Source organism: Gigantopelta aegis, chromosome 3 (assembly GCF_016097555.1).
Source record: "Gigantopelta aegis isolate Gae_Host chromosome 3, Gae_host_genome, whole genome shotgun sequence".
NCBI lineage: Eukaryota > Metazoa > Mollusca > Gastropoda > Neomphalida > Peltospiridae > Gigantopelta > Gigantopelta aegis.
In genome coordinates this window covers 4,781,038-4,901,492 of record NC_054701.1, presented here as the reverse complement: position 1 = coordinate 4,901,492, position 120,455 = coordinate 4,781,038, and the positions used below count along the sequence as shown (strand labels likewise).

The following is a 120,455-nucleotide window of genomic DNA, read 5'->3' as shown; positions in this document are numbered from 1 at the left end:
ATTATCAAATTCACAAAATTATACTCAGATTCATTGCATTTACAAGTTCTGAAATGATTGGCACAAATGTGCATATTAAAGAGAAAGATTTGAATAAAAATTTAATTTTTGTTTCTATTTAGCTATCACCTATTTTGTAATAAGTTTGTCTACCCGATTTTATTTGATTACTTCATTAGGAACTTTTGTTGTAATAACACTTTGGAAACAAGGTTAATTTATCCATGGTATATCAAGTTGGGTCATACATCTAGTCTTCAAAGCATTAATTATACTGTGTATTGTAAATAATAAAATATTAGCATTATTGGAATTTAGTGATGGTAAGACAAATGTCCTATTGGTGACATTAAAACGAGTACAGTTAACGACTTAAAATTCTAATATATACTGACTTTATGACTTAAAATTTTGCCTTGCTAAATTTGCTAATGTTTAATGATTTACATTATTTCATGCTTCTGTAATCTATATGTAAATAAATCACTACTAATGATTGCTATTTGTGTAGTTTTTCTTGTTAACTGTTAAGTCATTAATGGAAGATAAAGTACTAAGCTCATAATTTACATAACTCAACAACCAACATTTAAAAAATGTAGCAGTCAAAACCAGATGACCTTTACCTGTTTGGTTATCTTTGGTAAATAACAGTAAAATATACCGATGGTGTGTCCTGGAGGACAAGTGCTTGTGGGGAATTTGACTGGTATCAAATAGTTATAAATGTTGGATTTAAGAAACAGTCTAAACAGTGACGCAAGCACTCATCTCCTAAACATGCCTCAGCTTCACTACTTGGGTTCTGAATTTGACAATTGTTCATTATACAGTATGAAAATAATACTCAGACGCATTTTCCAACTGGAGAAGTCCAGAAAAATGGTTTCATTTCAAATGGAACCAAGTTTGAAGAAAGTAACTACAACAAAATTACAGAAGTATGTCATTTATTAAACGTGACAATTTCAGTTTAACAAGTAATAAAATAACAATAAAATTGAAAATGGTGCAATTCCATTGCATAAATAAATGATTACTATAGCAGTCACTCATAACGAGACAAATATTTTTTTAATTTTCTCACCACAGATAATATTTGGCATTTTAGTAGTTACTAACAAATAACTATTGGTACTAAATATGACATCACAATTTGATAAAAAAAATTTATATGACATGCACACTAAAAAAGAAATTATTATACGAGCTTGGGTGTCATACTGATTTTATGAAATGAGTGTCAGGATTAATGTATTACCCGAGCAAGAGAGGGTAATACACAACTCCTGAAACTAGTTTTGTAAAATCAGGAAAATTCAAACGCAAGTGTAATAATTTCTTTATTATCCATATTAAATATAATGTTATTTTTTATGAATAACAAGCTAGGACCATGTTAAAATGTTTCCAACATAACTGGAACGAAACTGCGTCATTTTGGTAAATCTATTGCACAGAACTAAGACTGGGGAAACCATATTATGTTATGACATCGCTTCCCAAAACGAGGTCGTGTGTCATACTAGTTCTATTTCCCTGTACATATATCTTGAACTATGTGGATAATAAATATATTTATTACCCAAACAGGCACTAATAACCATACTGAGGAATTGTGATGACTGATTTACCCAATCATTTGTTTGGGTTCCGTTGTCTGCGACCAATGAAAAGGCACATACCTTGATCTTTGCTTAGCAGTACTAATTACTGAGAACTGTTGACATACTGTGAAATACTTTATTTTCGCATTTGAATAAAATTTGTGAAAATAAATTCCATGTGAAATTAAAGGAATGCTCGTGCAAGGCTTTTGGCTCGTATGCATACTAGTATTCAACAATATATAATGCACATTATTGCTGAATATCAACAAGTATAATCTTATATTTAATTAATAAAATGGTTAAATGTGATGGCTATTAAATATAACGGGCACAGCTATTTTGTACTATCCAAGTGAATACGCCCTCTGATCAATCATAAACTGTACTGAACTAATAAATAATGTTTAAATCAAACTTGCGCTAGCATTGCGCCTTCAAATTCCGTTTTGTTTATGGGTTTAGTTTTTATAACAAGTTTGAGGATTACAAAAAAAGAGCACAGGGTAGCCTAAGCACCTCGCATAAGCTTACGGTATTTTTAAAACAATAAACATCAAAATTATTAACATCAGAATCGATAATTAATTTTTTCTTATTGGAGGAATGGAAATTGCAAAAATAAATGCTCACAAACTAACTAATTTTCATTAAAAATTTAATCCTGTGAAAATAAAATATTTTGCAGTAAACAAAATCTTGGTAAACAAAGAACAATGATACATGGGCACGCACACTTTAATTTTAAGTAAATAATTCAGTTGAATGTCATACTAAATGGATGAAGTAAATGTGTATACACATGGTTCTCGTTTTGTTAAAAGTATGTTTTTATATAATCAGCACATAGAACAGTTCCTAGGCTTGGGTTAATAAGTACAATGTCAAACTGGAATACTATATATTATCAAGCTTTAAGTTTTAAGTCCATTATGAAAACATTTCTTTTGTCACTCATGACAATGAAAAGTTATTTCATAATAATACTGAATGTGAAGTTTTAAAAATAGCTGGGGTAATAAAAATTATTTTATGCCCCTTGACATTCATTCACTGAAGCTAATTAGTAACTGATTATTATCCTTTAAATGGAGGATAACTGGTTACTGTCTAAAATATCAGCTTTATCCTACAAAGGTTAGAATGGTGAATGCAGCGAGGCTCTGCTTAGAGGTATTTTCTATTTGACCTGAGCAAGATAATTTGTCGCCTAGAATATGAATACACCAAAACAAAATGGTTTTTATTGAAATAATATATTTTATAATACTATCTTTTTATTATTAATATTATTTTATTAATGTCAACATTCTTTTGCCAATCATAACAAAGGCAACATGACCAAAAATATAGAAACTGATTCTACTCATCATATGTTGCCAATATATGCAGTGATTGCAGGATAACTATTTATTACTTTTTTTTATTATTATTAAAGGTGCTATCTCAAAAATGTATGATGGTGGCTTCCTGCCAGATTATTTATTAATTTTTGCTTTAAATGTAAACATATCTTCAATTATATACCCATAAAAAATTACAGCCAATAATTTAATTTACTAGTAGAATTTTTTTTTTTATCAGATATTTAGTGGATGACTGGACATGATCCATTGAGGCAAATATTCTTTAATATTCCATGTGGATGTTGCCTACAAATTTACTGTCTTTGTGCAGCCCATCTATCTTTGATATTGATATTGACAATCAACGTGAGATTTTATGAATTCGTCGTTTTCATAAAACTTGTTACTTGAAAAGAGTCTATTCATCCTTAAGGTGACTGTTTACATGGGATTAAAGAACATTATTTATGAAAAGATTATGGGTGGGATCAATTAATATGTTTATTTATAACATATAAATGTAAAAATAACTTTTAATATTAAAATTGGTTACGGGTACATTTTAAAAGTCGAAACATTTTTATATTTCTTAAAACAATCAAAATTTTAATAAAATTGTAACAGGAAAAACTAATTGATATCTTATTTCTGTAAACTGATAATTGTGATATTTCGGAAAGATATTTTGGATACAACCGTGAAAGGACTAAGATGTATTTATTGCAGAATTCAGTTTTTTATGTAACAAACTTGCTATTCCCAGTCTTGAATCAAAGTTAAAATCACACAATTTCCGCTTCTCTCCTGATCTTCTGAACACCTTGGATTCCTATCACAAGACAACACAGACAGGGTTTATTTTAAAATCACAGAAGCTAACATAAGATCTAGATTAGCACAGTAGTCCTGGGTGGAAATTATCTATTGCTATTTGTTTTCACTATTAGATTAAAAACAAATTGGACATTATTGCTCAAGAATGCAGTATATTGAAATTTACATGAACAGGCCCTAATCTAGAGTCTAGTGAAAAAGTAGAAGTGACTTCTGCCTTCCCAGAAGAAAGGGGCGAAGTTTGATAAAAATTGGCGAAGTGAACATTTATTGGTACATTTCTTAATGTTTCACCAGTTTCCACTTTCAATTGGAAAAATTCTTAAAGCCGCACACCCTAGTTCCATCCAGCGAAAATAAATTATAATTTGGTTAATCTACAAACCTGTAACACACTTAGATCACGCTTTTATCAAATGGAGTGAAAAAGCAGGTTTTATATCGATAAATACCATGGGAATCCCCATGTCCCAATTGCTTGAAATAATTTTGAAAGTTAGTATTCTGATGTCACCGGTAGAAGCACAACAATGCCTACGTCACGACAAATTTCACAGACTTGGGGTGTGTTCGTTTCACCTCTCCTGGACATGTTCCAACTGTTCTGTCCTGGTTGTATCCCCTCTCCAGATATCGTAAGACTTAGCAAAATTATTGGTTTTAAGGGTTTGTAACGTTTTGTATTGAGACAATTACTTGTCTGAACTTTATTGTTACTGAAAATGTTCACGAACTGTGAAGAAAAATCGTGCACGAGAAAACAAACCAAACCAAAATAATAACGGTCACGTGATATACCAACATCTGTGACATTAAAAATAGATTGGACCTCGCTTGCTTAACGGTTTTTTCTCGACAACATGTTTTGTGAAAAAATGCATTTCGTGGTTTTACAAACATCAGGATTACCAAAAAGCACTTCAAGTGAATGGAAATGTGTATTCTAAATAATAAAATGTAAGTAAAGTGCAATTTTATTTGTGAAAAATGGGGTTTAATAGCGAAAAACAACGCCGTAATGGTTAACAAATAAACGTAACTAGGGTGTGTCCCTTTAACGTTTCACCAGTTTTCGCTTTCAATTGGAAAAATTCTGAATTTTTCACTCCGTTCTAATCGTAATATTTTTATATCAAAATACTACTTCCGGTAATAAAGTTTAACAAAACATTGTATGTTTCATTCAAAACGTGATATTATTAAGTAGTTGATAATGTGCCGTTATGTTAAAATATTTAATTAGTATTTTCTGGCATAACTGAAATGAATGTGGCTGAGGATTAACAACGCTTGACTGGTCACAACACATTGAGAAACAGCCCGGTTTATGGGTGTATTTGAAGAATGTCAATATTAGACGATGACATGTATTTAATCTCTTCACAGCAGAAACTGACATGAGTATCAACATTTGTTGGTTGATTTTGATAATAAATTGAACGAGGTAAAATATTTCATCAAATCAATCGCACATTACAATGCACGTGCACAAAAAACATTTCCCGTTAATAGGCAGGTTTACGATTACGCTAGGATGCAGTCTGGTGCCAAGGAAAAAACACTGACATACAGCGACAAGAAGGAAGGAAATGTTTTATTTAACGACGCACTCAACACATTTTATTTACGGTTATATGGTGTCGGATACAGCGACAAGGTGCCAAGTGAGCCATGACAATAAACAAGTCGGGATTTTGACGTCTGTTGTATGATTTCGTTTTTGAAATCAAATTGGGTCCAAAATCTTATGGCGACTTCGACTTCTCACTACTGCTAATAACTCGGCGACTTGTGCAGACTTTTGGTGAAGAAAATGTTCATTTCGCCAGCAAGATTAGGGCCTGCATGAAATGGTGAAACCCGTCTAAACCAGATCACCCTGGGAACCTAATATTTATCCGATTTAGACAAGATCTGGTGGTTTAGAGGGTCACGTTTTAAAAACATTTGGACCATGAAACTTGGCTGGTTTTGACAGGATTCAGGTTTGTTCAGGGTCCTGTTTAGACTGGTTTCACTGTATAGTTCTTCCTATATAGTAGTTTCTTACCATATATTCCCATATAGTCTGTTTTGCATAAGACAAATTTTGTACTACTGCTAACACTTGGATGATCAGAAATTAACAGGGTTTTCCAAAATTTATAAAAGTAAGAAGTTGTTATTACTGTAATACATGTATATGTAATTTAATGGTTGAACAAAAATGGAGTAGTAAAAAATATTTCACACTTCCTTTAATAAAGGAATCATTATTTTACATTGAAAAATGAATGTATTAAATAGTTAAACTAACCTGATGTTGCCGTTGCATAAAATTCTGCTGAAAATTCCACTGTCTTCTTTCATTGTATAATAACATGTTTGGAGTACTCAGAATGTCACCAATTGTCTCATCGGAAGTGCTGAAGTGGTGCAGGCTGCTTGCTTTAAAAATGAAAAATAAAGCAAAAAGAAGATGATAATGTCCATGCAAAGATTGAGTATTTACCAACTTCCATTCTTAAATATTTTCTCTTATTACTTTAATGTTATCAACAACCATGTTGCCATTTTATTTTTACCACTGTGTACATCTCCTGATATCCAGATTATCAATAATTAATTTATGACATGTTCTGCAATTCTGAATTAAATGATGCCTAGCATCACAATGAATGATCCTGATGTAGTTATTTATTTAGTAAAGATAAAATGGTAATTAGTACTGTAAGAAATGCTTTTCTGATCAAAAAAGGTACCTGACTACAAGTACTAACCACCATCAAACTGTAAGTCAATACTTGGTGAATCCTTTTTACATCTGATCTTTCTTCTGATGACCATTTCAGTAATTGATAGTGATGGAGAGGAAGTTCTGGAACTGCAATCCTGGAATAAGACATAAATTCTTCAGCATGGGCAGTTCACCAAATACAATAGTATACCATTGTGTATTAACTAGCTGTTTTATTACACATGCAACCAATATGCTACATTATGTTACACCTTCAAGTGCCACAACATCAGTAAAAATAATTGTAATGTTTGTTTAATGTTTAGAAACCGCCACATGAATTATTTTGGAAAATACAATTGAAGCTGTTATAATTAATTTCTACTCTTTAGACATGACTGTTTTGAACGGTAACAGAATTGTCTTTCAATAACTGTAAAATTAGAAACTTTATATTCAGAGATGAAAATAACTTCAGACAAAACACCGGGAAAACTTAGATCAAAGTAAAATGTAGAGTTACTGTGAGATTACCATCAAAGAACAAGGGCGGGAACAGTTTATGGGTGGCACTAAAACCTGGGCTTTTCATCTCTCGATATTAATGAGGTGGGATTCAGCTCAGACGTGAGGTGATTGGGTCGTAGGATCAAACCTCAGCAGACCCAATGGGTTTTCCCCCCATCTCAAACAGTACTCCAAGATTGCTGTGGTATATGCTGTCCTGTCTGTGGGAAATGTACATATAAAAGATCCCTTGCTGTTAATGGAAAAATGTGGGTTTTGTCTGAAATTTGACTAAATTGTTTCATATCCAATAGCTGATGATTAATTAATCATTGTGCTCTAGTGGTGTTGTTAAACTAAAACTTTCCTGTAGATTAATTATTCTAAACCAGTATTAATAGCATACAAAATAATGTGGGTAAAAAGTATTCTAATTCAACACACTTTTAAAACTACATTCCCTGGAATATTTTTATTATTTAAGCATATAGAACAGAAAATCCAATTACGTTTGGTGCATATATGACGCTGCACTCCACATTGGTTTCACTATGCTGGCTTATCCAGGTCAAAAACAAAGCCATGATTTTAAAAGTGGAACACTTCTGACGGGCTCGTACCGATTTCGGTTTTCATTGTCTTATTACAAGTATAGAATTCGCCAACAAGAGATCACGTGAGATTTTGCAATTTTTGAACAAATTTAACTGTCTTGATTGAGGGGTCGTCTCATATCTCCAAAACATATTTATATCCATAGAGGTATGGTACAACGCCTTTCCAGGGGTTGATGAGTGGGGGATTTGGCTTAAAATTTTGACAGTGGCCAGCTGTTGGCATACGCATTACATGTAAGGGGGTGTTACTAATTACGTATTCATTACTTAGACCCAAAGAGGTGTTTTTTGGAAATGCGCGGTCAGTCTAGGATCGATCCCCATCGGCGGGTATACAAAAAGACTATGGTATGTGATATCCTGTCTGTGGGATGGTACATATAAACAATCCCTTGCTGAAAAAAAATGTAGCGGGTTTCCAAGGCACGTGTGCAGGGATTTTCAGCGGGGTTGGGGTTTTAGACTGTTAAGTGAAGTTTATATGGGGCCATGCTCCCCCAAAAAATACATTTCAATTTGTTTTAAGCTTGGACAAGTAAGGGTTTCGACCTCCAATACCCTCCCCCTGCACATGCACCCAATTCCTCTCTAAGATTATATGTCAAAATTACAAAATGTTAGACATCCAACAGCACATGGAAGGAAGGATAGGATATGTTTTATTTAACGACGCACTCAACACATTTTATTTACAGTTGTATGGGGTCGGATGATTATTAAATCAACATGCTTTATCTTTGATGTCGTTTAAACACACACACACACACACACACCCAACTTTACCCTTTCCAAACGAAATAATATTTATTTGAATTTGTCGATTTTAACACGTAAAATTAAGAAGTGAAAACGTTCATTGTCTACTTTAGTATATTTTATTTTAAAAATATATACATGATTAATGTGTTACTAGTATACAAACTAAACTTCTACTAACACTTTATAAAATATCAATTCTGAAATAGGAAGGTACGACTGTCGATAATACGTTGTCAAGATCAAACCGGTTTTAACTACAGCGCAAGATTTCTCTTATAATTTTTTGAGACGAACCCTACAATTTGAAATCGGCAAACGCACGTCTTAACTGAAACTGACAACAGGCCGTCGTTTGTGCTTTGCCGAGCTATGGCGGCACATGCGACGAATCAAGTGTATACGTTTGACCATATCCGTTCATAGCGAACACACACAACTTTTTTAAAAGTGCATTTGAGCTTATATTTCACATTTGTACATGATGTTATAATATGGTAACCAGATAATGTAACTTTAAGAACAAATCTGATTCATATTTACTAAAACCGAGGTGCAGATTTTTGAAGTCAAGCTACGTCATGACTTTAGCAAAGACTAGAAAGTATTTAGTAATGATGTCATGAAGACAATTTCCTCTCATACACATAGCATAAAGAATTAAATAATTTTATCGAAAATGAACACATGCTTTAATGAAGTTATATTTATATACGATAGCTGATGAAACATCTATAATTATGCAATCTATGTTACAGCCAGTAATAGTTCATTACTGGGTTATCCAATAATGTCACCAGCTGGTGATGTTTGTAATGGTTATTCATACCAAAAATCTAATAATTTGTTAAAAACAACAAACAGTTGACAGGGGTGCAGAAATGGAAAACTGCAGACCAGAACCAACTACAATTTGCTAGCCCTCCAAAATTTCTACTAGTCTGCCAGTCTATAGAACAATATATTATTAACAATATTATAGTATACAGTGTCTTCACTTCAAATCATATATATAGATATATTGACAAAACATTATTAAGAACATCTGGTAAGTGATTAACATCACATGGCAAACAAAATCAAAATGACAGATCACCTGTCGGACTGGTTGTTGCATTTTTTAATTCATCCGTCAGAATTTTTACTCGCATTTGGCGAGCGGGAGAGTACTTTACGAAGCTCTGGTTGAAATTAGATCTGCCGACATACAAATAGATAGGTGGTTTTACTGTCACAAATTTCCCATTTTAATGGCTCTGCTGTAACATATCAACAAAAAACTAAATTTACAACAGTAACACCACTAATCTGCGTTGACAAATTGGAAAACACAGTACGGAGATTCCTATATTAATTTTTTTTGGATCTTACAGGTTCTCTATTTTACAGTGTTGAACTGATTTCTTTTATTGCTGATGCTACAATATGCTGGTAGTTTTTTATGTTACCATGACCCAATAAAATTTTGTAGTTTTCTTTCTTTAGATTTGTGGATTAACAAATTGAGGAAAATACATACACTAATCCTCTAATCCTTGCTTTTTTTCTTTTTTTTTTGTTCCTAAAGAAATAACTACTTAATTCTTTAAAATAAGGATGATTCTCAAGTAGCAGAAACCAATATGATTTAAAACTAATATTTAAGTACGCCTAAAGTCAATATGGCCTGGTGCAAATAAGGTGTGACATTTGACACACAAAAATATTATTTTAAACATGCACAAATCACATATTTTTGGATGGTGTACATGTTTTATTATAAGAAAAAAATGTTATTTGCATGTCATCAAGCTTGATGTTTATTAGTAATATATATCCGTTATGGTTGGGACATATTTCGTTATGGTTGGGACATGTAGATTTTGGCATGCTGTACGAGTAATATCTCTAGAAAGCTGAGTCTCTGAAATAAAAAGATGGTAACATGCATTAAGGAAAGCTGAAAAATTAAAATGAACACATATAGCCACATAATATTGCATACAGGAGGCATAATGCAGATTGGAAACTGTACCGTTATGGTTGGGACACATTTAACAGGTGCAATTTTGGATACCAGTGCAAGTGTTATGTACAGAAGATGGTTAGTAATGTTGGGGAATTGTAGTCTATGACCAGTATTATCCAATAAAGCCTTTTTCTTTATTATATCTTCTCAATTCTCAAGTACCGATCCATAAATGTTAGAAACAAGCAATTTAGTGAATTTTGGCTTCATTTGACCATTTTAACTGAAAATACTGTCAAAATATTCCTTTATAGCTGTTGTCATGGTAACGAAACATTTGTTCAAGTTAAGTATGTGATTTATATCATGAATATTTGTATTCTATTGCTTTATAAAGGAAAACACTAATATTAGTAATAATCTTTTATGAATTATAAGTGTGTCACGCAAAAATAGTGATATTTGGTGCAGTTTATGAAGATGTTCATGTTGATAATTCTGCTAGTTGTTGACCGATTCTTCTGAAATTTGAAACATGTTTAGTCTGTAGGTTTGGGATGTAGATAATATCAAGAAAAATAATATATTTCCATCACTCATATTTTTATCAGTGCCCCAATACTGGCTTCAAGTATTATTCCTCTTATTTGCACCAGCCATATGTTTACCTCAAAGGATATCTCAGGAGACTTGAACTGCTTATTCCTGGATGTCAAGTATCTAAAAATAAGGAATATTTATCTATATTCCAAATATCTGACAATAACAGATCAAAATACTGAAAAGAATATTAATAGGAATAAACCACAATATATCAATCAATAGTAATTTTAGAAGGTAATATTGCATAATTTATACCGATAACTTGTAAATCAATTTTGAAGCTGACAAAGATGAAACACATTTTATAGTACATGGAAAACAACTATGGAAAACATTTAAAATGAGAATCGTAGTAGTGACTGCATTTTATGAAACATTTAAAAAAGCAGGTTGTAGTTAAAATATTTGCTGCATATGGCAATAATAAAAACAATTATGTGTAAGTTACAATAAATTACAGAAATAACACAAGACTTAGAAACATTTTAAATTATTAGCTTTGCCTAAACTGAAAAAAATTAAAATAAAGAGCAAAAAACCCCAGCCAACTATAAAATGAAACCATAATAACAATGGATAATTACTATTAAGAATTTTTATCTCTGGAAAAATAATCATTATTTATTAGTGTTACACCTAGTACCTCTGCCAGCTGCTCTGGTTCTAGCAACACTATACGGACTGCCAAGAGCCCGTTTAAAAAACCCTTTCTACACAGCCTGCCATCCAACCCAAAAATGAGGGCGGAAGTGATTTCAGCTATCTGGAAGCATTATCACCAAACTCAAAACAATGTGTCCATGGAAAACTTGGAATTCTTAGTCCTATGGCAAAACGTCGACTGCAACTTGGATTTCAGATTTCCCAAACTGTCAAGGAGAGGATTGTTAGTAGTAAGATGAAGCGGTCCATTTGTGAGATTAAGCTGCGGCGACTGCGCAGGCAGTCGTCATCTCAAATAGAGCTGCCTCTCGGCATTTCGGTATTAGTAGAAAAATGTGGCGACAAGTGAGAGAGTCCAGTGAACCAATTTGGGAGGAAAGAAGGGCTAGGTGAAACGATGCTATTTGAGAGAAAATTGTTACCAATGTTAAATTTTTTTTCAACAGTTGCCATGATATACCTGATGCTCGTGAGGGAGGTGAGGTGAGACCAAGGAAGGTCCTTGAGTCTTCCCTCAGAACTGTTTATGATGAATTTGTGGAGCAGAATGGACAAGTGCTATCCTTCAGCACCTTCAAGAAGCTAAAACCAAAGAGGGTGCTGCCATTCACATCACACAAATTTAACAAGTGTTTGTGCAAATACTGTGCAAATATGGACTTAAAAATGCAGGCTATAAACGGCCAACAGTGTGCTACAATAAAAATTCAGAACACTCTGCCCCAAACTGCCTGGGTCAAACTATAAAAAATCATGTATTGACCGGAAGTGTAGTGATTGTGGGTCAAGTCTGTTTACCGATCATATGCAGCCAGCATTTGAAGGAGATGCAAGGTGTTGCCCAGTGGTGTGGTGGCAGTGGGGCATGGTGCCAAATCATGCAAGGCATACATCGTCCAAAATGATGAAGGTAAAAAAGGAGACCACGTTTGAGGAACTGATAGGAGCCACTTCAGAAGCTTTTGGGCCATTTTCCCATCACCTGTTTAATGTGAAATGGCAGTGGCAGCAGTATAATCTAATTTCGGACAATGTTCCACCACGGACCATCGTTTGTTGCATGGACTTTGTTGAGAATTACACCGTCCACCCTCAAGACACACCACAAGGATATCACTGGACCAACACACAGTGTACAATCCATCCAGTTGTTGCATCACACCAGTGTCTCAGCTGTGATGGTGAGGTTGTCACTGACTTGATTGTGTTCATTACAAGTGACCAGACGCATGATTACCACGCACTGCAGAATTTCCTTGCAAAGTCTGTGGAGTTATTGCAGTCAGAGAACTTGAGCTTCAACAGGCTCATCACCTTTTTTGATGGTGCCCCTACACAGTACAAGAACAAAATAAACTTTGTTGACTGTTCACATGCTTTGGTAGACTTTGGTGTTATGTCAGAACGCCATTACTTTGACAGCAGCCATGGAAAAGGCCCCTGTGATCGGGAAATTGGTGTAATTAAAAAAATCTGTAAACAGGAGTGTTGCAGCCCACCAAGTCGACATGATGGATGCAAGGAGTCTCTTTGAACTGTGTACCAGCAGACTTCAGCTACTTCGTGAGCCCCAACTCGAAGAAGAGGTCAACAACACCATCAGTTTCCTATAATTCTAGCGCTCCTAACAATCCCCTGCCACTGTCAGCTCCTGACAACACCCTGCCACTGTCAGCTCCTGACAACATCCTACCACTTGCAGCTCCTGACAACACCCTACACTTGCAGCTCCTGACAATGCCCTACCACTTGCAGCTCCTGACAACGCCATGCCACTGCCAGCTCCTGATAACACCCTACCACTTGCAGCTTCTGACAACGACATGCCACAGTCAGCTCCTGATAACGCCATGCCACTGCCAGCTCCTGACAACACCCTACCACTTGCAGCTTCTGACAACGCCATGCCACGGTCAGCTCCTGACAATGCCACGCCACTGTCAGCTCCTGACAACGCCACGCCACGCCACGGTCAGCTCCTGACAACGCCACACCACTGACAACTTCTGACAATGCTATGCCACTGCCAGCTCCTCACAACGCCACGCCACACCACTGCCAGCTCCTGACAATGCCATGCCACGCCACTGCCATCTCCTGACAACGCCACACCACTGACAACGCCATGCCACTGCCAGCTGCTGACAATGCCATGCCACTGCCAGATCCTGACAACGCCATGCCACTGCCAGCTCCTGACAATGCCACACCACTGCCAACTCCTGACAATGCCATGCCACTGCCAGCTCCAGTTCCATAGCAGCCCCCTAAGCAAGATAGGTAAGTGCAGATAGATTTACAATTGTCTTCTTTTTTTTAGTCTGCATCTTTGTTTCAGCCAAAACTTATTTTTAAAATTTTAACTGAGACTGGCCTTTATGCTAAATTTTAAAGTATATGATATCTTATACGTTATACTTCAGTCTATATTTTTAATTATATCATTTAATTCATCATTATACACAGATTTTATTGAATGACAACTAGCCAATTTTTCTTTTTGTCCTGAGGTGTTGTTAAACAAACTCATTCATTGCTTTGTCATGCTTGTACTTTTAAGTTAGTGCTTTTAAAAGAACATTTTGTTTACACCTTTCTTTTGCTCCTATGGCAGGCTTACCATGAAAGTTGGGGATTTTGTCCGAGCCAACATCTTGCCTGCCAATGCTGCCATCACAAAAGACAAGTCATTCATTGGGATTGTAAGTTCTTATTCTTCCAAAGTAAATTAAGTATATGTTAGACCATGAAGTTCCGGAGATTTAACTACAGAAATCAAGTGGTCTAACATATTTAAACCACTAAAGCAATATATGAATTAGCATAAAATTAATAAAACATAAATGAAAAATATGCTTTTGGTGTATATATGTGACAGATCTATTTACCTGTAGTATTAACTGCAAAATCTGTAAGTTAAACTACAGAAGCAACAGCACAAATATGTTTTTTTTTTCTGTTTACAATCTATACTGACAATCAACATTAAAGCATGGCCCTTTTTGTCAGTACATGTTACAAGCTTGTTATATTATGTGACTTTTTCATATTTTGCAGGTTGAAGCTGTTGATGATGCGGGAACAGAGCTGTGTTTCCTGAGGAAAATGGGGCAGCACTATGTCATGTCTGATGTATTGGACCTCGTTTGTTTTCTTCAATGAGATCCTGGACATTATGCCTGTTCCAAGGATTGATGGGCGTGGACACAAATTGCCTCATGATTTCTGTGTTTAGTATTAGATCCCAATGATCAAATTACAAGTTTTATTCCAGTGATTGCCAACTATTTTTTCCTCATATTTTTTTTATTGATTCCCCCCACCCCCCCAGTCATTAAACAAGATGTCATACCTTAACACTAACTGAGAGGCAATATTATCCTGCTGAGTTTATTTACAGAGCTTCTACTTCCAATCTTTTATATTCATTATAAAAGTGAACTCGAAATATTACAAAGATTGAAGTTTTTAAAAACATATTTTACCGGTATGGTTTTTTTTTTAAATTATTACTCAAGACAAGTTATCACATCCTAGGAATGATTAAGTGATGCTGTCAAATGGAGTCATCTGTATGATTTGCAGTGTTTTTATAATGTATTTTAGCATAATCTGTGTCTGTTATGCACAGAAGGTGGTTTGAAATAGTCTTTCTACTTCAATATGTGCTGTTGATTTTGGGTTACAGGGGATCAAAAATCCCATGGCCCGACGCTCGTGCCAAGTGGAATTTTCATGCCAGGCAAGTAATTATGTTAATTGCATATGCCTGATGACAAGTGACTAAGGTATCGTAACACCTAAAACCTTTTTTAATTTTTTTACCTTTGGAAAGAGTTCCGATTGTCCGAGCATTTACATATAGCTCTAAGGAGAACTAACCCTAACCCTAAATGCTGGAACAATCGGAACTCTTGCCAATGTGTTAACACACCAAAACAGAAAACAATGTGTTGAAAAGTTCTATAACAACTTTAGAGCTATTCCCCTTTTACTATCGACTAAGATCAGTAATTTCCGCCACTGAACGCTCGACTGATTTCGTATAAGTAATCGGTTCGATGATCTTCAAACTTGGAAATAGCGTACAATATGCTTTACAGCTTATATAAAAATAAAGTATACATGCCTTGTGTGTACAATCATAATGTTTAATCCTTGCAAACATGGTATATGAGGTGGGATACAGTTTAAAATTGTCATATTCAAATTAAATCAGACGTTAACGTGGTTCCGGAATCTGCTCTTTGCAAATGAATGGGGACGTAAAGCAAGTTTATAATTTCCGAATTCACTTGAACAAAGCATAAATATTATGAACTGTATTCTTATAAAAGTTGCAAGATATTTTAGTTTAGATATAATAAACCTTGTACTTCATTTTTTTTCCAGTACTTTGCAAATGTAAATCTACATTCGTGTAAAATAAACGGGTAAGGTTAAGTTACATTTCATTAGCCCCACGACATAATTGTTACAAGTTAGATTTCATTAGCCCTACACCATAATCGTGATGGTGCGATGCCCTCTAAGCATACATGAATATATTAATTTGTTCTGCTTTATTAATAGTTTTTAACAAATAAATTATGCTCAATAAATTAAAAATACAAGGCTGCAATTGATGTACACCCCCTCCCTTGCTGTTGTTTACCAAGCCTGCACTATTTAAAAACATTTGCAGAGTAATAGAGCTCATGTTTACTTTGAGCCCAGCCATTACTGTTTGCGAGAGACTTTTCTCAGCTATGAACAGGGTAAAAACACCCCAGAAAAGTGTTTTGGGGCAATAAATGTTAAATAATATACTCACAATAATGTTTTAACCAATGCTAGCTATAAAAGAATGACTCACAAGTGGAAATGGATCTCACCACATCCACCGCCATACAAGTCACACTAAGGCATACATCGACACAATAATTATATTTAGATGAACATGTGCACACTACCAAACAAATAACAAAGTTTAACTCAACAAATGGACACTATTTAAAAACATAAAGTTCAAATCAAGAAATAGAGAAGACAGTGCATACTTCTGGACAGACATATACATTTAGCACTCCCTGGGTAAGTGTTGTAATCTACTGGCAAAATTCTTTATTTGTGCAATTAAACCAATTACTTTCAAGATTATTATATTATTAAGCACTGTATTAAATTAAATAGGAGTAACACAATTGGTTACATTAAGAAGTATGGGCAAATGGAAAAATATACAGGGCAAGTGAATATCTGATTTAGGGCAAGTAATTTTTTTGAAAATTTTGAACCCCTGGGTTATCATAAATAATGAATAAACCTATTTCTATGTACCATATTGTGTTCACTGTTGCATATGTCAGGGTTTCATACGGGGGGATATCCCACCCATCAATCTGCAGAGCAGTGGGTTTTTTAAGGTCATTTTTAGCTCTTAACATAACATTTTCTAAGAAAATATTAGGTAGAGAGAATATGTTAATTAGCAAATGTTAATTATCTAGCTGTTTTGCATGTTTTTGGTTTGGGAACAACTAATTTTATTTCACAAGATACATGAACAGTAACGATAATTTTTGATTGTACGTACAGAAACTAAAGGAGGCAGAGAAGTAAATCAACCAATGAGCATTAGGTTGTATACGAATGTAGGACGCTGATAATTCAGCTCATTTTGAAAAAAAATATCAATGTGGTTTGCAAGTGAGTAAGAAATTAGATTTTTGACAATAATTACACCTGGATATGTTGACAACAACTTTTAGCTTTTATGTTAATATAGTTGACAGTGTATTATTATTTACTTCTCTGCCACCTGAAATTATCGGCTATATATTATGGCTGCTGGCGCAAATGATAAACAATGCCGACGAGAGGAAATTTTTAAATGTATAAATTATCAGAATAAAAGTTATAAGATGGAATACATAATTTATTTTGTTCCAATTTGTGACGATTTTCACGGTTAGTGCATCAGAATAGATAAATTTTGCTGACTGTTTTGGCTGCCAGATTGTGTTCCGAGATGCCAGGAAATCGCATCTCCGGGCATCTAAAATCCTATGGCGCACGCTCGGGGGCTTTGTCCCCTCCGCCGATCCAATTCCCCCCATCATTTTTTTTCTGGCGGAAACCCTGTATGTCCAATGGTGTTAGTTTTCTGTAGCTGAAAACTTTTTAAAAAATCTTCTGCTCATAGCGGTGTCTATTTTACAGTGTCACTTCTAAACTTTAAGTTTATACACAATTTTGTTTTTATGGTGTCTTCACGTAGTCTTCCACTTATTCATGTTTGCTTTTGACTTTAATTGTGAAATGACCTTATTTATTGTCAGTTACTATGCATCACAAGACACCATGTTAAGAGCAGAAAATATGCATGTCTTGTTACGAAATGCTCCACCAAGCGCAAAATTAATATATTCTTGATCTGCAAGTTATAAATCTACATAGTTGAGATATCAGTCAATAAATTAGTGTCATTTCACATGATTTGTGCAAAGTTTGATATTTGACCTAGGTGTAACAGTTTCTGTACGCATGATCTGAGCTGTACTCATAACTGATAATCTAATCAATGTTTTTAAGATCTTAAGTTGTTTAACAACACCACTAGAGCACATTGATTGATTTTTCATTGGCTATTGGATGTCAAAAGATCTTAAGTATGTAATATAAAAAATGTACAGCTAGTAAAAAGATAAATTTTGTCAAATAAATTATACAATTTGTTTTTTTCTCCAGTGTAGTGTATTAAATATATTTATAAATAAATAAAATTAACACTGACCTGTTTCCTGGATTGTTTTTACAAGCTTTGTTTTGTGTTATCATTTTAGGTTGAAAACTCCAACTATCTTCTTCACCACTGAAATCATACACAGAAAGATTTGGTTGTTTTGTTGTGGTAATGCCTTTTACAGCTACACTTTCTTCTTTTGAATTTTTAAGTGGACATGATTCCGACCTTTTATCAAGAAGGATGGCAGATTTTGATCTCGTTCTGTCAGTTATGTTATTTTGTGGCAATTCTGTTGTGTGCATGGTTTTACAAAGAGCTGTTATTGGCTTTGGTTTTCTTTTTTTAGAGTAGATTGAATTTTTTTTCTTACGCTTTTTCTTCATCATGCTCTTTGTTTGCATTGGTTTTACCTCAGCAAAGTTACTTTTTTCATAATTACTGTTTTCTTCACCTGCAATCTGTACCTGTTTTCTCTGTGGCAACACAGTAGCAACTGGTGAAAACACAGGTCTTGAAAACAGACTTTTAGTGTTGAACTGGCCAGCACCCAAATCACTGAAACCAAAACTTTCATGCCTTTGCATATGTGCCTCTTTGTCCGAATTTGTTGTACCAATTAAACTAAGTGTTGTTTTATCTGTCCATTTTTGAAATGTTTCAGATCCTTTGTCGTTTGTCAGTGGAAGAACTGGTGAGCAAAAGGCTGGTGTATTCTGATGCTTCAACAACAAACTGTTTGAAGACTCTTTACTCATGTTAACCTGCAAGCGGTTGATCTCAGCCATATGTTCTCTGTGCAGTTTTTCAAGTTGTTTCTTAAAATCTTCATTCCAACATCCCATCCTTTCTTCAAACTGTGGAAGAGACAAAAAGCTTCCAGTTTCTTTATCTGGCTGTGCATTTTCCTTGTTTTCAAGTATGGATGACATTTGTGAAAACATTTCTACAATTCGTTTCTCTTGATTATAAAAGTAGTTATTTAGTTTGTCCTGGAAGAAGTTTTCAAAATTATTTAACTGTTTCCTGGATATTGCTTGCAGCTCTCCCTTCAGTATCGTTTTAAATTCATTTTTCTGTTCAAAAGACATATGAGATGATTGCTCAAACAGTCGTTGAATCAAACTCTCAGTTTCGCGAATATTGTTCTCTTGGAATGAACGAAGTTGGTCATTACATTCTCTTTTGTAGGATGTGTCTTTTCTCTTCAATTCCCTCTGCAACGTGGCCATTTCATCCAAGACCCTACATAACAGAAAGAAAAAGAAAGAAATGTTTTATTTAATGATGCACTCAACACATTTTATTTATGGTTATATGGCATCAGAAATATGGTTAAGGACCACACAGATACTGAGAGAGGAAACCTGCTGTCACTACTTCATGGGCTACTCTTTTCGATTAGCAGCAAAGGGTCTTTTACATGCACCACCCCACAGACAGGGTAGTACATACCACGGCCTTTGATATACCAGTCGTGGTGCACTGGCTGGAACGAGAAATAGCCCAATGGGCCCACTTTTGGGGATCGACCCTACACCGACCACGCATTGAGCGAGCACTGTACCACTCGGCTATGTCCCACCCCTACATAACAGAATCATACAAACACTTTCAATAGTTGTTAAGCTATCCAAAATAGTTTAATAATTAAGAAAACAGCCATTCCCTCAAAGAAATGAAATTATGTAAAACAGCTGTAGGTTGTGAGTGGTGTAGGTAGGTGGATGGCAAAGGTGATATAAGTTTACTTCACAATTCATTGGTTTTGTTTCTTGAGATTAATACTGTTATTTACTAATTAATAAAAATGTGTGTAAATAGTTAAGTTACACTTTCATATTATAAAAATTAGAATTACAACAAATCAACCTGTTTTCTATTTTGTGTAGAAGTTCCTCCTGTGTCTGATAAAGGTGATCGCACTGCTTCATTTGTTGTTCTGTCAGCTTTTTGTGCTCCATAAACTGAGACGTCTGTGTGTCTGTGTTTTCTTTCGTCCTGTCTAGAATCTGTTGAACCTGCAACTCCAGGCGTTGGTTTGGCACATGAATGGCTTTAACCACACTTTCTGGACAATTCATCTGAAGACCTTCCAACACTTTTTCAAGTGTGATGATTTTGGTATCTTTCTAATAATTGAGAAAACATGTATTTTTGTACTCAATAAATGTACAAAACATTTTTATATGCATAAGATATGTACAACTTATAGCCATTAAAATTTTATGACTTGAAAGTCAGAACACTTTTAGCATTGTTCTAGGTAATAGTTCAAAATCAAATTACTGAAGCAAAAACAAATTACACAAGTCTACTTCCAGATCTGAACTTACTGAGCAACAGATTTTAATATTTAGCCATTATAAAACTGAACTTTACACCAATTAAGTTTTCTTCCCTAGATACCTACTGCAGCAATATCCACTTCCAATGAATGAACTTTTGAAGAATTTGCATCTCTTTCCAGAACAGACTCAAACATTTTATCTTGGTACTTGCACAAGTCCTCAAGAACTGTTTAAAAATAGTAAATGTAAACTGTAGTGAATGTTGAATTTCACAGGATTTTAAAACCCAGGATGCAATTTTCATACCATACTATGACCCACTTCATTTATGCATGTCATTTGAAATTCTAGATTGTCATGTTTAATGATTTTCAAGTGCACACTAAACTTGTATACCAAAGAAACGTTAACATAATTTGAACACCTACTGGCACTACTAGGACAACTAGTAATGCTAGTATCAGCCTACCATCTGCCAGCAGAAAGTTGGCCAACTCAAGTTGCATTGTAATTTCCCCAAGTTCCGACTTACAACAGGTGCACTCAGACTAACAACTAATGGTTATATGACGAGAATGGAGTTGTAAGAGCACTCAAACTAGCAACTGGACAGTCACAGAAGTCTTGACAGCAGAAAGTTAGCCAACTTTCTGCTAGCAGTTGGTAGACTGTGCCTAGCATAACACAATGGATTTGTCAAAGTATGTCTAAGTATGAAGTTACAAGGAATGTGTAATTAACAGTAAAAAAGTGGTAATATTTCAACCCCTGCAATTAAGAAAATTACCATGGCAAAAAAAATGCCACAGAAAAATAATGTCCACAGCATTTTTTACAGTAGTTTTATCATTAACATGTTTGCAACTCTGGATTGTAAGTAAATCTGAATGATGAGTTTATTATTTATTTGTTTTGTTTGCCAATATTCTGTAAGATTAATTTATACCAGTGGTGGTATTCGTTTACTGAAAGTGATGTAACACGCGATTGACACGTGCACAATCAACAATGGGGTTGTAATGGGATGATATATACAGCATAGTCAGTCTGCAGTGACGTGCCAGTTCAGTCTTTATCTTTCAATTATATTACATCAAAGTGTCAGAATATATTTAATGTGATATACAATTAAAATAATTTTATTTAATAACAGCATAATTTGTATTAGGAAATCAGTCACCAAGACCGAATACCCTCCTGGCCACTTGGCACCAGAAAAGGGTAATATATTTTATCAATATAAATTACAGACAAAATTTAATTGCACTATTGGAATGATCTCTCTTTATATATGTATCTCTACAAATCATCAGGCCAATCATAACACTTCAAGTGACTAGTAGGAGTGTATGTTGAACATTTTACTGAAAATAAGACATCCATACTGCGCCATAGCCACGGTTCAACAATATATAAGCTGTCACCCCCATGCAATCCAGTGATCCCTGCAATGCACCTGTTATGAACAGTCAACAGAGTTCAATAACCAAGTTGGAACTTGTTGCTGGTAATTTACATGTATTTCTGATCATACCCAATGGTGCTGAGATTTAGATACTTAATAATAACGGTACAGTTACTGTTTTAATATTTACTTTCAATCTGTTTTCAGTTCACAAAGTATATTTTATTTTTAACAATAAGGAAAAAATTCATCTTGAAAAAAGAAAATCCAATATAGCTACCCCACGGCAAAAACCCCCAGAAAATTCTGCGGAGAATGAAAAACTCTGCGACATTCTCCATAGCATTGCCGATTGCCACAGGCAACTGCTAGGGTTGTATTTCAGTGTCTTTAAGTAATGGTCACTATACACAGCATTTATTATTTTTTAAATAAAATAAAAAACCATTGACTATAAAGTACCAAAATGTTTTTTTACCATTTATTTATTTTACTTCATATTTATTTATAATAATTAGTACATGTTTATTATTGAATGGTTATAGCTCTCACATGTGCTAATAGTTTGTTCTATCTTTTCCCCAGAATGGTCATGCTGATATTCAAGCTTTTCCTTCACAGAATGCAATGTAAACTTCATCTGAAAAACAACAACACTAACCAGCTAGTGCACTATAGTCAAATACATTAAAACTCCACAATTATGACCACCCATGGAACTTACAAATATTGGTTTTAAAAGTGAGGTGGTCCTAATATTGAATTACCAACATTAATAATAACAATAATACTTTAGATAAATGACCTCCTCTACAAGCTCTTTGGCATCTACTGCAACAAAAGAAAAATACAAATGTGTGATTTTATACATCATAAATATAAACAGAAAATATTATATATTTACAAAAATACATATATAAAAATGGATTGTACAAATATGTATGTATTTACTATGTAACAACAAAGAAGAAATACAGATACCTCTTTTGCACAATCCTGTACTGTATTTATGACTTGTTGGAGCAAGTCTCTGAAAAATATATAAAAATAATTAAGCATATGTACACATCATTAAAGGAATGCTTAAGCAAGAATTTTGGACTGGTATATGCATATTCAACAACATATAATGCACATTCTTGCTTAATAGCAACACGTATATTATTATATTTAATAAATAAAATGGTTAAATGTGACGGCTATTGTATCTAACGGGCGCAGCCAGTTTGTTCCATTCCAGTGAATACGCCCTCTGGCTAGCTGGTTGTTACGTAACACTTAACGCGTAACCAAAGAAACAAATCTACCTGTTTTTTGCGGAATGATAAAATAGGCATGCATTGCAATGTTCTGTAATAATATACATCCCAGTAAGCCAGCAATAAGTATATATTATTTTTCAATACAAAATAAACCACCACTGTCAAAATGGCTACACAGTAAGTCGAAATAATTATACCATGTTTTGTCCATGTACTGAAATGATACACAGTGGGTTTTTTTAGTTAATTTGTCTATTCTGTTAGTTGCCTCTACCTGTGATTCCTGATTGGCAGGTGTGTATTTGATAAGTAACCAGACGAGCCAATTAATTAACGCTGTCTAGACACAAAAATACATACCGATATTGTGTAATAGTACTTGTCACCCCTAAAATGGTAATGGACATGGTTTATTACTGTAAATAGTTCTGTAAACAGGGTTCATACACCTTGGAAAAAAAAAAATTCCAGACTTTTTTAAAGACAAAAAAAATATTTTTCAAGACTCATGCTACTCAAAATGGATGATCTTTTTGTCATATGTATTCCGCAAGCGCATACTTCAAATCTTCGGTAAATGTCGGCAATTGTTAGTCTCGATTTTCCAAATGTCAGATTCCGCCGGTTTCATGCAACCAAAATTTTCTACATGAGTCCTAAAGACGAATTTCTATACTTTTTCCAAACCAACTCGCAAAAAGGTATTTTTCCATACTTTTTCCAGGTCTGGAAAATGGATTTTAAAAATTCCATACTTTTCAAGGTTTTCCCCGACTCCGTACGAACCCTGTGTAAAACTATTGATTAAATTGACTTTACCATCTACAATCACAAAACTAACCAATTACATAGTCCCAAAAGAAAACAAAATTATCACTTGGGTATTGGGGGTTGTCGTTTTTGCTCCAATGTAGCATACCAAACGGCCTAATAGTGTACATTTTTCCTTTGGATTAGTTAAGAAAGAAAAATACTATAACCCCATTTCATTTCATTAATGCAACTTGAAATATATTTAGTTAAATAGTTTATTATATTATCACGTCATTTATTTTATTTTACAAGTCGGGTTGATCAAAGAGTCAAAGCCTTGTCATAAATTACTGCTTTTGTTTACACTGTGCATACAAGAGTTGGTCGGAGCTGACATCACTTCGCCCTAAGCTAGAGTACAGGACGCATCGAAAAGAAAAGAAAATGCCTGCCCCCAGTTAGCAGAAATAATCAAGTTTTTTATTAACTCTAAAATTATGCATTTTTCATTTCTTAAAGTGTCAGTATGTGTTGGTGGTCCTGGTATACATCTTTCCAACACATAAAGCTTATGTTTCAGTTTACTCTCCCTTTAATAGTATTATCAGTAGTCACTCATCTAGTTTATTGTGACAAACCAAAACTGAAAGTATTTCAACTTCTTCCCAACATAAATTCATCAGCAAGTTCATCTTTTTGGCAAATTATTAAGAGAATGTAATTAGATACATTTTCATATGTGTGCAAGAGGTGACATCTGAATGCCATCAAATCTCCATTTTGAATCTTTAAATTCTGGAAGTCAAACAAATTTAACTCAGTATTTAAATTAAGTAAATACCACCTTTCATCCCTTTCCTTGGCTTTTGCCTTGTTCATTTGAACTTGCTGCTGAAAAGGTACATCATATGTAGGAGTTTGTCGATGTTCTGATATGTTGCTAGTCAATGGTCCTGAACAATTTTTCAAAGATTTGTTTACAGGAACAGGATGCTGTGATGGTAGTTTTGCCTTCCACTTATCATAGAAAGATAGTCTTTTGCCAGGAAAAATACTATGTGGCTGAAAACAAAAAGACAAAATAACACAAAATGTGTAGGTGTTTTTCTGATGCTATAAATCATATATTTAATTCCCAGGCAAATTTTTTTATTTATATTTAAAAAAGGCTTAACGAAAATGAAAACAAGCATACCGGTAACAAGTTTTGAACACATCAGAAATTGAAACATATAATCTGTTTATACAAATAATTTCGTCATCCAATTTGAGCATTTGAGAAATGGGGATGGAATGTGCTGTTCTGTATAACAAAATCACTTTCTACTAACAATCTAAACATGAATCACAATTACCATATTTGACACCCAATAGCTACCTTAAACAATGTACAATGTGTTGGCAAACCAAGTTAATTTACCTCAGGCTGTGATCCGCTTGAATGTTGTGTAAACATGTCTTGAGTATTTATTTGTGAAAAATCAAACTGAGAATGCTGACTGAGTTCAGAGGATGAATTTCTTGTGTCATTTCTGTCACTAAATTAATTGATTAAAAGAAAAATATTGTGTAGCATTTTCATTAATTTTCACAACTGTACTCATTAACTGAAAGTAGATAATAGTGTTACAAACACAAATACTAACTGATAAATGAACAAATTGATGGGTATGGATGGATGAATGGATGGATGTATAATTAATGGATGGATGGATGGATGGATGGACAAGTGATTGTATGAATGGATTTAATAATGATGGATGGGTGAGTGGATGGATGAATGGATGAAAAATGGATGGATTCATTATAATATTCTAAATTATACAAGAAATGTATTTTAAAACAAATTAATAAAATGGATGGATGGATTAGTGAATCGATGCATGCATGAATGGAATGATGGATGATTGGATGGATGAATAATGGATGCATTATGTTGTTCTAAATCATTAAAGAATTTATGTATTTTAAAACAAACTTACAATATTGGTGGATGAATAAAATGGATGTATGACTGGATGGATGATAAACAATTAATGACCGACAAAGAAGTGAAATACTTGTATATAATAAAAATTTATAATAGTCAGTAAATATAAAATAACAAATATACGTTACATGAAATTATCGGAAAGTAACTCTCTGGTAGAAATCACATTCTTCCTAAACATTGTGATTTTGGCGTCTTCTCTAATTGTTATGAAGTAAAATCACTTTGAAGTAAAGGCATGTGTTACTGTCTCCATTGAAATAGACCTGTAAAAATTTATATATTTCTGTGTATATTCTAAGTACATACTATTTATAATTAATTTCTAAAAAAAAATATGGTTTTAAATGTAAAAAAAAAAAGCAGTTAGTTGCAAAAATTGGATTCACAATCAAGGGTATTAAAGCATGTACAACATTGAAATAAATTTATGAACTTTAAGGTGCTATATCAAAACTGAATAATGTTAGCTTAATTCTTGCCAAAATGTATTGACTTTTATTTTGAAATGTAAACATATGCACATACATGTTCCACATTCAACTATATGCTAGGCTGTAAATTTAGCAGAATTGTTTCCACAAATCCCAGATTTTGAACTTAAAGCTTAAGATTATGAGATGAAATCCCAAGATATTATTACATCATTTTGTACGATTCTGGCAAAATCCGAAAAACAAATCCCAAAATTCAATGTCTGTATGCCCATGACAAATAACAATCAAATAATTTTATTGAGTAGTATTTTTTTTTTTGGGGGGGGTGGGTGGGGGGGGGGGGGATCTTTATTAGTGGACGACTGATGAAATTGTGTACGTTCATTTCAGGTGAATACTCTGTAAAATTATGACAGGTTATATTTCTAGAAGGTTCGCTGTCTGTGCACAACATTTGTCTTAGATGGCCCCATCTAGCTGTTGACAGTTAACTTGCCACATTTTGTGGATTTATCAATTTCATAAGATTTAGTTTAAAATGATAAGCCCGGAATCTAGACATACTGAAAGTGACTGTTTACATGGCATGAACACACATAATTTTTATATCCTTGAGTTATTTATGCAATGGTTAGGTATGGAATTGATCAATGTTATTATTTATTACAAATTACAATAAAAACAGTGAAATATGAAAGAGTATAGTACATTTAACATTTGATAATTTAACATCGAGTATAGCCCCCATCACTAACCCCTGATAATTTAACAGGACTCGACCTAGTAAACGGGGCACATTAACTTTTAAGGCAATACTTTTCTTAACACTATTAGCTTAAAAAGACTGGACCCATCCACCACCTCGACCCCTGACAGACGTTTCTTTTCTTTGTTCAAATAAAACAACGATACTTAGATAGTTATGTAATCAACAGCCACTATAACAATTTTTATTAACCTAAGATGATGTCTATATTCTTATCAAAACATAAAAGTAAAAGTTATTAAAATGTCTTTCGCTGGTTGAAATCTGATTTTTGGAGAGAAAAAATATTCATTGTTTTAAATGTGAAGTGAGCTACGGAATTAAATATGTTTTACAACTCTACCACAAACCCACAAGAAGGATGAAGTATAATATATACATATCCTCTTTAATTAACTGTTAGCTGAAATAAAGACATAAATAATACAAACAGCATCAATCTCAGCGAAGAAAAAAGCAGACGATTTTTTAAACCGGAAATCACACTTCGTGCATTTCCGTCAATGTGTTACGAAATATGCCGAGAATTCACATCACGTGGTCTTTTGCACCTGTGTGGATTGGTGTTTGACAGTTAATGTCGATTTTAATATGAATGAGTCGACTAACTACAGTCAACAAAGATTGTTTATTCCGCCCTAGCGCTGTGGTGCTTGGATACCTTACGCCGCAAAGGAAGTTGTTTTATGGAGTGGTATTTCTTTTTCATTAGTCGCAATGAGTTGATTGCCTGTTGATAAACAATACCGGCAAGTTAGTGAAAATGGCCAGTAGTGTTGTAGGAAGCTGGGTAAGGTGTTTGTTTTTAATGTTTATTTTATTAATTAAGCAAATAATAATTATTATTAAGCATAACAGTGGATTCTAATCAATGACATTTTTTAAAGATAAAATACACCAGATATTGCAGCACTGAAACTGTTTATTTTAATCATATAGATGTATCCGATCAAACTAATGAAACTTCATTTGAAGACAAAATTAGTTCACCAATAATTATTAAAGCAAACGTCTGTGGTCCATTTTTTTTTATAATATTGTGGTATCTATAGACTATTGGACCTAAACATCTGTCCTGGACAGACATTCCAGATAGCAGAGGTGTTTGCTAGGATAGTCTGCTTTAACCTTAATTAGATATAAATATAAACATAACTACAAAAAACCACATTGTTTTCCTGTTTCAGTCAGTACATAATTGCAGCAAATATAGAGCCATGTAATGTGTTATGTAGTGGTCGTCTGCATAATATGCACTGCCAGTAAGAAATTTTTGGGGATGGGCTATGGAATTCATTGTAACCACAGTCAACATGGGGTATGGGCGGCATCCCCCAGAATGAAAATGGGTTAAATTTAGGGTTAAGGTTAAGAAAATCATACAGTAATGATAAGAGTAATTAATTTTTTGAAAATGTTAACTTTAAAAAAATAAAATTTGGGTATGGTGCCATACACAATTTACCCTCTGGCAGAAACCCTGAGTCTGCATATTAAAAATCCCTTGTTGAACACTACTTTCTAACAGTGCAATTCAAATTGCTGCAACTAAAATATAACATACCCTGCAGCCATAATTTAATAAACAAATATATTTATTAGTTTAACAGGTAACATATCCAATGAAATAATAAAATGTGATATTTTCCAGACCTTGACATGAAAATATTGAGGAGAGTGATTAATTGCTCCCCTAAAAATTATGGGGAGCTATTGTTAATATTAAGATATTACCATATTGATACCATATGTAAATTCACATGCAAAAAGGAGCTGAACATTATTCTCCTTGAAATAGTTTCAAGGGAGTGATAGGTCACCTTAAATGGCAAAGTCTGTTTCTGATTGCATGTCAGCCTATATTAGGAATACAAATAATTGATTAAAAATGCTCAACAGAGATTTGCATGATACAATTTGTATTCCTAATATATTATATTGACAATATTGCATCTCATTTGCACCTTAATTTCATCTTAAGAGGTGGTTATATTGAATAGAAGCATATTTACCCCCTGCTAGACCAAGTGTTTGACACATCCCGTGATCCTTGAGTTACTATTGTTACTGTAAGTTGGGTCATTTAGATTTATGTTTGATTACAAATGTTTTTATGTCAGTGTGCTTCCTATGTTCAACTTGTTTACTGGCTAGCCATTTTAACTAAATAGCCATGACTATTTACAAGTACTAGACTAAGTATATGTTTGATTTCGCTTTTCAGTTTCCTACAGGATACCATGGCCACTTCCGAAGTAAGTCGCGAAATGATTTCATTTGTGAGTACAGACAACTGGCCAAGCCACAGCCCCCTGAAAGGTTCATCGATCGGTCAATGGTACAGTTGATGTTTATCAATCTAGAGTATATTTTTTATTGTACAGTTTAGTAGCCTACATATTATGTACACCTTATTTTTTATGTACAAGTGTCTTGATGTGACAGTACTAATAATAACTACTATGGGGTTTAAGTTGGATGTGAAAATTTAATAGCCGTTTGGACAAATTTGTTCAGAATTTTTTTTGCCACATTCAAGTAACATAAATTTAACTAAATAATTATTTTTAAAATAACAATACACCCTACAAGCAACATACAGAATTGGTAATGACATATCTTAGCCAAATTAAACTTTATATCACATTTGGTAATGTTTTTCACTAATAATAAATATATAATTTAGGTTCATAGTCGGTACATATTCAGATAAGCATTTTGTAAGAATTATACATATATTTGAGTTTTGGAATCAACAGCAAGTAAGTTCAGTACCAATTTGTTAATTTCCAGCTAGTAGCTGTCTGAATTGCTGTTATTGTTGCAAAGATCAATTTTTTCTTATCTCTGTTTTTTTTTTTTCTGAAAAATTTTAAAAAAGTGAGGTTTTAGACCCTTTTAAGTTTACAACCTATGATAATAATTTTGTTTGTGAGATCAGAATAGTTTTTACTTTTATAACTGTCATTTAAAATGATTGCACTTTGAGATAATTGTGTTTCAATATTTGAACCTTCAATTCTGTTGCAATGGGCATGGAGGTATAATAGCAAAGACCTTAAATCTTCCAGCTTTTCTGACATTTTAGTACCTTTTTTTCAAATCCAAATGTTTATGCTGCCAGTCAGTAAACTTGAATGACGTTTATTTTTATATTTTGTGACAAAGAGTATATATAGTAACAAAAATACAAATGTATAAATTGTTTAGTTTAAACATGTATTGCAACAAAATACTGTTGTTTATAATAAACATATGGTAACGAAAATACAAATGTATAAAGTGTTTAGTTTAAACATATGGCAACAAAATACAATTGTTTATAGTAAAGATATATGATAACAAAAATACAAATGTATAAATCATTTGTAAACATATATGGCAACAAAATACAATTATTTATAGTAAACGTATGGTAGCAAAAATACAAATGTATAAATTGTTTCTAACAATATATGGCAACAAAATACACTGTATAACTATAAGTTGTTTATATATAACCACTGAATATTTTATCGTTGTTTCCTTTAGATACATTTTAACAGAACATTAGCAGATAAGTGGGCATTATTTTACCATCCAATGATTATTTCATGGTTGTTCATTTCCTGTTATATTTATAGCACATCATTTCAATATGTTGTCATTGTTTTACTGTGTGGATAAGCATGGAAACAGAAATAATAATCTACCGGGTAGATTAAAGCTATTTTCATATAAACCATTTTTATAGTAGTATTATAATGCAAATTTTACATGTACATGTACTTGTGATATCAGTTGTGCATTCATAAATGCAGATGGTGGATTATCTGGTCAAGTGCCCCATAAAATGGTCTATAGGTTTTTGCTATATCTATAACAGATCTCGCATTGGAAATGATTTAGTTTCAGCCATTTTTAAATATGTATCTAGAGTATTTTATTGAAACTTACTACAAAATAACTAATATAAATATAATTTTATTAGCCAAATACTAAATGTTGTCCAGTTTGTTCAATAGTAGGCATCAGGTGGCAGTTTGTGTCGGCTGTTAATTATTTCCATTATGGCTGTCTATTTTCCATGCTTACAGTTGTACACCTCTTTGTATTCAGTTAATATAGCCGCCTACTTTTCCACTTTTTAAAGGTAAAGAACACCCTCATTGTCTGGCATTTTGTTTAAAAAATAGCAATTGGCTAATTTGTATATGGACAGGGTGAGCCCTGATCTACTCCTCTAAACCAGACACCCATGGGACCATGTAAAAAGTCCTGTTAAAGGGCTATCTGATGTAGAGAAATTATACATGTTCTTTACTGATATTTTAAAAGTGACTGTGAAAAATGTCTGGTTTTGAAGGAATATCAGTTTTAGAGGGGGATTCAATAGTAAAAAGTTCAAAACCAGCTGTTTGACAGATCATGTTTTCGATAAGTGAAATAGTTGTCCACAACATGCAATTTATCCACTTTATCAACATGTGGATTAACATACAGCTAAATCGGGTGGTTTCCGTCAGGTTTTGTATAAATGCCAGGATTTCCGCCAGGAAAAAAATGATGGGGGGTGGGTGGGTATTGGACCGGCGGAGGGGACGAAGCCCCTGACCGCACGCGTCTGGCCGGCCCCCAGAAAAAAATAGGATTTTAGATGGCCCGAGATCCGATTTCCTGGCATCTCGGAACACAATCCGGCAGCCAAAACAGTTGGCAAAATTGATCTGTTCTAATGCACTGACCGTGAAAATCGTCACAAATTTGGACAAAATAAATTATGTATTCCATCTTATAACTTTTATTTTGATAATTTATACATTTAAAAATTTGCTCTCGTTGGTGTTTTTTATCATTTGACTACGCATGCGCCAACAACCATAATATATAGCCAATGATTTCAGGTGGCAGAGAAGTAAATAATAATACACTGTCGACTATATTAACATAAAAGCAAAAAGTTGTCAACATATGCAGGTGTAATTATTGTCAAAAATCAAATTTATTACCACATTGGTATTTTTTTTCAAAATGAGCTGAATTAACAGCGTTAACCATTAGTATACAACCTAACACTCATTGGTTGATTTACTTCTCTGCCTCCTTCAGTTTCTCTACATACAATCACAAATTATTGTTGCTGTTCATGTATCATGTGAAATAAAAAAACATGCAAAACAGCTAGATAATTAACATTGCTAATTAACATATTCTCTTTACCTAGCATTTTCTTAGAAAATGTTATGCTAAGAGCTAAAAATGACCTTGAAAAACCCACTGCTCTGCAGATTGGTTAGTGGGATACCCCCCCCCCCCCCCCCCAATGTCAAAATCATGGGTGGATATGAAACCCTGAATGCCTGCAAGGATGAATTCGTCCATAATAAAATAACTCCTATATTTTTCATCCTGCCTACCCCAAGGATAAAGGCCCACACACCTTTAAATATACATGATACTTGATGCGTGGTGTTTCCAATGTTGTGAAAATATAAAATTAAAAATAAATTTTACCATCCACCCACATTGTGAAAAAAGATTGTATGAAAATCCAGCATTTTTCAGTTATGGCCTATTTGTGGGTACATGATCTCTGATTTGATGTTAAGCCTTGAGTCATGTTGAAACTCAACTGGAGAATTATCTATCGTTTGGAGAGTATAGATGAGTACAGAACTGCATGGTTCAGTATATTGACTTGTTTGTTGATCTACATGCCGTCCCCTGGCAGGCACTGAATGGATAACCTTGAGTGACTGATAAACGCAGTAGTTGAAGGTTCTTACCCAACATTCATTCTTCACTGATTGACACTTGCCTACACTGTTATTCACTTGTCAGACCAGTATTCAAAGAGTCACATACACACAATGGTTATGTTTGCATACTTTTCCAATTCATACAAAATACACATATATAATGGAGTTCATATACCTATTTGCATGGTGGGATTAACATTTTTGTAAATCCTTTCGACAGACATAAATTGTAGACGCAGCAAAATAAAAAGCAAAACAACACACACCCCAACAACACCATAATGAAAAAGTGCACCCCTTTTATAACCACCCTTATTTGTAGGAACCTTACATTGTGTGAAATACTGTTATAATTTACAGTACATTGGGAAAGGTTGATCAAGGGCCTAATGCAAAAAGGTCTCTTAGGTTCTGTTAGACAACAAAGCATCCTCTTTGCAAATCTTTTAGCATTGCACTGCGACATCGCAAAGTTGTGAGAGTTTAGTGAATTAGGCCCCAGGGCAGATTTAATGGGACTGCCTCTTAGTGTTAGACTGCAGCCTAGCAACTTAGCCAGGATTTTATACTAAGGGACACCACACTATCAATTGTAGACAACAGGAAAATTTATATAAAAGGTGGTGGTGTGGGGAGGTGTGATTGGGGGGTAAGAGGACAGTGCATATTGGGTGTGTATTGTCCTTACTTGTCTTTGGTATGGTAGCAGTATTCCAGCCATGTAATGTCTACCCTTAGACAAAATTCTGGATACGCCCTGAAGATTAAGGTTGATCACTTATTTAGCATACAATCATTTCATGTACGATTTTGACACATTATTTTTGTAAGAATACTTCAGGTAGAATATACTTTATACTGAGTTGCCTTCATAAACAGAGTATTATTGTTGATCCCCATTCCTCCACAGATTTCCCTTCACCTATTAACACACATAATGAAAGCGGGTGTAATTGTTAAGACTTATTGATTTCGAATTAGTGTAACTACCCTTAATTGCAATCTTTTTGCTGGTATGGACAAATAATGTACTATTAGTCTTCAATCACTGGCTCTCCGACGCCATATAACCATAAATATAATGTGTTGAGTGCGTCGTTAAATAAAACATTTCCTTCCTTTCCTTCAATCACTGGCTGGTAAAGATCATTATTAGTCCCCTACCAGTCCAACCGAAGGGGACTATAAGTTTCATCTCGATCCTTCTGTCTATCTGTCCGTCCGTCTGTCCCACTTATAGTTTTCCAGATTTTTATTTTCCACAATGCCTTGAGATATTGAGCTGTTTGTGTATAACATCAGATCAACTTTGACTTCCATGATAATTTTACCCATTTTTACAGAGTTATGGCCCTTGAACTTAGGAAATATGGAAATTTGTTTGACAGACTTTTTACCCCAATGCCTTACGATATTGAGCGTAAACTTTGTGTATGGCTTTACAACATACTATTACAGGTCAAGTTTCACTTTCATGGCAATTTACCCATTTTTTTTTACAGTCATTGTTATGTTGTAGTAAATCATACATTCTTATAGTTGGCTTTTCGTGTGTTTAGTATATTTTTTTCTGATACAGAACCCTACATGTGGGTGCAAAGTTGTTGTGTCATAGGTTATCATTAATCATTGTAATTTAAATAACACATGCTCCAATAGACATAAATCTTGAATAAATGGTTCTTGAAGCATGCACATGGACAGCTTGGACTATTAATCAAAACAATAAAGCTAAAATATGTCAAATTAAATGAATAAATCAAAGCACTTTAAATAAGAGTTTTATCTATCAGCTTGGTTATTCATCACATGAAAGTTTTATAACGTGCAAATATATGGAAACATGCAGCAGATAAATTAAGTGTCTGTGTGTTTGTGTTTGTGTGGTTGGTGTGTATGATATGTGTGTGTGTGGTGTCTGTGTGGACTTAAAAAAAATTATTTATTCATTATCATTATGGAATGTATATTTATTTTGGAAGTTAAAACATTAAAAGTTTGTTTTGTTTAATGACGCCACTATAGCACATTAATTTATTAATCATTGGCTACTGAACTTGCAATATGCAGAATTTGTAATATTATGTTGTTAAGAGTGGTTTAATATTCAGTAGAACGTTTAGTCAATATTGTGAAATAATAAATCAGGACTATTAGTAAATATTGAGAAGTTTTAAATCGTGTTTTAAATCAATTTATTGGAAATGTAGGGGATTGATGCAGTTCAATACACAAATTCAAATTAGCGCTGCAAAATTGTAAAACCATTGAGGTTGTGACGTGACTAGTACACGCCATAGTGACACCATAGCTTACTATGGTTTTACAATTTCGTAGGCTAAGATTGCTTAAAGCTTATGGGCCCAAATTACTTACTATTTATTAGATATTAAAAAAAAAAATTCTAAAGTATTCATAACATTTTATTACAAGTTTAACTGTGGAAGTAGAGCCATGCAACTGCCAACTCTTGAAACTTTGTGATGTCTTTTTATACATTTGCCAAATCATGATGGTTTCATGTTTAGTACGAATAAGGTGATTGGTTAGTAAATGTTAAATCATCCAATAATATGGTATGCTACACCAAAGAGTGATATTTTCCCTGTGAACAGTATGAAAGTATTTCCAGCAACAGATCGCTGTATCAAAACACCTATAAAAATCATCATGTTGGACAAAGCGATGATAATATTAACATAATTTTTTAAATAAAGCGATTACACTGTGCAAGTTAAAAGCTTTTCAGACCAAAACAAAAAATAATAATAAGTTTAATATTTATGTGAAATGCAGATATTTTAGTGAACCCATTATTCATATACATATTGTACATGTATTATAATATGGGGTAATGTGTGTTTTTGTTATTTCAGCAACCAAGTGCAAGGCATGTGTTTTCACATCACGATAACCGACAGTCATTTCTACGAGATGCATTAATTTTTGAACAGGTGAGTTTATATGTTTTTTCTAATAAAAATTAAAGCAATGTATTGGTATACAAGTAAGCACACATTTTAGAGCATATGCATGTGGAAATTTTTATCTCATTCCTAACAATGAAAAGTAAAAAATTGAATTGTTTATTAAATCTGTGTCATCATGTTTTGTTTTGTTTTCCATCTCACCATAACTTGAATTCTGAATTAAATTCTGTATCCAACATATTCTAAGTATTTACCTTGATTCAAAAGCCAGTGCCAAAAAAGTATATATGACCCTTTAATTTTAAATCAAAACAATATTTTGGAACTTGAACTATTAGCAATGCTTACAATTGTTTCATTGCCATTGTATGTACTTCAGTTAAAGGCACAGACTTTAATGAGGCAGTGTAAAAATTTTTTGCTATTACGTTTTCACCGTTAAATTACTCATTACTTAACTTTTTGCTTAAAGTGTAAATTAAAGTAAATCCATTTTTTTTCTTCTGGTCATGAAGTAGCTCACAGTACATGTGAAACAGCAGTGGTGACTTTAAAACATTTGCCCATTTAAAATAATGAAACTGGTTTTCATACTCAGATATAATCTTCCTAGACGTGTAAACATGTAGTTTGTGGTATTGAATGTGTTTTTATTGCACTTTTGTACTTGATATATCTCAGTGAAAATATGGATTACAATAACAGTGGTGGGGCATACCTATACTCTGATGTCTTCTTTGTGTGTGTGTTGGCAGTAACCATGTTGTCCACTTGTTATCTGTCGGTTGTTATCGATATCTGCATGTAGCTGTATACTGGTTTATTACTTGATTGGCTTGTCGTACAGTGTATATCTACCAATAGAAGTGATCAAACAAAGGAGAAAATCATAAAGTAAACTCTATTCCTTGTTCCAAGGCAGCCATATACAGTCAACTCCACTTATTTGCACATCGGTTTATAGCATAATTCGGTTAATCGACCATTTTCACCCAACACGGAACCATTTGCCCTTATAACACTACAAAACATCCGGTTAATTGCACAGACTACAGGCTATATATCGGTTATTTGCACATATAAATAACGATTTTTTTTTTTTTGGTGCTAAATTAATGTCACAAATGACTGAGAATGTCTATCAAACTTTGGCAAAAAAACTCAAATAAATCACCGATTAATCTGTTTTGTTTGAGCTCACTGTGTGGTAAGCCGACTGCAAGTGTAATCGCTGTTTACAGAGTCGACGTGTGACATGCAAATGAGATGGTGTGCACGTTACTACTGGTGAATCACAATACCCGACTACAAGATTTAAGAATGACATAATTAAGTTGAATAAACCTAAGACCTAATGTTTTGTTTGCAATATATTGCTGTTAATCAGAGGCCATCTCAATAACAAGTAACTCTCCGACTATTATTTTTAGAAGTACCGCCTGTGCGCTTGTACGCATGCGCACTCAACTATTGAGGCCCTATTCGATTGACGTGTTCAGGGCAATCATTGTTCTGTATCAATTATTACGTTATGTTGAGAAGCCTTGTTAATAATTAAAAGATTACAGATCAATCGTCCTAGGCGGTTATGTTTTTAATAAATGTGACCGAGAAAGGGTTGTTGTTCACTTATTCATTAGATGCAGTGTACGCTATATCTGTTAAACGCAAAAGAAACGATTTATCACTTGCTTCCCGGAAAATGTAGCGGAAAAAAAAAAAAGACTGGTGGGGGAGGTCGTCAAAAAAACAAACATAACAAAGACCGTTATTTATGGATCGTCCCTAAGTTTCTGCTATATTGTTAGACACCAATCAGTCGGACCTCACCATGAAGGTCAGTCAATTGTGTTAGACCGGTCATGCATGCAATGCAGACTGCTGGAACTGATAACGACTCACTAGCCGAGCTTAACTTTAATTGCTTAACAATAGCAAAGTCATTATTTGGGGATCACAAATAATACCAAAGCTTGCCGTATCTTTTGGGATGGAAAGAACACCATACCAGCAAATGCATACAAGTTCACGTAATTCTATTCGGTCAATCAACAGCCCGGTAATTCCGGAAACTGACGTCATTTTGTAAACACGTGCACCGATGAAACGTGAACTTTTTTGATGGTTCTGTTGTTTCAAGTTTATCTCATTAACTACATGGCTAATACACTTTGTTTACACTAGTGGATGGTCAGTGGGTTTTTTTTAATGCACAAAGTTTGTGTTTTTAGAAAACGACGCCAGTTTGTGTTTTTAGAAAACGACGCCAGTTTGTGTTTTTAGAAAACGACGCCCAGTGACGGACGTTGTTGGTTTTTTAGAAAATGATTTCTGGTCTGGCAGATTAAAACAAAAACGCCATGCTAATTATATATATCGATAGATATATTTTTTTACATTTATATATATCCAACTGCATGTGACATGTGTTAACTGTAATAGTTCCGGTATGAAGTACCGCATTATGCTAGACTGTCTCCCATGCCACTTTGTAGTTGGATGGCTGTTACAAAGTGAAAGTCGGTACTCTATCGGTTAATTGACTAACCCGGTTAATTGCACAAAATCGAGCAGCACCGAGGGTATGCAAATAAGCGGGTTTGACTGTATATCTTGTGAAAAGAGCTAGGTGGCTAGCCGTGATTGAGTACTAGATATTCCAGTCAAACTGTCGAGCCCAACTTCAAGTACCCAATAAACACTTACGCTAGACTGTATACAGTATGTGATATTTATAATATGTTTACTTGTTGTATGTTGATATATGGCTTTCTTATATTGTCCCTTTACATAATTTTGTCCAGATTCATGCAACATAGATATGTTTTGTGCAAGACTGAATTGCATCTTTTGTTTTACTGAAGGGCTGAATATGGCCCAATGGTTGATCTACATGTAGGATTGGCCCCTGTCACACTTCATTTTTGCATTTACCTTAGTTTGACACCCAATAGCTGTTGTATTTTTATACGCCCATCTAATCTATGATGGGTCATATGGCGTTGTCTGTCCGTCTATCTGTTAACTTTTTCTTGTCTGGACCATATCTTACATACAGCTGCATACAGGACCATCAAACCTCACATGTAGGAACAACTTGGGATGGTGATATGTTGGGTACTATTACTAGGTCACTGTGACCTACAGATGCATACAGGACCATCAAACCTCACATGTAGGAACAACTTGGGATGGCAGTTTGTTGTGTACTATTACTAAGTCACTATGACCTACTTTGCACATAACAGTAAATCCTTGTCCGGATCATATTTTGCATACAGGACCATCAAACCTCACATGTAGGAACAACTTGGCCCCACAATACATATACTAATTTCTTGACGGTTCTGTATTATTAACATTACATATATAAACTGTTTCTCTGCCAATATAAATGTGTCACCAGAGTATCCATGCTACGGTAAACAAAATTTCCCTTTCTAATAAAGAACAATAACTTCATTAATTAGATAGCACCTTCTTCAATGGATACAGTATCATCAGTAGTTAGTCCAAAACAAACTGTAAACAAACTGCGAGTGTGTTCTGTATTGTGATTGGTTAATTACATTCTTTTTCTGGGATGAAATGAAAATAACACCTGTCATTAGCAATTAGAACAGGTGAAGTTAATGATTCAAGGGTCTACAGTTAGATTGTAGTCAGATATTTTTTTCAAGAAATAACAAATATACAGTTATTTCCGTAGAAAAACAATTCAGTTTACAAAGGACATAACCATATGGAGTTTTTAGATTTGCAGGTGTTATTGTCTATTTGATGCCCATAAATGTTTCATTTTTTACCTCAGGTTAATACCTTCAGTCAAAAATGACTTTTGCAGGGTCAAATAGACTATAATACCCGCAAATCTAAAAGCTTCATATGGTTATCTCCTAACTGTACGTCTATCCCATTGCAGAAATTTCACATAATTAGAATTGAATCATACGTAATATGTTCATTATAGTCTTATTCAACTTACCATACTAGCACAACAACAATGCTATACGACCCTGAGTTATAACCTCCACTGCAGAATTATCTCCCCTTGCCAGAAGTATAACCTACACCTGCGCATGGGTAGATTGTATATCCTCGTTTTTGATTCTGCAGTCCTCCATTGCAGTTGTGTTCGAGTTCTGTAGTAATTCTTTTGTCAAATTGTCAAATTGTTTATTAATTTGTACTTTTGTTTTACTCTGTCATACGAGGTCTTTTGGGTGATTTACACAGGGGGTTAATGTCTGACACGACTTCCTCGGGCTCCAACCAGTTGGTTGTGTGTGCCGAGGGGGGTCATCTTAAATGACTACCCCAGTTTAATCAGCATTTGTTATGTCGGGCATGTCGTTCTTGTTGTTTTGAACGCCAGTGTAATATCTGTGTAAATTGGTCCCCTTCCACGTGGGGGAAGGCTAAGAAGCTGTCAAAAGACCCCGAGCGTAAGAGGATGATTAGACATGAAAGGGACGGGCGGAGCACAGTGGCAACCTCCGGGGTCGTGCTCCATACCGATTTGCCGTCGGTCGGCAAGTCGGTGTCCAGTTCAAAGAGCTCGCGGACAAGTGGTAGGCGCAATGGTGCCTCCTCGTCTGTTTGCCATCTTCATGGTGATACCAGTACACCCGAAACGCTGCTTGGCACGGAGGGGGCACTGTTGCTTCGGCTGAAGCAGGCAAGGTTTCTTCCAGGTCGGGCTCCGTTCCACCTGGGGATTTGCTTTTGCCTCCGTCGGTACAGGCGGCGCCTGTTACGGTTGTAATGGGGGCGTCAGTCGGAGGGAGTGCAGTCGTGGCAGGAATGACTGTGTCTCTCAGTTCCGAATCCCATCTTGCTGATGGGAGCAGAGTTATCGGTCCTTCTGTGGAGGGGTCGATTAGCTCTAGAATGAAGTCCGCTTCACGGTGCCGTTTGTCTCACCAGACTTCTGGTGCAGGGTTGGTCGTGGCGTCTGAGGGCGCCGTTTCGGTCAACGCGTCTTTCGGCGCTACTTCGGTGATCCAGCCACTTGGCGAAATCGCGAAGTCTTACAACGTTGTCTCGGTCACGGAGCCGGGTGGCGTTGTTTTGAGTGCGACGCCAGTGGGCGTCCCTTCTGTTGTTGGGGCGCCTGTACAGCGTCATCAACTTTTAGATCGTTCGCATGTGGCTACGTCAACTGGGTTGGCTAATCCACACGTGGTACGTTGGGTTCAGAATTCGGTGCAGGATTCATACCTGTACGAATTTCCTGACGGTCCGGTTCAACCAACACCACCAGTCCCGTTGTCTGCTTTGGCAGGGATCAGGGAAACTGCAGCTTTCTTGGGTGTGCCTGTGTCTACACTGATGGTCAATCCGGACCTGTCAGATCGGGGTAGAGGTTCCAGGCGTTATCCCTCGACTGCGTGGGCAGAACCTTTCGTTCAGGGTCCAATGGTTTCGGGTCGCCCTCGGGGGGGACTATGTTTCTCCTTTTGAGAATTTTATGGTCTGGCTAGGGGAATCGCCTCCACCGCCGGGGTTTCCAGCGAGACCGGGGTTGGGCCAGTTTGTGGATTCGGCCGTTCCGCATCATCCTGCCCATGTAGTTTCGTTTCCGTTACGGTCAGTGCATGGTGCGTCGTTTGAGAAAATTTCTTCTTCGGTAGAGGATTTACCCCCCGAATCAGTGTGTAGTTCGGGGGAAGGGTCGGCACCAGGTTCGGTGCTCGATGAGATTCCCAATTTGGCCGATGGTACGCCAGGCGGCGATTATGATTACCAGGCGGTTCTTGGTTTTATACGGGAACAGGTCCGACTGGTGTGCGCGGATGCAATTCCATCGTCGGAGGCTGTTCAGTCTTACAAGGGTGTTTCGTTTGGAAACCGGCCTTTAGCGACGGATGCTCCGTGGCAGGATTTTGGCTTGCCGTTAGCACACGAGGCGCATGAATCTCTTGTGGAGATTGATGCTTTGATTGTGGGTAGCGATCGTATTTTGGGGGCGGTGGTGGAAGAGTTTCCGGCAGCGTTAGCTACCGGGAAACTGTTGTCTGCGGTGAAGGTTTTGTCCACGTCTTCGTATAAGACATTGGGAGCTTCCTTCCTTTCACATCCAGCAGTCGTTTCCGCTAGGGTGAAGGCAGACTGCCACCCATCTCCTAATGTCAGTGTGCCACACAGATTTAGAGACTTTGGAGAGGTTATCTAAACTTCTTTTTCAAGTCGGTAACCATTTAGGTACGTTCCTATTTGGATTAGATAAAGCAGTCACGGGTCTTCCGCCGATGGCTAAGGGTTGTTTGTTGGCGGCTTCTAAAGCCTCTCATCACGTCGCTCAGCTTGCAGGGCGTGTTTTTGCCAACAGTCTACTTCTGCGTCGGGATCACTACCTGGCGGGACTGAGAGCAATGGGTGTGGTTAAAACCTACTTTCGTAGTCGCTCAGTAAGGGAAACCTTACTTTTTGGGACCAATTTTAACTTGGTCATGGACCAAGAGGCGGCGAAATTCATCCCTGCTGCTCAGTCCCGAACTGTTCATAAGTGCCAGACGGCGTCTACTTTAAAGCCTCCACTTGTTAAGAAATCGACTTTTCTTGACAGTTATCAGACCCCTGTTGTGTCTGATTCAGCCGTGCAGTCGGGTAATGCCCGTGGTTCATCGAAACATCGACCCATGGGTTTTGTCGGTTGTCCGAAATGGATACAAAATTCCGTTTTCATCACCCCCTCCACTGACGTCCTCCCCCCGGTTACCTGCGGTACCATCTGTCGACAAACGAGTACTGGTGGAGAAGATGGTTGTCGAGTTTCTCAACAAGAAAGTCATCCAGGAGGTAGATTTGGGCACTCCGGGATTTTATTCCCATCTGTTCTTCGCCCAGAAGAAGAATGGCGAATGGCAACCAATTCTAAACCTGAAGCCGCTGAATTCTTACGTCGTTATTCCATCTATGAAGATGGAGACGGTTCAGTCTGTTCGCGCTTTGCTTCAGGTGGGGGAATGGGCGGCGTCCATCGATTTGAAGGACGCTTACCTGCATGTTCCAATTCATCTGGATTTTTGGAGGTACTTGCGGTTCCTCTACGACTGCAGAGCTTACGAGTTTCAAGTTCTGCCGTTCGGATTTGCCACAAGCCTCACGTCTTTACTCGGATAGTAAAGGCAGTGGTGGGGCGTGTACATCTATTGGGTATACGGATGCACAATTACCTGGATGGTTGGTTAATTCCAGCGGCGTCACAGACAGCATGTCTCGTGGGCGTGGAGTTCGTGATCGACATGATTCTCCAATTGGGGTTTATTCCCAATTGGGTCACGTCAGAATTAGTGCCAATGCAGGTTTTCACTTATCTCGGGGTGGTTTTCAACCTTGTGGAGGCGTCCGTTCTTCTGACGGATTAGCGACTTCACAATTTCATGACGTTGGTGCATGCTCCATGTATTGATAGGCCATCTCAAATCGCTGGATGTGCGGTTCAGACGGTTCAAGAGACCGCTTCAATGGCATTTGTCCCGAGTGTGGGATGGTCTCAACTGGGATTTGGTGATACCATTGGGGCCTTGGTTCATTCTTCCGATCCAAGAGTGTCTAGTGGACAAGTGTATGTCCCAGGACGTTCCTTTACACCCACTTTCTCCAGAGTTGGTCCTGTTTACTGATGCTTCCCTCAAGGGGTTCGGTGCACACCTTTTGGATCAACATCTGTCAGGAGTGTGGACTCCTTCAGAGAGGAGTTGTCACATCAACCTGTTGGAGATGGAAGCGGTGCGTCGTGATTGTCTCCATTTCAGGACTGTTATTCGACATCATCGAATTTTGTTGAGGTCGGACAACACGTCGGTTGTTGCGTACCTCAATCGGTGGGGAGGCACCAAATGCCTGTCATTGAGTCTTGCGGCTTTGGAGATTCTGGAATGGTGCGACGATTGGGGAGTGGTGTTATCGGCCAAACACATTCCTTCATCCGTGAACGTCTTGGTGGACGCTTTGAGTCGTCGTTCCCCGTTTCAGACGGAGTGGATGTTGCACCGGCCGGTGGCTTATCGAGTTCTTCAGTTGTGGGGGAGTCCTCAACTCGATATGTTTGCCACTCGGCTGAACAGTCAGTTGCCAGTGTTTGTTTCGCCGGTACCAGACCCACTGGCACTGGAGTACGATGCCTTGAGCATGAACTGGACGGGACTGGATTTTTACGCCTTTTCCCCTCCGGTTCTGCTTGGCAAGGTTCTGGCAAAGATCAGACAGCAACCTTGTCGTGTCACGCTCGTAGCCCCGAGTTGGGCAGCTCAAGCCTGGTTCCCTCAGCTCCTGTCACTTTTAGTGCAGGAGCTACTGTGGATGCCGTTGATACCCGATCTATTCAGTCAGAGACTGCGTCGGACAGAGTGGCATCCAAAGCTGGAGGTTTTCCGACTTCACACGTGGCGGTTGTCGGGGTTTCCCTCCAAAACCAAGGCTTTTCTAAACGGGTTGCTGAGCTTGTCTCCTCTTCGAAGCGCCAGTCTTCGGAGAGGGTCTACCAGTGTCACTGGCGCGCTTTGGCGACTGAGAGGGACGTGGATTCCTTGTCGCCTACTGTTAATGACTTAGCTGAGTACTTTCTGGCTCTTGTCCAAGAAAGACAGCTGATGGTTCAAACAGTGAAAAGTCACCGGTCGTCCATTTTCACTACTCTGAGGCAGTGTGGACGTCAAGATTTCTCAACGAATCTCGTGTTGCATGACTTGCTTACGTCATTGCAAAACACGGTTGAGAAGCCTTCCATTTTGCCTAAATGGAATGTTTTTCTGGTTCTGCATGCACTCAAAGGCAAGCCCTATGAGCCTTTGAAATTCGCCAGTCTTCGTCATTTGACATGGAAAACTTTGTTTCTGGTCTCACTAGCGGTTTGCCGTCGTATTATTTTTTGCATGATTTGGTGGATTACAATACGGATGGGTCAGTTACGTGTTACGTACTGATCCTGTTTTCATGGCTAAGAACCAGGTGCTAGGGGAAGAGTTTCATCCGGCCATTATTCAGTGTTTATCTCGTATGCTTTCTGCGGATAATTCTGATAGACTTCTTTGTCCGGTGCGGGCTTTGAAATTCTATTTGGAGCTTACTAGAAATCTCCGGCAAAACACTAAGAGACTGTTTGTCTCTTTCATGCGCCAACCGGGAAACATTACGAAGAATGCTTTGTTGAGATGGATTGCTGCAACCATCAAACTGGCATATGAGAAGGCGGGTAATCATGTTCTGCGGACTTTTTCCGTTCGACCTCATGAGATTCGGGCGATTTCTGCCTCCTTTAATTTCCATGACTCTTTGGACATTTTCAAGGTCATGAGTGCGTGGGTTTTGGAAAGGTCGACACACGTTTGACCAGTTTTATTTGCGTGATATGGCTGTTGGTCCGGACGGAACTCGGTGGATTCAGTCAGTCATTGCAGGGCAGCAAGTCGTTTCAGTGCGCAGGGCCACGAGTAGGGGGCGACCCTTATTTCATCCGGTCGCTAGCGGCAGTCTTTCTGGGAGATAGTTCTCCACCTCCTGTTTGGATAGTGGGGTGTGTGGATGGTTGACTATCTGGGGCAGTCGAGTATCTTTTACCATTACTTGGTGTGCGGGTTTCCTCACCTTGTTAACTTGGTTTACTTTTAATTGGGGTTGTAGTTCTTCAATTTAAAAGTCACTTTGACATTTCATACCTTGTATGATGTGGGTTGCTTTGTTACTGTATCATTACTTGAGACGAACACTACTGGTTGAATGGGTAAGTCCTTGTTTTCTTACCTCCTCCCTTTAATGTTAAATTCTTGTGCTTTAATGGTGTTATATCACATCTGTTATAGCATTGTTGTTGTGCTAGTACGGTAAGTTGAATAAGACTATTAGAAAATTTGTTTCTAATTTTCATTATTATTCATACTTACCTAGTACTAGCACAACAACCGTCACCTCCCACCCGCCCCGAGGGAGGTCTTTTTTTATTCAGTCATTCCGGACTTTGAATCAATAACGAGGATATACGGTCTACCCATGCGCGGGTGTAGGTAATACATCCGGCAAGGGGAGATAATTCTGCAGTGGAGGTTGTAACTCAGGGTCGTATAGCATTGTTGTTGTGCTAGTACTAGGTAAGTATGAATAATAATGAAAATTAGAAACAAATTTTCTAAATATCTTATTTTTCATCAAACTCCTGACGGGTAAATCTTGTACCTCACCGGTACTCTTGTTCATGCTGGGATGTCGTTAATCATTCATTCATTCATTCATTCTATTCCCAACCAGTGTTCCACAACTAGTGTAGCAAGGGCCATGGTATGTACTATGCTTTTTGTAGTATGGTTTAGACAAAAGATCCCTTGCTGCTGAGTGCATTGTTAAATAAATTGTTTTTTTTTTTTTCTCTTTTTTTTTTTTACTGATTATAGGACAGACTTGCATTAATTATGTTGTATGTATTATATCAAATTTTTAACTGTAATAATTTAATTCCTAACTTAGGCCAAACAAAAAAATAGATGTGTTTCCGGTTGACCGACCGTCCCTAGTTTTACCCCTCCGACCCTAATTTTTTTTTCTCTTAAACTGAAAAAAAAAAAAATAAAAAAAAAAATAAAAAAAAAAAAAAAAAAAAAAAAAAAAAAAAGTAAAAATAAAAGAGGACAACATCACCAAACAAGAGTATTTCCTTCCTTGCACATTGTTTACGTACTATTATACGATACATTTTGCACATGTAATTCCCTTCTGAAAAACATCAAGAAATTATGGAAAAGCTTTTGTAATAGAGTTCCTTCCCCTGATTAGCTACCACCGAACAGCTTGGTCGGTCACGGAAGTAACTGAATGTACGAACATAGCCTTGGTACAGGTTATTTTGATTAAATATAATCGTATCAATTCAGCTTAATTCTCGTCTTCACTTAAATCAACAGGTCTTATTATTAATGCATCTCAAATGTTTGCATAAAGTATTTAAATTAAGAACAACGAAATTAATACAAATGTCCCATTAATTTAAGGAAATACGCAAACAGTGCATACCAATACTACTACTACTACTACTACTACTACAACAATGACAACAACAATAACAATAACGATAATGATGATAAATAATAATAATAACAATAATAATAATAATAATTATTATTATTATTATTATTATTATTATTATTATTATTATTATTATTATTATAGTATTCAATTTAAAAAACAAAACAAAAAAAACAACCCCTACCTACCTACCCTAATTTTTGGGGGGATGCAATCGGAAACACACCTATTTTTTTGTTTGGCCTTAGTAAATAGTTTGGAGAACAGTCAGCCTGGCATACGGTAAGCAGTATACAAATTTAACTCGGAAAAAATTGACCATCACTAGTAAATATACTGAGAGGCATAAATAATGTAATGGATACTGTAGATCCTGAAATTAACACGTCCCTAAATTAATGTGAGTGATGGTGGGCAGACTAAAATGGGACATGAAATTAATGCGAGTAGCCTTCTTGAAATATTACTTTCCTAACAAAATACATCTGGGCAATTCCATGGTAACGGAATTACGAGTTGGAGAGATATTTCAGGCATTAAACTCAGCTAGTCCACATAAGAAAAATTATCATAATGATGTAACTATCTAATACACTAGTACTGCACTAGTGCTTGTCATGGGCAGAAATGAGACTCCCTACTGCAAGGTGTAGTGCATGAGTACTTAATTAAAGTTTGGTAACGGAATTACGTAAAAACGGACACCATTTTTATGGCACTGCAAAACATCAACAAACTCTGTGAAGTATGATGAAATAATTATTTATCTTCATGATGGAATGATGACCTAATGACTTGTGATTAACAAAATAGAAATTATATTACAAATTATCTTTTCATAATTTTGTTGTACAACATTGAATGCCGGTAATGGAATTACATAGTTCGGTAACAGAATTTACCACTCTGAATTTACTTTTGAAAAACAATATTTAAATTTACTTTAAATTTGATTTGCAAATATGTTGCATAATTTCATAAGTTAAATAAATTCTTGAACAGTGACATTGTTAATAACAAAGAGAATTACACCAGATGTGTACATTCGGTTAAATCCGAGTTACAAGCATCTTTAATGAGATCAAATCACTAACATATCTGTGTACATGTCAATTAACCTGGTTGGCCCCCAGTGTTTTGGTGAGAGCAACTCATAGCTTGCTGGACTATTCAACAATTTGTCTGTCTCACCTACAATTAATTGTTATCCAGTTGTGTTTTATAAATATATTATAATTTTAATCTGTGTTTGTTTTATTTTAATAATGTTAGACTCATAAACAAAACATAGAAATAAATGTGTCATATTATTAATGCGAATAACACTAACTCAAATGTTTTGCATTAATATTATGATCGCATTAATTTCAGGATCTACAGTATTTCGCTAATATTTTCTTTAGAAGTATTATGTCATCTATATTAAACTTGCAGACAAATGACATATTGGTAACAACTGTAACTGAAAGAAGATGTTCAAATCAGGAAAACAACCAAATAAAATGTTTAAAAAAACCAAAACCCACATTAAAAAAAAAAAAAAAAATTGGCATTAAAACAGCATTTTTTTTTTTTACATTACTTATATTGGCATATTAGAAAAAGACAGAAAAACAAAACAAATTTGCTTTTATAGGGAGACAAGAGCAGGCAATCCATGTGCAAAAAGATATTGATATTGCAATAAACACACAAGTTATGCTTTTTGTTGAACAAAATCCTCATTCACTTACAGTTGTTACCGATATGTCATTTGTCTGCATGCTCAGTATATATGATTTGACATTTCTATAAGAGATTATTCAGTGAAATACCCATTGCGTTATTGATGCCTCTGTATATATAAAAACAATTTAAAACTGGGCTGGAGCCTCGTGCAGCGTAACAATATATGCAAAAGTGTTGGCCATTTATAAAAACGGTGACCTACTTAAAATACACTGATTAATTGCTCTCTTATGGCAGTGAGAGGGCTGGAATTCCCCTTAGAGTGTGTATGTAGAGACTGGTTTATAATTCAGTCATATGACTTTTTGTAGTACTGTGTATTTATGTTGTTTATAAATGTTGACTAATTTTGGATAATACAAGTGCATGTATCTTAATGGATTGATTGCTTACATTGTAGCTCAACCAATATATTACGATCAATTATTTTATAAACAAATAATGAATAATTCATGGGCTTGTTTGTTATGCTTATATTGTGTTAATCAAGTCCTAGTTGAATTAAATTGCAAGACCCAGTCTGAACAGTCTATTTGTATCAGAGTGAGAATAAATGTTCAATACCATGTATTACCTTTTCAAATAAAGTAAATAACTCCAATTTTCAACCCTGTCTCCATTTTGGAGATTGGGAGTGGTAGTGGGTATATATACAAGCATCACTATGTTGACATCTATTACCTCGAGAACCTTGGCACACTGCTTATAAAGGTTTTAGTGTCTGGAAGTTGAGAAATGTCCATCAAACAACTGTTATGTTAATCTCAAACCTCCAATATCTCGAGTAGTGATGTTACAATGTTTGATTATAATCAACACTCGATCAGTTGGGATCTACCAATGTGATGATTGATTACAATCAACACTCGATAGGTTGGAATCTACCAATGTGATGATTGATTATAATCAACACTCAGTCAGTTGGGATCTACCAATGTGATGATTGATTACAATCAACACTCAATCGGTTGGGATCTACTGATGTGATGATTGATTATAATCAGTTAGGATCTACCAATGTGATGATTGAGTATAATCAACACTTGATCAGTTGGGATCTACCAATGTGATGATTGATTATAATAAGTTGGGATCTACCAATGTGATGATTGATTATAATTAACACACGGTCGGTTGGGATCTACCAATGTGATGGTTGATTATAATCGGATGGGATCTACCCATGTGATGATTGATTATAATCGGTTGGGATCTACCAATGTGATGATTGATTATAATCGGTTGGGATCTACCAATGTGATGATTGATTATAATCGGTTGGGATCTACCAATGTGATGGTTGATTATAATCAACACACGATCGGTTGGGATCTACCAATGTGATGTTTGATTATAATCAGTTGGGATCTACCAATGTGATGTTTGATTATAATCAGTTGGGAGCTACCAATGTGATGATTGATTATAATCAACACACGATCGGTTAGGATCTACCAATGTGATGATTGATTATAAAAGTTGATACTCTGTTGACAAAACAGATATTAGATAGGTATTAAAAATAAAATTAGCAATTTATAGGTTCTGTCCTTGAGAATATGGCAATTATAGGTCCATCTTAAGATGATCACATTGGACCACGGCTATAATTCTGTAGTTACACTTTAAAAGTTGATATTCATCGATTGCAATTTAACTTTGGCAGATTGTGTTTATTACTGGTCATTGTACTGTTGAACTTGTAGATTTTCACAGCTTTATCATTAAATCTACAAATATTTTCAGTATGAGCTAGGTGATTTGGTTGAATGTTCAGTGTATGAAACTACTGATAGCTTTACTAATGAATATATATTATACTATTGAGATTGGGTTTCTGTGAAGAATAATTTTTTGTTTGGTCCTAATTGGTTTGTATTGGTGAACCGAGACATTACAAACCTAAAAGATTTGTATCAAAGTTAAGACTGACATACGAACGAACATAAAGGGAAACCCTTGCAGAGAACTAGTAATAGGGAGAAAAATACACTAAGATCATTGTCCACCAAACTACATTTCTTATCAGGAAACATCATAGCCAATAAATTAGCAGAACTAAATAGTGGGATCTAATAATAGTCAAAACATTTCACACAACAGCAAGTTTGAAAAGGAATTAAATGGAATTTGTACACTTAATAACCTACAGGTCAAGACTTGTTTTATTGGCTTTGTGTGGGTAAGCTGTTCTCTCTAGCTATCATACACTGGAATTTCTTACACTCCCTTGTGTGATATCACACATTGGAAATATTTTTTGTCTCCAACATACATGGATATCAATTTTTGAGACTTAAGATTGGTTGCTACACAGTGATGTGGCGGTCACCACAGCCATACCAGCCAATAAAATAAGCACATCTGAAATTGACTGCTCTGACGTAATTTAACCTGAAACTGATTGCTGCTCTGTGACACAAGTTACTGGTGACTGCATGTGAGCACTGTAAATAAGTTTTAGTTAGAAAAGATGTTCAAATTTATTTTAAACCCAGTTTTTGAGGATAATTAAGAATATATTTCTTTTTATATGTATGAAATTATTTGGAGGTAAAATGGAGTTTTGACAATTTCCGGTATCAACATTAAGATGCTAATAAACACATTGAATGTATAGACCGAGAAAAATACTTTTATTAGTTGGAAACATTACTATTGTTGGCTTTGCTGACTAGGATTTTTGTTTGTTGTGTAAAAAAAACCAGACTTAATTTTTTTCTTTTTTTTCAGGGTCTTGGAAGAAAGCGTGTGGCAAATGAGACATACAGATTCAAGCCGGAATTCATAGCCTGGATGCCAGAGCGAGAGTATGTGATGAAAACCCTGTGCCCCCAGATGTCCACTTACAAAGTTGACTATAAACAGAACCAGAACATTCCACAGCTGCTTGTGAGGAGACCTCGGACGTCATTTGACATTGATCCACCAACGACCACCTATCGGTACGCACATGGCTGTGATTCCCCCAACAAGGACTTCATCAGCGCCATGAACAACAAGGGTCTGTTGTTGTCCACGTACACAAAAAAACGTCCCAAGACGACCAAACCGCAGTATAGGGAAACGGTAGCCTCCTGTCTCAACTGGTACATCCCTAAGCCACCAGTTCGAGCTCAGGTTTCCAGTGTTCGACCTCAGGTTCCTTGTGCAACGCAGCTTACAAACTTTGAAAATCAAATGGAACCGTCATCGACACAAGACACAAAACCACAAGACACAACACCGCAAGACACAACACCGCCGGAATTGAGCTGGCCAAAAAGACAGGTGGTGCAGAAGATGGTGCATCCTGCACCAGAGTCAGGTCCAGCCCCAGCCCCAGCCCCAGCCCCGGCCCCAGCCCCCGCCCCGGCCCCAGCTCCTGCCCTGGCCCCAGCTCCTGCCCTGGCCCCAGCTCCTGCCCTGGCCCCAGCTCCTGCCCCAATAGCAGAAGTGGTTGTAAGTGCAGCAGAATAAATATTAAGCTTTTATGGTAATAAAAAAATATATAATTATTTAGATCTCTCACACTATAAAGTAACATGGCATTTTAAAAACATACAGTGTGTGGTACCCCATTCCATTATTTTACCAGTGGTCTTGTAAGAGCGATTTTAATACCTGCCATGAAAATAGGAGAAATTGTTTTTAACTTTAAGCTGCTTAAAAATAATAGCATTTTGGCAAACAAAGAAAATAGGGTGATTAAAATTTAAATCTAGGTTTTTTGGTGATTTTCTAATAACATTTTATCACTATTTCTACCTGTGTCTCATGCCCTTGCTCATTTAAATAACATATAGTTGTAAGACTTTGGAGAACATTGTGATTCTGGGCATTAGTTTTAGGAGTAGTGGCCCAAGTCATAATTGAGGGTTTTGGCAAACAGTAGCTTATCATGATGATTTTTTTGGAAAGTCAAGTTTATTTAATACAACACCACTGGAGCACCTTGATAAATTAATCATCGGCTATTGGATGTCAAACATTTGGTAATTCTGACACTTTGTCTTCAGAGGAAACCCACTTTTTTTTTTATTAACAACAAGGTATCTTTTATATGTATTTTTTCATATACAACACATACCATGGCCTTTTATGTACCAGTCATGGGGCACTGGTTGAGATGTGAAGACACTCCCAGTTGGGTTAATGCAAACATATTGCATTATGGGTTTCACTTGTGAATTATTCTGTGCGATTACTCTCGATACATTACTTATAAAGATCTTGTAATCATGTAATTTACAGTGAAACCCTTTAAAACACACACCCTCAGTAAACTGGAATTCCCTCAAAACAGGACATTTATTAATACAGAACATAACCTTTCTAAACCAAATACCTCTTAAATAGTCCTGTGGGTGTCTGGTTTAGAGGGGTTTCACTGAAACTATAATGAATGACTATGATGGTTCTGTTATATTTCAATATTAAATACTGGTATGTTTATTGATCCAAGGAACATTCAAATGGAATTTAGCACAATCAAAATACAGGACTTAATTTAACAATTTTAAAATGGTTAACTAAAACTAAATGCTTATAAGGATGAAGTGGGCGTTAAAAACACATGTGCTTAAACATTCCACTTTTCAGCAGTTTTACCATTTTATACTTATCATTATCACTTTTTATCATCCATTTCTCTCTCTTCAGCATGCTGAGATAATTTGTGGTGTTTCAATAAACAGAAACCTATCAAGAAAAAACCTATTAATAGAACTGACCACATGATTCTAAAAATGGCTGTATGCAGCAGTTTATTGAACACTAAGTAACAAAGTGCTTTGCCTGTGATTGCTTGTATATTTGTTATCATGCTTAGTCTGTCGTCATATCAGAGTATTACACGTACCTAGGTTCTTTCAACATATACAGTTAATGTTTGTTAACCCAACACCACACTTGTGAACCAAATTTAATTCGTATATGATATACTGTATATTATTTGTCACTTTTAGATTGTATTTTACTGAATGTTTTTTTTAGTGTTTTTTTTTTTTTTTTTATTTTAAACTGGTTATTTATCATAGGGTGAGCCAATTAAATGGGTCTTTGAAATTGCTTTTAAATGTGAAACAGATACGTTTAAGCATTTTGGCATATTTTAAACGTTTCTTTTTTTACTTTGTCCACAATAATAAATCTGCTACTCTTTGTGTATAGACATATTCAGGCATGTGTGGAAATTTTTTAGGGGGAGGGGTTTAAACCACCCAGCAAAGTTTATGGGGGTGGAGGGTGGAAATATATTTGGGGGGGGGGGGGAATTGGGCAAGTTTTGACCCATGAAATCCTCCCCCTGCACATGAGCCTGCTATTCCTAAATATTGCAGAGGCAAGAATGTGTTCGCAAAGATATTTCCGTGTGCAAAATCCCTCACTACATCATATAGTGGTTTGATGAGAACTGATTCTCACCTGTTCATGAACACAATTTCAAATACAAGACATGATACAGCAGTTCTGTCAAATCATTACAGTCACAACATGTACAGACATTCAGTGGTAATAACACAGACGGTATAATATGCATGCACATGTACTGAAAACAATAATATGTTTTTCTTTGTTATAGTCTGTGTAATAGAAGCTAATAACACTGTCTTACTTATTCACTGTATGTCACCTATAATTATAGATTCAATATTTGTAATCGTACTATCTACAACATGTTTTATAAGTGACACATGCATGTAAATTAACATATCACTGTAATGTTGTTGAATATTTATCATTATTCATATGTATGGTAGAGTTTATGTTTTCTGTTTATGTTTTAAGAATATGTCATTCACATACAACTCGTAAAATTATTCCATCATGCCAAAATTAATGCTTTGATTAGTTTTAAAATTCCAGTGATGAATGTGATAAAACAAACTACTACAACCACAATATAAACAAAATGTTATTGCTACACTCGTGTAATCATGTCATCATGCTTAGTTAATGATTCACTTGGTTTAGAGCGAGAGAATGAATGATGGTTAACGACACATCGGCTATAGGGTGTCAAACAAGGAGAGTGAGAGAGAAAACCAGCTACTGTACAAGGTAGCAGTGCAAGATATTTTGTATATACTTTCTCACAGACAGAACAGTACATACCATGGCCTTTGATGTATGTGTTGTGCCATTTTGGAGGAGTGGGGGACAAAACTAGAATCCACTTTAAGCGATTGATCATTCAATCATACATCTGAGACCAGCTTTATAAGCACAGAGTCTCATCCTAACCAGTTATTACTCGTCAAAGGTTAATCAGTGATGAAATACACCATGCCGTTTTGAGAGTTTCCAGCCCTTCTGACTGCTTCTCCTCCTTTTGATTTGTACTGCATACCGCCTTCTTTGTTTTTAACCGATGCCACACTTTGCAAGGATCTTTTTGCGTTCAGGGACAATTGACTATCATGCTGAATATTGCAAACAAAGATGAATTCTATAAATTCAAAGACGGTGGAGGCTGCCATCTTGGTCACCAAAAGTAGAAGTGGCATGTTTGGGGGGGGGGGGGGGGGGGGGGCAGGCTATCTATACAGCAGTCATGTTTGGGGACAGAAATCAGTGCATAAAGTAACAATTTGTTTATTTTACTGGGGCAGAACGGATAGGGTCTCATCACCCATTGGGAATGGGAACTATTTTAACGTGCCCACATCCTTAAGGTTCAGGGGGGGGGGGGGGGGGGGGGAGCCCAGTGTTAGGCCACCAAACGTCATATAAAAGTTCCCATGCTAAACACTGATTAGCTGAGCAGGTCCAGTTAATTGGAATGAAAACCAACATGACAGCTGGGTTCACCCCGTTATTATTCGGGCAATTCAATGGTAAATAATTAACTGATTTATTGGTTTTGTTTAGCAGTAAACAGTAACTTATTTATGGGCTCTGTCCATCACATTTCATGTACAGAATACACCTCTACACAGACTGGTGTCGTATATTTAATCATACACATATATAACATAGTGACTAGTATAACACCGTACATTTAATTATTTCTTCAGCATCATACTTTATTACAGGTACTTTTTATTTATCCAATGTTACATCAATAGTTAATTACACATAACTAAATATATTAGTTTACTTAAAGTAGCATTATTATGTTCATACTTGAACGTGTATTACTTGCTCAACTATTATTTTATGTATAAGTACACAAATGTTTATAAAAACATATGCTATTACTTGCAATTCCTCAGGATTAAATATAATCATTGTGATAACATTGTTTGGGTTTGTGATCATTGAAAAATTAATTGTCTAAAATTAAATTTTGTATTAAAGATTAAATACAGTGCCATTATTTTGTAGAATTATAGTTTAAAACATTTACAAATATCAAGAACAACTAATACTTTAACAAAGTAACTACTAGTGCATGTATATATGTATGTAATGTAATGAATTATGCTGATGCTACTTTAAGAATATAGTATTGATCTCTTGATGTTATAAACCACATAACATAATAATATTAAATATTATCACATTATATTTATTAATGTAGTCAATAAAATTATTTTTCACAATCCGGTTTTTAGTTGTCTTTTTTTTTTACATTTTCTTTCTTGAATTTTTAAATTACTTTTTTTCTTTTAATTTCACCACCCCGTTTATTTCTATCCCCCCCCCCCCCCCCCCCCCCCAATCTGAAATCTACTCCTATCTTTCTGCTGTCCATCTCCACATCACAGTCCTCGTCTTAAGCAGCAACATATGCTTGTCTCTTGTACCATCAATACCAAACACCTTCTAAATTCCCATTCTTAAATTAAAGGGACAGTAAACTCAAACATGAGCCGTATGTGTTGGAAAAATGCATACCCGGACCACCAACACCTACTGACACTTTAAAAAGTGAAAAACACATATTTTAGAGTTAATAAAAAGCCGTGATTATTTCTGCTATTTTCTTTTGTTTTCATTACGTCCAGAATTCTAGCTTTGGGCAAAGTGACATCGGCTCCTATGCACAGTGTAAACAAACCAGTCATTTACAAGGCACTTTGCTTTCATCAACCCGACTTAAAACAAAATAAATGAATTTGATAATATAATAAACTATTTAACTAAATATATTTCAATTTGCATTAATTATAGAATGAAATGGGGTTATAGTACTTTTTTCTCTTAAAAAATCCAAAGGAAAAAAAAAGCATGTTATTAGGCCCAGAGTATGTTGGAGCAAAAACAACCACTCGCAATACCCAAGTGATCATTTTCTTTTCTTTGGGACTATGTAATTGGTCAGTTTTGTGATTTTAGATGGGTAAGTTTACTTAATTGAGGGTTTTACAGAATTGTTATCCCACAATACCCTGTGATACAGTGATCTTAATAAAACAGGCACATATTTTTTTGTGCGACACCTTGATTGGTGACTGTCCAAATATACACCTGCCAATCAGGAACCACAGGTACAAACCACGGAAAGAATAGACCAATTAACTAAGAAAACACTGATTATCATTTCAGTATGGACAAAACATAATAGTTATTTTGACAATGGTGGTTTATTTTGTATTGAAAAATAATGTATACTTATTGTTGGGTTACTGGGATGGATATTATTACAGAATATTGCGATGCATCCACAATAATCAGGTACGTTTTGTTTCGTCAATTCTAAAACTAATTTCTGATGTGACATGTCAGGTATTATGTAACCACCGGCTTGCCAGAGGCGTATAAAATGAGAGTACAAAATGGCTGTGCCCGTTATATATAATAGCCATCACATTTAACAGTTTTATTAATCAACTATAAGATATACTTGTTGATATTAAGCAATATTGTGCATTATATAGAGTTGAATATGCATACTAGTCCAAAAGCCTTGGGCGAGCTTTCCTTTAATATATAACAAATGTTTAATAGTGGGAATCGCATGTTTTCCTACTACATAACAAATCAAGAATGGATTATTTAAGTCAATACAAAGCAATCATCTTGTGTAAACAACTTTTCTAGCTATTGGGGACTGTGGAATGGGGGTGGGGGGTGGGCAACCACCAGATGGTGATTAAACCCAGACCGACTGCACATCGAGCGCTTTACCACTAGGCTACTTTCCACCCCTAGCTTGTTATGCAACTATTTTAGAAAATATCAAACCATAATCTTTTAGGACATGTTGCATAATGCAGGTATTTTGTACATCTTGTGTACATGGAGCACATTGATTTATTAATCTTCATCTATTGGATGTCAAACATTTGGTAATTTTGATCTGGAATGCGAACTAGCCCAGTGGACAGACCGATGGGAATTCATCCCAGACAGACTGCATCAAGTGAGCACTCTACCATGGGGCTACGTCCTACCTCTTTAATTAGATTGACAAATACAGTAGCTGGTCTCGGTTGTCATTCTAGGCATGATCCCCGTCGGTGGCCCCATTGGGCTATTTCTCGTTCCAGCCAGTGCTCCACAACTGGTGTAACAAAGGCTGTGGTATGTACTATCCTATCTGTCGGATGGTGCATATAAAAGATCCCTTGCTGCTAATCAAAAAAAGAGTAGCCCATGAAGTGGCGACAGCAGGTTTCCTCTCTCAATATCTGTGTGGTCCTTAACCATATAACTGTAAATAAAATGTGTTGAGTGCGTTGTTAAATAAAACATTTCCTTCTTCATTCTAGGTAAGCTCAAAGTTTAGTTTTTTTACTTCAACATTAAAGGGATACACCCTAGTTACAGCTAATTGTTACCATTACGGCGTTGTTTTTCGCTATTAAACCCAATTTTTCACAAATAAAATTGCATTTTACTTACCGTTTATTATTTAGAATATACATTTCCATTCACCTGAAGTGTTTTTTGGTAATCCTGGTGTTTGTAATATCACAAAATGCATTTTTCATATTTCTGAAAAACGGACACACGTTTGAGAAAAAACCGTTGAGCAGACAATGTCTAATCTATTTTTAGATGGGATATTTCCATTTCAATGTCACAGACGTTGGTATACCACGTGACTGTTGTCATTTTGGTTCGTTTTGTTTTCTCGTGCACGGTTCGCGCAATCAACATCCGATTTGTTGTGGTTCATTTGTGAGATTTTTCTTCACAGTTCGTGAACATTTTCAGTAACAATAAAGTTCAGACAAGTAAGTATCTCAATACAAAACGTTACAAACCCTTAAAACCAATAATTTTGCCAAGTCCTACGATATCTGGAGAGGGGATACAACCAGGACAGAACAGTTGGAACATGTCCAGGAGAGGTGAAAAGAACGCACCCCAAGTCTGTGAAATTTGTCGCGACTTGGGCATTGTTGTGCTTTGAGCGACATCTACCGGTGACATCAGAATACAAACTTTCAAAATTATTTCAAGCAATTGGGACATGGGGATTCCCATGGTATTTATCGATATAAAACCTGCTTTTTCACTCCATTTGATAAAAACGTGATCTAAGTGTGTTACAGGTTTGTAGATTAACCAAATTATAATTTATTTTCGCTGGATGGAACTAGGGTGTGCGGCTTTAAGACTTGGAACTTAGTGTTTTAATAAAGTACTGCCAGATTAAAGTAGTGGAAATTTCCTTATTAGCTCAAAGGGGACATCATTGTTCCTGGATCCATTTCTCTTCACGGAGATGTGTTGTATCATTTTGTGCCATGCATGGTGCTGGGCATGTTCTTGGATGTCACTTCACCCAACAGGCCAGGGGACGAAGTATGTAGTCATGTTTGTAATATAGAAAAAGAATGTTCAACACCTCAGCACATTTTTCAACTATGGCTATTTTGTGTATAACATGCAATTATTTAAAGTTTAAAAGTTTGTTTTGTTCAACGACACCACTAGAGCACATTGATTTATTAATCATAGGCTATTGGATGTGAAAAACATTTAGAAAGTCTGAGATATAGTCTTAGAGAGAAAACCTGCTACATTTTCCTATTAAGCGGCCTTCTCATTATGCGATTAGTCGCACCGACTTGCTGCATGTGATCTGTCGTGTGGGGAGACATAACATTTGTTGTCATCAAAGCTCATCAGTTTAAAAATATTTTGTGGGAAATGTAAGTGACTATGAATGTCCACTAAAATAAAGAAAACATGAATGTAGACAATTTACTGATGGTATTATGTAACAAAACAGTTATTGACCACATCTGGACAATGATAGGTTTTATGGACCCATGAAATCCGGACATTTTGACATGTTTATAACCAAATGGAAAAAACACTGAAATGACAAAACTTAACGGTTGTACTTTAATGTGATTTGATTGGCCGAGAGCTTACGATTTGTTGTGAGAAACAACATGTTCTAATCGGTACGATTCCAACACAACTTATCGTATAAGACCAGTCATTCCGATTTAGGTGTTCTCACAATACGATTTGATCGCATGCAACAAGTCAGCACAACTAATCATGTAATGAGAATGCCCCTTTAGTAGCAAGGAATTTTTAAATGCACCATCCCACACAGGATAGCACTGCCACATACCACAGCCTTTGATATACCAGTTGTGGTGCACTGGCTGAAACGAGAAATAGCCCAATGGGACAGGAAAACTGCTAATGCTAAATAAGATACTGCTACCAAATATCGAGGGATTTTATGTGTATGCTTCAACAGAGGACATAACAAACCATGGATTTCGATACACCAGATAATGAGTACAAGTTGGGATTAAAAGCCAATAAAGGAGTCCAATGAGTGTTCTCGATCCTACAACCCACTGCACGGCTACCATTTTAACACGGTCTATGCCAGGGGTGCAGAAATGGAACATATTTCACTAGCCCTCCGGACCAGAACCAACTAAAATTTACTAGCCCGCAATACTTTTTACTAGTCTGCCGGTCTATAGAGTAATACATTATTAATATTATTATAATATACAGTGTCTTCACTTCAAATGATATATATACATATATCGACAAAACATTAAGAACACCTGGCAAGTGATCAACATCACGTGGCAAACAAAATAAAAAAGACAGATCGCCCACCGGACTGGTAGTTGCATTTTTTAACTCGTCCGTCAGAATTTTTACTCTCATTTGGCGAGCGTACTTTCTGCACCCCTGATCATGTTTGTAGTAAGTGTTGCTACTGGCAATGTCTTGCAATCATTTGCTTTTTTTTCTATTGGAGTACAGAGTATTACACAAAAACCCATGTTTATACCATTTCAGTGGGCAGTGTGGTTGTTTTTATACATTTGGTGTTCAGTGTTCCACATTTATCATCAATAGAAGCCCCACATTAGGCACCATTTTGGGCTGATGGGGATACAGAATTATTAGATTTTCCACTCTAGGCACTACTGCAGAATGATACTAGTGTATACAATAAAGTACATTTGTTACTTCTATATATTGTATAACATTGTATTTGTATGTGCCTGACAAAACAGTAACATGAACAATTTATTTTTATACTAATTACAACTTTATTTTACACACAAACAACAACAAACAGTTAAGAGTCTTCAAATGTGATCTCTGTCTTTTGGGGGTGTCAGTTTCTTGTACTTCTTTTCAGGCCTGAAATATAAAATGTAAAAGCAAAATAAACAAGCATTTTGAGAGTACTGCTAAAGCAATACATGTCCCCTATCTGACCGAACAATTTTTCGTATCTCTTAAATTCAAGAGTCAAATGTCTGTGAAAAGTTGGTAAATCACCATAAAAGTGAAACTTGATCAGTAACAGTACATGATACAACTATATATACTACTCAAAAGAATTTAAGGGTCAGACGATATTTTTGACATTATTTTCTGAATGTCAATTATATTAGCTAGACTATAATGTCACGCATGGTATTGTTCCATTTTGACGAAAGTGGGTCTAAGCAACCCATAAATGAATTAAAATCCACTGTCATTTACACTGTCGACTAGTTCTAATGGCGAAAACATGCTTACATTTGCACGTAAATTAGGGCGAAAGCGAAAGGTCTGCTAAGTGCCCATAACTTGCTTTTTCACAAAGCGCTTCATTTGCACGCTTTGCACGTGTATTCCATGTTCCCAATGCTGAATTTCCGTATAATTGGAGCTTGCGTTCGTGTACGGTGCACACTCCAAATTCGACAATGGTACGACTTCAACTGACTATCGAAGATCGAGGAAGGGCTATTGCTTGGCTTCAGGATGGCAATACGCAAAGAAATGTTGCTCTGAGACTTGGTGTCAGTCAGAGTGTCGTTGGCCGACTGTGGCAACGGTACCAAGCAACGAATTCTGTTCGAAATCGTCCACGTTCGGGAAGACCCTGAAGCACTACAGATAGAGAGGACCGCTACATCACCAATATGGCTCTACGTCAATGCACAACCACTGCACGCCAATTACGTGACAATCTGCGGACTGCGACTGGAACTCGAGTGTCTGATCAAACCATACGCAATCGTCTGAGAGCCAATAATCTACGCTGCCGTCGCCAGACTGTTCGACCACCACTCCTACCACGCCACAGAACGGCCAGACGTCACTGGTGCACGCTTCATCTGCGGTGGCAACGTGTTCAGTGGGGTCGAGTGATGTTCACTGATGAGTCCAGGTTTAGTCTCCAGTTCAACGACGGTCGGGTTCATGTCTACAGACGTCCTGGGGAGCGCTTCGCTGACGTTAACGTTGGACAACGTCACCGGTTCGGTGGTGGCAGCGTCATGGTGTGGGGCGGCATCTCTATCCACCACAGGACCCCCCCTATATGTGGTGGATGGCAATCTGAATGGAATCCGCTATCTGAATGAGATTATCCGGCCGTTGGTTCTCCCAGGCCTTCAGCAGATTGGCGGCGTGGCAGTTCTGCAGGATGACAATGCCAGACCCCACCGCGCCAGGGTGGTAACGGACTTTCTCAGACAACAAGGTATCGCCAGGATGGATTGGCCAGCATATTCGCCTGACTTGGCCCCAATAGAGAACGCCTGGGACGAATTAGGCAGGAGAGTTCGGGATAACCATGCCCCTCTGGCCAACCTTCATGATCTGGGTCAACTTCTTATGGCAGAGTGGCAGGCCATTCCCCAAGAGTTCTTCAGACGTCTGATCAACAGCATGAGGCAACGATGTGTCGAGTGTATTCGCGCCAGGGGTGGATTCACACACTATTAAACGAATGTTCTAATGTGTAAAATCCATGTTTGACAACCTTCAACTTTGACAGCATGTTATGTGACTTTCTTGTAAACAGTGACGTTTATTTGTGTTTTTTTTGTAAATATGGAACAATAAATAAAAAATTTGGTGTAGTTTACATCATCAATCTAATACACTCTGAAACTTATTTGGTTATAAATTTTTGACCCTTAAATTCTTTTGAGTAGTATATACAAAATGTCATTTCAGGCATTGCAAAACAGAAGACCGGAATACATATTTTCATGTCTCCTAAGTCAAGTGCCATAACTGTCAAAAATGGGCAAATTACCATGAAAGTTAAAAATTAATCTGTAACAGTACATAATAAAGCTATACACAAAATTTCAGTTAATATCTCAAGGCTTTCTAAAAAAAACAGTCTGGAAAACAAATTATATCTCTTAAATTCAAGGGCTATAACTCTGTCAAAAATTGGTAAATCGCCATGAAAGTCAAACTTAATCTGTAACTGTACATGATAAAGCTATACATAAAATTTCATCTCAATATCTCGAGACATTCTAAAACAAACATCTTGAAGACAGAAGGACAGACAGACAGGACGGAGATCAAACCTACAGTCCCCTCCGGTTGAACCAGTAGGTAACTAACAAGTATTCTGAGAGTACTGCTAAAGCAATACAGGTCCCTTACCAGGCCCACAAAGTTTTAATTTCCTATGTTCAAGGTCCATAACTCTTCAAAACAGATCAATTCCCAATAAAGTCAAATGTGATCTGGCCATGGGTAAATCCCCATGAAAGTCAAATATCTTGAGGCATTGTGAAAAAATATATCTGAGAAACTATATGTGGGACAGAAAGAGAGACGAGAGACAGACAGGACAGAGATGAAACCTATAGTCCCTTCCGGTTGGACCAGTAGGAGACTAATAACTGCACCCAAGTATTTAGATGAATTGTAATGTCCATTCTGAGTAAGACAAATAATACTGAATTCTACAAATCTAAATTAGTTTTTAGCCCTGAATACAAAATGCTGTGGACTTTGTTTAAAGACTACTTACTTAAGATACCACTGATGTTTTGTGGTTTGGTGTAAAGACTACTTAGGATACCACTGTTTTGTGGTTTGGTATAAAGACTACTTACTTAGGATACCACTGATGTTTTGTGGTTTGGTGTTAAGACAACTTACTTAGGATACCACTGATGTTTTGTGGTTTGGTGTAAAGACTACTTACTTAGGATACCACTGATGTTTTGTGGTTTGGTGTAAAGACTACTTACTTAGGATACCACTGATGTTTTGTGGTTTGGTGTTAAGACAACTTACTTAGGATACCACTGATGTTTTGTGGTTTGGTGTAAAGACTACTTACTTAGGATACCACTGATGTTTTGTGGTTTGGTGTAAAGACTACTTACTTAGGATACCACTGATGTTTTGTGGTTTGGTGTAAAGACTACTTACTTAGGATACCACTGATGTTTTGTGGTTTGGTGTAAAGACTACTTACTTAGGATACCACTGATGTTTTGTGGTTTGGTGTAAAGACTACTTACTTAGAATACCACTGATGTTTTGTGGTTTGGTGTTAAGACAACTTACTTAGGATACCACTGATGTTTTGTGGTTTGGTGTAAAGACTACTTACTTAGGATACCACTGATGTTTTGTGGTTTGGTGTTAAGACTACTTAGGATACCACTGTTTTGTGGTTTGGTGTAAAGACTACTTACTTAGGATACCACTGATGTTTTATGGTTTGGTGTAAAGACTACTTACTTAGGATACCACTGATGTTTTGTGGTTTGGTGTAAAGACTACTTAGGATACCACCGATGTTTTGTGGTTTGGTGTAAAGACTACTTAGGATACCACTGATGTTTTGTGGTTTGGTGTAAAGACTACTTACTTAGGATACCACTGATGTTTTGTGGTTTGGTGTTAAGACAACTTACTTAGGATACCACTGATGTTTTGTGGTTTGGTGTAAAGACTACTTACTTAGGATACCACTGATGTTTTGTGGTTTGGTGTAAAGACTACTTAGGATACCACTGATGTTTTGTGGTTTGGTGTTAAGACAACTTACTTAGGATACCACTGATGTTTTGTGGTTTGGTGTAAAGACTACTTACTTAGGATACCACTGATGTTTTGTGGTTTGGTGTAAAGACTACTTAGGATACCACCGATGTTTTGTGGTTTGGTGTAAAGACTACTTAGGATACCACTGATGTTTTGTGGTTTGGTGTAAAGACTACTTACTTAGGATACCACTGATGTTTTGTGGTTTGGTGTAAAGACTACTTAGGATACCACCGATGTTTTGTGGTTTGGTGTAAAGACTACTTACTTAGGATACCACTGATGTTTTGTGGTTTGGTGTAAAGACTACTTAGGATACCACCGATGTTTTGTGGTTTGGTGTAAAGACTACTTACTTAGGATACCACTGATGTTTTGTGGTTTGGTGTAAATAAAGACTACTTACCGTATACGCAAATATGTTCGCGAATAAAATATACCGCGAAAATCGCAAACACGTTGTTAGCACCGCGAATTTAATTACGCGCGAACTTATTTCTGATTTGGTATATTATTATTTACGTTATAATATATAGTCTTATCTCTACACACCCAACCCATATCAGAATCAAGCAGTCAGAAGTCCGCAAGGTCACGTGATTTTGAAAAACCTGCCTGGTCAAATGGATTTGATCCAAATGACCCACATTTGGGTGCAAGTCAGTTGTTACGTAATCTCAGTTTTGTTTGTTTTCTTTGTAACCTTAAATGGAAGTTTGTGAGTATCATCAATAATGAAAAGTTATTTCTTATAATATTTGCGTTTTTCAATGTTCTGTATCGCATGTGCGTGTTCCATCGATAACATGACAATAGTCTTATCAGACATACCGTATATCTTCGCCTGTAAGTCGATCTCGGCTATAAGTCGAACCCCTGAAACCTTATTTTTTTATTGACCCGTTTATAAGTCGACCCATGAAAAACAACTTATAAATATTGACGTATTTCTTATTTTCAGCACATGAGAACAATAATGTACAATATTTGAACAAAAGAAAATTATTTTACAAACTTCGGTTTTCACGTTTTGTACATTGCAATCAAACTACATAGCATCAAAACGAAACATTCCCTTAGTAGATAGTGAAAGCTGTTTGGCTGTTACCGTATGGCACTGTACAGCATGGTTTTGTGCACAGACAACAACTTTATTTATAAACACTGACAACAGATCACTACGATAAAACTGAAAGTATCAGTTAATCACATGTTTTGCCGCCATATTAATACATGTAAGGAGGATAACTCTGGAAAATACACTGGTTTTGTACCAAATGATGTATGTCCCTATTGCTCTAGTGAACTGTAGAGATCAGTCTAAGCTGTTTTAAGGGAAAGCTCAGTAATATTCATGAAGTTAATCACCGACAAAACATTGTTTGAACAACTATTAATGCCAGTGACCAGATTTCAAAATAAACTCAGGCAACAGGTAGTTAGTATTGTTTACATTTTTGCTATTAGAGATGACTGTTATTTTAACTAAGTGGACTGTTGTCTTGGCATGTGAGTGAGATCTCACGCCTTTTTGCATTACCAAAACCGTTGTAATGCCCCCCAAAAAAGGTTATAAAAAATAAATGTGTTAAATTAACATATTTGAGTATAAATACATGGCATACTTCAACAATAAAACTTGTAAAATAATCCCCAAAACGGTAATATTTTGGGGTGAAATTTTTTTACCCTCTTATAAGTCGACCGCCCAAGTTATAAAATAATTTTTGGGTGAAAAAAATTCGACTTATAGGCGAAGATATACGGTACATACAACATTGACGTCTCACTGGCTATCGGGCCCGGGACAGACATGCTCGAAACTCTAGTGGTATATGAGCATGTAAATAAATATTAGTAATGGTAATGGTCTTGCTGACAGCATGGTGAACATGTTCAAGTATGTGCGTGAAATCGTCATTGAAAACAGTTTGGCAAATGAAATATGGGTAATTTTTATTTTATTATCGGGGGACACAGTCACGAAAATAATTCCTCGCGAAAATGTAAAATGAAAGCCTGATCACGAATTATTTTAGCCGCGAAAATATTTGCGTATATGGTACTTAGGATACCACTGATGTTTTGTGGTTTGGTGTAAAGATTACTTAGGATACCACTGATGTTTTGTGGTTTGGTTTAAAGACTACTTACTTAGAATACTACCGATATTTTGTGGTTTGGTGTTAAGACAACTTACTTAGGATACCACCGATGTTTTGTGGTTTGGTGTTAAGACAACTTACTTAGGATACAACCGATGTTTTGTGGTTTGGTGTTAAGACAACTTACTTAGGATACCACCGATGTTTAGTGGTGAAGAACATGTTGGATAATTCCTTGTCTGTCGGCCCTGACGATCGGTACTTGATTTGCTCCTCCACCAGATACTGGACTTTGAGAACAGAATCACCCTGGAAACAACACCATTGGTCAATTGATAATGAAATTTACATCATCATCATTACATTGTAACAATTTAAAAGCAACCCATTAGTCCAGCCATAGCAACTAATGTTTGTTAATTTCTTGGTCAATGTAAAACTAATGTCACATTTGATGATGTCACTTTATATCAGTACATGTACTTAATATTACTGAACGTTATTGTTCAAGAACATAAAAAGAAACGAAAAAAAGAATTCAAATTAGAATATGATCTTGTATTTTGAGTAACAATATCTTTCAAATTTTATTATAAAAAATGTGTTATTTCTTTTAGGTTTATCGGGGTATGAGCAATTTTATTATATGGATTGTCTATTATTTCTTAACAAAAAGAACCCATCTCTGATATTTGTATGAACAATCCTCAAATATATAATAAAGCTTTATCAAATGTCTGTGCAATAGAGTCTAAAGTGGTGTTCTCATTGTGCAAATTGTCGCACTATGCAATTTGTCGTAACGATTCGAATTGTGGGTGTGGGAAGATGTTACGTCATACGTGGGTGTGGGAAGATGTTACGTCATAAGATTCCATAATGTCAAACAAAACTAGTCAATTTAAAAATATTTTGCAAAAAATGTAAGTGCACACAAATTTCCACTGAAATAAAGAAAACATGAATGTAGACAATTTACGACTAATCGTGTAATGAAGACGCCCCTTTAACAGTACAAACCACCAACAAGAGACAACAAAAAAGATGACTGTAATTATATGCTGGTGGCTTCTAAACAGAAGATAATACGGTCTAGAATGTCTAGTCATTATCAAGTCTATGTCCAAGTGAAATAACCAAGTGGTAGTGGATTTATTAGTCTTAAAATTTTCTTTATTTTAAGATATACGGAAACTAAGCAAACCACTCATTATTCCTCTAACTTTCTGCTTTGTTAATTTTCAAAAATAGTCCTTAAAATTCAAATATAAAGACAGCAAGTTTTGAAGGGTTTTTTTCACCTTTCAATTATATACTACTCTTATTTATTTGAGATGCATGTGCTACAATGCCAACCTAAAAACAATGATGTAATGCTGGAACATAATATCTTCTACAAGTTAACAACTACTATGAGACTTTATAATCTGGATACCAATAATCAGAGGCACAATCAAATGAGCAAATGAAATTATTACTTCTAAAACTGTTTCATTAATCCAGTCTTTATCCAAATCAGTGTTAAAAAGGAGGAACAATCAATTAACTTCATTTGACACGATATCATTAAACAACAATTTGCAGGATTTTTTATTTTTATTTTTTCAAAGAAAAAATATCTATTATCTGCTTGGATTTAAACAATTGGATTCAAGGGAGACAAATCTTTAGCCAAAAACAGTAGTGCAAAATATCTATAGTAACTGATAGTATGAGCACCACAAAATGCCCCCACTGTTCAGATTAATAGGTTTCACAGTAACTTTCTTATCTGCTTTCCCTTACCTCTGCCATTTCCCGTTGATTTCTTGGCAGCGGCTGTGGAAACAAACAAACAACTTGATCACATAAGCTCATTAAATACTGGGTACTACTATACATGAATGTATTTTGGTTTGTCAACATCACTTTGGTATTCAAAACAAAATAACATTGTACACTATAAACCCTGAATAAGACATAACACACATAAAAACACAGTTAACCAACCTACACAGGAGATACAATTGAATTCATTTGTAACATTTGCTACATCATATTGCAGTGTAAAATTTTGGTTTTAAAAATTTAAGTGTCATCAGGTCTCCCTGTTTGCAAATCTTTAGAGCCCACCACTAACCCAGCAAGCAAGAAGACACACTAAATGTTTAGCATGAAACCATGGAAAAGATCGCTGTTCAAGACTGGTTTCCCAGGATTTTGAGATATATGTTGACAGTGTCATTTCGAAGAATCAATGTAATTTGTAAAAATAATTTTTACGAGCCAAGTTAGAGAGTTCTATATGATTTTTGCGAGCTTCAGGCTCCCGGACTCTCCTCAAAATCGCACACTGTATTGTTGCAGAATAATATTATGAAAATTTTCATATCAACACCCAAAATTTGTTTTTAGGCAAAATTATGAAAAAACTCTTAGATACACCTCCAGCTATCTCAAAGGAGTTAGAGACAGATGAGTAGATGGATGGATAGTGCATCAGTGGGTAAACTGATAGGTAGTTAAAAAGATAGATGAATTGGTGGCTGAAACTGATAGACCAACAGGCAGATAGAACAGATGGACAGACTGATGGATGGAAAACAAATATATACCATATTACCTGTGTGTGTTCATATGGGAAGTCTGGTTCTGGATGCCAGCACACCACAGTACTGCCATCAGGTGACAAACCGACTTGTGGAACTCTTTAAAAAATCAAAACAATGTTACATATATAACAGATGAAAAACTACATGAACCATTAAGAGTCATGTATACAAGTTGCAACACTTTTTTTTTTTTAAAGATCGCTTCACTTTTTTTTTAAAGATTAGTGATCTGGACCAGTTTTAATATGGGGGTACATATACATATTTTTATACATCGCAAACCAAGATCCAACATAAATACAACTAAGTACTATGTATATGTCTAAATAAAAATCAAATGACAGGAACTTTAAGTTTGAAAAAAACAACAACCCCAAAACATATATTTAAACCATGGTTTAACAATGGAAAAACAATGTTCAACAACATACATTACTGTTTAGTATATTACACATTATGCGACATTATATCTGTTCACATTAAACAAAAGTTCTACAATCAAATAACCAATAGTTACATGTAATTAAAAACATGTACCTGTAGCTGCTGGCCTGTCTTACTATTCTGCAGCAAGAGGAACCTGTGGGAAAACAAAAGAAAACTGTTAAAGATAAACCATGGCAACCTTTAATGGCTAAGGGAGACTAAGAATTTTACAAATTTAGTCTGTTGGATGACCATCAATTTTACTGTTGTTGTCAGTATTGTTTTAAGTTTAAGCGATCTGCATGAAATAACAACAGATCAGATCTAGTGACACCAAGACTTACATGACATACCCGTCCAAAAATTACTGATCATAATAAACAATAAGTACGTTTTTATTCTTTGTAATATGATACATCGCATATTTTGGTAAAATGTTTTTTTGGTGGGGGTTTTATGTCACAGATTTATTTTCCTTTCGATATTTATTTCATTAGTAGCCTACTACTGCAGCATTTACAATATCCAAATTAAACGCACATGTGTGCATACTTAGTCTATATGAGGCCAGCCACTCTCGAGGAAAGCCTTTACTGGAAATGTTACCCCCTCTTGCATCGCCACAAAGTTTATTTCATCTCTCATTGTCTCTAAAGTAAAATATAATGCAGTATAAAGATACTAAAGGTGCTTTAGTACACTAATCTGGCAGTGGCAGTCCTCTTTGTGGCACTGCAAAAGGGATGAAATTTCAAGTAAAGGATGACCTCGTGAGTGGCTGTCCTATAAGTGAGGCGCTAGATAGAGATCCATGGAATCATCCACTATTTTGTGAAATGCTCATTTGATTGTGTGTGTCTGTGTGCATGTGTTTGTGTGTATTTGTGTTGGTCCATGCACACATGTGCGTTTAATTAGGATATTGTAAATGCCTCAGTAGTAGGCTACTAATACAATAAATATCAAAAACAAAATAAATCTGTGAAAAAATGCAAAACAAACATTTTACCAAAATATACAATGTATTTTTGTTTTTATCATACAAAGCTTAAAAACGTACTTATTGTTTAGTACAGTAATCTTTGTATGGTTATGTCATTGTGCAAGTCTTTGTGTCAAGCCTTTAGATCTGATCTGTTCTTATTTCATGATCTATGTCGTCTGCTACCAGATCTGTAGTTTGCGCCAGCACAGACACGCTATGTTTTATCACATTCGATTCAGTGCATTTCATTTTTAACTGGCACCACACTTGCCAGACCCTAAAATCAATGGTCGCCCAACGGACTATCTTTATAAAATTGTTAGTCGCCCTTAGACAATAGCGCTAAATTTTCAACCCTGTGTTTATTAATATGGTTGATCGTCTTTATTACCGAGCATTTCTTTTAAAGTCATACGCGTGCATGTTGAAAGAATTCACTTTTTTTTTTAAGTGATCTGGGCCCATATTTTCGAAGCCATCTTAGCCCTACGAAATCGTAAAAACATCGTAGGGTGTGACGCCACTACAGCACACGCCATAGTGACATCATAGCTTACGATGATTTTACGATTTCGTAGGCTAAGATTGCTTCGAAAATACGGTCCCTGGAACTGGCGCATGACCTGTAGTGCAATCAGCGACCTTAATATATTATTTATTGTATACAGAAAGAGTTCCACCTGTTCCCCCTTAGTTATATAATGAATGAAACTTATACATGTGGGACTCTTATATAGCTAGAAAGATAGGGTGGGCAGAGATCTTTATTTAATGGTACATGTTTAAAAAAAAGAAGAAGGTTTTCAAGGTTAGACGTTTCGTTTCGGGGATTCATAAGACCAGTGAGGAAATCGGACGATCATAGCAACAAACAATGAAAGATCTTAGACACGAAATCTATGTTTTCAAACAGAATTACACACCAAATTCATAAACTATATATTTTGCTATTACCATGCGTGTTCGTGCATATCTTTACAAAATTTGACAAAATCAATCTCCCCAAAGACACCATGGGGGCGGCCATTTTATTTGTTAATCTCGATAATGCTAATCGTAGATGACAAAATGTATAACAACTTATCAAGTGGTCTGGTAATCGAGGACAGATCTAGTAGATTGACAGGTTAAAGTTCAGTATGGTTTTAAAGAAGGTATGCTATATTTAACAGCGCTTCTTTGTCATTATGATCACTATTAGTCTAAAAACCATTGACATTTATTAACTCTTATTAAAACGAACTATGTCAGCAGAAAAATCTGTATTATTTCCAAAGGAACAGCATAGTCGGCCACGTTGAACACAGTGAAGTAAAAAGAACCAAAATGTACCATCGACAAGCGTGATGGTATCAAAAGGCGCTTAATAGTCTTTCTTATTTCCACCCCTTGCAAACTTTAAACATATTTTTATTTTAGGGTTAGGGTTAGTTATATACCTTAGCACTATGTCATTTGTGATTCTTAATGTAGGGACCGCGGACACTTTTTAAATATGACAAGAATGATATTGATTGTTTGCTATACTGAAGAAATACCTTTAAAAGAATTAAAAAAAAAAAAAGCAATTAGCCCTGACCCCCAAAATAATTTTTTTTTAATCAGGGTAGGTAACTCCGTTTTGCAAAAAAAAAAAAAAAAAAAAAAAAAAAAAGTTTGGCACACTCAAAATTGTAGGAATGTATTCATTATTTTCAAATAAAATAACTTCAGTACCATTAATATAATCAGTATAATCAACTAATTGGTCATTATAATACCCATCCACTCCCAAAAAGGGTTCAACATAAGAAAATGGCAATTTTTGTTGCATAAGCATATATCATACACCTTGTGGAATGTAATAAAACTCATTTGTGCATTACAAATGAACATTACCATCATCGTCATGTGCTACATATAAGTCCTCATTCATTACCCGCATTATCACAGCATTCAATTGTACAGAGTAAAGAGCATCAGTCGGCCATGGAAAAAGTGATATACAGGTCAATGGTCAATATGTAAGAGGACAAAATGTGTACCATTAATGTTGTATCTCTGTCAAAATGTCAACTTGTGTGTGTGTGTTATATGAGAGATAGAGACAAGAGAGAAGTGAGACAGAGAGACAGTGAGAGAGGAGGGAGAGAGGAAAAGGACAGAGCAAGAGAGATAACAGATGTATGTTAGGTTTTGGGAAATTGAGATTCTTCATAATTAGAAAATTTGGAATAATTAGAGAGAATGCTTCATTGTTATTTGTATGGCTTATTAGCCAGCCTGTCTTTGATTTTTAAAAAATAAGTCAGTGGCATTAAAAAAAATTACATCACCCATGCTGTGTTATTGAGACAATTATAGACACATTTAGTGCTGTCATTGTCAAAGGTGTGCAAACAGTGGTTTAATTGGTGAAACGAAAAGTCGTAGAATACATGGTTAGGATTTAAATATTTTTTTTTTTACACATTAAGTATAATGTCAAAGTTGACATTTTTACCTGGGTCCACTTTAATTGATTACAGCCAGTGCTCCACAACTGGTGTAACAAAGGCTGTGGTGTGTACTATCCTGTCGGTGGGATGGTGCATATAAAAGATCCATTGATGCTAATCGAAAAAGAGTAACCCATGAAGTGGCGACAGCGGGTTTCCTCTCACAATATCTGTGGGGTTCTTAACCATATGTCTGATGCCATATAACCATAAATAAAATGTGTTGAGTGTGTCGTTAAATAAAACATTTCCTTCCTTCCACTTTAATACTAATATTAATAGTTGATATTTTGACTTGACATTTTTTCCAGTGACATTTTGTCCTACATCCGTTAATTATAAAGATGTGGTTATAGGGATTATTTTTATGTGATTCCCTAACAACAGATGTGTCAGGGCCACAATAAATGTATTCATAATAACAAATCATTGAAAATGTAAACAAATATCCGCCATCGTGGATTGTAGTAAACAGACAAACAGGAAGATGTTGTTAACGGGCGATCACAGTTATGCAATAAATCAAAACATCTAAATTTTGTCATGTACTGCAAGAGTAATAAATTAAATTTAATTACCTCACAAAAATAAATACTTGCAATAACGACAACAACACTATTTTTCAATAATTAAATGCAATATCGCTACTTTTTCACTTTGACACTGAATAAAACGTAAAATGGCAAGTAAAACAAGTTCTATATTTGTTATAAAGTTTTATCAATGTATTTTATACCTGTTACAAGTACTGGTATTCTTCCAATATTAAACAATAAATGTTTTATAGACGTTAACTAACATGTGCTTTTCAAACCTTGCATTCAGCAATGGTGTAACAGATGTGAGTGGCACTACCAGTTTTCCGGTGCGGTCTCTACTTAATGCAACATTGAGTTAATTACGATAATTCACACAGAAACATTTGTCTGTTATAGAGGGTATGTTACAAACAAACTCAGATGCCATGAACTCTTGGTGCATCAATAATAATGTCTATAAGCCCATCTAAAACTACATGTATGTTAATTGGTACACAGAAAAAATTGGGCCAAACTGGTCAGTTGCAACTAAGTATCAATAATAACCCTATATCACCTGCTCATTGTCAAAAACATTTAGGACTCTGTGTTGATCAAAATCTTAGCAGGAAAACACAAGTTGATCACATTTGTTCACACAAGTTTCATCTAAACTGGCTCTTTTGAGACGAATTAGCAATTTTCTCACCCCAGAATCAAAATCTCTATTCTATAATGCATATATTCTTCCCATATTTGATTATGGGTCATTATCATGGGGTCGCTGCAATAAAACATATGTTGACAGATTAATGAAGCTACAAAAAAGAATGATTAGGCTAATCCTTCAGTAGATCTCCTCAAGGAATTACAGTAGTTGCTTTTTGATTATAGGTGCACATACCATACGGGTACATTAGTATTAGTATATTGTTAATTTCTAAGATCACTACCCATCTGACACCATCAGACAACCAAAGAGACCAAGTGAAAACTGATTTTATTTCTAACTACAGCAATATATAAAACAAGCAAAGAAAAACAGTATGCAAATTAATGTGTGCTGACAAGGTTAGCCCTTCCTCCCTGGTGCCAACAATTAAACATAAACGCTCTTATCTCAGCACTGAGAGAGACACGGGTTTGTTAATTACACACATCCGGACCAGTATCTCCCCTCCCAAGTAGAAACTATTTTATATGGCTTAATTTACCCCCTTGAACTTGAACTACGAATTTAAAGTTAACCCCATATATTCTAACAATGATTAACCCCATATATCCTAACACCTCCACCAATAAAACGTAAACTTCTCTTCAGAAGTTAACGCCAATAAAATGTACCTTTATTTTTAAGTAAATTGGTACTCACCCTATAATCATTTTATAGAATTACACTTACTTATCCATTGTCTAATACATCTCCAATTGAAAATATTGTTTATCACTGTTCATTATTTTCCTTTTCACATGCTAGACTGTCAAACATTTCACATGCTGGATAGTTAACACTTTTCACATGCGGGATAGTCAACACTTTTCACAACTAGTAGATTCTTGACAGACTGTCTGCATTTCCATTATCAGTTCCTTTCTTGTATTCTATGATGAACTCGTATGCTTGCAGGATCAGTGACCATCTTAACAAGTGCTGATTCTTCGCCTTCAAGTTGTTTAACCACACAAGCGGATTGTGGTCAGTTTGGATGGTAAATGGTGTTCCCGCCAAGTAGTATGATGGGGATTCTACTCCCCATACAATTGCCAAACACTCCTTCTCAATTGTGGCGTAGTTTCGCTCTCGTGGCAATAACTTCCTGGACATAAATGCCACTGGGTGTTCCTCACCTGCTTGGATTTGACACAATACAACTCCAAGAGCATGATCACTTGCATCAGTCTGCAACACAAATTTCTTACTGAAGTCTGGATTGATCAACACAGGTGCATTGGTCAATGCGTCTTTCAGTGCTCTGAAATCTTGTACACTTTTATCAGTCCAATGAACTTTGTTTGGGCAATTCTTTCTCAACAAATCAGTCAAACTAGCGGAAATTTTGGCGAAGTTTTTGATGAATTTCCGGTAGTAGGATGTCATTCCCAAAAACCTTCTGATATCTTTCTTTGTGATGGGCAGTGGATATTCTTTCATGACACTAACCTTGTCAGGATTTGGCTTTACCTGACCTTGTCCAACAATATGTCCAAGTACCTTAGTTTCGGATGCTCCCAGCTCACATTTTGATGGTCTAACTGTCAGCTTAGCTTTCCGAAGGTTATGGAAAACCTCCCGAAGGCTTTCCACATGGTCCTTCCACTCCATACTGTGGATTATGACATCATCGAAATACGTTTCTACATCTCTCACCGATCCCAATGCCAATTTCATCAATCGAGCAAAACATGCTGGTGCTGTTTTCATTCCAAAAGGCATAACAGTAAACTCGTAGAGCCCAAATGGTGTAGTAAATGCACTCTTCTCTTGTGCTGATTTGGAGAGAGGTATTTGATAGTACCCCTTGGTCAGATCAAGTCGGCTGATGAAGTTGGATCTCCCCACAGCTTCGATTGTTTCATCAATCCTTGGCATGGGGTAACTGTCAAATACTGTAATGTCATTTAGCTTCTTGTAATTGATACAAATTCTTAGTGTCTTGTCAGGCTTTCGCACAAGAACGACTGGAAACGAATATGGACTTCTTGACACTTTGATCAGCCCTTGCTTTAGTAGATCATCAATGGCATTCTTGACTTCACCCAACTTAGAATGGGGAATTCTGTAAGGCGCTTGACAGATAGTGGTATCAGATGTCAACTTGATATCATGTTCTATCAAGTCTGTACAGCCAGGCTTTGAAGTCAGTACATCTGAGAATTCTTCACAGATTGCTCGCAGTTGTTCTTTTTGTTCTTGTGACAGCACCGGATTGATTCTGACATCTCGGTAAGACTCAGTGTCATCAGGAAAGATAAATCCACTCGATTCCTCTTCTTCAGTATCATTATGTGCACCAACATACATGATAGTTCTGGGATGATATTTTCTCAACAAATTGATGTGATATACAACACATACTCGACGACCGCCAACTTGAACTGAATAATTGACATCAGACACTTGCTTTACCACTCTGAACGGACCCTGCCATTGTGCAAGCATCTTCTTTGAACTGGACGGCAACAAAACCAGTACCTGGTCACCAGGCCAAAACTTCTGTTCCTTGGCCTGTTTTTTTCTGTCATACCATGCCTTGGTATACTCATGTCGTCTTGTCAAGTTTTTCTCAACCACACTGGTAACTAGTGCCAGGCGTTCCCTGACCTTAGTAATGTGATCCAACAATGTCTGACCATTTTCAGACTGTCCCGTCATGGCTTCATATACAAGATCCAGAGGTCCACGAACAGGCCATCCATACAAAAGCTCAAATGGTGCAAACCCGGTCTCCTGATGTGGTACCTCTCTGTACGCAAATAATGTATATGGCAACAGAACATCCCAGTCATCACTACCACTCATGGATAACTTTTTCAGCATTGCTTTTAAAGTTCCATTAAAACGTTCAACAACACCATTCGCCTTGGGATTATACGGCGATGTTGTCACACCCTTGACTCCAAGAATCTCATATAACTTCTTCATCAATGTACTTGTGAAGTTCGAGCCTTGGTCCGTCAAGATTACCTCAGGTACACCTGTCCTGCTAAACATTTCAATCAGTTTATCAGCAATCACCTCTGCTTCAATTGACTTCAGAGCAAAGGCCTCTGGATAACGTGTGGCTTCATCTACAATGGTTAAAATAAACTTGTTACCTTTCTTTGTTCTGGCCAGTGGACCGACAATATCCATGGATATTTTTCTGAAAGGTTCAGTGACTTTTGGTACTGTCCGCATTGGCGCGATTTCGCCTGGTTTCTTTTTGGCAAACTTCTGGCAGACGTCGCACGTTTTACAGTGTCCAGCAACCTCTTTGAGTACTCCAGGCCAATAGAACCTTGCCATGATTCTCTGTTTGGTTTTTTCAACACTAAGATGTCCAGCTAGTGGTCTGTCATGAGCCAGTTCTAATATCTTCTTTCTCATAGACTGTGGAACAACTAATTGCTTTCCTTCTTTGGAATTATCTTTGGTTCTCCAGTGACGATAAAGAATTGAGTCTTCCCAGAAGAAAGCACTGGATTCAGATCTTGCTTCTTCTTCTGTCTTCAGAGCAGTTTCTCGAATCTTGTTCAGTGTTTCATCTTCCCGTTGTTGGGTCGCTAATGTCTCAGCATTTGGCAGGATATTCTCATTTATTTCTGATGTTTCAGCCATTTGTTTTTGTACCTGAGGGAATTCAAGTATTTCTTCTGCTTGAGCTTGGGCTCTTGTCACTGCATTAACTTTGGCTTTTCTGTCAATGATATCGATTCCAAGTAAAGCATCTTCAACCAAACCCGGCACACCACCAACCTGTCCATGTCCAGAGTAAAATGGAGTGTCTATCTCCACAACAGCAAGTTTGGCATTGAATGGTTGCCCTACTGCTGTATACAGCACTGTGCTCTGTCCCTCTAGAATGCAGCTTGGGGGAACAAACTTTGCCTTTATTAAAGTTAGTTCACATCCTGTGTCCTTAACAAATGAAATGTTTTTTCCATTCACCTTTCCAGGTAGGTAGATTAGCTTATTTGTCTGGTGATTTTGGATAAAGAAAGTCGCTTGATTTCGGCTGTCACTGTATCGTTTTCTACAGTGGCGTGCCAGATGACCCTGTTTGTGACATATAAAACACTTGATATCTGGTTTTATTTGTCTTGAATGATTCCTTCCATCATGCTGATCTCGGTTTTCTCTGATTGTAGTGTCTGATTCTACGTAATCTTCCGCCGCTTCCACTACACTGCCTGAACCTTTGTTTCTCACAATCCACTGTGCTTGTGCTGGAGGTAACGCTTTTAGAAAGAAAGCTTCACACAGCTGGTCAGTTGGATCTTTATCATCGAGAAACCTCTCCACGTACATCCGTATACGAGAGTTCAATCCCCTGTATGTCTCTTTCCCCTTCCGCTTGATTTGATCAAGCAAAACAAAGTAGTCCGCCGGTCGCCGTCCAAACCTGGTAACCAACGCCCTCTTCAGACCCTTAAAGTCCTGGCTTGATTCGCATGCTACTTCTCGTGCAACACCGGGTAATAAGGTTCTTAGCTGCAGCACTTTAACCTTATCATCCCACCCGGCTTGTTGGGCCACAGCCTCAAACTCGGATAGATATGTTAAAATATCTTCCTTTTCCACATCAAACGGTTGCATTTTCACTTTCATGGACAAACTCGAACATTTTAACTCCTGTGTATCTTTTGATTTCTGTAATTCCACTTCCAAATTTTTAATTTGTTTAGCATTGTCTAATTCAAGTTCTTTTATCCTAAAATTCATTTCTTCCTTCTCTCTTTCTCTTTCCATTCTTAACTTCTCCATTTCCAGTTGAAATTTCATTCGAGCCATTTCTACTTCTTTGTCATGTACTTTCTGTAATTGTTTCTTTGTTAGTTTTTGTTTGTCCATTTCCAAAAGTTCAACCAATTCTTGATCAGCCTGCATTTCTTCAGCACCAACATCTGACATCTTGCACAACGTAGTTCTTAGAATTTAACGGGTGAGTTTTCACTATACAATCCCGGACGAGCCCCCAGTTGTTAATTTCTAAGATCACTACCCATCTGACACCATCAGACAACCAAAGAGACCAAGTGAAAACTGATTTTATTTCTAACTACAGCAATATATAAAACAAGCAAAGAAAAACAGTATGCAAATTAATGTGTGCTGACAAGGTTAGCCCTTCCTCCCTGGTGCCAACAATTAAACATAAACGCTCTTATCTCAGCACTGAGAGAGACACGGGTTTGTTAATTACACACATCCGGACCAGTATCTCCCCTCCCAAGTAGAAACTATTTTATATGGCTTAATTTACCCCCTTGAACTTGAACTACGAATTTAAAGTTAACCCCATATATTCTAACAATGATTAACCCCATATATCCTAACAATTAGTATTAGTATATACGGCGTTGAACAATCTGACACCTGCATATATATAAGTGATTATTTCATGCCATCATCAGGCTCAAATAAATATAACCTGAGATCAGCAACGCATAATAATCTTGTATTGCCAAGACCCAACACTGAATTGTATAAACACTCCTTCAGATATTCCAGTGTTGAAACATGGAATACAATCCCAGATTCTATTAAAAAAAGACAATATAAAAAATTCATAAGTTCAACACTGGCTCTTGAAAATGTTTAGTAAAATCTTTACTCAGAAGTCTGTATCATCAGTGTATGTTTAAATTCTATTTATTTATGATTATATCAAGTTGCGATAACATTTGTTTGTATATGTAAAAAACAATTGTATTAATTATGTATGCATCATGGTTTCGATGCATTTAATGAAGGATAATTATGTTTTTTTTTTTTAATACATTGTTTATTTCATTATATGTAGAGTAATAATTTTTAATGCTTAATAGACAGAAGGCCACAAGGGAGATTAGTGCACTACTATTTGTGTAACCTTCTTTAAATAAAGATTATTATTATTATTATTATTATTGTTATTATTATTGATGGCTCAACATGAACTAATCCAATAATATACGGTTATTATACAATGTTGTTTCAGGGCTAGCTCTGAGTGTGCACGAAGTTTCGCCAAATTATCTATAACACTTAGAAAATAGTAAAAAGTGGGATATTTTCCCAAATAATATCAATTATTACATAAGAATAATTTTGCTATATTAAAATCAAATTTGCCAATTGTTTTAAAAATTCGCAATTGGCAAATTTGTCGAATGCTAGAGCTAGCCCTGCATTTACAATAAGTAATTTTATTGGACAAATTGCGTGCAATGAAAATCTGTATTGGATGAGCCTCTGCCATCTAGTCATATTGTTCGATCATGTGTTACAATGGAAGTAATTTGAATGGAATAGAAATACAATAACATTTCATACTGTAAGTAACATTACATAATAACCTTATGTTATTTAACTGTCTAACTGTTCCAACCGTATATCAATTCTTGAGAGGACTCTAGTGAGTTTAACACATATGTTTTTAGTACATACGCATGAGAGTTAAGATACTAATGATTCTTTACTTCCAAATTATGAGCCTTGATTAATCTGATCATGCAAGTATGTGTAGCTCTAAAATATTATTAAACAAGATTCGGTTTCAATGCTTCATTAAAATCTATTTCCAGGCAGCAGATATTGTGAATGTGTTCAGGTATCTTGCCAGTTTTCCACAAGTTACATCGGCCACATTCAGTAACGCCTGTTCCAACATCATCAACAGTTGCTGGTCACAGCGTGATCTTGAACAGACCAAGAAAACCAGTTTTACAAGAACTCACTTTCTGCAAGCTGAGAAGGACGAGTTAAAGGTTGTGGCCACATCATCACCAGTCACCATTGAGAATGTGTAAGCTGGTCTGTTGATTATTTTAATTTTGTTTGAGACTGAAAGCCACAACCACTGGCTAGTCATCAGTGAGCCATATGGGCTCTCTGGCCTAAACTATGGCATGCAATGAGGAAACCAATGAGCAAGCCACTGATGGTTCTCACTCTGAGAATTTAGCAGGATTTAATGTTTCTGTGAATCTCTGATGTTGGGTTGGAAGCTTAATTAAGATTATGAAATAGACTACCAAAATACACATGTACCTAGATGTTTATGATTCCATTGGCTCATATTAGCTCAGTTGGTAGAGTGACTGAGTTCATAGCTCGAATCTCCTGAGTGGAGGTTAATTGATTTGTTACATTGGTTTCAACAGGATTTGGGACAAGGAGTCGCCTTCAGGATCTCTCCGAGCTATCGTGAAGAAACTGAAAATCAAGAAAGACGAAGAAGAGAAACAATTTATTGAGGTATTCCTGTGGTCATCTGTTTATTTACATGTACAGTCAATTTTTCATGTTTCTTTCTAAACTGTAATTCATAAAATAAGAGAAACTAGTATTGACATTTTGATTATTTTATCAATCATGAAGGAGATGTTAAAAACTCTTTATGAAATTAATGAAGATGAACCTCAGAAATGATTTTCCGTAGTTGTGATTAAAATAATAATAATAATAAATTCTTTATTTAGTGAGAGTAACTCAGTTAAAAAAAAACGCTAATTTTCCCTGAGGCCCTAGGGTACAAACAATACAAATAATACATACATTTATGAACAAATAGAAAATACATACATGGCATAAAATATGTATATGAATGATATTATTTTAACAAATATTGCTTGAGTCTATATTTAAAAACCGCAGCATTTGGCAATGATTGGATAGCTAAAAGGCTACATCCATCAGGTCAAATATTATACAAAGGTGGTCTCATATTTGTATTTGGAAAATAATTAAAAGTCACACAGCCGTGTTTAGAAATTCGGCTTTATCAAAATTACCAAACATGTAGTTAGGTGCCAAATAAGCATAGTTTAAAAAAAATTATATATACATTTCTATTAACTTTTTCAACTTTTATCTACTCTGTCAATAACAGTTTGTAAAGATTTAGAATTTTGTTTAAAATGAAATAACCCTACCTGTGATATTTTGTATACATGTGTAATACATGCTGAGAATGCCATTTAGCAGATGATTAAAAAGAAATTAAAATAGTCTCTCATTGAGAATAATAATCTTTTAGAATCTTTTAGAATTTCATGTGTACATTGTTCTTGTAGATTTGGTCTAAAGACAGGAAACTGAAAACGGTGGATATAAAAGTGCTGGATAAACATGGGGAAATTTATGAAAACGATGGTAAGCAATTGTTGACAGATGAGAATGCCAGTAATAAAATTCTGACCAATCGGAGAGTTTGTACTTGCAGGTTTTAGACAGATACACTTCATTAATTGCTTATTTGTCCAATGATTTTCATTATCTGTAAACCGATGTCAAGAAAAATAAACCTGAATGGGATATTGGTTAATCTGCAATTGTCTGTAGCCTTGACCCCCCCCCCCCCCCCCCACCATATCAGTAGACATGTCATGCTTTTTCATGTCCCACCTATTGTCTGATGACTGCTATATTATAGGTATGCATTGTCATGTCTGTAGGAAATTATATTAAATATAGTATCTAACCAAATGTTGCAATAACCATACATGTACTTTAGACGCCAAATACATATACAGTAAAACCATTAGAGAAGTGTGCAGATATTTAAAAAAGGATTGTGAAAAATGTCTGATTTTATGGGAATTTCAGTTTACCAAGGATCTGGTTTTCAGTTGTTCCACTGCAGCTGCATTTAAAAATGTGCTGACATGTTATTGAAGACACATTAATTTAATTGAAAATAGATTTTCTTGGCCATACACACCTTTAACAAATGGTTACATTGAAACAGGTGAATTTGGCTCTATGGAGTGGTCAGCATCTGAAGGCCACCTTGTGTACATCGCAGAGAAAAAACGACCCAAAACTGAGAGCTTCTTTGAGATAAAGGAAGAAAAGGAAGATGAGTATAAAACAAAGGATGAAGAAAAACCAGTACCAGTAGGTTTTTTATTTTAGGTTTATTTTAAGTTTTTGCATAGATATCAGGAACCATCACGATGTGAAAAGGCATGGCCGTACTCCCAGTACCGATGATCTTCAGTATGCAATTCAATAATTTTGTATGTATTAAGTACACTTAAAGCAGACCTAATAGATAATACCCTCCACCCTCACCTATGATACTTTTTGGAACTGTCCTTGAAGAATGATCAAAGTTAAACATTTTAAATATGGTCCTATTTATGATTACTGAATAGTTTTCACCAGTATTGTTAATTGAGTGCCTGTGTTGCCTTGGTAAGACTGTTAACTTTTTTCTGTAATCCTGCAGAAAACCATTTTCACTTAAATCACAAGGTTCTGAAATGCATGTTGTCAGATCAGCAATCCATTAAAAATATATAAATTTTCTTGGATGAATGCATAAATCATAATAATATTTTATAGTCATATAGCTAGTTTACCTCATTTTCTGTAATATTAATTGTTAAAAAATAGCAGTAAATGCCATTTAGCAATACAATTCAGCTAAACAAAATAATTGATCATTTCAAACATTCTTTGTACTCTTTGTACGTAAAGGGAGATAAGTACATGGTTCATGAGGACTGGGGTGAGCAGCTGGTGGGCAAGTCGGTCCCGGCTGTCTGCATTCTCGACGTGGACAGTGGAACAGTCAGCGTGATGGAGAATGTTCCTGAGGATGTGTCGCCCGGACAGGTGAGACCGGAGTTTGATGTTGTTTACATGAGTTGTAGTTAGCGGATTGGGAAGTAGCAAAAGCATGGGGGTTGTTATTTCATGTAATTTTTCCATTTGTAACACACTTTCTGTATACTAAGTTTGATGATGGACTCGTGTGAGTATATTGGGTTCCCCCATCCCACCCCATTATTTTTATGGAATATCCTGAAAATATACTATCGCATGAAAAATTAAAATCGTCCATCAAAGGAAGAAATTTTTAAAGGCATCACTGAAACTTTAAAAAAAACACCCAGGAGTGAAAAATTGCATACCTCAAACTAATTTTTATTAGAGGGATAGGGTGTTTTGTTTAAACACAGTTGCCATCTTGAATTGATGGCATTCAGGAGCGCAGTCACTCAAAATCAAAAGTATGATCACTTTCATCTTTCCAAATTTCCTAGATCTGTCATTGACTTCATTGTTTTGTCCACAAATGGTATATCAAAGTCTGTGGTATGTGCTATCCTGTCTATGGGATGGTGGATATAAAAGATCCTTTGCTACTAATGGAACAATATAGTGGGTTTCCTTTTTAACTTTATGTGTCAAAATTACCAAATGTAGCCGATGATTTATAAATCAATATGCTCTAGTGGTGTTGTTAAACAAAACAATTTTTAAATTTCATTGTTTTGTTTCTTCCAACAATTACAATGTGTGTTGGTTAAAATATATTTCAATCAGTCTTTAAGATCGTACATTTGTGTAGGCCAAAAGTCTTAAGGCACAATGTTGTAGTTGTTTTTCACAATTTAAATACAGTGTACATGAACATTCATGTCCTTCTATTCAGGCAGTGTGGGGTCCGGATGATGCTGGCATCGTGTTTGTTGGATTAGCACATACACCATTCAGACTGGGTCTAAAGTATTGCTACAACAAGAGGTAAAACTCATTAGTAGAGTTGTCTTTCTTCTTCTTCTTCTCTTTTGTGCTATTTGTTCTCTTTGCCTTTCTTTCTGAAATAGGTGACTAAAGTAAAGAGCACAACAGCATTGAACTGGGGTAGTGTGGAAACTAATCTGAGAACAAAAATATTTACGCCGTTTTCTCCTAAAAAAAAATAATGCAGATACCTGTATTTGTAATTTATATTATGACAATGTTGTAGAATGTTTTAACACATAAACTGAATCAGATAATACATTTATTGTTACTATTATCATTTAATCTTGCAGGAGTGTCGTTTACTACCTTGATATTCAGTCAGCCACATGCAGTAAGTTGTTAAATTAGGTAGATTTATGTGTTTTTAGTGTAACATTTGATCAACATATTTCTTTGAATAATATTGAGCAAATGCTGGTGCAAGGTTTCCTAGGGAGGGGTGCAGAGTTTAAAAAGGGCACTTAAGAGTATTATATATTTATACATTTCTCTTAAAACATCAAGCCAATCAACACATTACATGTTCTCCACTAAATATTTTATTGTATTTGTATGCTACACACTTAATTTTTAGGGTGGAGCATAACCCCCTGTTGAGTAGAATTACGTTTTCTTGAATTTGAGGTATGTGTGTTAGTACTGTTCAACATCTGATCACCAAACGGGAGGACTAGGAGGGACTTTGTTTACTCACCACTGACAGTTAGGGGAAAACGGGAGTGGGGGACTTAGCTTGAATTTGAGGTATGTGTGTTAGTACTGTTCAGCATCTGATCACCAAATGGTAGGACCAGGAGGGACTTTGTTGACTCACCACTGACAGTTAGGGGAAAACGGGGGTGGGGGACTTAATAAGTAAAACACTCACCTGAGTTGTCTTCGGTAGACCCATTCTCTAATTAGTTTTTATCCCAGCCAGTACTCCCTGAATGGTATATCAAATACCATGGTATGAGCTGTCCTGTCTGTGGGAAAGTGCATATAAAACATCTGTTCCTGTTAATAAAAATGTATCAGGTTTTCTCTGATGTCACAATTGTTAAATGTTTGACATCCAACAGCTGATGATTGAACAGTGTGTCCCAGTGGTTTTATTAAGCAAAACAAACTTTAAAATTTCCACCAGGTATGCACAGAGAAAAAATGGCAGTGGACCCTCTAGGCATAAAATAATAATTATGATCCCCCTATGTGATCAATTCTAAAACAGCCCTTAAGTAGAGAAGATATATGGGTGGGTGCATCGGCACAGGGATTTAAATAATACAACTTTCATGGTTTACAATTCAAAATATAAATAAAACTAAATTTTGTAATTTATTTGTAAACATTTCTGTCTTTATTATTATCTCTTCCATCATAATACAGTTATCATTTAAAACTATAAAGTGGCATATTTATGTAGGTTACCATTTTTCTTGAACTCTACTGATTTAACTTTAAACTCTAGACTGAAGTCTTTAATAAAGTCTCATTCATAAAAATATTATGTAGGTGAAGTCTGGAGACTTGTCTTGTGTGTGGTCTTTAATGTATGATAAACTCTTGAGTCTGATCATTATGAACAGTAGTGCACACTATAGATGTTTGTTATTTGTTACAGCTGCGATCAGTGAAGAGAGTGGCCGGGCAGTGCGATCCCCGCGGTTTAGTCATGACCTGTCCAAACTGGTGTACTTAGAAAATCCAGCAGGGGGTGCCCATGGGCAGTGTAGCAGACTCCAGATGGTAGGTGACAAATACGGAAGTTTGATGTTTCTCAGGGGGTGCCCATGGGCAGTGTAGCAGACTCCAGACGGTAGGTGACAAATACAGTAGTAGGATATTTCTCAGGGGGCGTCCATGGACAGTGTAGCAGACTCCAGATGGTAGGTAACAAATACGGAAGTAGGATATTTCTCAGGGGGCGCCCATGGACAGTGTAGCAGACTCCAGATAGTAAGTGACAAATACGGAAGTAGGATATTTCTCAGGGGGCGCCCATGGGCAGTGTAGCAAGACTCCAGATGGTACGTGACAAATACGGAAGTAGGATATTTCTCAGGGGGCGCCCATGGCCAGTGTAGCAGACTCCAGATGGTAGGTGACAAATACGGAAGTAGGATATTTCTCGGGGGGCGCCCATGGGCAGTGTAGCAGACTCCAGATGGTAGGTGACAAATACGGAAGTAGGATATTTCTCGGGGGACGCCCATGGGCAGTGTAGCAGACTCCAGATGGTAGGTGACAAATACGGAAGTAGGATGTTTCTCCTCTCACTAATTAAAACACCTACAGTAATTGCTGTAATTTAAGATGTGTTGAGAAGTCATAAAACAAATATACTTCTGTGAGCTGATAATATTATTCAGTATGGGTGAGAGTTAATCTTTTATTTATATCTTGACCAATGTTTTCATAAATTGCAAATAAAAATGGAAAATGTTTATTGTTTTTATAATAATGTTTCTTTTTACATCAAGCCAACCTTAAATTATTGACAAAACACCTGAAATTATTGACAAAACACCTGAAATTATTGACAAAAGACCTGAAATTATTGACAAAACACCTGAAATTATTGCTGTTATGAATTACTGTTATAAAATGCTTACAAACTGTAACCTAATGATAAGGTTTCTGTGGTGTTTTCAATCCAGTAGAAACATTAGTTTTTTTAAATCTTTTTCAGTATGACTGGAATACAAAGAAAACGGAAACCATCATTGATTTTGTCAATTCAGCCTCAGGTCAGACATTACTAACAGTTGATCGTATATAGCCTACAGATATTTACCCTAGGTTACAGTTATTGTGGGTTGATAATGACATGCATATTAACATACTGTGTATAATGTGTCCATTTATGTGTTTTTCTTCACAGGTTGTAGTTCTCACTTGATGCGCGGTCAGTGTGGGATCGATCCCCATCGGTGAGCCCATTGGGCTATTTCTAGTTCCAGCCAGAGCACCACGACTGGTATATCAAAGGCTGTGGTATGTGCTATCCTGTCTGTGGGAAAGTGCATGTAAAAGATCTCTTGCTGCATTAGGAAAGATGTAATGGGTTTCCTCTAATGACAAGTCAGAATGACCAAATGTTTGACATCCAATAGCCGATGATTGAATAATCAATGTGCTCTAGTGGTGTCGTTAAACAAAACAAACTTCACATGTTGTTTTACTTCTTCTGTTTGTCAAATCCACTGTTGTGTTCTCTCCTTTGAATGCCTTCTCTTTTTGCTTTGCATTTGTACAAAATTTTCAAACAGTGTGCAACATTACATTCCAGTCCTTGTCTTCTATTAATCTTCAGTGTTTTATTTTGTCAATGTTGGTGCAGGCTGGCCAGTTGATGGTTTGAAAACTGATAGAGAAAACCTTAATTGGCAAACAGGCTGTTTCTACTGAACAGCAGTAGGGAATCTTTTTATAGACAGGACACAAGCGTTTGATGTGCCTGTCTGATGTAGCGCACTGGAAACAGTTTGATGAGACCACTGAGGGCAATCACTCCTACAACTGTTGCTGCTGTTAATAACATTCCGCCTCCTCTGACCAACACAGTTTACAGTTTGACTAGTTAATTATTATATATCTTTATATAATTAAAAATAACTGAACTAATGTATTTTTATTAGTCCGTTACCAGTCCAACCGGAGTGGACTATAGATTTTGTCTCCATCTGTCTGTCAATCTGTCCATTCATCCATCCACCCTTCTGTTCCACATATAGTTATCTGTTTGTTTGCAAAGCCTCAAGATATTGAGCTGACATTTTGTGTATAGGATTATCGTGTAGGTACAGATCAAGTTTGACTTGCACAGGAATTTACCCATTTTTGACAGAGTTATGGCCCTTGAACTTTGGAAATATGAACATTTGTTTTTCGGATTATTTTTGTTGGAAGGAAATGTTTTATTTAATGACGCACTCAACACATTTTATGTACGGTTATATGGCGTCAGACATGGTTATGGATCACACATATATTGAGAGAGGAAACCCGCTGTCACCACTTTACTACTGGGCCATGTCCAGCCCATTTTTGTTGGAATGCCTCAAGATACTGAGCTGAAATTTTGTATATAGCTTTATCACTTGTTAACTTAGGAGATATGAAAATTTGTTTGGTCTGGTTATGGCCACATTTTGTTTTAGCAGACTGCAGTATTCTCAAAATGCTTGTTTTATTTGCAGAAGATGAGTTTCCTGGAATATTTACTTTTACTCTGCCTCCGCGTTGCTGGATGTCCGACAATATACATGTGGTTTTTGACACCTGCTGGCGAAGCAAACAGGTCAGATAATAGACAAATCTGACATTTAAAGGATGTTGCCAGCATAACCTTTTAAAACAATAAAAAAGGCCAATAAAACTACACTTTGTTGACTTTTAGATAGGGAGGAGATGGTAAAAATGAGAACTGTTTATGTACATTTGTGAAAATGTTTATACTTGGCAATGGTCCCTTAAAAAAAATAATCTCATAATGTTTGACTTAATGTTTGGTACTGAATGTTTTCAATATTTTAAATCTTTGAAATTAATTATGTGTGAAATTCAGTGTAAAAATATGTATGTGAAACAGACATTAATGTTGATAGACAGTGTTAGAAAATAGGAATGGGCAAGGAATACTTGTACTATATTTCTACTAGCATATAGGAATGGGCAGGGAATACTTGTACTATATTTCTACTAGCATATATACATTAATGTTGATAGACAGTGTTAGAAAATAGGAATGGGCAGGGAATACTTGTACTACATTTCTACTAGCATATATACATTAATGTTGATAGACAGTGTTAGAAAATAGGAATGGGCAGGGAATACTTGTACTACATTTCTACTAGCATATATACATTAATGTTGATAGACAGTGTTAGAAAATAGGAATGGGCAGGGAATACTTGTACTATATTTCTACTACCATATATACATTAATGTTGATAGACAGTGTTAGAAAATAAGAATGGGCAGGGAATACTTGTACTACATTTCTACTACCATATATACATTAATGTTGATAGACAGTGTTAGAAAATAGGAATGGGCAGGGAATACTTGTACTACATTTCTACTACCATATATACATTAATGTTGATAGTGTTAGAAAATAGGAATGGGCAGGGAATACTTGTACTACATTTCTACTACCATATATACATTAATGTTGATAGACAGTGTTAGAAAATAGGAATGGGCAGGGAATACCTGTACTACATTTCTACTAGCATATATACATTAATGTTGATAGACAGTGTTAGAAAATAGGAATGGGCAGGGAATACCTGTACTACATTTCTACTAGCATATATACATTAATGTTGATAGACAGTGTTAGAAAATAGGAATGGGCAGGGAATACCTGTACTACATTTCTACTAGCATATATACATTAATGTTGATAGACGTGTTAGAAAATAGGAATGGGCAGGGAATACTTGTACTACATTTGTACTACCATATATACATTAATGTTGATAGACAGTGTTAGAAAATAGGAATGGGCAGGGAATACCTGTACTACATTTGTACTAGCATATATACATTAATGTTGATAGACAGTGTTAGAAAATAGGAATGGGCAGGGAATACCTGTACTACATTTGTACTAGCATATATACATTAATGTTGATAGACAGTGTTAGAAAATAGGAATGGGCAGGGAATACCTGTACTACATTTGTACTTGCATATATACATTAATGTTGATAGACAGTGTTAGAAAATAGGAATGGGCAGGGAATACCTGTACTACATTTGTACTAGCATATATACATTAATGTTGATAGACAGTGTTAGAAAATAGGAATGGGCAGGGAATACCTGTACTACATTTGTACTAGCATATATACATTAATGTTGATAGACAGTGTTAGAAAATAGGAATGGGCAGGGAATACCTGTACTACATTTGTACTAGCATATATACATTAATGTTGATAGACAGTGTTAGAAAATAGGAATGGGCAGGGAATACCTGTACTACATTTATACTACCATATATACATTAATGTTGATAGACAGTGTTAGAAAATAGGAATGGGCAGGGAATACTTGTACTATATTTATACTACCATATATACATTAATGTTGATAGACAGTGTTAGAAAATAGGAATGGGCAGGGAATACCTGTACTATATTTATACTACCATATATACATTAATGTTGATAGACAGTGTTAGAAAATAGGAATGGGCAGGGAATACTTGTACTATATTTCTACTACCATATATACATTAATGTTGATAGACAGTGTTAGAAAATAGGAATGGGCAGGGAATACTTGTACTATATTTCTACTACCATATATACATTAATGTTGATAGACAGTGTTAGAAAATAGGAATGGGCAGGGAATACCTGTACTACATTTCTACTACCATGATATATACATTAATGTTGATAGACAGTGTTAGAAAATAGGAATGGGCAGGGAATACCTGTACTACATTTCTACTACCATATATACATTAATGTTGATAGACAGTGTTAGAAAATAGGAATGGGCAGGGAATACCTGTACTACATTTCTACTACCATATATACATTAATGTTGATAGACAGTGTTAGAAAATAGGAATGGGCAGGGAATACCTGTACTATATTTGTACTACCATATATACATTAATGTTGATAGACAGTGTTAGAAAATAGGAATGGGCAGGGAATACCTGTACTACATTTCTACTACCACATATACATTAATGTTGATAGACAGTGTTAGAAAATAGGAATGGGCAGGGAATACCTGTACTACATTTGTACTAGCATATATACATTAATGTTGATAGACAGTGTTAGAAAATAGGAATGGGCAGGGAATACCTGTACTACATTTATACTACCATATATACATTAATGTTGATAGACAGTGTTAGAAAATAGGAATGGGCAGGGAATACTTGTACTATATTTATACTACCATATATACATTAATGTTGATAGACAGTGTTAGAAAATAGGAATGGGCAGGGAATACCTGTACTATATTTATACTACCATATATACATTAATGTTGATAGACAGTGTTAGAAAATAGGAATGGGCAGGGAATACTTGTACTATATTTCTACTACCATATATACATTAATGTTGATAGACAGTGTTAGAAAATAGGAATGGGCAGGGAATACTTGTACTATATTTCTACTACCATATATACATTAATGTTGATAGACAGTGTTAGAAAATAGGAATGGGCAGGGAATACCTGTACTACATTTCTACTACCATGATATATACATTAATGTTGATAGACAGTGTTAGAAAATAGGAATGGGCAGGGAATACCTGTACTACATTTCTACTACCATATATACATTAATGTTGATAGACAGTGTTAGAAAATAGGAATGGGCAGGGAATACCTGTACTACATTTCTACTACCATATATACATTAATGTTGATAGACAGTGTTAGAAAATAGGAATGGGCAGGGAATACCTGTACTATATTTGTACTACCATATATACATTAATGTTGATAGACAGTGTTAGAAAATAGGAATGGGCAGGGAATACCTGTACTACATTTCTACTACCACATATACATTAATGTTGATAGACAGTGTTAGAAAATAGGAATGGGCAGGGAATACCTGTACTACATTTCTACTACCATATATACATTAATGTTGATAGACAGTGTTAGAAAATAGGAATGGGCAGGGAATACCTGTACTATATTTGTACTACCATATATACATTAATGTTGATAGACAGTGTTAGAAAATAGGAATGGGCAGGGAATACCTGTACTACATTTCTACTACCACATATACATTAATGTTGATAGACAGTGTTAGAAAATAGGAATGGGCAGGGAATACTTGTACTATATTTCTACTACCATATATATACTACTCAAAAGAATTTAAGGGTCAAAAATTTATAACCAAATAAGTTTCAGAGTGTATTAGATTGATGATGTAAACTACACCAAAAATTTAAGTTATTGTTCCATATTTACAAAAAAACACAAATAAACGTCACTGTATACAAGAAAGTCACATGACATGCTGTCAAAGTTGAAGGTTGTCAAACATGGATTTTACACATTAGAACATTCGTTTAATAGTGTGTGAATCCACCCCTGGCGCGAATACACTCGACACATCATTGCCTCATGCTGTTGATCAGACGTCTGAAGAACTCTTGGGGAATGGCTTGCCACTCTGCCATAAGAAGTTGACCTAGATCATGAAGGTTGGCCGGAGGGGCATGGTTATCCCGAACTCTCCTGCCTAATTCGTCCCAGGCGTGCTCTATTGGGGCCAAGTCAGGCGAATATGCTGACCAATCCATCCTGGCGATACCTTGTTGTCTGAGAAAGTCCGTTACCACCCTGGCGCGGTGGGGTCTGGCATTGTCATCCTGCAGAACTGCCCCGCCGCCAATCTGCTGAAGGCCTGGGAGAACCAACGGCCGGATAATTTCATTCAGATAACGGATTCCATTCAGATTGCCATCCACCACATAGAGGGGGGTCCTGTGATGGATAGAGATGCCGCCCCACACCATGACGCTGTCACCACCGAACCGGTGACGTTGTCTAACGTTAACGCCAGCGAAGCGCTCCCCAGGACGTCTGTAGACACGAACCCGACCGTCGTTGAACTGGAGACTAACCCTGGACTCATCAGTGAACATCACTCGACCCCACTGAACACGTTGCCACCGCAGATGAAGTGTGCACCAGTGACGTCTGGCCGTTCTGTGACGTGGTAGGAGTGGTGGTCGAACAGCCTGGCGACGGCAGCGTAGATTATTGGCTCTCAGACGATTGCGTATGGTTTTATCAGACACTCAAGTTCCAGTCGCAGTCCGCAGATTGTCACATAATCGGTGTGCAGTGGTTGTGCGTTGACGTAGAGCCATATTGGTGATGTAGCGGTCCTCTCTATTTGTAGTGATTCGGGGTCTTCCCGAACGTGGACGATTTCGAACAGAATTCGTTGCTTGGTACTGTTGCCACAGTCGGCCAACGACACTCTGACTGACACCAAGTCTCAGAGCAACATTTCTTTGCGTATTGCCATCCTGAAGCCAAACAATAGCCCTTCCTCGATCTTCGATAGTCAGTTGAAGTCATACCATTGTCGAATTTGGAGTGTGCACCGTACACAAACACAAGCTCCAATTATACGGAAATTCGGCATTGGGAATATGGAATACACGTGCAAAGCGTGCAAATGAAGCGCTTTGTGAAAAAGCAAGTTATGGGCACTTAGCAGACCTTTCGCTTTCGCCCTAATTTACGTGCAAATGTAAGCATGTTTTCACCATTAGAACTAGTCGACAGTGTAAATGACAGTGGATTTTAATTCATTTATGGGTTGCTTAGACCCACTTTCGTCAAAATGGAACAATACCATGCGTGACATTATGGTCTAGCTAATATAATTGACATTCAGAAAATAATGTCGAAAATATCGTCTGACCCTTAAATTCTTTTGAGTAGTATACATTAATGTTGATAGACAGTGTTAGAAAATAGGAATGGGCAGGGAATACTTGTACTACATTTCTACTAGCATATATATATTAATGTTGATAGACAGTGTTAGAAAATAGGAATGGGCAGGGAATACTTGTACTACATTTCTACTAGCATATATACATTAATGTTGATAGACCGTGTTAGAAAATAGGAATGGCAGGGAATACTTGTACTACATTTCTACTACCATATATACATTAATGTTGATAGACAGTGTTAGAAAATAGGAATGGGCAGGGAATACTTGTACTACATTTCTACTAGCATATATACATTAATGTTGATAGACAGTATTAGAAAATAGGAATGGGCAGGGAATACCTGTACTATATTTCTACTACCATATATACATTAATGTTGATAGACAGTGTTAGAAAATAGGAATGGGCAGGGAATACCTGTACTATATTTCTACTACCATATATACATTAATGTTGATAGACAGTGTTAGAAAATAGGAATGGGCAGGGAATACCTGTACTACATTTCTACTACCATATATACATTAATGTTGATAGACAGTGTTAGAAAATAGGAATGGGCAGGGAATACTTGTACTATATTTCTACTAGCATATATACATTTTGGGTGGGACGTAGCCCAGTGGTAAAGCGCTCGCCTGATGCACGGTCAGTCTGGGATTGATCCCTGTTGGTGGGCCCATTGGGTTATTTCTAGTTCCAACCAGTGCACCACGACTGGTATATCAAAGGCCATGGTATATGCTATCCTGTCTGTGGAATGGTGCATATTAAAGATCCCTTGCTACTAATGGAAAAATGTAACTGGTTTTCTCTCTAAGACTATATATGTTAAAATGACCAAATGTTTGACATCCAATAGCCGTGGATTAGTAAATCAATGTGCTCTAGTGGTGTCCTTACACAAAACAACTTTTATTTACATTTTGCATGATGCTATTTTGGGGGTTCTCATAATTTCTTCTATTCTAGGTGGTGGTTGTTGTAAACACACAGACCAAAGAGAAGAAGCAGATCAAAGTTGGTAGGTTTATTTTTGTTATCTGTAACATAATTAAAACAATTTAATTATGAACTTTAAATCTAAATATTATTGCTACTTTCTGGCTAGTGAATTCTTGTACATTTCTTATTATGATGATTTTTCTGATTATATTTGATAATTGATTTACCTTTCAGTGGATGGGGAGGGGGGAGAAATCCATAATCTTCACACACTCCCCACACTCCACCTTCGCTTCCGATGCCTAGGAATAATTAATGTTTGTCCATTTAATAATAATAAAATATCCTTTAAAATTGTTCAATTAAAAAAATAAAATTCTAGATATATTTTATCCTATAAACACACAATTTAATTCTTATAATTTATTTGATTAAAAGAAAAATAACAAAAGCTATTCGAGTGTTCCAAATATGATAATGTAAAAGTATTTCAGAATTCGGGGATTAACATATTTTTATTTTGTTGTAGGTGCTCACAAAGGTTCATCTGCAGTAGCTGACGTCTGTGATAATCGTATCATTGTTGTTTGTTCTGCACCAGACCAGCCAGGCTATCTGGTAAAGCAAGTTTTAACAGTCACACAGCACATTCTGTGCTTTTGTCACGGTTGAAGGAATACGTACTGTTAGAACTAACAGCTGGCTGTCAGTTGATAAATAATAATAAAATAGCATTTTGATAGAGATTGAGCAACAGGTGTTCTGTCTGTGTCATCGGATACAGGTACTAATCACACCACTCACATGACTGGCACAGCTCATAATGCACAAGATTTTCACTTGACCATTTTGTTTTAGGGCTGTTCCAGAATAGATTATAAAGGGAGTGGGGAAGGGTGGGAGGCACTGTTATTATTTTATGCTTGGTGTCTGCCACATATTTCCCCATTTGTTTACATGGTTTAAATCAAATTTAATCTTATGGATAGTAGGTGTATATATTTAATGATTGTCCCTTCTCCTGTGTAATCAGTTTTGAAACATCTGTTAGACATTTTGAATATGATTTAAAACGTAGACTGCTTACTCAATTGTTTTAACCAAATAGTTTTATTTGGCTAGCCTGTATAAAAGTTGGTATGTGATTAATTTAGTTACTCACAGTCGTGTTGTTGTTTGATTGGGTTGGGGTGGCATTGGATGAGGGATGTTGGTATTTGGGGTGGGGGGTGGGGAGTGGGGGGGGTGGGGGTGGTGGAGAGATTCTGCTAGTATATACAGTTTAAAATATATTTTGTAAAAGCTTATATTTTTTTATTTTGTAACATTTTACATTTGTCATTTTACATTCTCTGACAAATTACAAAATGTTTAATAGTTACTCCCAGAGCTGCACCTAGCCTAAGATATCTGGTGTTGGGGGGTGGGGGTGGGGTGGGCTGTTAGGAACATCACAGGCACAGTAATATAGGGTCATCTACAGCTAACCTGGGGAAGGTAACTATACTAGGTCCTGTCCTCGCCATAACTGTATAATATAGGGTCATCTACAGCTAACCTGGGGAAGGTAACTATACTAGGTCCTGTCCTCGCCATAACTGTATAATATAGGGTCATCTACAGCTAACCTGGGGAAGGTAACTATACTAGGTCCTGTCCTCGCCATAACTGTATAATATAGGGTCATCTACAGCTAACCTGGGGAAGGTAACTATACTAGGTCCTGTCCTCGCCATAACTGTATAATATAGGGTCATCTACAGCTAACCTGGGGAAGGTAACTATACTAGGTCCTGTCCTCGCCATAACTGTATAATATAGGGTCATCTACAGCTAACCTGGGGAAGGTAACTATACTAGGTCCTGTCCTCGCCATAACTGTATAATATAGGGTCATCTACAGCTAACCTGGGGAAGGTAACTATACTAGGTCCTGTCCTCGCCATAACTGTATAATATAGGGTCATCTACAGCTAACCTGGGGAAGGTAACTATACTAGGTCCTGTCCTCGCCATAACTGTATAATATAGGGTCATCTACAGCTAACCTGGGGAAGGTAACTATACTAGGTCCTGTCCTCGCCATAACTGTATAATATAGGGTCATCTACAGCTAACCTGGGGAAGGTAACTATACTAGGTCCTGTCCTCGCCATAAGGGTCATCTACAGCTAACCTGGGGAAGGTAACTATACTAGGTCCTGTCCTCGCCATAACTGTATAATATAGGGTCATCTACAGCTAACCTGGGAAGGTAACTATACTAGGTCCTGTCCTCGCCATAAACTATACTAGTAACTATACTAGGTCCTGTCCTCGCCATAACTGTATAATATAGGGTCATCTACAGCTAACCTGGGGAAGGTAACTATACTAGGTCCTGTCCTCGCCATAACTGTATAATATAGGGTCATCTACAGCTAACCTGGGGAAGGTAACTATACTAGGTCCTGTCCTCGCCATAACTGTATAATATAATTTAATTTAATTATAATAATTAAATTTCTTTCATCTATACAATGTAGTACAATTTGACTCTTTGAACAAGGGAGGCGGGATGTAGTCCAGTGGTCAAATGCTCACCTGTTGCGCAGTTGGTCTAGGATCGATCCCTGTCAGTGGGCCTATTGGGCTATTTCTCATCCTAACCAGTGCACCACAACTAGTATATCAAAGGCTGTGGTATGTGCTATCCCATCTGCATATATAGATCCCTTACTACTAATGGAAAAATTTTGCAGATTTCCTTTTAAATCTGTATATCAAAATTACCAAATTGTTTGACATCCCATAGCCGATGATTAATAAATCAATGTGCTCTAGTGGTGTCGTTAAACAAAACAGACAAACTAACTTTGAACAAGGCTTACTTTTTGTTTTTGTATTCATATTTCAATGAAGTAAAATAATGCATTAATCCATGCCTATTCCCTCATCCCACCCTGACTGCACTGCATTGTTTTCTTGATTCATACTTGCATGAACCAAAATATAATTGCAGTAAATTCTTAACGAACTTTGATGTTCCTTGGTTACTTTCAATTTACACATTCTTTGGTTGTTTTGTCTTATTTTAACTCTCTTGTACACACAGATAAAGAGAACTATATTGTTTATTTCAAGATGACTGGTGAGATCTCAGCAGACGGCAGTGTAACAAAATGGCTGCACCTTGATGGTGAGCCGACAACACTTGATGGCTTCACGTGGAAAATAGTGAAACATCAGCCCACTGCAGACAGAGTTCACAAACAATATCGTAAAGTTCACCAAATATGATGTTTTAACTCTTAATATAATTTAACATGAAATGTTTAATAGAGGTTAAACAAAATGCATTTATATTTGCACTCTTAATTTATCATTTGTATTCATCAGGAAATTTATAAATCAAGTATTTTGCATAAATATTTAATTAAAAAGTATTTTGATTTTCACACTTATTATTTATATTTGTCCTTTGTGTTATATTGGAACAAAATATCTTTGCATTATCTCTTTTAAACTTACCACTTTGTACATAATGATTTTAAATTTAAAATGTTGTTCCGCATTTCAGCTAAATTAGACTATGACAGCATTCTGTTTCTACCTGCATCGAGTGATGGTCACAAAGAGTCCAAACCACCTCTCATTGTCTTCCCTCATGGTAAGTTTGCAGCTGTCTGTCACAAAGAGTCCAACCCACCTCTCATTGTCTTCCCTCATGGTAAGTTCGCAGCTGTCTGTCACAAAGAGTCCAAACCACTTCTCATTGTCTTCCCTCGTGGTAAGTTCTCAGCTGTCTGTCACAAAGAGTCCAAACCACCTCTCATTGTCTTCCCTCATGGTAAGTTCACAGCTGTCTCTACCAGATTGTTTAGCATTTAGCATTAACGGCATAACAAATGAATTTGGCAAAAACTCTCTGAATATCAGAATATCATGACAGCAGGATTAAAGGGTTACACACCTGATAATGTAACAGTTGGCTGTGTAACAGAGGTGGTTGCTTGAGAAGATTTATTTATGGTAGGCAAGTCATTTAATTCTGTAAAATACTTGTCCTTTTATGGCAAGATGTTATCTTATATTTCATTGCAAACTTCTAGATTTCTTTTACATTAAATCAATGATTTTTATTGGGGTTGGTGGTAAACCTGTCACATATGTTATATTATTTTATTATATCAAAAATAGGCAAATAGGTTAAATAATAAAGATACAACCGAGACAGCAGCCTTAATGATCTATTCTGAATGGTTAAAAAATTAAAATATACCGAGACTGCAGCTTTAATGATCTAATCTAAATGGCTGTAAAAACAAAACAAACCCGGATATATCAGTTTTACTTATTGCCATTTTAATTGTTTCAGGTGGTCCCCATTCGACCCATGATGCTGAGTTCTACCTGTACTCGGCTGGGTTCACTCTGTGCGGCTATGCTGTGCTAATGGGTATGAACATTCTCAGTATAATGTGATACATGGTCAGCCAAACAGTACTAGAGCATGCCTGCTACTAACTGCAGACAGGCATTTAGTGCTGATTGGTTCCATATGTTCCGGAAAGTGCTTCACAATTGCTTTGTCTATGGCTGTGGAAACTATCAATAGAAGATGACTGTCTAAGGCTGTGGAAACTACCAATAGAAGATAACTGTCTTAAGGCTGCAGGAACTACCAATAGAAGATAACTGTCTAAGGCTGTGGAAACTACCAATAGAAGATAATTGTCTAAGGCTGCAGAAACTACTAACAGAAGATAACTGTCTACGGCTGCGGAAACTACTTACAGAAGATAACTGTCTAAGGCTGCGGAAACTACCAATAGAAGATAACTGTCTAAGGCAGCAGAAACTACTAACAAGATAACTGTCTAAGGCTGCGGAAACTACTAACAAGATAACTGTCTAAGGCTGCGGAAACTACCAATAGAAGATAACTGTCTAAGGCTGCGAAAACTACCAATAGAAGATAACTGTCTAAGGATGCGGAAACTACTAACAGAACATAACTGTCTGAGGCTGCAGAAACTACCAACATATTAATGACTATCCTGTGATGGTAAGAATGGGAAATTTCACGAGGCTTGCCGAGTATAATTTTCCATTCAGCTAGTAGAGGATAAAGTCGATATCCGACGTCATTAACTAGTTATTATCTTTATCCTGCAGTCCATAAAAATTATGGGGAAAAGCTATAATTTCTGTTATTTCAGCCACATTGTACGATAACCTAGAGGCCAAATGAGCAATTTTGTGATGTAGCTATGCGTGCGACGTCATATGACTGACGTCAAAGGTCATAATTTGCTAGTATAGGTTTATGACTTTGCTTTAATTGATCATCATAATCGATCAATAGAAACAGTGGTTCCAGGATAAAAGATCCTTTGTTGCTCTTGGGTAGTAGTAATATCTGTGATAGAAGCAGGTTTTGATACTCTTGACCAAGTTTCAACCATATAGCCATAGTTTAGAATGTGCTGAGGTGTTGTTAAACAAACATTCTTGCTTTTCTTTCTGTGGTGAATAGACAAACAAGGTAGTTAAGTTGCCACCCTAGGACAGTTGTTTTAATCTCAGAAAATCATCATCATTGGCAGCACATTGCACAAAACAACATATAGTAACACATTCTTTTATTGACGATGTACAAGTAAATCCAGTGTGGAAATTTTACTTGATGTAGGTTTATAACTTGTATTTATTTTCAGTGAATTACCGAGGGTCTGTGGGTTTTGGACAGGACAGTATCTCCTCTCTACTGGGAACCATTGGAGACCAAGATGTCAAAGATGTGAAAGTCAGTATTGTCTTCAACAACACAAACATCTCTAATTAACATTTTATTTAACATGATGTAGAGTCATACAGTATAAGCAGCCACCTTTCCTTATTATAAGGACCCATAGTATTGGCTTGGTTCTTCTCAGTGGTAGAGCATTCACCTGAGGTGTGTGCTGACTTGTAGTATTGATCACACACCGTGGGCATGGTGTTTTCTTTACATCCCACCATAGGCATACAGGCTCCCAATTTTTGGGAGGGGGTGGCAGGCTGGCTTTTGCTCGAAAATATCTGAATTATCTGAACATTTATTCATATTAGCATTACTGCCAAACAACTATATAGGGTTGCAAATGAATCACTACACAATTTTACATGGATTACAATTAATTTTGAGGGTAGAATGCATGGCAAAAAGGTCTCAGATTAGCACATTTTGCCCAAATATCTTCTGTTTAATTTTTGCCCAAATTTGAGGTTTTGCTCCAGCACTGGGTGGGGGGGGGGGGGGGGGGGGTGGGGAGTTGACCCTCAGTTCTGGAACAAAACCATGTTGCCCCCCCACCTCCCTCTGATCCCACCTAGTGATCTTTGATTGGTTTATCAAAGGCTATGGTATGTACTGTCTAATCAATGGGAAAATGCATATCAAAGGCTATGGTATGTTCTGTCTGATCTATGGGAAAATGCATATCAAAGGCTATTGTATGTACTGTCTAATCTATGGTAAAATGCATATCAAAGGTTATGGTATGTACTGTCTACTCTATGGGAAAATGCATATCAAAGGTTATGGTATGTACTGTCTAATCTATGGTAAAATGCATATCAAAGGTTATGGTATGTACTGTCTGATCTATGGGAAAATGCATATCAAAGGTTATGGTATGTACTTTCTAATCAATGGGGAAAATGCGTATCAAAGGTTATGGTATGTACTGTCTAATCAATGGGGAAAATGCATATCAAAGGTTATGGTATGTACTGTCTAATCAGTGGGGAAAATGCATATCAAAGGTTATGGTATGTACTGTCTAATCAATGGGAAAATGCATATCAAAGGTTATGGTATGTACTGTCTAATCAATGGGGAAACTGCATATCAAAGGTTATGGTATGTACTGTCTAATCAATGGGGAAAATGCATATCAACGGTTATGGTATGTACTGTCTAATCAATGGGGAAATGCATATCAAAGGTTATGGTATGTACTGTCTAATCAATGGGGAAAATGCATATCAACGGTTATGGTATGTACTGTCTAATCAATGGGGAAATGCATATCAAAGGTTATGGTATGTACTGTCTGATCTATGGGAAAATGCATATCAAAGGTTATGGTATGTACTGTCTAATCAATGGGGAAAATGCATATCAAAGGTTATGGTATGTACTGTCTAATCAATGGGGAAAATGCATATCAAAGGTTATGGTATGTACTGTCTAATCAATGGGGAAAATGCATATCAAAGGTTATGGTATGTACTGTCTGATCTATGGGAAAATGCATATCAAAGGTTATGGTATGTACTGTCTGATCTATGGGAAAATGCATATCAAAGGTTATGGTATGTACTGTCTAATCTATGGGAAAATGCATATCAAAGGTTATGGTATGTACTGTCTAATCTATGGGAAAATGCATATCAAAGATTCCTTGTGGCTATTTGGTGGCAGCAGGTTTTGTTTGTCATTCTAGACCAGTTTGAGAATAACTATATGTTAAAAACCAAATAGCTGTAGATTCAAAATGTGCTGATGTGTTATTCTAGACCAGTTTGAGAATAACTATATGTTAAAAACCAAATAGCTGTAGATTCAGAATGTGCTGATGTGTCATTCTAGACCAGTTTGATAATAACTATATGTTAAAACCAAATAGCTGTAGATTCAAAATGTGCTGATGTGTCATTCTAGACCAGTTTGATAATAACTATATGTTAAAACCAAATAGCTGTAGATTCGAAATGTGCTGATGTGTCATTCTAGACCAGTTTAAAAATAACTATATGTTAAAACCAAATAGCTGTAGATTCAAAATGTGCTGATGTGTCATTCTAGACCAGTTTGAGAATAACTATATGTTAAAAACCAAATAGCTGTAGATTCAAAATGTGCTGATGTGTCATTCTAGACCAGTTTGAGAATAACTATATGTTAAAAACCAAATAGCTGTAGATTCAAAATGTGCTGATGTGTTATTAAACCAACAGTCTTTTGTTTTCCTTTGTTAAACATAAAGACAGGTTTATAGGTTTCGAAAGATGAAATGTAACTGAGTAATGTTTGACTTGTAATCCTTTCCAGGCAGCAGCTGAGGACATACAAAAAATGGGTTGTGTTGATGAAAACAAGTTAATTATGTTTGGCGGGTCCCATGGAGGCTTTCTTACAACACATTTGATTGGTCAGTATCCTGTAAGTATATCGAAAAGTTGTCTCATTGTCTTATGGTAGTTTTCGTACAGTGTCTATGATTGGCCAATATCCTGGAAGTATACAAATAAATAAATAAAGTAACTTCATTGTATCATGATACTTTTCTTACAGTGTCTATGATTGGTCAATATCCTATAAGTATATAAGTAAATAAACTAGCTTCATTGTCTCTTGATACTGGCCTCTGTGGTGACGTGATTAAGCTATCAGACATAAGGCTGGTAGGTACAGGATTCGCAGCCCGGTTCCGGCTCAAAATAAGTATACATGAATATTAAATGAATGTCTTGTGATGGTAACCAGTCATCTTCTAGTCCAGTTACTATAGACTTCGTCTGTTTGTTTTCAGGACACTTTCAAAGTAGCAGCATGCAGAAATCCTGTTGTCAATCTGACAAGTAAGTTACTTCAGTGAAGTCAGAAATATGTGAGGAGGGCAGGACGTAGCCCAGTGGTAAAGCCTTCGCTTGATGCACGGTCGGTTTGGGATCGATTCCCGTCAGTGGGCTATTTCTTGCTCCAGTCAGTGCACCACGACTGGTATATCAAAGGCTGTGGTATGTGTTATCCTGTCTGTGGGATGGTGCATATAAAAGATCCCTTGCTGCTAATCGAAAAGAGTAGCCCATAAAGTGGCGTCGTTAAATAAAACATTTCCTTCCTTCCTTCAGAAATGTGTGTCTTTAAAAGAGACATCAAATTATTAGCATTTTAGAAGACTTTTTATAAACATGACAATTATTTATAAATATATTTATATGATCGTCATGAAACAAGATCAGACTTTTAAACTACTTTATCACACTTGTCAAAAGAAGCATGCAGCCATAAAATATTATCAGCAGTTATACCTTCCGTATCAGCTGGTGTTATAAAATGGTAGGAAACAAATTGTTGCGTTTAAATTTCACTTCATTTGTGCCCAACCTCATGGCATAATATTTATATGCGAGTATTATATTTATTGCAGATACACATTACGAATACCAATGGTTGTGTGTGTATTCATTACATAAAAACATGCCACAATACTAATCCAGTTAATACAGTAACTTAATTGCACTCTTTAGACAAGTGCACTGGCCTCGGTGGTGTCGTGGTTAAGCCATCAGACATAACCTTTAGACTACTAGATTAATTTTTTACAAAAACCATGTTGAGTGGGTACAAGTTTATAATTTTTACTCACATATATTCACTTGAATAATTTATAAATACATAAAATAAAGTTCATATTTGAATTGGTAAGTATTATTTCCGTGGGGTTTTATAATTTTTATGACATTTTAGATCAGCTAATGTTGACTAAAATTAGGCAAAAAATCAAAAAAGTTGCATTTACTTTCCAGCATTTGTGGCTAGCTGTCCAGTATTTATGTCTATTATTCCCGATAACAGTTGTTTTCTGATCAGAATTTAAAAAACCAAAAAAAGAACTACGATTCATATCCCAATATTTGGTGATTTTCGTTGTTGGTAAAGCAATAAAATTTATTATCAAATTAGCTGTCACAATCAGCTATCGATCCCTGAAAATGACTGCGATGTGCCACCATTGGTGTCAAGCAAAAATACACACTTTTCCAACTCAAAATTACAAGTTATTTTCCAAAGAAAAAGAAAACCTAAAGATACAGGAAGATGGGTTGACTTCTGTTTTCTGTTATACAAGTTTTTCCGGTGAGTGTCGTGTGCAAAAGGGCGGGAAATATGAATTGGGGAATGCACTGTATTCAGTGTACAGTATGTTGATTGGCGTGATGTCGGGTGAGATATCTCACCTGCAGTAGTTAGAAGGTTAAAGGAAGGGACAATCAAGGCATTTGACCTGGTTTGCATATTCAACGATATATAATGCACATTATTGCTTAATATCAACAAGTACAATCGTATAGTTAATTAATAAAACGGTTAAATGTGACGGTTATTATATATAACAGGCGCAGCCATTTTGTACCATCCCAGTGAATACACCCTCTGACGAGCTGGTGGTTACGTAATACCTAACGTGTCATGTCAGGAATTAGTCTTCGAACTGAAGAAACAAAACATACCTGATTTTTACGGATGCTGCAATATTCTGTAATAATAGTCATGCCAGTAAGCCAGCAACAATTATATATTACTTTTAATACAAAATAAACCACCATTGTCAAAGTGTTGAAATAACTGTATTATGGTTTGTACATAAATTAACCCATGTACTGAAATAATAATCGGAGTGTTTTCTTAGTTAATTGGTCTTTTCTTTCCATGGCCTGTACCTTTGGTTCCTGATTGGCAGGTGTATATTTAGACGGTCCCCAGACACTGTTTCTAGACACACTAAATAGACGTGCCTCTTTTATTAAGATCACAGGGTATTGTGTGTTAACCACACAGACATCCCTCTAATCGTAATCGATCAGCCATCTTGCTTTATTACTGTAATTCTGTAAATCCCTTGATTAAGTAGACTTTCCCCATCAAAAATCACAAAACTGAATAATTATGTAGTCCCAAAGAAAAGAAAATTATCACTTGGGTATCGTGAGTGGTCGTTTTTGCTCGAACGTAGCATACCAATAGGCTTAATGATATGCATTTTTTCCTTTGGATTTTTTAAAAAAGAAACATACTATAACTCCATTTCGTTCTATTGATGCAAATTGAAATATATTTAGTTAAATAGTTTATTATACTATCAAGCCATTTATGCTGTTTTACAAGTCAGGTTGATGAAAGCGAAGCGCCTCGTCGTAAATTAGAGCGTTTGTTTACACTGTGCATAAAGCAGATGAACGGAGCTGACGTCACTTCGCCCAAAGCTATACCACCGGACGTCACAAAAACGAAACAAAATGGCTGCCCCCAGTTAGCATGAATAATCATGTTTTTTTATTAACTCTAAAATTACGCGTTTTTCATTTGTTAAAGTGTCAATATGTGTTGGTGGTCCGGGTATGCATCTTTCCAACACATAAATCTCTTGTTTGAGCTTACTCTACCTTTAAGGCTGGTAACGCAGCCCGGTACCGACTCCCACCCGGAACAAGTTTTAACGACTCAATGGGCAGGTCTAAGACCACTACACCCTCTTCTCTCTCATTAACAATTAACAACTAACCCACTGGCCTGTACAGACAGCCCAGATAGCTGAGGTATGTGCCCAGGACAGCGTGCTTGAACCTAAATTGGATATGAGCACGAAAATAAAGTTGAAATGAAATGAAAATGAATTACACCCTTTAGGCAAGTGCTTAATATAGTCACCTACTTAATATAGTCACCTACTTAATATAGTCACCTACTTAAAATAAAGAAAAAGAAAGAAATGTTTTATTTTACGATGCACTCAACACATTGTATTTACGGTTATATGGTGTCAGACATATGGTTAAGAACCACAGATATTGAGAGAGGAAACCCGCTGTTGCCACTTCATGGGCAACTCTTTCCGATTAGCAGCAAGGGATCTTTTATATGCACCGTCCCACAGACAGGGTAGTACATACCATGGCCTTTGATATACCAGTCGTGGTGCACTGGCTGGAACAATGGGTCCACCGACAGGGATCGATCCCACACCGACCACACATCGAGCGAATGCTGTACCATTGGGCTACGTCCCGCACAGCCCCCCCCCCCCCCCCCTACTTAAAATAAGCAGGTTCCTACATTGAAACATCGTGAAGAGCCTGCTATACGACTTATTTTCACTCGTACTTAGGGATGCAATGTGGCTCATAGATAGATCGCCACTGGTGGAAAATGTGTCCACCATTCAGTGTCAGCTTGTCGGTTGTGAAACAATAGTTCAATATGGCTTTTATTAAAAGTTTATTTTGTTTAACAACACCACTAAAGCACATTGATTTATTAATCATCGGCTATTAGATGTCACACATTTGGCAATTTTGACATAGTGTTAGAGAGGAAACCCGCTAGTAGCAAGGAATGTTTTATACGCACCATGTCACAGACAGGATAGCACAAACCACAGCCTTTGATATACCAGTCACGGTGCACTGGCTGGAATGAGAAATAAATCTTACTAGTGTTAAGTAAGAATAATTTTATTTCATTAATAATAAGTCCGTCTGTTTCATATAACATAACACAGGCCAGAACATAGCCCAGTGGTAAAGCATTCAACTGATGCATGGTCAGTCTAGGATCGATCCCTGTCGGTGGGTCCATTAGGCTATTTCTTGTTCCAGCCAGTGCACCACAACTGGTATATCAAAGCCGTGGCATGTGCTATCCTGTTTGTGGAATAATATATATAAAAAGTACCTTGCTACTAATGGAAAAACGTTGTAGGCTTCCTCTTTAAGACTATATGTACAAAAATTACCAAATGTTTGACATCCAGCAGCCGATGATTAATAAATCAATATGCTCTAGTGGTGTCATCAAACAAAACAAACTTAAACTTTATAACATAACACAGCTGTTTCTTCCAAGTCACAAAGACATGGCCTGTTCTTGTCTGAAAGTGAAATTTGTTTATTAGTTGATAAATCCTATATTTCAACACCCTCTTGAGAATGTTGATTATTTGCTTTACAACATCATTAACCATGTTCATATTTTTTTTATTCTAGCTATGTGGGGCACAAGTGACATACTAGATTGGTAAGTATTTATGTTGTCCTCTTTGGGAGCCATAATCAATACAAATTGTTTTTCACTAAACTCTAATTGTTAATTAGCCTAATGCTGGAGTAAATTCATTAAACATGCATGTAAATCTTGACTCGAGTCATGGACTGCAGATTTTCAATGATTCCTGAACCCCCCAGGGGAATGGTAGACAGTGCGCATGTATCATTGTTCCTGCGAGATACATCAATACTGAAATGTGTCTGCGGCAAGCAGTAAATCTTAAAGCCAATTGACAAATATGTGTCTAGCCGTCCAATTTGTATAGATTTTTTTTTTAATGTTCTGGAATTTGTTCCTGTCAGCAGAAGAAGTAAAATTATTACTTTTAGGTAGCTTTGGACTACAAGAACATAGAATCATTTAAGGATTGTTGGTGATTTCTTTTATGTTCATCAGGGTATGAATAAAAATAAATCATCCGCAAACTGAATCCGCGAAGCCGTTCTCACATAAGTTTCTTGATGATTTTTTTAATTCATATCCAGATGAATATAAAAGAAATAACAGGCAATACTTATAATTAAATTTAAAACATACTTACTAATAATAACATTAAAAGTATATATTTTATTTTGAATTATTTGTTTGTTTAAAACAATAATGCTCTGTAAGACAAATTACCAATATAAAATAACGTCATCAGGTATGACGTTCCTGAGGACATAATTTTTACATTCATTGAGAAATAATAAAATTTTCTTTGCGTGTATACACTTTATAGAAATTTGATTGGTCGAGAGCTGCTTACCTTTTTTCCCGTTCATATCTCAATGAACCAAAACAATTTAATCCACACCTACACACACACACACACACACACACACACCCGACTCGCACTACTTTTCTGTAACTAGCTGGATTATTCAGGCAACCATACGTAGATATTTTGAGAAAACACACATGAAAGATACAAAAAGCAGTACCATTGTGACACAGATACCATGTACTAGTGACTTTTTTATACGATACATTAATGGAAAATGCTATAGCAGAGTAGACATGTATACACATTGATGAAAAAAGGCATTGCTATTCTAATCAGACTCGGTTGGTGGCCAAAGAAATGTAGGAACGTTCACGCCTGAAATTAAACAGTCTTTTACTAAATTATGTTCATTATTAATCCCAAAATGAACAAAATCTGCTTATTCCATTTCTGTACTTGGCATTTTTTTCAAGCACATATCAGAGTGCAGCTAAGAGGACAGTGTGATATATTGTAATCAATTTGACCTCACATGGAATGGTGCAATCAGAGATCACTTGCCTATGGCGCAATGGGTTGCAAGGTCAGTTGCTCTTGATGGATGATGGACTAGTGTTTTTTCCCAACCCAACTGGTATCCTGCGACTAGTATATTAAACTTCAAATTTAATTTAATTTAATTCACTTTTATATTATTTTCCAAAAAATTAATATTACATGTACTTTACATATTATTTCTTTATTAACTGAATCAGTTTATGGTAGATGATTCACTTAGTTGTATGGAATTCTTGTGTTTTATTTGCAGGTCAATGGCAGAAATTGGTATAGAGTTTAGTTTCACACAGTTAGCGGATGCTGAAGTATTGAAGATTCTGTGGAACAAATCTCCAATCAAACATGTTGATCAGGTTCGAAACTGTCTGACTGTTAAATGTTTGGTTTTCAATATGTAAGGCAGAATTTAGTCAAATTATTGAATATCCTTGGTGCAATGATCTCTGATTGTTGTTTTTTCCCATCCCAGCCAGTGCCCCATGACAGGTATATCAAAGAATATGGTATGTGCTGTCCTGTCTGGAAAAGTGCATATAAAAGTTTTTAGCTGCTAATCCAATAACTGATGGTTAATAAATTAGTGGTGTTGTTAAAAAAAACCTCTTTAATTTTTAACTTTTCAACAGACTTGAATAATTGAGGTATGTTACTCTGTTGCAGCAGGGGTGGTGGTTGCTGTCAAATGTATTACGACGTGCCTGTTCTAAACTGATCACATGAAAGGAAGGGGCACACAAAATAGGCCTTAAATCTAATTTTATGTACCGGTAACTTATTTATTTTTTGTTAAAAATTTAGGGCATCATTTACATGGAGGTAGAACATCTTTAATTCTCAGAGTCCTGAAAAAGATTTTAAAAACCCTTAATCTGACCTCTGACATTTGGCACCCACAAAATTAATTTGTTTTATTAAACCAAGTATGTACAAAAAAAATGTTACAGCAGACACACAAATTATTATAGTAACTCCTGCCACTCTTTCACGTGATCAGTTCTAGGACGGCTGTATCTACATTTTGCAGGTGAAAACCCCGCTAATGTTGATGATTGGGCTGGATGATCAACGCGTGCCGAATAACCAAGCCAGGGAATACCACCACGCTCTGAAAGCTAGAAACAAGACTGTCAGGTTTGTGGAGTCCAGTCAGTATTGATGACACCAACACTGCATTGTAAAATTTCTGTTACTGCAGGTCTTTTTACCAATAAATTACACAGTACTTACATGTTTATACTTAAAGATCAAGGCCTACATTATTCAAAAGTACACAAGTATTAGATATGGGACAAAAGAAATGTTAATGTATATATTTTCATGATAAAATTAATGCGGAATATAAATTGTCAAAATTTTCCTTAAATGTTCACAAAACATTGATAATTGAACAGACACTAAAACTAATAAAATTTAAATTAAATAACATAAAATAAATTTAAAAAAATGAAATAGTTTTATTATCCACATAGTTCAAGATATTCAGGGAAATATAATTAGTATGACCCACATGTGTCATAATGATTTCACGTGCACCACAAATGACGTAATTTTGTGAAGCGACGTCATAACTTAATGTGGCTTCCTCAGTTTAAACACTTATCAAATATGATGTCATTTCGGAAAATTACGTCTCGTCTCTTTTTAGTTACGTTTCAAACGTTTTAACATGGTCCTAGCTTGTTATTCATAAAAATTATATTTTGGATCATGTGGATAATAAAGAAATTATTACACTCATGTGTGAATCGCTCAGGCAATAAAAAAATCCTACCACTTGTTTTGTAAAATCAGTACGACACACAAGCTCGTATAATTATCAATACATATCTTTTGTTGTTCAGTATATATGACTACATGGGCAATCTTCCTCTGAAACACCAAGCTGACTGAGGTGTTGCTACATATCCCCCACTAAAACTAAATCAATTAATTGTATCATTCTGCTAAACACTGGATTGTTCAAGATACTTTAAAATCAGAAACTAGGTCTACGTCTCGTTATTTTGCTACACACAGTCACAGTGCTGAATGAATATTACTCTTCACTGGATACTAGCATCATTTTATGATATTTAGCATGTGTTTAACTTTCAGATTTCTGGCTTACGAAGACAACTCCCATCCAATTATTACTGTACCGGCCGAATCAGATTCTTTTGTCAACATACTGCTGTGGTTCGGCAGCCATATTGGACTTTAAAGAGAGGATCAATCATTGGTGATCGGTACCAGTCGATAGGTTGATGTATTCAATACAGCAACTTTTTTTTAGTCAATGTATGATGTATGTGTATAAGACAAATAATAAGCAGATCCATGCAATAAATTTATCATTGTTTTTCATAACAGGATATCAGTTTGTGATTTATCAATGACACAATGATGTATGCAACACAGCACTTGAAAATGTTGGTGCTGGAAATTCAGGACTCATTACTGGAACCTCTAGTCAATGTATAAACCCTTCTCATACACCTAGGCATAAGCGTGTGAGACAGGGAGGCAAAACCTCAAATTCGGGCAAAAGTTACATACATATTCGGGCAAAATGTGCTAACCTGAGACATTTTAACTATGTATTTCCATCATTCTACCCTCAAAATTAGTTGTAATCCATGTCAAAATGCATAGTGATTTGTTTCCAACCCTATATAGCTGTCTGGTAGTAATACTAATATGAATAAATGTTGTTATCCAGATTCGGGCATTTTCATTTTAATTTGGGCAAAAGTCAACCTTCCCCTCTACAAAAATGGAAGGCCATACACCTATGCACCTAAGCATGGAAGAAAAGTGAATTTTCATTAGCAATATAATTCTATGGCTAGGCAGACTGGGGTTTTATTCTGGGTTGCCCAAACACCAAGTATATTATTTATCCAAGTCCCATACTATGAGTTCAAAGCTTTTACCCAGATGTGATTATTTCATTGAACTAATATATCTACTAGGACCTATCTCAGTGTTTGAACCAGAACCTGTGATTATAAAACGGTATGAGTCTAGACTCTAATCTTTATTGATGTCACATGCATACAATTTGTGACCATGATGTTAAGTCTCAAGATGCTGTTAGAGACTTCAGACCAGACTTTAAACGTTTTAAAAGCATGGACCTCGGTGGTGTCGTGGTTAAACCATCGGACATAAGGCTGATAGCTACCGGGTTCGCAACCTGGTCCCGGCTCCCACCTAGAGCGAGTTTTACTCAATGGGTAGGTGTAAGACCACTACACCCTCTTCTCTCTCACTAAACACTAACATCTAACAACTAACCCACTGTACTGGACACACAGCCCAAATAGCTGAGGTATGTGCTCAGGACAGCGTGCTTGAACCTCAATTGGATATAGGCATGGAAATAAGTTGAAATAAATGAAATGAAATGGACCTTCTGTCTAAACCTGTAAACAATTGATACAAGTTGAAGTTTAGTGCTGGGTCCGTGCTTATATGACTTGTATGACTCAAATCTTGATGCGATAACACATGCAATTTGTTGCCATTACATTAAAGTTTCAGATGTTGCTAGAGACTTAAGTGTAGACTATAAACATTTTATAAGCACGGGGCTTGGTGAACATTCATTAGATTCATCCACCGAAGTGGACATATTGTGTTTTTTCCCATTCTGGTCTGTGCTCTACCATCAGTATATCACTGGTGTGTGCTGTTCCGTCTTGTGTGAAAGTGAATAAGAAAGATTCCTGGGCCCATATTTTCGAAACTAACTAAGTGCTACAATATTGTAAAACTGTCATACGCTATGGCAAGTGTCGTAGTGATGTCATAGCCTATGATGGGTTTATGATATTGTAGTGGTAAGATAGCCTCGAAAATCTATCGTGGCTGGTAGATGATAGTGGGAGGAGCCAGTGTGGTGAGAGTATGTTTATGTTGGTGCGTACTCATGTGACATGTTTGACACATGTCAATCAACACGATTATGTTAATCAGGCTGTAGTTGAGGCATTAAATTCATGTGTTTAGAATTGATAATTGGGAATGACCGACCGTTAAGAGATTTTTTTGTATGTGTAAATAAATCTGTTTTTAAGATTCATATACACTTATTAGGTTGTTCTGGTATTTGGTGGCCATTTTTCATCTTTTAGTCTTTTTCATATTGAACAATTTATGATTTTGTTTCATGTACTAAATACAATTTCGGTACCAGTATAATTTTTAAAATACTTTTGTTATTTGCATCACTTTTATACAGTATGTATGTTCTCATGTTTGTGGCTTTATGGAGAGAACTCAATAAGTTTGAAAGGTTGTCCCCAATGCAGTACAGTGTGTTTGCATTTATGAATGCACATGTATTGTATTTCAGTTTATTGAGAACATAATTTTTCTTCATTTGTTTTTTCACCTTTTAGTATTAACAGTATTTCATTTAACTTGATTGTTGTGCTTATATCTCACTGAGGTTCAGTCATGCTATTCTGGACAAACATCTCGGTTATCTGTTTTGTCTGACCAGTGGTTAGTGAGTTGGTGTTGGGGCCTGACACCCCTTCATCAAGGTGTTAACACTCAGTCCAGGTAGCATCCAGTACTGGGATTGGAACCCAGGACGGTATTGGGATATGAACCCAGTACCCACCAGTCTTAAGTCTAGTGGTTTGACCATTATGCCATTGAGACTGGCTAAACGTATTGTCCACTGTTATAAAAATATTCACCTGGCTGTATGTTTAGTTTGAAATACATCAATAATAATACAGTGGTTTGTCTAAACCAGATTCAATGGGGGACTGGTGATGTACTGGTATACACACAGTGCTGGATTACACAAATGTCACCCAAACAAGGCATGTGTTTTGGAGGGGGGTGGGGGAGGCAGGGGGTTTGGGAATCAAAACTCCCCTGCTCAAGCAAATTATATCTTCTTTCTTTTTCAATATATGTTTCCTAGGAGCATGACTCGACCCCTTCTATAAACTTTGCTTGCCACAGTCTAGACCCTCTCCCCCATGATAAATTTCTGCACACACACACACACACACCTGCAAATGGTTGTCACTGAATGAGACTTTAAGATCATGCTGGTTTTGCTTAGAAATCCAGATTACACAGGTGCTGGTTTGGACAGTCTGCTGTAATTATGTTCATCAATAATTGTTGGTTATTGCATGCCGTACAGTACAATCCGAGGAATAATTTATACTTAGAGAAAGCCATTATTCATAACTGGATTATAATTGCTACATTGCATTGGTAACAGATGGCTAGAAACAGAATTAAGTAATAATTTATTATGATCTCTACACATTTATTTTATAATTTCTACATTTACCTTTATTGTATTAATGGTGCACATTCTGAATAAAGAATATATACAAGTTAATCAGTTATTTTGTTGTATGTATGATTTTATTTTATGGAACTCATAAACTATTTATATACTCGGTTGAATATTGATTTCCCCAGATATGCAGTGTACTCGATTGATATACATTGCCCCTACCTATTGGCAATGAAATTTAATTATTCTATATGCAACCCATTGGGCTATTTCATGTTATATCCAGTTCACCACGTCTAGTATATCAAAGGCCATGGTGTGTGCTATCCTGTGGGATGGTGCATATAAAAGTTCCCTTGCTACTGATGGAAAAAGTTGCAGGTTTCATCTCTGACTATCAAAATTACCAATAGCTAATAATTAATAAATCCATGTGCTGTAATCATGATGTCGTTCAACAAAACAAACTAAACTATCCAACATGCAGTGTACTCGGTTGAACAAAACAAACTAAACTATCCAACATGCAGTGTACTCGGTTGAACAAAACAAACTAAACTATCCAACATGCAGTGTACTCGGTTGAAAAAAAACTCTAAACTATCCAACATGCAGTGTACTTGGTTGAACAAAACAAACTAAACTATCCAACATGCAGTGTACTCCGTTGAACAAAACCAACTCTAAACTATCCAAGTTGCAGTGTACTCGGTTGAACAAAACCAACTCTAAACTATCCAGTATGCAGTGTACTCGGTTGAACAAAACCAACTCTAAACTATCCAATATGCAGTGTACTCGGTTGAACAAAACCAACTCTAAACTATCCAGTATGCAGTGTACTCGGTTGAACAAAACAAACTCTAAACTATCCAGTATGCAGTGTACTCAGTTGAACAAAACAAACTAAACTATCCAACTTGCAGTGTACTCGGTTGAACAAAACCAACTCTAAACTATCCAGTATGCAGTGTACTCGGTTGAACAAAACCAACTCTAAACTATCCAGTATGCAGTGTACTCGGTTGAACAAAACAAACTCTAAACTATCCAGTATGCAGTGTACTCGTTGAACAAAACCAACTCTAAACTATCCAACATGCAGTGTACTCGGTTGAACAAAACCAACTCTTAAACTATCCAATATGCAGTGTACTCGGTTGAACAAAACCAACTCTAAACTATCCAACATGCCGTGTACTCGCTTGAACAAAACAAACTAAACTATCCAACATGCAGTGTACTCGGTTGAACAAAACAAACTAAACTATCCAACATGCAGTGTACTCGGTTGAAAAAAAACTCTAAACTATCCAACATGCAGTGTACTCGGTTGAACAAAACAAACTAAACTATCCAACATGCAGTGTACTCGGTTGAACAAAACCAACTCTAAACTATCCAAGTTGCAGTGTACTCGGTTGAACAAAACCAACTCTAAACTATCCAATATGCAGTGTACTCGGTTGAACAAAACCAACTCTAAACTATCCAGTATGCAGTGTACTCGGTTGAACAAAACAAACTCTAAACTATCCAACATGCAGTGTACTCGGTTGAACAAAACAAACTAAACTATCCAACATGCAGTGTACTCGGTTGAACAAAACCAACTCTAAACTATCCAAGTTGCAGTGTACTCGGTTGAACAAAACCAACTCTAAACTATCCAACATGCAGTGTACTCGGTTGAACAAAACCAACTCTTAAACTATCCAATATGCAGTGTACTCGGTTGAACAAAACCAACTCTAAACTATCCAACATGCAGTGTACTCGGTTGAAAAAAAACTCTAAACTATCCAACATGCAGTGTACTCGGTTGAACAAAACAAACTAAACTATCCAACATGCAGTGTACTCGGTTGAACAAAACCAACTCTAAACTATCCAAGTTGCAGTGTACTCGGTTGAACAAAACCAACTCTAAACTATCCAGTATGCAGTGTACTCGGTTGAACAAAACAAACTCTAAACTATCCAATATGCAGTGTACTCGGTTGAACAAAACCAACTCTAAACTATCCAGTATGCAGTGTACTCGGTTGAACAAAACAAACTCTAAACTATCCAGTATGCAGTGTACTCAGTTGAACAAAACAAACTAAACTATCCAACATGCAGTGTACTCGGTTGAACAAAACAAACTAAACTATCCAACATGCAGTGTACTCGGTTGAACAAAACCAACTCTAAACTATCCAAGTTGCAGTGTACTCGGTTGAACAAAACCAACTCTAAACTATCCAATATGCAGTGTACTCGGTTGAACAAAACCAACTCTAAACTATCCAGTATGCAGTGTACTCGGTTGAACAAAACAAACTCTAAACTATCCAGTATGCAGTGTACTCGGTTGAACAAAACCAACTCTAAACTATCCAGTATGCAGTGTACTCGGTTGAACAAAACAAACTAAACTATCCAGTATGCAGTGTACTCGGTTGAACAAAACAAACTAAACTATCCAGTATGCAGTGTACTCGGTTGAATAAAACCAACTCTAAACTATCCAGTATGCAGTGTACTCGGTTGAACAAAACCAACTCTAAACTATCCAGTATGCAGTGTACTCGGTTGAACAAAACCAACTCTAAACTATCCAGTATGCAGTGTACTTGGTTGAACAAAACAAACTCTAAACTATCCAATATGCAGTGTACTCGGTTGAACAAAACCAACTCTAAACTATCCAACATGCAGTGTACTCGGTTGAACAAAACCAACTCTTAAACTATCCAATATGCAGTGTACTCGGTTGAACAAAACCAACTCTAAACTATCCAACATGCAGTGTACTCGCTTGAACAAAACAAACTAAACTATCCAACATGCAGTGTACTCGGTTGAACAAAACAAACTAAACTATCCAACGTGCAGTGTACTCGGTTGAAAAAAAACTCTAAACTATCCAACATGCAGTGTACTCGGTTGAACAAAACAAACTAAACTATCCAACATGCAGTGTACTCGGTTGAACAAAACCAACTCTAAACTATCCAGTATGCAGTGTACTCGGTTGAACAAAACCAACTCTAAACTATCCAATATGCAGTGTACTCGGTTGAACAAAACCAACTCTAAACTATCCAGTATGCAGTGTACTCGGTTGAACAAAACAAACTCTAAACTATCCAGTATGCAGTGTACTCAGTTGAACAAAACAAACTAAACTATCCAACTTGCAGTGTACTCGGTTGAACAAAACCAACTCTAAACTATCCAGTATGCAGTGTACTCGGTTGAACAAAACCAACTCTAAACTATCCAGTATGCAGTGTACTCGGTTGAACAAAACAAACTCTAAACTATCCAGTATGCAGTGTACTCGGTTGAACAAAACCAACTCTAAACTATCCAGTATGCAGTGTACTCGGTTGAACAAAACAAACTAAACTATCCAGTATGCAGTGTACTCGGTTGAACAAAACAAACTAAACTATCCAGTATGCAGTGTACTCGGTTGAACAAAACCAACTCTAAACTATCCAGTATGCAGTGTACTCGGTTGAACAAAACCAACTCTAAACTATCCAGTATGCAGTGTACTCGGTTGAACAAAACCAACTCTAAACTATCCAGTATGCAGTGTACTTGGTTGAACAAAACAAACTCTAAACTATCCAATATGCAGTGTACTCGGTTGAACAAAACCAACTCTAAACTATCCAACATGCAGTGTACTCGGTTGAACAAAACCAACTCTTAAACTATCCAATATGCAGTGTACTCGGTTGAACAAAACCAACTCTAAACTATCCAGTATGCAGTGTACTCGGTTGAACAAAACCAACTCTAAACTATCCAATATGCAGTGTACTCGGTTGAACAAAACCAACTCTAAACTATCCAGTATGCAGTGTACTCGGTTGAACAAAACAAACTCTAAACTATCCAGTATGCAGTGTACTCAGTTGAACAAAACAAACTAAACTATCCAACTTACAGTGTACTCGGTTGAACAAAACCAACTCTAAACTATCCAGTATGCAGTGTACTCGGTTGAACAAAACCAACTCTAAACTATCCAGTATGCAGTGTACTCGGTTGAACAAAACCAACTCTAAACTATCCAGTATGCAGTGTACTCGGTTGAACAAAACAAACTAAACTATCCAGTATGCAGTGTACTCGGTTGAACAAAACAAACTCTAAACTATCCAGTATGCAGTGTACTCGGTTGAACAAAACAAACTAAACTATCCAGTATGCAGTGTACTCGGTTGAACAAAACCAACTCTAAACTATCCAGTATGCAGTGTACTCGGTTGAACAAAACCAACTCTAAACTATCCAGTATGCAGTGTACTCGGTTGAACAAAACCAACTCTAAACTATCGAACATGCAGTGTACTCGGTTGAACAAAACCAACTCTAAACTATCCAATATGCAGTGTACTCGGTTGAACAAAACCAACTCTAAACTATCCAGTATGCAGTGTACTCGGTTGAACAAAACCAACTCTAAACTATCCAACATGCAGTGTACTCGGTTGAACAAAACAAACTAAACTATCCAGTATGCAGTGTACTCGGTTGAACAAAACCAAGTCTAAACTATCCAACATGCAGTGTACTCAGTTGAACAAAACCAACTCTAAACTATCCAATATGCAGTGTACTCGGTTGAACAAAACCAACTCTAAACTATCCAGTATGCAGTGTACTCGGTTGAACAAAACAAACTCTAAACTATCCAGTATGCAGTGTACTCGGTTGAACAAAACAAACTAAACTATCCAGTATGCAGTGTACTCGGTTGAACAAAACCAACTCTAAACTATCCAGTATGCAGTGTACTCGGTTGAACAAAACCAACTCTAAACTATCCAGTATGCAGTGTACTCGGTTGAACAAAACCAACTCTAAACTATCGAACATGCAGTGTACTCGGTTGAACAAAACCAACTCTAAACTATCCAATATGCAGTGTACTCGGTTGAACAAAACCAACTCTAAACTATCCAGTATGCAGTGTACTCGGTTGAACAAAACCAACTCTAAACTATCCAACATGCAGTGTACTCGGTTGAACAAAACAAACTAAACTATCCAGTATGCAGTGTACTCGGTTGAACAAAACAAACTCTAAACTATCCAGTATGCAGTGTACTCGGTTGAACAAAACAAACTAAACTATCCAGTATGCAGTGTACTCGGTTGAACAAAACCAACTCTAAACTATCCAGTATGCAGTGTACTCGGTTGAACAAAACCAACTCTAAACTATCCAGTATGCAGTGTACTCGGTTGAACAAAACCAACTCTAAACTATCGAACATGCAGTGTACTCGGTTGAACAAAACCAACTCTAAACTATCCAATATGCAGTGTACTCAGTTGAACAAAACCAACTCTAAACTATCCAGTATGCAGTGTACTCGGTTGAACAAAACCAACTCTAAACTATCCAACATGCAGTGTACTCGGTTGAACAAAACAAACTAAACTATCCAGTATGCAGTGTACTCGGTTGAACAAAACCAACTCTAAACTATCCAGTATGCAGTGTACTCGGTTGAAC

General features: G+C 36.2%; 4 protein-coding genes across 4 annotated transcripts; 2 read left to right on the top strand and 2 right to left on the bottom strand.

Annotated features, from left to right (window-relative positions):
- Positions 1-933: 933 nt before the first annotated feature.
- LOC121367422 lies at positions 934-27,717 on the bottom strand. Its single transcript, XM_041491578.1, has 13 exons — positions 27,657-27,717; positions 26,151-26,288; positions 25,453-25,570; positions 24,877-25,094; positions 22,999-23,047; positions 22,570-22,657; positions 20,735-20,838; positions 20,194-20,453; positions 18,373-19,566; positions 11,000-11,051; positions 6,547-6,658; positions 6,084-6,214; positions 934-3,782 (listed from the first exon to the last, which is right to left on the bottom strand). Exons 2-13 carry the CDS (start codon positions 26,201-26,203, stop codon positions 3,660-3,662), a joined length of 2,502 nt encoding a protein of 833 aa, XP_041347512.1. The 5' UTR covers positions 26,204-26,288; positions 27,657-27,717; the 3' UTR covers positions 934-3,659.
- Positions 27,718-27,806: 89 nt separating this feature from the next.
- LOC121367423 (uncharacterized protein C3orf84-like) lies at positions 27,807-53,623 on the top strand. The gene is made up of 4 exons (XM_041491579.1): positions 27,807-28,015; positions 29,450-29,563; positions 35,840-35,917; positions 51,374-53,623. The coding sequence occupies exons 1-4, from the start codon at positions 27,989-27,991 to the stop codon at positions 52,097-52,099; spliced, it is 945 nt and encodes a 314-aa protein (XP_041347513.1). The 5' UTR covers positions 27,807-27,988; the 3' UTR covers positions 52,100-53,623.
- Positions 53,624-61,036: 7,413 nt separating this feature from the next.
- On the bottom strand, positions 61,037-71,988 carry LOC121367421 (39S ribosomal protein L42, mitochondrial-like). The gene is made up of 6 exons (XM_041491576.1): positions 71,875-71,988; positions 70,047-70,089; positions 69,521-69,605; positions 68,704-68,736; positions 67,106-67,227; positions 61,037-61,150 (listed from the first exon to the last, which is right to left on the bottom strand). Exons 1-6 carry the CDS (start codon positions 71,945-71,947, stop codon positions 61,096-61,098), a joined length of 411 nt encoding a protein of 136 aa, XP_041347510.1. The 5' UTR covers positions 71,948-71,988; the 3' UTR covers positions 61,037-61,095.
- Positions 71,989-72,020: 32 nt separating this feature from the next.
- Positions 72,021-112,026, top strand: LOC121367420 (acylamino-acid-releasing enzyme-like). The gene is made up of 23 exons (XM_041491575.1): positions 72,021-72,074; positions 81,182-81,402; positions 81,761-81,854; positions 82,673-82,751; positions 83,347-83,495; positions 84,081-84,218; positions 85,042-85,133; positions 85,427-85,467; positions 86,740-86,864; positions 87,808-87,865; positions 89,318-89,418; positions 95,585-95,636; positions 96,087-96,175; positions 98,681-98,816; positions 99,117-99,206; positions 99,915-99,995; positions 101,257-101,345; positions 103,638-103,748; positions 104,119-104,167; positions 108,356-108,386; positions 109,931-110,033; positions 110,705-110,811; positions 111,775-112,026. The coding sequence occupies exons 1-23, from the start codon at positions 72,060-72,062 to the stop codon at positions 111,878-111,880; spliced, it is 2,157 nt and encodes a 718-aa protein (XP_041347509.1). The 5' UTR covers positions 72,021-72,059; the 3' UTR covers positions 111,881-112,026.
- The last annotated feature ends 8,429 nt before the right edge of the window (positions 112,027-120,455 follow it).

Bases quoted from the DNA above. Each gene is read 5' to 3' on its own strand.
- LOC121367422 (XM_041491578.1), bottom strand. From the start codon at position 26,203: ATGTTTAGGAAGAATGTGATTTCTACCAGAGAGTTACTTTCCGATAAT. The intron at 25,095-25,452 runs GTAAATTAACTT...TTTTGTTTTCAG, and splicing joins CAAGCGGATCACAGCCTGAG to CCACATAGTATTTTTCCTGG. The intron at 6,659-10,999 runs GTAAACATATGG...GTCTTATTCCAG, and splicing joins CTCCTGAGATATCCTTTGAG to GATTGCAGTTCCAGAACTTC.
- LOC121367423 (XM_041491579.1), top strand. From the start codon at position 27,989: ATGGCCAGTAGTGTTGTAGGAAGCTGG. The intron at 28,016-29,449 runs GTAAGGTGTTTG...TTCGCTTTTCAG, and splicing joins GTAGTGTTGTAGGAAGCTGG to TTTCCTACAGGATACCATGG. The intron at 35,918-51,373 runs GTGAGTTTATAT...CTTTTTTTTCAG, and splicing joins ATGCATTAATTTTTGAACAG to GGTCTTGGAAGAAAGCGTGT.
- LOC121367421 (XM_041491576.1), bottom strand. From the start codon at position 71,947: ATGGCCGCCCCCATGGTGTCTTTGGGGAGATTGATTTTGTCAAATTTT. The intron at 69,606-70,046 runs GTACATGTTTTT...GATTTTTTAAAG, and splicing joins AGACAGGCCAGCAGCTACAG to AGTTCCACAAGTCGGTTTGT. The intron at 67,228-68,703 runs GTAAGGGAAAGC...TGTTGTTTCCAG, and splicing joins ATCAACGGGAAATGGCAGAG to GGTGATTCTGTTCTCAAAGT.
- LOC121367420 (XM_041491575.1), top strand. The intron at 81,855-82,672 runs GTATTCCTGTGG...TTGTTCTTGTAG, and splicing joins AAGAGAAACAATTTATTGAG to ATTTGGTCTAAAGACAGGAA. The intron at 110,812-111,774 runs GTTTGTGGAGTC...TTTAACTTTCAG, and splicing joins GCTAGAAACAAGACTGTCAG to ATTTCTGGCTTACGAAGACA.